General features: G+C 49.6%; 31 non-coding genes across 31 annotated transcripts; all 31 read left to right on the top strand.

The window, feature by feature from the left end:
• Window positions 1–30,709: 30,709 nt before the first annotated feature.
• LOC133068740 (small nucleolar RNA SNORD109A) lies at window positions 30,710–30,776 on the top strand. Its single transcript, XR_009695691.1, has one exon. It is a non-coding gene; the product is annotated as a small nucleolar RNA SNORD109A (small nucleolar RNA).
• A 4,299-nt stretch (window positions 30,777–35,075) lies between these two features.
• LOC133068669 (small nucleolar RNA SNORD116) lies at window positions 35,076–35,168 on the top strand. Its single transcript, XR_009695632.1, has one exon. It is a non-coding gene; the product is annotated as a small nucleolar RNA SNORD116 (small nucleolar RNA).
• Window positions 35,169–38,837: 3,669 nt separating this feature from the next.
• Window positions 38,838–38,929, top strand: LOC133068672 (small nucleolar RNA SNORD116). Its single transcript, XR_009695635.1, has one exon. It is a non-coding gene; the product is annotated as a small nucleolar RNA SNORD116 (small nucleolar RNA).
• A 2,682-nt stretch (window positions 38,930–41,611) lies between these two features.
• LOC133068575 (small nucleolar RNA SNORD116) lies at window positions 41,612–41,704 on the top strand. The gene has a single exon (XR_009695546.1). It is a non-coding gene; the product is annotated as a small nucleolar RNA SNORD116 (small nucleolar RNA).
• An 8,041-nt stretch (window positions 41,705–49,745) lies between these two features.
• On the top strand, window positions 49,746–49,838 carry LOC133068658 (small nucleolar RNA SNORD116). The gene has a single exon (XR_009695622.1). It is a non-coding gene; the product is annotated as a small nucleolar RNA SNORD116 (small nucleolar RNA).
• A 2,692-nt stretch (window positions 49,839–52,530) lies between these two features.
• Window positions 52,531–52,623, top strand: LOC133068593 (small nucleolar RNA SNORD116). The gene has a single exon (XR_009695563.1). It is a non-coding gene; the product is annotated as a small nucleolar RNA SNORD116 (small nucleolar RNA).
• Window positions 52,624–55,263: 2,640 nt separating this feature from the next.
• LOC133068576 (small nucleolar RNA SNORD116) lies at window positions 55,264–55,355 on the top strand. Its single transcript, XR_009695547.1, has one exon. It is a non-coding gene; the product is annotated as a small nucleolar RNA SNORD116 (small nucleolar RNA).
• Window positions 55,356–57,995: 2,640 nt separating this feature from the next.
• Window positions 57,996–58,087, top strand: LOC133068577 (small nucleolar RNA SNORD116). Its single transcript, XR_009695548.1, has one exon. It is a non-coding gene; the product is annotated as a small nucleolar RNA SNORD116 (small nucleolar RNA).
• Window positions 58,088–60,725: 2,638 nt separating this feature from the next.
• On the top strand, window positions 60,726–60,817 carry LOC133068578 (small nucleolar RNA SNORD116). Its single transcript, XR_009695549.1, has one exon. It is a non-coding gene; the product is annotated as a small nucleolar RNA SNORD116 (small nucleolar RNA).
• A 2,638-nt stretch (window positions 60,818–63,455) lies between these two features.
• On the top strand, window positions 63,456–63,547 carry LOC133068579 (small nucleolar RNA SNORD116). The gene has a single exon (XR_009695550.1). It is a non-coding gene; the product is annotated as a small nucleolar RNA SNORD116 (small nucleolar RNA).
• Window positions 63,548–66,179: 2,632 nt separating this feature from the next.
• On the top strand, window positions 66,180–66,271 carry LOC133068580 (small nucleolar RNA SNORD116). Its single transcript, XR_009695551.1, has one exon. It is a non-coding gene; the product is annotated as a small nucleolar RNA SNORD116 (small nucleolar RNA).
• A 2,632-nt stretch (window positions 66,272–68,903) lies between these two features.
• On the top strand, window positions 68,904–68,995 carry LOC133068581 (small nucleolar RNA SNORD116). The gene has a single exon (XR_009695552.1). It is a non-coding gene; the product is annotated as a small nucleolar RNA SNORD116 (small nucleolar RNA).
• A 2,597-nt stretch (window positions 68,996–71,592) lies between these two features.
• On the top strand, window positions 71,593–71,684 carry LOC133068583 (small nucleolar RNA SNORD116). Its single transcript, XR_009695553.1, has one exon. It is a non-coding gene; the product is annotated as a small nucleolar RNA SNORD116 (small nucleolar RNA).
• Window positions 71,685–74,322: 2,638 nt separating this feature from the next.
• On the top strand, window positions 74,323–74,414 carry LOC133068584 (small nucleolar RNA SNORD116). Its single transcript, XR_009695554.1, has one exon. It is a non-coding gene; the product is annotated as a small nucleolar RNA SNORD116 (small nucleolar RNA).
• A 2,638-nt stretch (window positions 74,415–77,052) lies between these two features.
• On the top strand, window positions 77,053–77,144 carry LOC133068585 (small nucleolar RNA SNORD116). Its single transcript, XR_009695555.1, has one exon. It is a non-coding gene; the product is annotated as a small nucleolar RNA SNORD116 (small nucleolar RNA).
• Window positions 77,145–79,782: 2,638 nt separating this feature from the next.
• Window positions 79,783–79,875, top strand: LOC133068594 (small nucleolar RNA SNORD116). Its single transcript, XR_009695564.1, has one exon. It is a non-coding gene; the product is annotated as a small nucleolar RNA SNORD116 (small nucleolar RNA).
• Window positions 79,876–82,515: 2,640 nt separating this feature from the next.
• Window positions 82,516–82,607, top strand: LOC133068586 (small nucleolar RNA SNORD116). The gene has a single exon (XR_009695556.1). It is a non-coding gene; the product is annotated as a small nucleolar RNA SNORD116 (small nucleolar RNA).
• Window positions 82,608–85,247: 2,640 nt separating this feature from the next.
• LOC133068595 (small nucleolar RNA SNORD116) lies at window positions 85,248–85,340 on the top strand. Its single transcript, XR_009695565.1, has one exon. It is a non-coding gene; the product is annotated as a small nucleolar RNA SNORD116 (small nucleolar RNA).
• A 2,640-nt stretch (window positions 85,341–87,980) lies between these two features.
• On the top strand, window positions 87,981–88,073 carry LOC133068667 (small nucleolar RNA SNORD116). The gene has a single exon (XR_009695630.1). It is a non-coding gene; the product is annotated as a small nucleolar RNA SNORD116 (small nucleolar RNA).
• Window positions 88,074–90,713: 2,640 nt separating this feature from the next.
• On the top strand, window positions 90,714–90,805 carry LOC133068587 (small nucleolar RNA SNORD116). The gene has a single exon (XR_009695557.1). It is a non-coding gene; the product is annotated as a small nucleolar RNA SNORD116 (small nucleolar RNA).
• Window positions 90,806–93,444: 2,639 nt separating this feature from the next.
• On the top strand, window positions 93,445–93,537 carry LOC133068596 (small nucleolar RNA SNORD116). The gene has a single exon (XR_009695566.1). It is a non-coding gene; the product is annotated as a small nucleolar RNA SNORD116 (small nucleolar RNA).
• A 2,638-nt stretch (window positions 93,538–96,175) lies between these two features.
• LOC133068597 (small nucleolar RNA SNORD116) lies at window positions 96,176–96,268 on the top strand. Its single transcript, XR_009695567.1, has one exon. It is a non-coding gene; the product is annotated as a small nucleolar RNA SNORD116 (small nucleolar RNA).
• A 2,640-nt stretch (window positions 96,269–98,908) lies between these two features.
• LOC133068599 (small nucleolar RNA SNORD116) lies at window positions 98,909–99,001 on the top strand. Its single transcript, XR_009695568.1, has one exon. It is a non-coding gene; the product is annotated as a small nucleolar RNA SNORD116 (small nucleolar RNA).
• A 2,640-nt stretch (window positions 99,002–101,641) lies between these two features.
• Window positions 101,642–101,733, top strand: LOC133068591 (small nucleolar RNA SNORD116). Its single transcript, XR_009695561.1, has one exon. It is a non-coding gene; the product is annotated as a small nucleolar RNA SNORD116 (small nucleolar RNA).
• A 2,640-nt stretch (window positions 101,734–104,373) lies between these two features.
• On the top strand, window positions 104,374–104,466 carry LOC133068600 (small nucleolar RNA SNORD116). The gene has a single exon (XR_009695569.1). It is a non-coding gene; the product is annotated as a small nucleolar RNA SNORD116 (small nucleolar RNA).
• A 2,638-nt stretch (window positions 104,467–107,104) lies between these two features.
• LOC133068602 (small nucleolar RNA SNORD116) lies at window positions 107,105–107,197 on the top strand. Its single transcript, XR_009695571.1, has one exon. It is a non-coding gene; the product is annotated as a small nucleolar RNA SNORD116 (small nucleolar RNA).
• A 2,640-nt stretch (window positions 107,198–109,837) lies between these two features.
• LOC133068603 (small nucleolar RNA SNORD116) lies at window positions 109,838–109,930 on the top strand. The gene has a single exon (XR_009695572.1). It is a non-coding gene; the product is annotated as a small nucleolar RNA SNORD116 (small nucleolar RNA).
• A 2,640-nt stretch (window positions 109,931–112,570) lies between these two features.
• Window positions 112,571–112,662, top strand: LOC133068592 (small nucleolar RNA SNORD116). The gene has a single exon (XR_009695562.1). It is a non-coding gene; the product is annotated as a small nucleolar RNA SNORD116 (small nucleolar RNA).
• Window positions 112,663–115,302: 2,640 nt separating this feature from the next.
• LOC133068604 (small nucleolar RNA SNORD116) lies at window positions 115,303–115,395 on the top strand. The gene has a single exon (XR_009695573.1). It is a non-coding gene; the product is annotated as a small nucleolar RNA SNORD116 (small nucleolar RNA).
• Window positions 115,396–118,033: 2,638 nt separating this feature from the next.
• On the top strand, window positions 118,034–118,126 carry LOC133068605 (small nucleolar RNA SNORD116). The gene has a single exon (XR_009695574.1). It is a non-coding gene; the product is annotated as a small nucleolar RNA SNORD116 (small nucleolar RNA).
• A 2,640-nt stretch (window positions 118,127–120,766) lies between these two features.
• On the top strand, window positions 120,767–120,859 carry LOC133068606 (small nucleolar RNA SNORD116). Its single transcript, XR_009695575.1, has one exon. It is a non-coding gene; the product is annotated as a small nucleolar RNA SNORD116 (small nucleolar RNA).
• The last annotated feature ends 1,037 nt before the right edge of the window (window positions 120,860–121,896 follow it).

Genomic DNA, 121,896 nt, shown 5'->3' on the forward strand with positions numbered 1-121,896 from the left:
TTTTAGTTGGGTCACTACCTGACATTTCTATAATCAGTGAAAATATTTGTACTTGTTTATAATTTCTATGAATTTAATTAGACATATTCTTTATTCATTGTTTCATTAGTTTAAAGTGCAACCCATTAGTATTATTTTTAAATTCTAAAATATATGAATTCCAAAAAACATAGTCAGATTGTCGGATTGTGGAGTGGTTGCCAGTTAGATGCAACAGAAGAGGATCTTGAGATAAAAAGGCTCTTGAAAATAGTATTGATTCATAGATCTTAGGGTTTTGATTTACTACTCTTACCTCCTCTTACCATAGAATATATATTTAGACAAAGGCTATAATCTCTGTACCCTCAATAATTTTTACATTTATTTAAGTATTAAATGTTTCGGAATAAATGCATTAATGGTAGCTGTATAGAGGGAAGGAAGAATGCCGAGCAGCTGAGAAAAAATGAAACAGGTATAAAGAGACATCACAAAGCGACGTTACTAGGAAGTAGAATTTGCTGCAGATAATGTGGATCTTAATAATAGCAAGAGGGGAATTTCTATTCCTACATGTATGATTTACAGTATTACTAACATTATTAGTGGGGCGGTATGGTAGATAGAGAGGACGAGTGAAGGAGTATCCCAATATCAGTGTGATGGAAGGAGGTTCTAACACCCTCTCACTTGCGGAGTGAATGGAGATTCTTCACATATTTCCAAACTTCTCTTTTCCCCCTCTTTTCTTTTCTTCCTTTCCTTTTCTTTCTTTCACAAGCATCTTTCATAATCAAAGGACCAAAGAAATTTGGGCTGTAGGTAAGAGCATTAAGGGCTATATTCTTATTTTTAAGAGAGTCTTGTTATGTTTCTTTTCATCAAATGTTATGTGGTCTTTGTGATTATTTGAGTTTAATCTCAGATTTTTGAGTTGTCTCTTGTTAGTGAAGAACACTTAATGAAGTCAGTAGTTAAAATACAAAGAGTTTTCTTACAGTTATGACCATCAGAAATTGCACCAGTGGGGAGAAGTGGATATTGTGATAATGGGTTTTGATTTTGGAAAGATTTCCATGAAATACTAAGGAATTCATAGTGCACATTATTACCTTTTGGTTGTGCTGTTGTCTTTTTATTTTATTTTTAACTCTGAACTGGTCTATAAGTTAGCAGTAAGAAGTTACATTGGAAATGATATTTCAAAGAATGCATGTGTGGTTGAATGGCTTGGAAATAATTTTGAATACAAGATGGGTACCAAGGTCTCAGTAAATGAGCTGAGGAAATAAAATTACAGTTTCATCATTTTTGTACTTACACCTCGTGTTTGTAGCCAGGAGATAGATTTTTGTAGTCAGGATGGTGAGAGTTGTTTTCCATGGAGTAGCAGTTAAATCTTGACATAAAGATGATATCCATCTGTCATAAGGCCTGGCTATGTGATAACCTGATGTTTATTTTCATTTGCAGTCTCTCCCTCTGTACTCTCCCAGGTGGTGAACATGTGGACAAGAGGATCATAGATATCTTCTGCAGTGGTTCCATCCACAGCACTCAAATGTTGTCATTATTTCCCCCTTTTGGACATTATTGCATCTTCGTATCCCAAAGGGCACAACTTTTATATATGTATACTCAGGAATAGAATTGGCATGCTTTTGAGAAGTAATTGACTGAAATGTTGTTTGTACTTCTCTGTGCCCTGAATATATCTTGTGTTTTTCTTTATTGTTGTATTTACCATTGCATTTTTTTATCCATGTTTTGCTTTACAAATGTGAGATTTGTGTCTGATCAATGTAATTAATGCAACCCTATGGACACCTTAGTCTTGTCCCAGGTAATAGCCAGGCTTTCTCACGAGCTCAGTGCCTCCCATGTGCCAGTTTTGGTACAATTTGTAAGATACTTTGTTCCTCATTTGAATCAGGAGCTCATCATTTTTAGAGGGGTCCCAAACAAGATGTTGTTAAAATATTTGTATTATCTGCAACAGACCACTCCAGTTTTCCTCTTTATTGTGTCTAGTAGGTCTCATCTAGAACAGGATCTGATTCTTGATTATAGTTGTCATCTTTCCCATACATGAGTTTAAGATCTTGATCCCATCACAACTCTGGTTGTGTAAGGAGAGCCAGATCCTTGTGTTGATATTTTATGCCATGATAATGCAATCTTGTAGAAAAATAGTTCCATAATTTTCTTGGCTATACTGGCATTTTCTTCTTTGGGACTGGAGTAGAAAAAAACACGTGAGGTTTTCCTTTAAGTCCACATTACTCTGATGTTCACCTAAGTGGGGTTAATATAGATGGTTGTGTTTACTGAAAGTTTTGTCTACTTCTGGAACATCAAATGCACTGTCTTATCAGGGAACTACTAACTGCATTGACAAACCTCTCACTATACAAGCCTGATACCTAGTATATTGAAACTGGGCAACCAAGAATGAAGGGTTAGTAAACAACTTAGACTGTAGTCATTTATCCTTCATCCTACATTCCTACTTTCTAGGAGTGACAAGAGTTGACTATTTGTGGTATAGAGGTCAGTAATTTGTCTAAATTTATTTAAGTTTATGTTGCGTTTATTTTACAAGTATGCCATCATTATGATATTTGTTGTTTTACAACTTTACTTTTTCTTTAATATTTTCCAGAAATTTTCCAAACCAATAAATAGAGCTTATCTGCAGAGTTTCCACTGGCTATATAAGTACATATTATAATTAATTTTCCATTTCTTTATTTGGAAATGCAGGTTAAATTTGTTTTTATTGTTGCATATAATTCTGTCATGTATATAATTTTATATATAAAAATTGGTCTAGTTCTGTGATAGATTTTTAGATGTGGAATTGTTGGACCATCAATTCTGCATATTTTAGTTTTAGTAGATATTGTAAATTTGCTCCTGAAATGTTTTCTAGGACAGCAAACATAAATGGAGAAATTTTCCTAATTTTCATAAAAATTATACATGGTGGATATTATCAGTCCTTTAACATTTTATCCAATCTAATAGGTGAAAATAGTATTTTTAACTTAAATGTAAATAGTAAGTGGCCATGAATAAAAAAAAAACAAATAGTGACAACTCTATTCACAAGAGTTGTCAGAGGTAGAAGCCATTGACCTCTTCTAAATGTAGTGATTTGTGGGGGTTCACAAACTTCCTAAGTATATCTTATATCAGTGTTTATTTTTTCTGAATTTATTTTTGAAGTGATTTTACATTTAGAATTGCAGAGATCTATAAAGAACCTCCATATACACTTCACCCAGATTTTTTCTACATTGTTTTGTTCTTTTTCTAATTTTCCCCCCTTCCTCCCCATCTCTCCTTCCCTGTTTCTTTAATTTCTACCTGCCCAATAATTGTTCCTATTTTAAGAATTCCTTAGGAATAAGTTCCAGATATGTCTAAATAACCCCAAATACTTCAGCATTCACTTTGTACGATGCAGGGAATCCTTTTAAATTAACCTTGGTACATTTTTCAAAATCATGAAATTGATCAGTAGTACATATATATTACACTAAGACATGATCTATATTCAGATTTCACCAGTTCTAAAATGTTTTCCTTCTGTAATTTCTCCACCTTTGAGGACCTAGGAAAGGATCCTCTGTTACATTCAAGATATTCACCTGTTTTCATGAACTGACTGAGGAGTCCAGGTTCAGATTTGCTATAGATCAATATTCTGTATAAAGGGTACATCCCCAGTGTTCCTCCCTGCTTTTGTTTGCTTTGTTAGGCTTCCATAACCTAATCTAGTGTTTGAGCCTGATGGCAAGTGAATGTCAGTCTTCTGTGGTACTGTGTATAGATTGCTACAATGGTTATGTTGGCTAAAATCTGTATGTTGCTAAATTCTGTGTTCTCTGTAAGTAACCAGAGAACTATAAGCAATCTACCAGTCATAATTCCAAATTTTATGCCAGAATAAAGATATTCTGAGTTTTGAAAAGTGGCGTGGTTGAATTGATGAAATGTTCTTAATCATCCTGAATATGATGAGTTTCTAAATCTGACTCTTTGGTGCTGAGGCACAAGTCAGGAATGGAAATGTCGTAGCGATTCATAAATTGTAAACCAGTGCAGTATTTGCAGAGGCGTCATGACCTAAGGCGCTGGTGAAAATGGTGATGTGAGTGTCCCCTGCCCTCTGCTTCTAGCTTTGTGCTTAATCTCTGATGAAGGTCTTGTAGCGGAAGCTCAGTAAACGTCCTTATGTGCTTTAAGGGGAGTATGGAAATGAAGCCAAATTACTGATTATAAACAAATGAAGTATGAGCTAAAAGAATGTGCAAATAAACAGGCAAATGAATTACCATTAAAGAAAATTGTCATCTAAAGAAGGAGAAACAACTGAAGACAGTCCAGGAACTAAGGGAAGTTTGTTATTATTTTAATATAAATATGAGGCTTTCAAACCTATCATAAGAGTATCTTGGAAAATTTGAAATCTGCCTGAATAAATTACATCCTCTTCCATTTTTTTTTTTTTTACAAAATTCATAGATTCAGCCTCAATTTAGCAAAACCTTAAAATTTCCATAGAATGAAGGAAGTTTTTAAAAATTAAATAGGAAATGATAATAGGAAACCATTTTGCTACTTAATTATTCTCCGGGATGTTAGCTGTGCTACCAAACACTTTTTAATACATGAAAAGAATTCAGTCTCTCTGATTTAAAAGTAAATGCAATGTCCTTACCTTGGAGAAGAGGGCAGGGATGCAATATGGCTGGATCTTTTTCATGAGGAAAGGTACTTTTCAAGGTAGCTGCTTGAAAACATGTAATGAAGATACAAAGAAGAGTGAACACATGGGTGACCATAGCACACAGGGACTCCTCATTAAAAACAGGCTCAGCAATTACTTGGAATCTCCAGTCACAGTGGAGCCTCTTCCTCCAATAAGGAGCAGAATGAGTTAGTCTTAGGAAAAGTTCAAGGAGAAGATCATAGCCTCTCAACTCTCCATATCTCTTGACTTTTATTACTCGCTGATAAATCATTTATGCAGAATTCCATGACTGTGATTCTTGGGGTATTTGGTTTAACAAACACAGAATACTAAGTTAATTTCAAGGCAAACTATATAAATGGTTGAAGATACTGCCTCCACATTTATTTGACCATTTAAAATGTCCTTGGGAATTCATCATATAGGTTATAAAACAAATCCTGTTGTCTTTATTTAAAATTTTTCCATAATTAAGTCTTAATATTTATTTTCAAGAACTATAGACTCTAAAAATTTCTTTCCATAATGCCTTGTTTAGCGTTTTTCAAGATAGAATGTTCTCACATAGTCCTTGAGGCAAGAGTCATTGCATGGTTCAGTAGCTGTATTTTATTATTAATTAATACCAACTGCTTTTGTCTTTTAGACTTTTCAAATTTTGACTTCTACAGTACTTAAGTTTTATGTATTCAAGCAAGGTAGGTAGGATTAAGATCACTGTGGTAAAAAATGGAAATAAGAAAGCAAATTACATGGTTATTTCGATAATCACATGAAAGGTGGTGTGCTAGGCTTGTTGACATGGAAGTGTTGAGAAGTACTGAGATTTAGAGTGTGTTTTGAAAGTGTTGAGAAAATATTGAATGATTCTGGGTAGGATCAGAAGATAATTCAAACAGGAGAAATAAGATCAGGGCCTTAGCACCTGAGTGAATACCATTTACTATTCTATAGAATATTGGGTTTCTTAGAATGCATGATAAGAAAGAGATACATTTTGCCAGCCTTATATTCATATTAATCCCACAGATTAAGGTATTGGTTTTTATGGTAGAAATAGTACTCTGGGGCTTAGGGGGGAAATTGGGGATTGAGATGTTACTTTTGATTAATCAACACAAGATTGTTACTTATGGCCACAGGGAAGGAGGAGATCTAGGCATGAAGTATGTGTAGGAATAGGAATGTATTCACCTGAAGATTGTGCCTTGTATGCGCAAGCATTTAGATATTGAATTAATGGGGGCCATCCAATGAAGGAGATTGTCAACAGTGGCTATAGTCATTGACTGAAGACCAAAAGATTGTATTGTCCATGAAGAGAAACAAAGATTGAATTTGTAAAAGTAATACCAGGGGTAGCACTGAAAGGCACAATTAAGTTTGGAAATGAAGTAAGAGAAGATCACTGATTTTTAATAAAAATGCTATATGGAAAGGGAAAGGTAAATAGTCCTTTTAATATTGTCAAGGCCAATTCAAAGGATCCCCCAGAGTCAACAATTTGCCCTGAAGTACTAGTGTCAGTCTGGTACAGACACATGCTGATATCTTGTGAATTGGTTGCCTGAATCATTAAGGATGCGTGTCAGTTATACAGGCTGAGATCCCTTCAGAATTCCACACTATATACATATAGAACTGATTGTCTTCATTACAAAACATCGGTATTACCGTAATAACTTTCATGCAACTGTATGCTTGCAGTTCCACTTGTGTCTATCTGTTCCTGTATCCTTCAGCCATGGAAGAATATCTCATCAAGGCAAGGTTGTGTAGTAGTTTCAGAGATTTTGGCTTTTGTGAGATACTGAGAAAAGACTGTTGGAAAAAGGAATAATGGATGAGGGGCCAAGAGAATAAAAGATTGGTGCTAGGAATCAAGGAACCAAAGTCAGGTGGGATGTAGAGAAGGTAGAATTTTTAAGGAAAAAGCTACAAGGGCAAGGTTAAGGTGTCCTGAACCCACATTTTCGATGATAGTTCTAGAGCAGCAGTCCCCAACCTTTTTGGCACCAGGGACTTATTCATGGCAGACAGTTTTCCCATGGACCAGGGTTGGAGGGACGGTTTCAGGATGATTCAAGTGCTTTACATTTACTGTACACTTTATTTCTAATCTAATGTTGGTGCCAATCTGACAGGAAGTACTAGTCCACGGCCCAGAGGTTGGGGGGTCCTGTTCTAGAGGATAGTAAATGTTAGTAATATCATTAACGTCAAGAAGACAGGACTGTGTATGATGATCTTTCCCAATTGAATCTGGAATATTTCCAGAAATTTATTGTATTACTAACTAGTGGTTTGGAAATGAGTTTGAACTGTTGTGGCCCAAACTGTCTAAATTGCTACTATTTAATACATAGCATGCTTTATTATGTCTCTTAACATTTCAGTTACTAGATTTTGTTTTATTGTTTTGTATGCTTAAGTAGACTAGAAATAATGAGCTCCTTTTGACAGGGATGTTTTCCTATTAATATTTTCCTTTCCATTTATTATCTCATAGAGTCTACCATATAACAGGTGTATAATTATAACTGTAGTGTTTAAAGTACTTTAATGCCTGGATGAATGAAAGTTTGATGATTTAGCCAGTCACTTAAAGGGCAAGGAAAGTAAGAGTTTATAGAGACCCCACATGAGGCAGCTGTTTGAGAATGTGATAGTGATGGATGAGGAAATCATAGATATTGTATCTTATGCTGAGTTGGATTGCACAAATACAGATTTAATATTGGGGAGTCAAGCATCTGCTGAATTAGACTGTTGAAAATTGCCGGTTGAGTTATAAATCCCCATTCATTGTTGTGGAGTAGTATAATGCAGCCTTTTGTTTTTTTTCCTTTCTGCTTCTATAGCATGTACCAAGAGATAGCCTGTTTTTTCCTACTGTGTTCTTTCAAACAAAAACAATCCAAATCTTCCAAAGAGGGAGCTTTATAGATAGTAGACTTTTTCCTCTGGATAGGATCAACATATTTTGTAATATTGCTCCTTTTAAGCAATGTATAATATCCCTAAAAATATTCATTTTCTCTGTAATATTAATTTTTCTAGTTTTAAAGTTTCCTTGAAAGTGAGAAGCTAGTCTTGAGGAGGGACTGTGAACAGATCAATACTAAGACGTTAAATTGTAGCATGTAGTCTGTTATGGATGGTTAAATTGTAGCATGTAGTCTGTTATGGATGGTTTTCAATCATGAGAAGGAACAACACAGTACAGTCTATATGGCTGATTTCAGTGAGAACTTTTAATATTTATATTTATGTCTTGGAACTTCCTAACTTTAAAAAATCCTTCCCTTTTGTATCTGTATGACATGAAGTATTATGGGTGTTTTCTTCAAGTGTGATAGTTATATTCATCTTTGTGACCCAGTTCATTTGTTTAGTGTTGAAATTTGAGGAGTGCTGAACAAATGTATACAGGCTATTGATAGGCAGGGAAGAAAAATCTTTGTCTTAAATAAGAGGCCAAGAAAGATAATAAAAAAAAAGAAAATGGGGATTATATGTGAGCTTTTTGCCACATTGCTGTTAGGTTCACAGTGTCCAAAAGAATAAGAAAATTCACCTTTATGGTGATTGTGAAGATGGGGAAAATGCCCTGTCAGCAGCGATCTGACCAAGTTGTCAGATACTGTTGATTTCTAGAAGGACACCAAAATAGGAGATTTCCCTCCTCCTCTTACTTTCCTTTTGACTTAATCAGCTGTTCTGAGTAAGTTTAAGAATTCTTCTGACCTTATTACCTTGAGAAAAAGTATTGCTGTTGATTCACTTTGGAATAGCAATGTAGTGATAGCTTCAATCAGAGTCCTGTTAAATTGTCTAGTTGATGCATAGTTTCTGACATTCATAATGTGAATTCATAATTCCTACCAATATCCTCTTCTTTTAGTGGATAAAATGCTTGTTTGGAGAGAGTATCAGAATGGATCATGATAAGATGGTAAGTTGGGCATGAGAACGCTGTTGAGTGGCACTCAGATCTGAAGTATCTAGGGATTGTTCAGTGTGCCTTAATGTAAATAGCTGCCTCTATTGAGCCCTGTTTGCTTTAGTTCCCCAATTTACTCTTAAATTTGTAATTGTATCCTTATCAATACATGTACCAATTTTGATTTATTTTATGTCTTATGCTGTCTCTTTTTCCTGAAATGTATATAATGAGCTCCTACTTGACAGGGATTTTTTTTCTATCACCTTGTCTTATCCTGCAATGTCGGAAAATGAGAATTTCATTGGTTTGTGAAATTGACACATTTATGAAGGAATAAGTGATAGAGGTCATGAAAATGGGAGAATATAACAATAAAGAAGTGATAATGTTATTTTAGATAGACATGTGATGCTATTTGAGTTATTTGGCAATCTCGTGTTTGACAGTGTTGAAAGAAAAGAACATAGAATTTAATGATTTTTTTTTTTGAGATGTAGGCATACAGACAGTAACTCTTTCAGTCTATTTTAAAATAAGTAATAGCAAAGCCCATTAAAATAGCCAAATTGGGGAAGTTAGGAAAGTATCACTCTGGATCTTCCCCCCCCATGTCTGTTCCATGTGAATGCTGTATAAATGTCAGTTAACCATGACTTCCGCTTTGCTAACCGTTTGAATTTGAGTGGGAGAGGACAGGGCAGCCGTGGTGACTGTGAGCAGTGTAAGTCAGGTTTACTGATGTGTAGGGAGATGAGCTCCGTGGACCGGGAAATGCTCTCTGTTGCCTGTAGAATGTTAAGGGCTTCGTTGTTGTGCTAGTTACTACTACTTTTGTTTGATACTGTTTAAAAAATCTATATTCCTGAAGTTTTTCCCAGCTTTATGGAGTTGTAATTGACAATTGAAATGGTAAGTGATATTTAATATGATTTGATATACGTATACAGCATAAAAAGTATTCCCCCCATTGAGTTAATCAGAACACCATTACCTAACATACTTACTTTTTTTATTTGTGTGTGAGAGAGCATTTAAATTTTACTCTCTTCTTGAATTTTAATTGTACAACATGGTATTGCCTGCTATCATCACCATGTTACACATTAACTTCTCAGACTTTATTGTTTTAATTGGAAGTTTGTACATTTTACCAATGCTCACTATTTCTCCCACCCCTAAGCCCCCAACAACCACTGTATTCTGTGAGTTTGACTTTATGTTTTCAGATTTCGTATATAAATGAAACCATGATTGATTTGGCTTTATATCTGGCTTATATCACTTATATCACTTAGTCCTCCAGGTGCATACATGTTGTAACAAATGACAAGAATTTCTTCTTTCATAAGGGTCAGTGATATTGCATCAAATATGTGTGTCTATATACACACATATACATACATACACACCCTGTATTTTCTTTATCCATTCATGTCATTGAACACTTAGGTTGTTTGCATACCTTGGCTATTGTGAATAATGATGCTATAAACATAGTATAGATAACTCTTTGACGTGATATTTTGTGAAATTTTATGTGAATTTTTTCCTTTGGCTATATACCCAAAAGTGGGATTATTAGGTGATATGACAGTTACATTTTTAATTTCTTGAGGAACCTCCATATTATTTTCCATGCTGGTTGTACCAGTTTACATGCCTACCAGTAGTATCAATACAAGGATTCCCTTTTTTCTGTATCCTTGCCCACTTTTTGTTATTTCTTGTCTTTTTGATAATAGGCGTAAGTCCCAATAGGTGTGGGGTGATAGCTCATTGTGCTTTTGATAGTGCATTTTCCTCATGATTAAAGATGTTGAACACTGTTTTATATACTCATTGGCTATTTTTATTATGTCTTCTTTGGAAGAAATGTCTACTTACATCCTTCATTTTAAAATTGTTATTATATTTTTGCTCTTCAGTTCTATGACTTCCATGTATATTTGGAATATCAACAACCCCTTATTGGATATAGTGTAGTGAAGTCGCTCAGTCGTGCGCGACTCTTTGCAACTCCATGGACTGTAGCCCACCAGGCTCCTCCATCCATGAGATTTTCCAGGCAAGAGTACTGGAGTGGGTTGCCATTTCCTTCTCCACCTTATTGGATATGTGGTTTGCAAATATTTTCTCTCATTTTATAGGTTGCCTTTTCACTCTTGATTTTTTTCATTGTTGAGCACAAACTTTTAGTTAGATGTAGTCTCACTTGTTTTGTTTAGTTTTGCTTTTGTTGTATTTGCTTTTGGTGTCAAATGAAAAATATTACTGCCAAGGAGTCTACCTTCTATGTTTTCTTCTAGGAGAATTATGATTTCAGATCTTATATTCAGCTCTTTAATCCATCTAGAGTTGATATTTGTATATTATCTGTGACTGTCCAGTATTCCCAATTTACTGACATGACTGCCCTTTACACAGTGTGTATTCTTGGCTCATTATGAATAAAGTTCAACAGTGGGCATCCTTGTGTTATTCCTAATATTGGAAGAAAAGCTTTTGGTATTTCACTGTTAGGTATGATGTTTGCTGTGGACTTGTCTTTTATGGCCTTTATTGTATTGAATTACGTCCCCTTTGTGCCTTGAGGTGTAGTGTTAGTTGGTTTGAGATCTTTTTTTCCTTTAATGTAGGTGTTTATCATAATAAGTGTCCTTAGAACTACTTTTGCTACATTCCATAAGCTTTGGTATATTATGTTTCCATTTTGTTTGTGTCATATTATTTGATGTCTCTTTTGAATTTTTCACATTTGTTCAGGAGCACATGACTTAATCAATATATATATTAAGAATTTTTCAATTTCAGTTTTGTAGTTTCATATCATTGTTGTCAAAAAAAATGCTTGAAATGATTTAATTTTTAATTATTAAGCCTTATTTTGTGACCTTGCATATGATTTATCCTAGATAACTTTCTATGGATTCTTGAGAAGAATGCTTATTCTAGTACTGTTAAAAGGAATGTTCTGTAAATATCTACTAAAATTCCTCTGGTCTAATGGTACATATACACCATGGAATATTACTCAGTCATTAAAAAGAATTCATTTGAATCAGTGCTAATGAGATGGATGAAACTGGATCCCATTATACAGAGTGAAGTAAGCCAGAAAGATGAAGACCAATACAGTATACTAATGCACATATACGGAATTTAGAAAGATGGTAATGATAACCCTATATGCAGAACAGAAAAAGAGACACAGATGTACAGAACAGACTTTCATTGTTCAGTTTTTAACGCCTGTCTGATTATTTGCTACCCAATGGATTACAGCACGCCAGGGTTTCCTGTCCTTCACTGTCTCCCAGAGTTTGCTCAAATTAATGCCCATTGAGTCAGTGATGTCATCCAACCACCTCATCCTCTGTCACCCCCTTCTCCTCTTGCCCTCAGTCTTTCCCAACATCAGTGTCTTTTCTGATGGTTGGTTCTTCACATCAGGTGGCTAAAGTATTAGAGCTTCAGCATCAGTCCTTCCAAGAAATATTCAGGGTTGATTTCCCTTAAGATTGACTGGTTTGATCTCCTTGCAGTCCAAGGGACTTCACCTGTGCCATACTTCAAAAACATCAATTCCTCAGTGCTCAGCCTTCTTTATGGTCCAACTCTCATATCCATACATGAATTCTGGAAAAACCATAGCTTTGACTATGGAAACCTTTGTTAGCAAAGAGAGGTCTCTGCTTTTTAATACGCTGTCTAAGTTTGTCATATCTTTTCTTCTAAGCTGCAAGTGTCTTTTAATTTCATGGCTGCAGTCATCATCTGCATTGATTTTGGAGCCCAAGAAAATAAGTCTGTCACTGTTTCCACTTTTTCCACCATCTATTTGGCATGAAGTGATGGGACCAGATGCCATGATCTTAGCATTTTGAATGTTGAAATTTTTTTTTTTTTTTTTAATTTTTTTTCACTAGAGGCCCAGGCGCCCAGGAGCCCGCGCGCCCTGGGCGTCGCCGTGACGTCATCAATGGAGGGGCGTGGCCTCGGGGCCCGCTTTCCCCATTGGCCGAGGCCCCAAGGACGGCATTCGAACTTCAGAGCGCGGCGTCCAAGCCCAGTTAGGCTGGTTCGGGCAGCCGCCCTCTGGAAAACCCGAGGACCTGGACTAAGTCACCGTCGCCAGGCCAGGCGCGGAGGGGTGGTTAGCGCTCGGGCACCGGCCCAGGGCAAGCGTTTCTGAATGTTGAATTTTAAGCCAACTTTTTCACTCTCCTCTTTCACCTTCACCAAGAGGCTCTTTAGTTCCTCTTAATTTTCTACCACTAGCGTGGTATTGTCTGCCTATCTGAGGTTGTTAATATTGCTCCCCATCATCTTGATTTCAGCTTGTTCATCCAGCCTGGCATTTTGTGTGAAATTCTCTGCATATAAATTAAATAAGCAGGGTGACAGTGTACAGCCTTGACATACTTCTTTCCCAATTTTGAAGCAGTCCCATTGTTCCATATTTGATTCTAAGTGTTGCTTCTTGACCTGCATACAGGTAAGATGGTCTGGTATTCCTGTTTGTTGTGATCCACGTAGTCAAAGGGTTTCAGCATAGTCAATGAAGCAGAAGTAGATAAGTTTTTAGAATCTGCTTGCTTTCTCTATTATCCAGTGGGTGTTGAAAATTGGATCTCTGATTCCTCTGCCTTTTCTAAAGTCAGCTTGTACACCTGGAAGTTCTTGGTTCACATACTGTTGAAGCCTAGCTTGAAGGATTTTTGAGCATTACCTTGCTAGCATGTAAATGAGCACAATTGTGTGGTAGCTTGAACATTCTTTGGTATTGCCTTTCTTTGAAATTGAAATGAAAATTGCTCTTCCAATCTTGTGTAAGGTCTAATATGTAAGGTCTAGTGTAAGTCTAATGTTTTTTTTTAGTGATTATTTCCGTCTGGATGATCTATCCATTCTTGAGAGTGGGATATTGAAGTTCATTGCTATTATTGTATTGCTGTGTAATTTTCCCTTCAGGTTTGTTAGTATTAGCTTTATGTATTTACATGCTTTCCAGGTGGTGCTAGTGGTAAAAAACACACCTGTAGTGCAAGAGATACCGGAGATGTGAGCTTGATCCCCTGGAGGAGGATATGGCAACCCACTCCAGTATTTTTGCTTGGAAAATCCATGGACAGAGGAGTCTGATGGGTATAGTTCATGGGGTCTCAAAGAGTTGGACACAACTGAGTGACTGAGCATGTACTTACACATTTAAGTGTTCCTATGTTGGGGTCGAAATATTTGTAATTGTTATATCCTCTTGATGCATTGACCTTGTATGTAGTGACCTTATTTTTTTCTTCTTACAGCTTTTGGCTTAAAGTCTGTTTTGTATGATATGAGTACAGCTATTCTTTGTTAGTATTTTTTTAATTTGCATAAAATATATTTTTCTATCCCTTTGTTTTCATTCTGTGGAAGTTCTTTCAAGCTTAGGTGAGTTTCCTATAGGCAGTATGTAGTTGGGTTGTTTTTTTAAATCCATCTAGCTAGTTTTTCATGGCAGCCACCTGAGGGACAGACCCCAATAACAACTAAGTCTTTTTTTTTTTTTTTTTGGCCACACCTCGAGACATGTGGGATCTTAGTTCCCCAACCAGGGATTCAGCCTGTGTCCCGTACATTGGAAGCATAGAGTCTTAACTGTGGACCGCCAGGAATGTCCCCTCCCCTAACTTTTGATTGGAAAATTTAGTCTATTTACATTGAAAATAATTGTTCATAAGTTTGAACTTATTATTGCCATTTTGTTCATTGTTTTCTGGCTGTTTTGTAGTTCCTTTATTCCTTTCCCCTTGTCTTGGTCTGTTTCTTTGTGATTAGATAATTTTTTGTAGTATAGTATTCTTTGATTCCTTTCTCTTTATCTTTTGTGTATTTAGTATAGTCTTTTGTGGTAACCATGAAGTTTATATGAAATATCTTCTATGTACAACAGTTTAATGTAAGTTGATAATATCTTCAAATGCCTACCCCTTCATGATATGTTTCTGATGTCACAGTTTGCATCTTTTTACATTGTGAATCTAATAACAAATTATTTTTATGATACTTACTTTAATGTTCTGTTCTTTAACCTTTCTTCTAAAGTTAAAAGTGATTTACCCATTACCATTGAAACATTAGAGTAATCTGACTGAATGTTTATCTTTACTGGTGAGATTTATACTTTCGTTTGTCTTCCTTCTAATTAACATTCTTTCATTACAGCTTGAAGAATACCTTTTAACATTTCTTATAAGATTGATCTAGTAGTGATGAAGTCATTTAGCTTTTGTTTGCCTGGAACACTTCTTATTTCCCATTTAATTCTGAGGAAGTAATTTGCTGAATAGAGTATTCTTGGTAGTTTTTTTCCTTTACCTCAATTGGAATGTATCACTACATACCCTTCTGCCTTTCAAGTTTTCTGCTGAAATAGTTCCTGATAGTGATATGGGGTTTCTCTTGTACATAACTTGTTTTCTTATGCTGCTTTTGAGATTCTCACCTAATCTTTAGCATTGGACAATTTCATTATGTGTCTTGGTGTGATCTCTTTGAATTCTCATTTTTTCTTTCTTTTTGGGGGTGAAGTTATTTTCTGGGATTTCTGAATCTGGATGTGCCTTTTTCCCCTAGTTTAGGCAAGTTTTCAGCCATTATTTCTTTGAATAGCACTTGTTCTCCTTTCTCTCGATATTCTTCTGGAACCTCTGTGCATGCCAAGTCGCCTCAGTCATGTCCAACTCTTTGTGACCATGTGGACCATAGACCCCCAGGTTCCTTTGTCCGTGGGATTCTCCAGGCAAGAATACTGGAGTAGGTTGCCATTTCCTTCGCCAGCGAATCTTCCTGACCCAAGGATTGAGCCTGCAGCGGGCAGGTTCTTGTCCACTAATGTCACCTGAGACCTCTATAACCCGTATAGTTTGCTAGTATCCCATTAGTCGTTAATGCTGCTTTCACTTTTTAACTCTTTCTCTTGGCTTATCTGAGTGGATGAAGTCCACTTCACTTTTCCTGATTCTTCCTTCACTTGATCTAGTCTATTGTTCTATTCTATCTAGTCTACTGAACTCTTCTGCTGCATTGTTTAGTTTGGTTGCATTCTTTGGCTCTGTGATTTCTGTGTGGTACTTGTAAAAATTCTCCTGTGTCTTAGTTAAAATTCTTATTTTGTTCATACATTTCTCTCTAGTTTTTGGTAAGCATATTTATGATCGTTGTTTTGAACTCTCTCAGGAAAATAACTTATCTTCATTTATAGTAAGATCTGTTTCTAGTTTATATTGTTCTTTTATTTCAAGGGTTTTCCTGTGTCTCTTCATTTTTCTTGACTCTATGTTGGTTCTGTGCCCCACTCCAGTATTCCTGCCTGGAGAACCCCATGGGCAGAGGAGCCTGAAGGGCTGCAGTCCATGGGGTCGCAAAGAGTCAGACGCAACTGAGCGAATAAACCACCACCACCATGTTGTTTTGGCTATTTGGGTTTGTTTGTTGTTGTTATTGTTTTCATATAAATTTTAAAATTATTTGTTGTAGTTCTACAAAAAAAAAATCCCATTGATATTTAGATAGAAATTGCATTATATCTGCAGATTGTCTTGAGTACTGTGGTCATTTTAATGATATTAATTCTTCTAATCCAAGAATGCAGTGTATCTTTCTGTCTTTAACAGTATGCAATAAAACCCTTTCAGGGAAAGGTTGGGAGATGAGTGACTTTGTGTACTGCTTTTGCACTGAGCCTAGGGGAAAGCCAGCTAGGAATTTAGCCCCCTTGTTTTCTACAGTCTGTGGAATTTGTGAATGGAACCCCCTTTAGCTATAGGACTGATGGTCTTGAGACCCATTTCTTGAGTAGAACTTATAAAATCTTGCATATAGGCATGTGTAGAAGGTCTTTCCAGGGAGATACTAGGAACTTAGAGCCCCGTGGAGTGGGGGGAGTGGTTTCCACATCCACATTCTCTGCGAGGATCACAGCCAGCCCCTAGTACCTGCTAACTTAGCAGACTAACCTTCAGGCAGCAGCTTTTAAAGTAAGTGTTAGTGTTGGTCACTCAGTCGTGCCCTACTCTTTGTGACCCCATATACTTCAGCCTACCAGGCTCTTCTGTCCATGGGATTTTCCAGGTAAGATCCCCTGGAAAACGAAATGGCAACCCACTCTTTAAAGCAAGCAGATACTCTTTCAGGAGAAAACTGAAATGTGCAATTTTGTTCCCTCTGTGTTGATTGCTGGGATGATAGCCTTGGTGAGTGCTTGCATGCTTGTTAAGAAATGTTTCTTTATTTGCTATACTGTTTTGTCTCATTTACACAAGCTCCATTGGTTTTTAGAGCAAGGGATTTTGTGAATTCGTCCCTCTTGTGAGTCTTAACTCACAAGACTGATTCCTTTAGGATGGACTGGTTGGATCTCCTTGCAGTCCAAGGGACTCTCAGGAGCCTTCTCCAACACCACTGTTGCTAGATCAGCCCTTTGATTTTCAGGGAGAAGCTAGAAGTTGGGACTTCTCTCCTGATGGTAAGGCACTATGCTGAGGGTGGGGTTGATGCCAAGAATGTGTAAGGAAACAGCCTTTCTTACCTGTTTTGATGTATTTTCTCATTTGTCCTACTTTCTGAAAGTTTCCGAGTCTTTCTGAGTAAATTGCTCTGTGTGTAGCTGTACATTTTGTGTGTCTGTATGAGGAGGGGAGCTCAGGCACCTCCTTTGTCACCATCTTGTTGCTTCTGAATTTCTAAAGTTTTGCATCTTTTCAGTCAAAATTTTTACCTTTGCTTTAATATTGTTTTTGAGATGTGACGTACTTAATAATAAATTAATCTTAGCCTTGGATAAGCAGTTCAGTCGCTCAGTTGTGTTTGACTCTGCAACCCCAGGGACCACAGCGCGTCAGGCCTCCCTGTCCATCACCAACTCCCGGAGGTTGCTCAAACCCATGTCCATTGAGTCAGTGATGCCATCCAACCATCTCATCCCCTGTTGTCCCCTTCTCCTCCTGCCTTCAATCTTTCCCGCATCAGGGTCTTTTCCAGTGAATCAGTTCTTTGCATGAGGTGGCCAAAGTATTGGAGATTCAGCTTCAGCATCAGTCCTTCCAATGAACATTCAGGACTGATTTCCTTTAGGATGGACTGGTTTGATCTCCTTGCAGTCCAAGGGATTCTCAAGAGTCTTCTCCAACACCACAGTTGAAAAGCATCAATTCTTCAGTGCTCAACTTTCATTATAGTCCAACTCTCACATGCATACGTGACTACTGAAAAAACCATAGCTTTAACTAGACAGACCTTTGTTGGCAAAGTAATGTCTCTGTTTTTTAATATGCTGTCTAGGTTTGTCATAGCTTTTCTTCCAGGGAGCAAGTGTCTTTTAATCATGGCTACAGTCATCACTGGTAGTGATTTTGGAGCCCCACAAAATGGTCTCTCACTATTTCAGTTGTTTCCCCATCATTTGCCATGAAGTGATGCAACCAGATGCCATGATCTTAGTTTTTTGAATGTTGAGTTTTAAGCCAACTTTTTCTCTCTCCTTGGATAAGATGTCCCATAGTAATGATGGTAAAAATATTTTCCTCTGCTGAATTTTTTCCTGTGGTGTTGAAACAGTATTCTAGGGTTGCATTTGAAACTTGTGCTGACTTTTGCAAATTAGGATTCGTAACTCTAAAAGTGAACTTAGTTAAGATTGTACATTGTGAAAAATCATAGAAACTTTTATTAGCTACACAAATTTCTTTATCTATACTAATATGTGTAGCTGTTTCCTTTTATTCTTGAAAGATATTTTATTGTGTGGATTTCTAATTTTCATTATGATCAATGAATATATTCTGTATCAGCTGAGTTATTTTAAATATCTTTGGCCTGATACATGCTTTATCTTGGTGAATATGCCATAGACACTTTTAAAAAGTGCATTTATTCTGAAGTTGTTGGCTGTAGTGTTTTAAAGATGTCCATTGGGTTTAAGTGATTGGTAGTATTGTTCATATGGTCTGTGATTGATATTGTGCTTTATTCTGTAAATTACTGAAAAGATAGAGTTTAAAGTCACCAAGTATGATTGGATTTGTCTGTTACTCCCCTTTATTTCTGTCAGTTTCATTTCAGGTAATTTGTAACTTTATTAGTCATACAAACTTTTGTAATTATTATGTCTTCTTTATAAATTGACCCTCATATTTTGAAATGTCTCTATCTTTGGTAATAAACAGACATGATGTTTACATTATTGAAAATTAATATAACTGCTCTAGCTTTCTTTTTCTTTCTGTTAGGATGGTGTTATCTTTTTATCTTTTCAACCTATAACTTTATGTGTAAAATAGTGTCATTAAATGGTGTATAGTTGTATAGTATGTTTTAACCATTCATGGAGTGTTTATTCAATGTTCATTTAATATAATTATTGAAGAAGTGGATTTAAGTCCACCTCTTTCATTGTTTCTTTAAGTGTGTACTCCTTATCAGTGTCTATCTTCTGCTTTCTATTCTTCTGTCTGTTCTTCTCTGCCTTCCTTTTAATTTTTTTTCAGAATTCCTTTTTCCTTTACCATTTTAGCTATACTTTTTTTTTTGTAATTTTTAGTGGTTTTCTAGGGAATACTACATATATTTGTTTTAGCCTTTTAAGACTATTAAATCATTTCCAATAAAAAGAAGAATCTTGGAAATATACATACCTATTTACCTAGTCTTTACCCCTTGTATGCTAGGGTTTCCATATATATTACAAGTGATATAGACAATGGAACAATTGTTTTAAATAGGTATATTTATTTTTAAGAATTTAAGAGGGAAACTATTTCATAATTACCTGTATGTTAACCAGTTTTACCTATATATTAACCAGTTTTAATCCTTTTCATTCTGTTTTTAAAATCCGTGTCTACTTCAGTTATCATTATTTATCTTCCCAAAGAACTTTCTTTAGCACCAGTACTAGTGATAATTTTTCTTAGTTTTCTTTTATCTGTGTCTCCTTTTTAGTCCTTTTTATTGAGGAATATAGTTACTTAATATAGAATTATGATTTTACTTCCCTGCCTGGTACTTTAAAGATAATATTCCATAGCTTTCTGGGCTTCATTGAAATAAAAAACATTTGTGAGTAGTTAGTATAGAAAATAGTTGAAGCAAAAGTTTAGACTAGCAAAGTAGGATGTAATTGGTACTTTTCAAAGGATACTTATGAAGAGTTCTTAACTAAACAGCTTGTTTTATGTGTGTCCTTTGACGGTTTTAAAAAATGAGCTTCTTTTGACAGGGGTTGGTTTTATTTATATTGTTTTCTTACCCAGAAAGTCATACAGAAAATAATTATTCCATATTTTTAATGGCTAAGTTTGTTTTCGTGATATTTACAATAAATTAAGTTAGAGAGTAAATGAATGACTTTATTAGAGAGGAAAAGCAGAAGTAAAAAGATGGGAGTATATTGATGTTAGAAATATTTCATTTAATTAATTCATCATATTACCATTGGTCAAGACATAGAAATATGGAATATTTTGTGAATTTTATTGTCTTATAAACATTTGATATGAGTTCTCTTAACACAGAATTGATTCATCTCTTGAAATAACATTTCTTTATTGAAGATAAATGGGAAATATACCTTACAACCTCTGAATTTAGGGGATATGAAATTAACCTTCCAAATGTATGTGTTTGATTTGAATGGCATATTTTTTCACTTTTACATAATTGTCTCATGTCAACTCCCGTGACAGTCATACAGGAGAGAGAAAACTGTTGTAGTTTTTGCATTGTTTCTAAAACATACTACCATCCACGATCTTATGAGAAATTTAGAAATAAAATTCAATGGACATGGAAGATAAGTAAGTTTCTGTTGAAACAGAAATGCTTAGTTTTGAGAAACACTGTAGTGTTGTAATGTCTTATGTTAGTGATTCTCAAGTTCTACCCCATTTTACTCTGTCATAAATCTGTCACCTACCTGTAGATCTATCATCTATCACTTTATCTTCCATAATTTATGTGTGTCTCTATCATCTGTCTAGCTTATTAATATATAAGTTATCATTCAAATTCCATCACTCATCATCTTTCTTTTGTGTATCATATATCCATCCATCCTGCTATTAGATATAATAGGAAGAAGAGCATGGCAATGGAAAAACAAGGGCTTTACCTCCCATGTGAAAGGATAGTGATGACAGTGGTCTCTGAGGTGATGACGTATAAGAAGAAAACAAGAGAGCATGAGGATGGAGGGCCATTAAAACAGGGACTCATCTAGCAGGAACTCTTGACTTATTACTACACTCAAATTTGGAAAATCAGAGTAGAGCTACCTCCATTCTGTGCCAACTTTCATGAGAAAATTTAGTCTAAATATGATAACTGCCTTCTCAGTCAACTTATGCTCCAATGTCTTAAAACTTAAGTTTTAATTATATGAAGTTACTACCTCAATCTACATTAAAGTAGACCATGGATCGGTAAGCCTTTTCTGTAAGGGGTGAAGTAGCAAGCAGTTTCAGTTTTGTAGGATGTATGGTACCTGTTGCAGCTGATCTGCTCTGCTCTTGCGGTGTAAAACCAGCCACAGTATGTAACTGAATGAGTGTGGCTGTGTTTCGGTAAAACCTTGTTTACCACAGAGGCTTTGGGCTTCAGTACCACATCCTGAACTAGAAGTGAAGTGAAGTGAAGTCGCTTAGTCGTGTCCGACTCTTTGCGACCCCGTGGACTGTAGGTTCCTCCGCCCATGGGATTCTCCAGGCGAGAATACTGGAGTGGGTTGCCAGTTCCTTCTCCAGGGAATCTTCCCGACCCAGGGATTGAACCCGCAACTAGAGCATTGGCTAAACCAGAACCTGGAAAATAATCAGATTAACCCCAGTACATGGTAAACGTATCTGAAAATTATTTTTCCATTTTACTTTCATGAAAATTATTATTAATACCTCTGCTAATTCTCATTCACAAGAGAGTGCTCTAAGTGAATACTATGTGCCATCACAACCTAAGCAGTGTAAAACCAATGTAAGTGACTGGAGTGATATGAACCCCTTTCTAGTTATAACCAATAAATTATATTTTAAATTTAACATGTTTTTCCCATAAGTTCCCAAGGATTGTGACCAAAATCTTACCTTCCTTCTTTTCCTCTTCAGTACATTTCAGGTCAAAATATTGTCACTCAATTCCTTGGTGGTATCCAGTCTCCATAGGCTTTGACTTCAGTCTATTTTGACTTCATCTGAGCAGTTTTTGTAATTGTTTCAGCATCTCATAATAGGATTTGTATGTTCCAAAGCTATCATGTAATCTAGTTGATAAAAATGTGAAAGATTCAACAGTATAAATGACTAATGAACACAATCTTTATTCCAATTAAACTGTGTTTTCCAAATTTTCTCCATGTTGTCTACACTGGAGGGTTTAGAGGAGAGAAGGAATATCTAAAACCTGCTAGCTTAAATTTGGGCTATTACTTTTTCTGCAGTCATTTGAAAATGTACCTTTATGTTTACTTGAAATTTATATTACCAGGTTAGTGTTAATATTCTATTAAAGGCTCACCCAAATCAATTAGAAAAAGATAAGTATTCCAGTACAAAAGTAGGAATACATATAAATAAACAAATCAGAGAAGGAAAGTTCTGTGAATGGCCAAGAACACATAAAAATATACTCAACCAGGCTGCCGCACAAGCCCTCTGCAATGGCCCACAGTCTGTGGAGTGTGTTTGTTTCTGGATAAATCTACTTCTTACCTAAAAAAAAAATAACACTCAACCATATCAATCTTGTAATGAAATAACTAAATATATACTGAATAATTATCAATTGTTATAAATATATAATTAATATTTGTGTGTGTCTTTAAACATAGTCACAAGCACACAAATAAATCAGCAATTACTTTTTTCACCTGTTAGATTAATGGTACATTTATTAGCAAAGTATGGGGAATTTGGAACTTTTTGTGTGTTAGTCTGTCCAAAAGACAGTGAAAAATATGTATTAGATGGAAATTAGCACATTTTGACAAACAATTTTATATTTAGAAATTTACCTATAGGATATAATAGGGAGTGTTCAAATGTGTATGTCAACTCAAGGGTACTCATTACAGCCTTAATTATACTTGTAAAATTATAAGTAATCTGTTTATCAAATCATAATGCTATGGAAATTAATAATGCATTTATCCAATTGTATTTAGAATGTTGAAATTAATTGACATGAAAATCTAGGTTTTTCAAAAGTTGGCCATTAGTTCCTGAGTATCAACTATGTTTGAAACATTAATGTTGTATTTCATTCACGTTAAATGAAATATGTATGTGCTCATTTGAATATGGTCAATAAACTAATCTTATAGGAAGACTGTTCAAAAACCGTTGATGGTGAGTTTGGATCATTATTTTACTATGGTGTATGTGTGTGTGTGATGTGTAGTCTCAAATTTATGTATTTCAATTATATATAGCATTTATTGAATTCTTAGTATTTGTACCACATGCTTAAATAAACACTTTTTCATGGATTATCTCATTTAAAACTAATAATAACCATACAGTATAGGATATTCATTCCTTTTTTAAGATAAGATAGAGGCTGGTGGGCTGCCGTCTGTGGGGTCGCACAGAGTTGGACACGACTGAAGCGACTTAGCAGCAGCAGCAGCAGAGGCTTGTTAGAAACTAAATTTGATTGTGCAGTTTATTCTGTTATTCACAACTTAAGGAAAAAAAAAACACAATCAGTGTCACAGCCTTTGGAAGATGAAAATAATACTTATATTTTGCTATATCTCCTCTTGTTTGGGGGGAAAGATACACATTTTTGAGGTCGTCTTTATTTTCTCTGTGTTGTTAAGGTCAGAGCCATGAGAATTCTCAAGTTTAGTTCTTTAAACTTAAAAGTAAGTGTTGAGATACTGCAGGAACAGGAGAAAAAGACGAATAGGACATTGGTTTGTTGGAAATTCTGTGGTATAAATTTACAAATTGTAGATTGACTTGTTGAAATAAGGGGTGCCAGTGCTTAGGAGATGAGGCAGTGTTCCTTGGGAAATTATTTCATAGAGACTGGGATGTCATGGGGGCACAAATCGAAGTCCAAAAAGAAATGGCCAATAAGAAGAGTATCACTAAATGGAAGAAATCAACTTTGTCACAGAATTGATGACAGGTAACACCAAGAGAAATACTATAAATAGCAGGGAAAGGACCAGTGAGGATCTTGGAGTTGAAGGTACAATCCCTAAGTACTATAGATTCAAGTGTCATAATGTTCTAATGAAATATTTTTCAAATTGTACTTTATGACCATATGGTGTAGATTATAAACTACTTCATATGAATATGTGTTCCATAATCAATTCATTTTTCTCCAGTTATGTGTATTCATTCCAACCCTTTTTTAAAGACAGTACCTTGTGTCTAACAAGTATCATTCATTAGTAATTCAGAGCTAATAGCTAAAATGTTGGCTAGAATGATAAGCAGAGTGCATTATGACATAAGTTTTGCCTGACTGTGCCATAGCAGTGGCTAAAGTACATTTAAAAAATTGGATAGTTTATAGCAAGAAATGTGTATTATGCTATTCCAAAGTTTGCCTTCTTATTTTCTGGTATCTTGAGGGGAAATGAACCTGTATAAGATATTCACAGTTGAGGCCCTGGAACAGAGAATACTGAAGGAAAAAGCAGTCATAGTTAAGTAAGGCTGCATCTGCCATGGAAGACTGCTGGACACAGAGCTGCTCAGCCTCTGGTTTTGACTGATGCAATTCGGGGATGTTTGAATATGGTAAATCTCTTCAAGGATAATAAAACTAATAGTAAAGTGTTTATAATATTACTAAACTAATATGTGAATGAGTGAATGAATTAATAGGGTCAAAAGTAAAATACTACAGAAAGTTGTGATAAACATATAAGAATGACAGGATATAAAAACTCAACATTTGGCAATAATCACAATAATTGTTTCAGCAAGGAAAATCAAAAGATGCCAAAACTTACTGCAGAAAATTTGAGGGGAAATGATACATTTTAAAATATTTTTTAAATTATTTATTTTATTGAAGTATAGTTGATGTTTGATCAAAATGATAGTATCAAACAATGTGTAGGGGAGAATATCTTGAAGCACATGGTTTCAGGTGTACATGCTCAGGAAATATGGAAGTGTGGAGTAAGAGCATGAATACTTTGATACCAGTGGGTCTTATCTATATCTGCATTTGAACCATTTATAATAGAATGTGTTTTTACTCACAGTTCTTCACTTAGCACGATTTTTCAAAGTTCAGCCATGTTATAGCATGGATTGGAACTCCATTTCTTTTTATGGGTGAGTAATACCCCATTTATAGATCACATTTTGCTTGCTTATTCATTCATCAGTTTATGGCTTTCTGCTAACTTATTTCTGTTCTTTGGCGGATTTGAATAATCTTGCTATAAATATTTATATGGAGATTTTTGTGTATATGTATATTTTTAGTTCTTTTAGGGAAAAGAATATGAAAAGTTGTCTGACCAGGATTTTAAGATTGTACCTGCTTCATTTGAAGGTGTGCAAGTCTGCACAGTGAACATTCGGTTGAATATTGGAAACTCTTACTGTAGAAATAAGTAAATTGAAAAACCAAAATAAACACAGTTGAAGCCCATTTCCTCATACTTGGTTCATGCAATTTGAATATATTTAGTTTTTTTTATTGTGCATTTTTGCTTTTGTGTTCTTTTAAATGTTATGTAATCAATGTTGGTTTGCATACAAAGCATTTCATTGTCTTACATTAACTATGATGGAGAAAGGGCATCTTGAGTAAGTGAATTAAATATTATTCAAGGATAGGAGGATCATTCAAATAGGTAGGAATCTGCCACAGAAATAAATTGGTTTTACTCATAATGTTCATGAAGAACTAAAATGAAAAACCTTCTCTCATTGGTTTAATAGCTGGTGTAGCCTCCAGTACTCATTTTCATCTCCAGTTTTCACATGTAAATTAAGTGGTTTAGTAAGTTTCTAGGATTATGGATGCCTGTGTTATATCTTGGGTATTTTCAGGATCTGTCCTTTCTCACAGGCGAATAGCAAAAGGTGTCTTTTTAAATGAAAGTGTCTGGATCATGTATTTATACATTGTGAAAAATCTGAAGAAAATGAGAATCAAACTGACTGTTTTGAACAGGACTATATTTCTGTGCTAAGCAAGTAAGGGAAGACTTTAACTTTCTCATTTTTAGTATTATTCACAGTTTGGGTAGCTTTGAATGCTACCAGTTCTGCATGTGTTCAACATTTGATATCTAGTATCTGATTTTTTACTAAATGGTATTCCTTTCAGTGTGTGCCTACTAACACATATATAAACTCAAAACATGAGAGTGTGGAGAGGATACATGAACACTGGCCCAGTGTTCTGTGCTAGCATTTTTTCAATATTATATTTGTACCTCTTACATAATTTTAATTTTGTGTACTTTAAAATATACCGTTTGTCATGTGTACTTCTATGGGTTTTGGCAAACGTATAGAATAGTATATCTAGCACCACAATCATGATGTGTGTGTGTGGGGGGGAGTTCCATTACCTCTAAAATCCCCTTGTGTTTTTCCTTTATAGTCAATCCCTCCTGCTTCTCAATCTCTTGTAATCACTGTTTCTGTAGTTCTGCCTTTTGCTTTTGTTGTTCAGTCACTTAAGTTGTATCCAGCTCTTTGTGACCCCATGGACTACAGCATGCCTGGCTCTTTGTTCTCCATTATCTCCCAGAGTTTTAAATTAGTATCCATTGTGTCAGTGGTGCTATCTAACCATCTGTCCTCCCTCTGCTGCCCCCTTCTCCTTTTGCCTTCAGTCTTTCCCAGCCTCAAGGTCTTTTCCAGTCAGTCATCTCTTTGTACCAGGTGGCCAAAATATTGGAGCTTCAGCTTTGTCAACACTGCTGCCAATGAACACCCAGGACTGATCTCCTTCAGGATGGGCTGGTTGGATCTCCTTGCGGTCCAAGGGACTCTCAGGAGTCTTCTCCAACACCACAGTTCAAAAGCATCAATTCTTCAGGTACTAGAATTCTTTATAGTATAACTCTAACATCCACACATGACTACTGGAAAAACCATAGCTTTGACTTATACAAACCTTTGTTGGCAAAGTAATGTCTCTGCTTTTTAATATGCTGTCTATGTTTGTAATAGTTTCCATTCCAAGGAGCAAACGTCTTTTAATTTCATGGCTGCACTCACCATCTGTAGTGATTTTGCAGCCCAAGAAAATAAAATCTGTCATTGTTTCCAATTTTTCCCCATGAAGTGATGATCCTGGATGCCATAATCTTAGTTTTATTAATGTGGACTTTCAAGGAAGCTTTTTCACCCTTCTCTTTCACACTCACTAAGAAGCTCTTCAGTTTCTCTTCACTTTCTGCCATTAAAGTGGTATCATCTGCATATCTGATGTTGTTGATATTTCTCCTGGCAATCTTGATTCCAGCTTGTGCTTTATCCAGCCCAGCATTTTGCATGATGTTAAATAAGCATAGAAGTTAAATAAGCACAGTGACAGTATACAGCCCTGAGGTACTCCTTTCCTGATTTGGAAAGAGTTAGTTGTTCCATGCCTAGTACAGGTTTCTCAGGAGACAAGTAAGGTGGTCTTGTACTTCCATCTCTTTAAGAATTTTCCACAGATTATTGTGATCCACATGGTCAAAGGCAATAGCGTAGTCAGTGAAGTCAAAGTAGATATTTTTCTGTAATCGCCTTGCTTTCTCCATGATCCTATGAAAGTTGGCAATTTGATCTCTGATTCCTCTGTCTCTTCAAAACCCAGCTTGTACATCTGGAAGTTTTTGGTTCATGTACTGCTGAAGCCTAGCTTGAAGGGTTTTGAGTATTACCTTGCTGGCATTTGAAATGAGCATAATTGTATGGTAATTTGAGCATTCTTTGGCATTGCCCTTCTTTGAGGTTGGAATGAAAACTGACGTTTTCCAGTCCTGTGGCCACTGCTGAGTTTTCCTAATTTTCTGACATATTGAGTGCAGCACTTTAGTAGCATCATCTTTTAGGATTTTAAATAGCTGAGCTGGAATTCTATCACCTCTACTAGCTTTGTTTGTAGTGATACGTCCTAAGGTCCACTTGACTTCACACTCCAGGTTGTCCAGTTACAGGTGAGTGACTACACCATCATGGTTTTCTGAATCATTAACACTTTTCTTGTACAGTTCTTCTGTGTATTCTTATCACCTTTTCTTAATCTCGTCTGCTTCTCTTAGGTCTTTACTGTTTCTGTCCTTTATCATGTCCATTCTTACATGAAATGTTCCCTTGATGTCTCTGACAGGTATTTTCTTGAAAAGATCTATAGTCCTTTCCATTTATTGTCTTCCTGTATTCTTTGCATTGTTTATTTAAGATGGTCTTCTTATCTCTCCTTGCTATTCTCTGAACTCTGCATTCAGTTGGGTATATCTTTCCCTCTCTCCCTTGCCTTTCGCTTCTCTTATTTCCTTAGCTATTTGTAAAGCCTCCTCAGGCAATCACTTTGCCTTCTTGCATCTTTTTCTTTGGGACAGCTTTGGTCACTGCCTCCTGTACAGTGTTATGAATCTGCATGCATAGTTCTTCAGGAACCCTGTCTACCAGATCTAATCCCTTGAATCTATTTGTCACCTCCACTATATAATCTTAAGCTCTTTGATTTAGGTCATACCTGAATGGCCTAGTGGTTTTCCCTACTTTCTTCAATTTAAGTCTGAATTTTGCAATAAGGAGCTCATGATCTGAGCCACAGTCAACTCCAGGTCTTGTTTTTACTGACTGTATAGAGCTTTTTCATCTCTGACTGCAAAGAACATACTCTGATTTCAGTGTTGACTGTCTGGTGATGTCCATGTATTGAGTCATCTCTTGTGTTGCTGGAGAAAGGTGTGTGCTTTGAGGGCTACTCCATTTCTTCAAGGAATTCTTGCCCACAGCAGTAGATTTAATGGTCATCTGAGTTAAATTTGCCCATTCCCATCCATTTTAATTCACTGATTCCTGAAGATACCAGTGTTTAATCTTGTCAGCTTCTGCTTGACCATGTCCAATTTACTTTGATCCGTGGACCTAACTTTTCAGGTTCCTATGCAGTAATGCGTACAGCATCAGATTTTACTTTCACCACCAGATATATCCACAACTGAGCATCATTTCTGCTTTCACCCAATTGCTTCATTCTTTCTGGAATTATTAGTAATTGCCCTCTGCTCTTCCCCGGTAGCATATTGGATACCTTCCAACTTAGGGGGCTCATCTCCTGGTGTCTTATCTTTTTGCCTTTTCATACTGTATACTGTGCATGGGGTTTTTCAGGCAAGAATAATAGTGTGGGTTGCCATTTCCTTCTCCAGGGGACCAGGTTTTGTCCTTTACAGAATGACATATAAATGGAATCAGACATTACATAATATCTAGGGTCTAGTTCCTTTTACCTTGCAATTTGAGTTCTCTAGTTTACTTGCAAGCCTTTATCCTTCAGAGACCTCTGTTTGGTTATTGATATACTCCTCCTAGGATTCCTAATTGCATTCCATGTTGAGAAAAGACAGGCCAATCTTACTCCATCTTAATTCCACTTAACGTCTTACCACTCTCTAAAGTCTTTTTCCATTTGATTCTTTTTGTAAATAATTTCCATTTATCTTATGAACTGTCTCATCTATTTTTCTATTCTTGGCCATTGGTCCATTTGTTTCAACATGTTTGTAATAAATTTTCAGAGTTCTTATCTCTTACTTCCAGAATATGGGTTTCACAGCAAGCATCCTTTTTATTTGACCCATCACAAAGCATTTCACAAAATCTTTATTTGCTGTAATACAACTTTAGAATTTCTTAATTTAAAAGATAACTGCTATGTTACTAATTTAAATAGAGTGGTAGAGGGGATTATTGACTATTTGCAAAGTGAAGAGTTCAGAGAGGAAATAAATGAAGAAATGACAAAGATGATAAAGGAGCAAGGAATTTTGATTTGTTTGGTGAGGACTAGGTATGCGAGGATGCCTGTACAGTAAATAATTATTATAGAACCAATTGTTCTATTGATTTTTAAAATAATTTCATTCATTTTTCTGATCTGATTTGTATCCTATGTGATGTTTTGCTGCAGGTCAAAGGCTAGAACACGTTATCATACTACAGGGAGGAAAGGTGAGCAGCTACTGTGGTGCTATTGAAATTTTGGTCTGTGTTCTTGCCCGTGATGTCACAAAGTCGTTTTTTGAGCTCATTTTTTCAGGTGCCCATGGAGCATATTTTTATGATAAATTTTCCCCCATAGGTATATCCACTTTGTTAATGGAATCTTCATTATTTTTCCCTGTATTAAAGAAAATAGCTTGGTTAACATTTAAGAATCGTTGATAGATTTCCTTTTTATACCATTTTATTATGTGTGAAAATAACCTTTTAGTGAAATTTAAATGTGCCAAAATATTTATCTTTTTATTACTAGCTTTCAGAATTTAGATATTTCTACTCATATTTCCAGTATAATCAAACCTTATTTGCTACTTCATTTGCAAATGATACCCCACTATGGCTCAGATGAGAAAGAACCTGCCTGCTATGCAGGAAACGCAGATTTGACCCCTGGGTCAGGAAGATCCCCTGGAGAAGGGAATGACTACCCACTGCAGTATTCTTGCTTGGAGAATTGTGTGAACAGAGTAGCCTAGCAGGCTACAGTCCATGGGGTGTCAAAGAGTCAGACTCCACTGGGAGACTAACACTTTCATCTCACCACTCCTTGAAATTTTAGTTGACTTGGTTGTTTTGAATATTTTCAATAGATTTTAATTTTATATAGAGAAATCCATGGTTGTGTGCTTTTTGTGCTATGAGGTTTCTATTGTTCAAATACTAAACAAATTGTGTTCTGTATATGTATTGTTTTTTGTTAACAACACAGTAGGTAGGCCTGATGAAAATAAGCCTGGCTATAGAAATGCTTATTTGTTGGGAGGGTGCTTGTCTGGATCAATGATGAGAAAAATTGTCTGAGGATGCTGAGGGACTCATTCCAGATGTCAATCTGAGGTCCAGATGAATGCACCTCTAATCGGACAAATAAGAACCTCATAGCTTGGCTTTGACTACATAACACTGCTATGAGCATGCCTTTTCTTTCTTCCAGAGCAAGTCATCCTATTCTACATTTTCATGCCTCTTATGAGGCATGTAGATATGCTAAGTGACTTGCTTCATTTTGGTCATTTCGAACACAGTTGTAGATAGAACTTTTTAAAGGAATTGTTCTTGAGAAATAAATGGGGGGGGGGGGTGGCAAATGTTGAAGTAAGAAGCGGTTGAACAACTGTAATGGGTACTGAAAGCATCATTTGTGGTTGAGCTGGAAGAAGGGAAGATTGCATGACTATAATAAATTTTGACAATGAAATTTGACAGTATTAGTGCTTTGTTATTTTTATTGTTGAATATTTTTGAGACTATGTCTTTTTTTTCTTTTTGTTTGTTTTTGTTTTTTTCTGCTACACTTTTCTGAGGTAGAAGGACTGAAATGAGGGCCTCTACTTCAGAGAATAGAGGTGAGTAACTGTATCAGGATCATTGAAAAGTCATATGTCTCGTGCACTGTGCCACACCCTGAAGTCTTAGTGTTCATCTGTTCAGTGGCTTACTGGATAATGTCTTCATGATGTCCTTTTCTTTGGTCATTGCCTCTGGCCTCATTTCCAAATTTTAAGTTTTATTTTATCTGCATTTTGGGTGAACTGACAAATACAGAATCTTGGAAGATTGTTGTTTTATACATTTTCTTGTTGCAGTGAAATATCCTTTGGTGAAATTAAACTGTGCTTGGGAGTTTTCTTAACATATTATGGTTTCAGAATGTTGACCCCATGATTGAGATCATCATTGTTAGATCATTTTCGTCAGATCTGTAAGATCATTACGGGTCATTATTGCTATTCTTCTAAATGTTGAACGTGAAAGGTGCTCGATTGTGTCTGATTCTTTGAATTCTCCAGGCCAGAATACTGGAGTGGGTAGCCTCTCTCTCTCCAGGGGATCTTCCCAACCGAGGGGATCAAACCCAGGTCTCCCACATTGCAGGCAGATTCTTTACCAGCTGAGCCACATTTGACTGTAATTAGAATTTTTCCTTTTTTGATCTGAAAAATTATACTTTATACTTTCTGAACTCTAAGGCCATGAAGATTTTAAAGGATAAAAAGCTTCATTTTTCTGTAACACAAATAATTTCAATTTTCCATATTGCATTAATCTCACAAAACATACTATGTTGGATTAATCAAGTGTAGTAAAATTTCATATATTAAATAATCACTATTTCTTGTTAAAATTGAAACATCCATCAGTTAAGAAAAATAGTCTGTATATTCTTTCTCCAACACTACAGTTCAAAACTGTCAATTCTGTCCATAATTCTTCAGGCATTCTGTCTATCAGATCCAATCCCTTGAATCTATTTGTCGCTTCCATTGTATAATCATGAGATACTTGATTTAGGTCATACCTGAATGGCCTAGTGGTTTTTTCTGCTTTCTTCAGTTAAGTCTAAAGTTTGCAATGAGTTCATTTTCTGTGTCGCAGTCAGCTCCCGGTCTTGTTTTTGCTGACTATCTAGAGCTTCTCCAACTTCGCCTGCAAAGAATGAAATCAATCTTATTTCAGATTTGACCATCTGGTGTTGTCCATGTGTAGAGTCTTCTCTTGTGTTTTTGGAAGAGGGTGTTTGCTAGAAACATTGCGTTCTCTTGGCAAAACTGTGTTAGCCTTTGTCCTGCTTCATTTTATACTACAAGACCAAACTTGCCTGTTATTCCAGGTGTCTCTTGACTTTCTTCCTTTGCGCTCCATTCCCCTATGATGAAAAGGACATCTTTTTTATTGGTGTCCTTTTAGTTCTAGAAGGTGTTATAAGTCTTCATGGAACCATTCAAATTCATCTTCCTCAGCATTTGTGACTGAGGCATAGACTTGGATTAGTATGATATTGAATGGTTTGCTTTAGAAATGAACTGAGATCATTCTGTTGTTTTTGAGATTGCACCCATGTACTGCATTTTGAATTCTTTTATTGACCATAAGGGCTATTCCATTTTTTCTAAGGGATTCTTGCCCAGAGTAGTAGATATAATGGTCATCTGTATTATTCACCCATTCCCATCCATTTTAGTTCACTGATTCCTAAAATGTCAATGTTCATTCTTACTATCTCCTGTTTGACCAATTCCAATTTACTTTGATTTGTGGACCTAACATTCCAGGTCCTTTGCAATATTGTTCTTTACAGCATCGTACTTTACTTTCACCACTAGACACATGCACAATTAGATGTTGTTTCCATTGTGGGTCAGCCTCTTCATTGCTTCTGGAGCTATTTCTCCACTCTTCTACAGTAGCATAATGGGCAGTTGGGGACTTGGGGAGTTCATCTTTCAGTGTCATATCTTTTCCCCTTTTCATATTATTCACTGGATTCTAAACACAAGAAGCCAAAGCACTTTATCATTTTTTTCCTCCAGTGGACCACATTTTGTCAGAACTGACCACCATGACCCACCCATCTTGGGTGGCCCTACAAGGCATGGCTCATAGTTTCACTGAGTTAGACAAGACTGTGATACATGTGATCAACTTGATTAGTTTTATGTGATTATGGTTTTCTTTCTATCTGCTCTATGATAGATGAGGATAAGTGGCTTGTGGAAGCTTCCTGATGGGTGGGACTAACTATGGGGAAAACTGGGTCTAGCACTGGTAGGCAAGACCGTGCACAAGAAAACAGTGACAGACTTCACTTTCTTGGGCTCCAAATCACTGTGACTGGTGACTGAAGCCATGAAATTACAAGACGCTTGCTCCTTGGAAGAAAAGCTATGACAAAATTAGACAGCATACTAATGATTAGAGACATCATTTTGCTGACACAGGTCCATATATTCAAAGCGATAGTTTTTCCAGTAGTCATCTATGGATGTAAGATTAGGACCATAAAGAAGGCTGAGCATTGAAGATTTGATGCTTTCATACTGTGGTATCAGAAAATACTTGCGAGAGTACCTCAGACTGCAAGGAAAAAAACAGTGAATCCTAAAGGAAATCAATCCAGAATATTCACTGGAAGGTCTGATGCTGAAGCTGAAGCTCCAGTAATTTGGCCACCTGATGAGAAAAGCTGACACAATGGAATAGACCCTGTTCTGAGAAAGGTTGAAGGCAGGAGGAGAAGGGGACAAAAGGTGATGAGATGGTTGGATGGCATCACTAACTCAATGGACAAGGATTTGAGAAAACTTCTGGAGATGATGAAGGACAGAGAAACCTAGCAAACAGCATTTCATGGGGTCACAAAGAGTCGGACATGACTGAGTGACTGGAGAGGAGGCCAGCATGGATGCACATGGTAGGAGTCAGAATAGATCCCAGCCACGCAGGTGGGATCTGGTTTGGGTAGATGCATTTTTGATGCAGTTCCTGCTCTGAGTGCCATAGTTGGGGCTGTGCTGATGTCAAGGCCGAAGTGAGGAAGTTTCTGTGGTTTCTAGTTGTAGCCCCAGGCCCTATCTGAGGACCCCACCATTGCAGCCCTTTGATTTGGTGAGATTCCTGAGTGCCTGGTGGGTTGCAGTGGTTGCAGAGGCCTGGAAGACTGAAGCCAGGGGACAACAGCGATAGGACTCCATGGCGATGGCACATGTGTTCAGACACCAGGGCCTTTGCATGGGGACTCTGAGACACAGAGATACCCAGGAGTTCCATAGGACACTCAGCCCCACATCACATCCCCCACCAGCCATGCACGCTGTCAGACAGACACCCACAGGCACTTGAACCTAATAACTGCACTCTGTTGACAGAGAAGTACCCAGTTGTCTGTATGGGATCAATACACTTGACTTGCAGATACAGGCCTTCCCCCCATGAAGCTTGCGCATTGATCTCGCTCAGTGAGAGATCGGGTACACATCTGAAGCCTGCCTGTGCTTTCTGTCTGCTTGTCAGGTGAAGTTGCCAGGTATGACTGTCCATCACCAGGAGACGAAGCTCAGCCTATGAGGTGGTGACTCGAGGTGCAGGGGAGTCCTACAAGAAGTGTGGCAGGCCCAGTTTGCTGCCAGTTCTTTTTGGATCACCGAGCATAGTACGCCTTCCCTTGCCCCAAGATGTGTCATGGATTTCGGCTTTCCTGGGACTGCCTGAGTGGCTGTATGTATGGGGGGACCATTCCTCTTGCTGAGAAACCTGGGGGCTGTGAGTTCCTCCGGGTTCTGGGAGACTCCCAGGTCACTGGCTCCTCCTGGGAGTGGTGCTGCCTGCCCTGTGAAGGTGGGCAGTGAACCAGCACGTGCTCAGATCAATGATGACACCCTCACTTGCATTCCTTGGAAAATCTTAACAAAATGAGTGAGAATTCACTACTGTCTCTGCGTCGAAACTGAGGTCCAGCACGTTGCTGCCCCTGGGGCTATGATAGGGGCTAGTTAGCATGAGGGCCAGCTACATCTGTGTCACACACATGCAGACAGCACCCCGGTCACCACAGTTTGTGAGGCTCCCATGTGAGGGTGGGTTGTGGATAGCATTTGAGTGGACTTCAGAGTGCCAGGTCCTTGGTAATGACTGTGAGAGGCAGAGGAGGCTGCCAGCTTGGCAACTGGCGGTAGGAGTCGCAGTAGATCCTGGCTTAGGCCCATTGAGCTCTTGGCTTGCACAGGTGTGTTTCTCTCCAGTTCCTGCTGCAAGTGCAGTAGTTGGGGCTGTGCTGATGTGGAAGCAAAAGCAAGGAAGCTACAGTGGTTTCTTGATTGCAGCCCCAGGCCAGATCTGAGGCCCTCGCCATTGCGGCCCTTTGGGTTGGTAAGATTCTTGAGGGCGTGGTAGAATTCTTGAGGGTGTGGTTGGCTGCAGGAGTTGCAGTGACCTGGTGGACCAGTGGCATTGATGAAAGGCAATAGGCCTCATTTCTGCAGTTGGCAACTCCTGTATTGCAACTCTTGGCACAGTGCTTGATCTGTGGAGGCCACCATGGACTGTGGTGAGGTCCCAGCTCTGCATTCCTCCTGTGGGTTAGCCAGAGTACCTAGGAAAAGTGTAGAGCAGGTAAGGAAAGTTGCAGTGTGATTTCCTGGGATGAACTGTTGCCCTGAGGCTGCAAGTACTGTCTTTGTGTTTCCAAGGATACCTTGGTCCCCTTCAAGGTGCCCTTGGCTCCCTGCAAAAGAGAGGGCCCACTGGTCCTTGGGAGACTTTTGTGGCCTTGGTGGCCTGATGTCTTGCAGGGGCCTTGAACAGTTCCATGTACTGAGGCCTGCCTGCCAGCCGGTCTGGGTAGAACTGAGGTCTGCACACATGCCTGTTGATCCCTTTGACTCTTGGGCATGGAATTTGCAAGGTGTAAGACTTCCTAAGGGGTGGGGCAAGATGGCCAGCCTGGGTGGGACTCAGGTGTCTTCTACCCTGCAGAGAAGTATCATCCACCAAGGCAGTTCTTGTGGTAGAGGTTGGGCCTTGGCTGGCATGCCAGGCCTGCCTCCATGGTATAGCTAGTGGCTGCCCTGACATGGTTTTGGGAAGCCTTGCACAGCAAAGCTCTTCTCCTGACAGTTCTTCTCAGGTCTTCTTTGAAGCAGCCTTAGTGTCCTGAGTGTACTTGGTAGTTATGCTGTGGTGAAGAGGTGCCGGGCAGAATGGCATGGGTCAGCTAATCAAGGCCTTCTTACTTCTGTGGGTCTTTCTGGGTGCTTATTTTCCCTTGTGTGAGCAGGGCACCTTGAGGCTTCTGATGGTGTTTAGAAGACCTGGAACTTGTCCCCTGGAACTGGGGACAGGAGCAGTTCAATTTGGACCAGGCCCTGGACTAGGGGAGCTTTTCCTCAGGTGTGGCCAGTGCCCAGGGCCCTGCGGGCTGTGGATCTGAGCATAATCTGACTGCTAAAGGGTCCCAGTTTCTGTGGTAGTGACCCCTGAACCCTGGTACCTGAGGACCACCTCCCATCTTCATTTTCCAGTGGAGCACTGGAGGGTGATTGGACGCAGTCAGCTGGAGGAGTTGCATGCCCTGAGTTACTTTAGCCTTTTGAGGGTGTGGTGGGCCTTTTCTGCTCCAGGGCAAAGTTCATGGAATTGTCTGTCTTCTCAGGAAACTTCACTTGTACCTTGAGGAGCTGGGACTTGTGAGAAATGACAACTAATTGTAGTAGTACTGGCATGGCCTCAGGATACGTGGCACTTCCACAGAAGCTCCGCTTGCCGACTTTGAGCAGTCAGGTTTCTGTGCTTTGGTCAGAGGGCATGGGTTTTGGAAATCAGGAGCCCATGCCTTATGTGAACAGCCCCTCAGGGTGAAAGTTTGCATGGAGCTTGTGGAAGGTGTCAGGCGTGATCTGCCATATTGTGGGAAGGCTAGACGTCAGGGCTCTGTGGAGAAGGCATACCTTTTCAGCCAATGAGGCCTTTACAAAGGGGCTCAGCCTTTACAAGGAGACAACCAGGAGTTCCAGAGATACACACCCAGAATCCTGAAAGCTCGTCTTTGTTTATACACTGGAACACACACACTTGGCCCAACATCAAGCCCCTCACCACAGACAGCCAAACTGACACACACAGATAATATATCCTAACTTTCTACAGTCTGCTAACGCAGATGTATCCTCTGGGATATAAGGGATTGAGGCAGTTAGAAAGCAGATGAAGGCCTTCAACCAGGAACTATCATCAGCATGGATGTTATTCCGAGAGAATGGGATGCACCTCTGAAGCATGCCTGTGCTTTTCAGTTTTTAGGAACAGTTGCCGGGTATGACTGTCCGTCACCCAGGAAGAGGCCGTGTGTGTTATGCGTGGACTCGAGGTGCAGGGGAGTCTTGTCAGACGTGTGGCAGGCCCAAATTGCTGTGGAGGGTACACCTTACCCCTTTTGGATTAGGGTTCCATGGGTTCCGTGGGATTGCCTGAATAGCTGTAAGTGTGGATGGACTGATCCTCTTACTGAGAAGCCTGGAGGCTCTGGATTGCCTAGCTGCTAGAGGACTCCCGTGCTCACTGGCTCCTCCTGGGAGCAATGCCGCCTGCCCTGCTGAGGTGTACAGCGAGGCACCTGGAGCTTCTCGGGGAAAGTGCCCTTGTTCCTGAGGGAAGGGGGGACCTGTGGGCAAGGACACCTGAGCTGTAGTAGAAGCTGGCCTGGTCTCAGGGTAGGTGGCAGTCACACAGATGCTCTGCAGGGCCACCTTGGGTGGTCAGGTCCATGTGCTTTGATTGGAGGGTGAGTGACATGGGGATCAGGAGCCCAGAGCCTATTTCAGCAGGCCCTCTGGATGAATGTTGCATGCGGCTTGTGGAAGGTGGCATGCCTCATCTGCCATTTTGTGTGACGGCAGGAGGTCAGGGCTCTGTGGAGAAGTCATGCCTATTCAGGCACTGAGGCCTTTGCAAAGGGGCTCTGACATACAGGAGTTCCAGAGGCACACCCAGAATCCTGAGAGTATATCTTCATTGGTAGACCAGAACACATGCCCTCAGCCCCACATTGAATCCCCTGGCCACACACGGCTTTCAGAGAGACAGACACCCACAGGCACTTGAAACTGATTGTCTGTCACACTCCTGGTGACAGATAGGTATCCAGTCGTATGTAAGGGATTGAGGCAGTTGGGTCTGAGATCCAGAACTTCCCCCAGAGAACCATGGGCATCAGTATTGTTCAGCAAGAACAAGGGAACACATCTGAAGCCTACCTGTGCTTTCTGTCCACTTGTCAGGTGATGTTGCCATGTATGACTGCCTGTCACTCAGAATACAAAGACCTGCCTGTGCGGTGCTGATTCAAGGTGCAAGGGAGTCCAACAAGAAGTGTGGTTGGCCCAGGTTGTTACCACTACTTTTTGGATCACTGAGCATGGAACGCCTTCAGCTGCCCCAAGATGTGTCATGGATTTACAGTTTCCTGGGACTGCCTGAGTAGCTGTAAGTTTAGATGGACTGTTCCTCTTGCCGAGAAGCCTAGGAGCTCTGAGTTCCCCCAGCTGTTGGAGGACTCCCAGGTCACTGGCTTCTCCTGGGGGCTGCCCTCCCTTCCTGACTAAAGTGTACAGCGAACCAGCAGGTGCTCGGATTGATGATGGCACACTCACATGCATTCCCTGGACAATCTGAACAAAATGAGTGAGAAATTGATCCCATCTCCTCATCGAAACGAGGTCTAGCACATTGTCTCCTCTGGGGCTAAGGGCAGGACTAGTTAGGAGTGTGGGCAGCTTCAACTGTGTAACACACATGCATAGAGCACTGGGGTCACCACCACTTGTGAGGCTCCTGTCTGAGGGTGGGCATGTACAGATGTTTGAGCGGTCTTCTTGGAATGCAAGCTGCGTGGTGATTGCCACTGAGGAGCAGAAGAGGCTTGTCCAATAGGACAAGGAGTCCTATCCTACAAGGATAGGAGTCGCAGTAGATCCTGGCCTAGGCCCATTGAACTCTTGACTTGAAAGGCAAGTTTCGTCCTGGTTCCTGCTATGAGTGCGCTAGTTGGGGCTGTGGTGATGTGGAAGCTGAAGTGAGGAAGCTTCTGTGGTTTCTGATTGGAGCCCCAGGTCAGATCTGAGGCCCTCGCCATTGCAGCCCTTTGGGTTGGTGAGATTCCTGAGTGCCCTGTGTACTGCAGTGGTTGCAGGGACCTAGTGGAACGTTGGCAGGGGTGAAAGGAAATAGGCTTAGTTTCTGTTCTTCGCAGTTCTTGTATTGCGACTCCTGTCACAGTGTTGAGCCTTGCAGGACACTATGGACTGTGAGGAGGTTCTAGCCATACATTCATCAGGTGGGTTGTCCAGAGGCCTAGAGCAGAATGGTTGTGCAGGTGAGGAAAGGTGCAGTGTGATTTCCTGGGACAATCTGTCCCCTGAGGATTCAAGCACTGTTTTTGTTTTTGCAATAATATGTACTGTGGTCCTTTTGAAGCTGCTCTTGGCTGGGTGCAGAGGACAGGGCATTGCTGGTGATTGGGAGGCTCGGTGATAGGTGACCTTTGTGGCCTTGGTGGCCTGATGTCAGAAAAACGACTTTCAAACTATATCTTTGAAACTGAAGAGTTGCAATAACGAGGCCTAGGAGCCAGCCCTGTGGGTAGTATTAAGGTATGTGCACATGCCCCTTGGCTCCACCCTTTAGCCCTTGGGACTGGAATTTGCAAGGTGTATGAGTTCCTGAAGAATGGGGCCAGCCAGACGGCCCATATCCCACCCAGGTGTTCACCACCCTGGCAGTGATATATCAACCTTGGAAGACCATGGCTGTGGTAGTGATCCAGCATTGGTTGGCATACCAAGACTGCTTTGATGTAGTAGCCATTGGCTCCCCTGACATGATGGTGGGAAACCTGGAAAATCCAAGGTCTTCCCCTGCCTGGTTTTCTGGAGTCTTCCTAGTGATCTGTGAGCACTTGGTGGTCTGGTGTGGTGGAGACAAGGTGCCAGGCAGAATGGCATGGTGTTGCCGTAATCAAAGCCACCTTCTTTCTGCGGGTCTTGCTGAGTGCTGATGGTCCCGGTGTGAGCAGAGCCCCTGGAGGCTTCTGATGTGGGTGAGTCACCCTGGTGGGCAGAGGAGTTCAATTTGGACCAAACCCTGCATTATGGGAGCTTTCTCTAGGGTGTGGTTGGCACCCTGCAGGCTGTGGATCTGAGGATAATCTGGCCAGGAAAGGGGCCCCATTTCTGTGGGAGTGACCCTTGGATCCTGGTACCTGAGGACGACCACCTCTTGTCTTACACTTTCCAGCATTGCCCCAGAGAATGACTGGACTAATTGGACAGGAAGAGGTGCATGCCCTGTATTCTTTTACTATGCGAGCATATGGTGGGCTGTATCTGGCCCAAGGTCAAGTTAACCACACTATAGGCCTTCTCTGGAAAGTTTCCTTGTTCGGGGAGGAGGTGGGACTTGTGGCAAGGACACCAGAGCTGTAATAGTGGCTGGGATAGTCTCAGGGTAAGGGACATTCACACAGATGCTCTGCAAGGTGATCTTGGGCGGTCAGGTTTCTGTGCTTTGGTCAGAGAGCATGGGTCATGTAGATCGGGAGCCCAGAGCCTGTGTCAACAACCACTCAGTGAAATTTTTCATGGGGTTGGAGGAAGGTGCCAGGCGTCATCCCGCATTTTGTGGGAGGTCAGGGCTCCATGGAGCTGACGTGCGTGTTCAGACACCAAGGCCTTTGCATAGGGGCTCTGAGACACGGAAATACACAATGAGTTCCAGAGGCACACCCAGAATCCTGAGAGCACATCCTTGTTGGTACACTAGAACACAAGCACTCAGACCCACATCAAGTCCCCCGACACGCTTGCACACTCAGTCAGACAGACATCCACAGTCATATGAACCTAACTTTCTGCACTCATGCCAACACATAGGTATCCAGTGGTACATAAGGGATAGCAGAAGAAGCCTTCCCTCAGTGAACCAGGGGCATCGATATTGCTTAGCGAGAAGCTGGGTAACATCTGAAGCCTGCCTGTGCTTTCTGTCCTCTTGTCAGGTGAAGTTGCCCAATATGACTGTCCGTCACCCAGGAGACGAAGCCCCGCCCGTGAGACAGTGACTCGAGGTGCAGGGGAGTCTGGTGAGAAGTGTGGTGGGCCCACGTTCCTGCCACTGCTTTTGCGATCACCGAGCATGGTACGCCGTTCCCTGCCCCAAGACGTGTCGTGAATTTCAGGTTTCCTGGCACTGCCTGAGTGGCTGTACGTATGGAGGGACCGTTCCTCTTGCTGAGAAGCCTGGGGGCTCTGAGTTGCCCCGGCTGCTGGAGGACTCCCAGGTCACTGGCTCCTCCTGGGAGCGGCGCTGCCTGCCCTGTGGAGGTGGGGAGCCAGCCAGCACGTGCTCGGATCGATGATGACACCCTCTCATGCATTCCTTGGAAAATCTGAACAAAATGAGTGAGAACTCACTACCGTCTCCTCATCGAAACTGAGGTCCAGCACGTTGCCTCCCTTGGGTTTAAGGGTGGGGCTAGTTAGCAGTGAGGGCATCTCCGACTGTGTCAGACACATGCATGGGGGAGCCAGGTCACCACCATTTGTGAGGCTCCCATCTGAGGGTGGGCCGTGTGCAGGTGTCGAGCGGCCTTCTTGGAATGTGGGGTCCATGGTGAAGGGCACTGAGGAGCAGAAGAGGCATCCGGCTTGTCCAGTGGTGGTAGGTGTCGCAGTAGATCCTGGCATTGGACAGTGAGCTCTTCGCTCAGAAAGGTGTGTTTCCTCCCAGTTCATGCTGTGAATGTGCTATTTGGGGCCCTGGTGATGTCGATTCTGGCACAAGGAATCTTTTGTGGTTTGCCATTGGAGCCCCAGGTCAGATCTGATGCCCTCTCTGTTGCGGCCCTTTGGGTTGGTGAGGTTCCTGAGTGCCCTGTGGGCTGCGGTGGTTGCAGGGAACGGTGGCAGGGGTGAAAGGCAATAGGCCTTGTTTCTACCCTTGGCATTTTGTGTATTGCAACTGCTGCCACAGTGCTTGAGTCTTGGAGGCCGCCGTGGACTGTGCTGTGGTGCTAGGCCTGCATTCCTCCTGTGATTGACCAGAGGCCTAGAGCAGAATGGTTATGCAGGTGAGGAAAGGTGCAGTGTGATTTCCTGGGACATTTTCTCCCCTGAGGCTGCAGGCACTGTCGTTTATTCAATGGTACATCACAGGATCCTTTTGGAGCTGCCCTCAGCTGGGTACAAAGGAGAGGGCATTCCTGGTGCCTGGGAGGCTCGGTGATAGGTGACCTTTGTGGCCTTGGCGGCCCGCTGCCAGAAGGACTCTCCAAGTGTATATTTGGTGCCTTGAAGAATTGCAGTAACAGAGGCCAGGAACCAGCCCTGTCGGCGGTAATGCGTTATGTGCACCTGCCCCTTGGCCTTCCTACGGCCCTTGGGTCTGTAATTTGCCAAGTGTATGAGTTCCTAGGATGGAGCCAGCCAGACATTCCAGATGGCACTCAGGTGTTCACCGCCCTGGCAGTGAAGTAGCAGCCTTTGAGCCCTGTGGTTGTGGTAGATACTGGCATTGGTTGACATAGCAAGGCTGCCTCAGTCTAGTAGCCAGTGGCTCCCCTGGCACTATGGTGGTGAAATGCTGTTGCTGAGTTGTGAGAGACACCAGGATTCTTGGCCTTCCAGAGGAGAGGAATTCATTCCAGGCCAGGTGACGAAGCTTAATCACTCAGAGTTTTTCTGTGATAAAGTTTTATTAAAGTATAAAAGAGATAGACAAAGCTTCTGACATAGACATCAAAATCGAGTAGAAAACATGCCCCCCTTCTAGTCTTTAGCAGGACATTATATATCTAATAGCAGGCTGCTAATTAGAGAAAGGATATATCTCAGAGCTCAGCACCACCAGGCCCCTCACCCACAACATGCACCTTGAAGGAATCTTGGCACAATGTGAGTCAACCTGGGCCATAAAAGGATTGATGTGAATTTTGAAGAAAGGCAGGTTTCCAAGGAAATACATAGTGTTATTAATGTAGATTGCATGCATGTATGCATGCTAAGTCACTTCAAAAGTGTTCTGACTCTCTGCGACCCTATAGACAATAGCACACCAGGCTCCTCTGTCCACAGGATTCTCTAGGCAAGAATACTGGAGTAGGTTGCCATTTCCTTTTCCTAATGTAGATTAGGAGAACAATTGTGTGAGTAAAACATACTCTTTTGTTGAGCCATTAGAGGTTCTGAATCTTAGGAGGAACTGACTTGAAGAAAAATAGTTCAGTTCACTTCAGTTCAGTCACTCAGGCGTGTTCAACTCTTTGCGACCCCATGGACTGCAGCATGCCAGGCGTCCCTGTCGATGACCAACTCCCGGAGTTTACTCAAACTCATGTCCATCAAGTCAGTGATGCCACCCAACCATTTCATCCTCTGTCGTCCGCTTCTTCTCCTACCTTCAATCTTTCCCAGCTTCAGGGTCCTTTCAAATGAGTCAGTTCTTTGCTTCAGGTGGCCAGACTATTGGAGTTTCAGCTTTAGCATCAGTCCTTCCAATGAATATTCAGGGCTGATTTCCTTTAGGATGGACTGGTTTGATCTTCTTACTGTCCAAGGGACTCTAAAGAGTCTTCTCCAACAACACAGTTCAAAAGCATCAATTCTTTGGTGCTCAGCTTTGTTTATAGTCCAGCTCTCACATACATACATGACTGTTGGAGAAAACATAGCTTTGACTAGACGAACCTTTGTTGGCAAAGTAATGTCTCTGGTTTTTTATAAGCTGTCTAGGTTGGTCATAACTTTCCTTCCAAGGAGCAAGTGTCTTTTAATTTCATGGTTGCAGTCACCATCTGCAGTGATTTTAGGCATCCCCCCCCCCAAAAAAAGTCTGTAACTGTTTCCCCATCTATTTGCCATGAAGTGATGGGGCCAGATGCCATGATGTTAGTTTTCTGAATGTTGAGTTTGAAGCCAACTTTTTCACTCTTCTTTCACTTTCATCAAGAGGCTCTTTAGGTCTTCTTCAGTTTCTGCCCTAAGGGTGGTGTCATCTGCATATCTGACATTACTGATATTTCTCCCAGCAGTCTTGATTCCAGCTTGTGCTTCACCCAGTCCAGCAGTTCTTATGATGTACTCTGCATGTAAGTTAAATAAGCAGGGTGACAATACGCAACCTTGACATACTCCTTTCCTGATTTGAAACCAGTCTGTTGTTCCATGTCCAGTTCTAACTGTTGCTTCTTGACAGATTTCTCAGGAGGCAGGTCAGGTGGTCTGGTATTCCCATCTCTTTCAGAATTTTCCAGAGTTTGTTGGGATCCACACAGTTAAAGGCTTTGGCATAGTCAATAAAGCAGATTTTTTTTTTTAACTCTCTTGTTTGTTCTGTGATCCAATGAATGTTGCTAATTTGATCTATAGTTCCTATGCCTTTTCTAAATGCAGCTTAATTTCACAGTTCTCATACTGTTGAAGCCTGGCTTGGAGAATTTTGAGCATTACTTTGCTAGCGTGTGAGATGAGTGCCAAACTGTGGTAGTTTGAGCCTTTTTTGGCATTGCCTTTCTTTGGGATTGGAATGAAAACTGACCTTCTCCAGTCCTGTGGCCCCTGCTGAGTTGTCCAGATTTGCTGGCCTATTGAGTGCAGCACTTTCAGAGCATCATCTTTTAGGATTTGAAATAGCTCAACTGGAATTCCATCACCTCCACTAGTTTTGTTCATAGTGATGCTTCCTAAGGCAGGATGTCTGGCTCTAGGCGAGTGATCACACCATTGTGATTATCTGGGTCATAAAGAATTTTTTTTATGTAGTTCTTCTGTGTATTCTTGCCACCTCTTCTTAATATCTTCTGCTTCTGTTAAGTCCATACCATTTTTGTTCTTTATTGTCCCCATCTTTGCATCAAATGTTCCCTTGGTATCTCTAATTTTCTTGAAGAGATCTCTAGTCTTTTCCATTCTATTGTTTTCCTCTATTTCTTTGCACTGATCACTGAGGAAGGCTTTCTTCTCTCTCCTTGCTATTCTTTGGAACTCTGCATCCAAATGAGTATATCTTTCCTTTTCCCCTTTGCCTTTCACTTCTGTTCTTTTCACAGCTCTTTTTAAGGCCTCCTCAGACAACCATTTTGCCTTTTTGCATTTCTTTTTCTTGGGGATGGCCTTTATCACTGCCTCCTGTATGATGAAATGAACCTCTGTCCATAGTTCTTCAGGCCCTCTGTCTATCAGATTTAATACCTTGAATCTGTTTGTTACTTTCATTGTATAGTTGTGATGGATTTGATTTAGGTCTTACCTGAATGATCTAGTGGTTTTCCCTACTTTATTCAGTTTAAGTCTGAATTTGGCAATAAGGAGTTCATGATCTGAGCCACAATCAGCTCCACTCTTGATTTTGCTGACTGTATAGAGATTCTCCATCTTTGGCTGCAATAAATATAATCAATCTGATTTCAGTATTGACCATCTGGTGATGTCCATGTGAAGAAATACAGATCGAAGAATAAATACATAGTTCTTTAGCATAGTTTAATAAAAATAGTTCCATAATAATACCCTTTAGTTAGCTGAAAGTTTGAGGAAAGTTAAATTCAGGTGGAACCAGTTATTGTCATGGCAACACTGAATTTTAAAAGAAACCTTTTAATTTTGTATAGAGAAGGGAAGAAATGTGACGCCTGTAGTTTGTTTCCTCCTGGTACTTAATAGAGAGAGAAAAAATGTCTGGCCCTTGCAGCCTATTTCCTCCATTTGGGGATCCCTAGCCTTCCTGTCTTTTCTTTTCTTTTAGGAGAATTATCTTGCTTAGGGAAAGGGGCGTCACTCTCATTACATAACTGCTTCTAAGCTGATAAGGGGCATCATCACTAAATTGGAGAGGCATCATATTCTGCTAACCCTCCTATTGAGGGTGTGATCCAGAGGCCCCAAGTAGTAGTTGGAGGAAGCCGCTGAAGTTGCAGGAGTTTGAGCAACCATTTGTAACTTAAAAGCTTTCATGCAGCTAGAAACAAATCCCATTACACAGGAGGGAGAAAACAGTAAAAACAGAACAATCAGCAAAGTTAAAAGTCAAATTATGTCCATAGATAAGGTACAAAGTGTTGCACCAGTCCATCTTGTGATTGTTAGATGTCATCAGATTAAGAAGAGGCATCACATATGATTGTTGTTGTCGAAGGTATTCACAAACTTGGAGAAAGTCCTTTGCTTGAAGTGGAGATGCCTACTATGGGAAGCCTTCCACTGATGAAGAGGGGAGCACTCTATAGACCCAGCAGCTAGACCTATTGTGAAATGCAGCGTAGGAGTGAGCCCCGGAAAGGAAGGCATTATCTTGAGGATCAAATGGCAGACTCAGGACTTTTGGAGTCAGCATAAGCAGACGCACATAGATTATCAAACCCATCTGAAGAGTACTAAGAAAAAGCATAGAAAATAAAGGCATAAAATGACATCAGTTAGTTCTGGTCAAGGTGCCTCCTCTTAACTCTAGTGTGGTGCACCCACGAATCAATTCTGGGCACTTTGGCAGCTGTGAGAGAAGAAAGACTAACCTGGTCAAGGCCTTCCCAGAGGGCTCGAGGGACCCCCACCCCAGACCCCAGAGTCTTTATCAGGACCTTGGTTCCTGGCTCAAACAGTGGTGTGCCTGACTCAGAGACTCGGTCAGGAGTCACCTCCCAGTACTTTTTAAATGTCTGTTGAAAACCTGAGAGCTGAGTTACATAGTTGGTTAATTCCAAGGCTTTAGGAAAGCTCTAGTGTAAACTAACCCTTAAGAATTTTCCATTTAGCATTTTTAGAAATTATTAATCAATCATCCTTGGACTGTAACCATCCTTTATCAGTAATCTTTACTTCTCTTTTTTTATATCTTTCTAATCCTTTCTCAGAATATTGTGATTTTGCCTATTCAACAGGATGTGTCCGGATCAAAGCCATCTGCAGGGGTTTCATGAAGTGCCACCTTTATGACCTGACAGTCAGCCGGCTGATTACCCTCACAGGAGATCGTGCACTAGATCCTGTCCAGTAGACCAGGCCTAGGCCCATTCAGCCCAGGGAGCTCTTGGCTTGAAAAGGTGCATTTCATTCCAGTTTCAGCTGCTAGTGGGCTAGCTGGGGCTTTGCTGATGTGGAAGCTGAAGCGTGGAAGATTCTGTGGTTTCTGATTGGAGACCCAGGTCAGATACAAGGCCTCACTGTTGAGGCCCTTTGGTTTAGTAAGATTCCTGAGTGCCTGTAGGCTGCAGCAGTAGTGGGACCTGGTGGAACAGTGGCAGGGCAAAAAGCAACATGCCTTCTGTCCTTTGCAGTTGCTGCATTGCAGCTCCTGTCATGTGCATGAGTCCTGAAGGCCACCGTGGGCTGTGCAGTGGCCCTAGCCATGTAGTCCTCCTTCAGGATGGCCAGAGGCCTAGAGCAGAATGGTTGTGCAGGTGAGGAAAGGTGCAGTGTGATTGCCTGGGACGATCTGTCCCCTGAGGCTGCAGGCACTGTCATTGTGGTTCTAACGATATGTACTGTGGTCCTTTTGGAGCTGCCCTTGGCTGGGTACAGAGGAGAGGGCATTACTGCTGTTTGGGGGGCTCAGTCATAGGTAACACTTGAGGCCTTGGTGGCGCGATGCAAGAAGAAAGACTCTTTAAGCATATCTTTGGTACCTTGAAGAGTTATACCAACTGAGGCCAAGGAGCCAGCCCTGTGGGTGGTAATGCAGTATATGCACATGCCGCTTGACCCCCATTTGGCCACTAGAGCTGGAATTTGCAAGATGTCTGAGTTCCTAAATGATGGGGCCAGCCAGACAGCCCACATGGCACCCAGGTGTTCGCCACACTCATAATGAAGTATCGACCTTGGAGGCCCGTGGCTGTGGTAGAGATTTGAAATCGGTTGGCATAACAAGGCTTGTGCATAACATAACGTAACATAACGTAACATAACATAACATAACATAACGTAACAGTGTAGTAGCCAGTGGCTCCCATCACACTAGGGCAGAGGAACTGGAACATTCAAGGTCATCCTCTGGCTTTTATAAATTCTTCCTGGAAGCTGCCTTGGTGATCTGTGAGCACTCAGTGGTTTTACCATGGCGGAAAAGATATGTACAGCTGAATAGAGTAGTATTGCCATAAATAAAGCCCACCTTCTTCCTGTGGGTCTTCCTGGGTGCTGATTTTCCCTGTGTGAGCAGAGCCGCAGAGGCTTCAGATATGGGCAAGTCGCCCTTTAGGGCAGGAGGAGTTCAGTTTGGACCAAGCCCTTCATGATGGGAGCTTTTCCCATAGGGTGTGGTCGGCACCCAGAGCCCTGCAGGCGGTGATCTGAAGATAATCTGGCCAGGAACTGGATCCTGGTACCAAAGGACCACCAGCTCCCATCTTGGACTTTCCGGTGGAGGCCCACACAATGATTGTACTGACTGTGCATGAAGAGATGCATGCCCTGAATTATTCTGCTCTTTGACGGTGCGATGGGCTGTATCTGCCCCGGGGCCAACTTCACAATACTGTGCGGCTATCTGGGAAAGTTTCCTTGTTCAGGAAAGAGGTGAGACTTGTGGCAAGGCCACCTGAGCAGTAGTAATAGCTGGCGTAGTCTCAGGGTACGTGACATTCACACAGATGGTCTGTGAGGGGACCATGGATGGTCAGGTCCATGTGCTTTGGTCAGAGGGCATGGGGATGGAGATTGGGAGCCCAGAACTTCTGTCAACAGCCCCTCGGTGAAATTTTGCATGGGCCTTGTGGAAGGTGCCAGGTACCATCCCCCATTTCATGGGAGGGTGGGAGGTCAGGGCTCGGTGGAGATGGCAGACGTGTTCAGATACCAAGGTCTTTGCATGCAGACTCTGAGACATGGAGATATCCAGAATGAGTTCCCCTGGCACACCCATAATGCTGAGAGTGCATCCTTGTTGGTACACCAGAACAAGGCATTCAGCACCACATCAAATGCCCTGCACCCTTGCACGCTCAGTCAGACAGGCACCCACAGGCATTTGAACCTAATAACTGCACTCATTTGATAGACTTATATCCAGTCGTCCATACGGATCAATACAGTTGGTTTGCAGATACAGGCCTTCCCCCCATGAAGCATGCACATCGATCTCACTCAATGAGAGAGTGGGTACACATCTGAAGCCTGCCTGTGCTTTCTGTCCCCTTGTCAGGTGAAGTTGCCCGGTATGACTGTCCGTCACCCAGGAGATGAAGCCCTGCCCGTGAGACAGTGACTCAAGGTGCAGGGGAGACTGGTGAGAAGTGTGGTGGGCCCACGTTCCTGCCACTGCTTTTGTGATCACCGAGCATGGTACGCTGTTGCCTGCCCCAAGACATGTCTTGGATTTCAGGTTTCCTGGCACTGCCTGAGTGGCTGTACGTATGGAGGGACCATTCCTCTTGCTGAGAAGCCTGGGGTCTCTGAGTTCCCCCAGCTGCTGGAGGACTCTCAGGTCACTGGCTCCTCCTGGAGTGGCGCTGCCTGCCCTGTGGAGGTGGGGAGCCAGCCAGCACGTGCTCGGATCGATGATGACACCCTCTCATGTATTCCTTGGAAAATCTGAACAAAATGAGTGAGAACTCACTACCGTCTCCTCATCGAAACTGAGGTCCAGCACGTTGCCTGCCTTGGTCTTAAGGGTGGGGCTGATTAGCAGTGAGGGCATCTCCGGCTGTGTCAGACACATGCATGGGGGAGCCAGGTCACGACCATTTGTGAGGCTCCCGTCTGACGGTGGGCCGTGTGCAGGTGTCGAGCGGCCCTTGGAATGAGAGGTCCACGGTGAAGGGCACTGAGGAGCAGAAGAGGCATCTGGCTTGTCCAGTGGTGGTAGGTGTTGCAGTAGATCCTGGCATCGGACAGTGAGCTCTTCGCTCAGAAAGGTGTGTTTCCTCCCAGTTCATGCTGTGAGTGCACTAGTTAGGGCTGTGGTGCTATGAAAACCAAAGCTATAAGCTTCTGTGGCTTCTGATTGGAGCCCCAGGAGAGACATGAGGCCCTCGCCGTTGCAGCCCTTTGGGTTGGTGAGATTCCTGAGTGTCGTGTGGGCTTCAGCAGTTGCAGGGACCTAGGGGAACGCTGGCAGGGGCGAAAGGCAATAGGCCTCCTTTCTGCCCTTGGCAGTTCCTGATTTTAACTCCTGTCACATGCTTGAGTCTTGGAGGTTGCCATGGATTGTGAGGTGGTCCCAGGCCTGCATTGCTCCTGCAGGTTGGCCAGAGGCCCAGAGAAGAATGGTTGTGCAGGTGAGGAAAAGTGCAGTGTGATTTCCTGGGATGTTATGTCTGCTGAGGCTGCAGGCACTGTCGTTTCTTCAGTGATACATACTGTGGTCCTTTTGGAGCGGCCCTCAGCTGGGTACAGAGGAGAGAGCATTGCTGGTGCCTGGGAGGCTAGGTGATAGGTGACCTTTGTGGCCTTGTTGGCCCGATGCCAGTAGAAGGACTCTTCAAGTATATCTTTCATGCCTTGAAGAATTGCAGTAACAGAGGCCAGGGAACCAGCCCTGTGGGTTGTTATGTGGTCTGCGCACATGCCCCTTGGACCCATTTGGCCCCTGAGCCTGGAATTAGCAAGTATTGTGAATTCCTAAAGGTTGGGCCCAGCCAGATGGCCCAGATGGCTCCCAGATGCTCACCACCCTGGCAATGACGCATCAACATGGAGGGCCATGGTTGTGGTAGAGATTGGTCATTGGTTGGCATACCCACGCTGCCTCAGTGTAGGAGCCAGCGGCTCCCATGGCACTACGGCAGAGACCTGGCACATCCAAGGTCTTCCCCTGATGGGTCTTCTGAAGTCTTCCTGGATACATCCTTGGTGATCTGTGAGCACTCGGAGGTCTTGCCTGGCGGAGACATGGCAGAATGGCATGTTGTCACCTAGTCAAAGCTCACCTTCATCCTGTGGGTCTTGTTTGGTGCTGATTTTCCCTGTGTGAGCAGAGCCCATGGAGGCTTCAGATGTGCGTGAGTCGCCCTTTGGAGCAGGAGGAGTTCAATTTGGACCAAGCCCTACATTTTGGGAGATTTTCCAAAGGGTGTAGTCAGTACCCAGGACCCTGCACACTGTGAATCTGAAAATAATCTGGCCAGGAAAGGGGTCCATTTCTGTGGGAGTGACCCCTGAATCCTGGTACCTGAGGAAGACCAGTGCCCATCTTCCACTTTCCGGTGGAGGCCCACACAATGATTGTACTGACTATGCATGAAGAGATGCATGCCCTGAATTATTCTGCTCTTTGATGGTGCGATGAGCTGCATCTGCCCCCGGGCCAACTTCACCATACTGTGCGGTTGTCTGGGAAAGATTCCTTGTTCAGGAAAGAGGTGAAACTTGTGGCAAGGACACCTGAGCAGTAGTAGTAGCTGGCGTAGTCTCAGGGTACGTGGCATTCCCACAGATGGTCTGTGAGGGGACCATGGATGGTCAGGTCCATGTGCTTTGGTCAGAGGGCATGGGGCATGGAGATTGGGAGCCTAGAGACTATGTCCACAGCCCCTCAGTGAAATTTTGCATGGGGCTTGTGGAAGGTACCAGGCGTCATCCCCCATTTCGTGGGAGGGTGGGAGGTCAGGGTTTGGAGGAGATGTCACACGTGTTCAGACACCAAGGCCGCCTTATGTGGGCTCTGAGAAATGGAGATATCCAGAATGAGTTCCACAGGTACACCCATAATGCCGAGAGCTCATCCTTATTGGTACCACAGAACACAGGCACTCAGCACCACATCAAATGCCCCGCCACCCTTGCACCCTCAGTCAGAAAGACACGCACAGACGTGTGAACCTAATAACTGCACTCTTTTGATAGACATATATCCAGTAGTCTGTATGGGATCGATAAAGTTGGCTTGCATACAGGCCTTCCCCCCAGGAAGCATGTGCATTGATCTGGCTCAGTGACATCCTGGTACGAATCTGAAGCCTGCCTGTGCTTTCTGTCTCCTTGTCAGGTGAAGTTCCCAAGTGTGACTGTCCGTCATTCAGGAGATGAAGCCCCACCCATGAGGTGGTGACTCCAAGTGCAAGGAAGTCCGGTAAAAAGTGTGGTGGGCCCAGGTTGCTGCCAGTTATTTTTGGATCACTGAGCACGGTACGACTTCCCCTGCCCGAAGACGTTTCATACATTTCGGCTTTCCTGGGACTGGTGCAGTGGCTGTACATGTGGGGGTACCATTCCTCTTGCTGAGAAGCCTGGGGGCTCTGAGTTGCCCCGGCTACTGGAGGACTCCCAGGTCACTGGCTCCTCCTTGGAGCGGCGCTGCCTGCCCTGTGGAGGTGGGGAGCCAGCCAGCACGTGCTCGGATCGATGACGACACCCTCTCATGCATTCCTTGGAAAATCTGAACAAAATGAGTGAGAACTCACTACCGTCTCCTCATCGAAACTGAGGTCCAGCACGTTGCCTCCCTTGGGATTAAGGGTGGGACTGGTTAGCAAGAGGGCTTCTCTGACTGCGTCACACACACGCATGGAGGAGCCAGGTCACCACCATTTGCGAGGCTCCCATCTGCGGGTGGGCCGTGTCCAGATGTTCGAGCGGCCTTCTTGGAATGTGGGGTCCATGGTGAAGGGCACTGAGGAGCAGAAGAGGCATCCGGCTTGTCCAGTGGTGGTAGGTGTCGCAGTCGATCCTGGCATCGGACAGTGAGCTCTTCTCTCAGAGCGGTGCATTTTGTCCTGGTTCCTGCTGCAAGTGTGCTAATTGGGGCTCTCGTGATGTCGATTCTGACGCAAGGAAGCTTCTGTGGTGTCTGATTGGAGGCCCAGGTCAGATCTGAGGCCCTGGCCATTGCAGCCCTTTGGGTTGGTGAGATTGCTGAGTACCCTGTGGGCTGCAGCGGCTGCAGAGACCTAGGGGAACGGTGGCAGTTGTGAAAGTTAATAGGCCTCATTTCTGCCCTTGGCAGTTCCTGAATTGCAAGTCCTGTCACATGCTTGAGTCTTGGAGGTCGCCATGGACTGTGTTGTGGTCACAGGCCTGCATTGCTCCTGCATGTTGACCAGAGCCCCAGAGGAGAATGGTTGGGCAGGTGAGGAAAAGCGCAGTGTGATTGCCTGGGATGTTATGTCTGCTGAGGCTGCAGGCACTGTTGTTCTGTTTTCACTGATACATAGTGTGGTCCTTTGGAAGCTGCCCTCAGCTGGGTACAGAGGAGGGGGCATTGCTTGTGCCTGGGACTCTCAGTGACAGGTGACGTTTCTGTCCTTGGTGGCCTGCTGCCAGTAGAAGGTCTCCCAAAGGGTATCTTTGGTGCCTTGAAGAGTTGCAAGAAGAGAGGCCAAGCAAGCAGCCCTGTGGGTTGTTATGTGGAGTGTGCACCTGCCCCTTGGCCGCCATTTGTCCCCTGGGCCTGGAATTTCCTAGGCTCCCTAAGGTTGGGGCCAGTCAGCCGGCCCTGATAGCACCAATGTGTTTGCCCCCTGGCAATGGAGCATCAAGCTTGGAGGCCCATGGTTCTGGTAGAGATTGGTCATTGGTTGGAATACCCAGGCTGACTCAGTGTAGGAGCCAGCAGCTCCCATGGCGCTATGGCAGAAACCTGTGGCATCCAGGGTCTTCCCCTCACAGGTCTTCTGAAGTCTTCATGAAAGCATCCTTAGTGATCTGTGTGCACGCGGTCATTTTGCGCCCCGTCATCCTGTGGGTGTTCCTGCTTGAGGATTGTCCCTGTGTGTGCCGAGGCCTTGGAGGCTTCAGATTTGGGTGAGTGACCCTTGGGGCAGGATGAGTCCAATGTGGACCACGCCCTGCATTATGGGAGCTTTCTGTGGGGTTTGGTCAGTAGCCTGGTCCCTACAGGGTGTGGATGTGAGGATAATCTGGCCAGGAAAGGGATCCCGTTTCTGTTGGAGTGACCCCTGGATCCTGATACCTGAGGAAGTCCAAGTCCCATCCTTCCTTTCTGTCAGAGGCCGCCCAATGAGTGGACTGACTGGCAGTAAGAGACGCATGCCTTGAATTCTGCTCCTATTCGAGGGTGCGCTGGGCCGAATCTGCCATAGTGCCAAGTTCACCTTACTCTGTAGTTCTCTGGGAAACTTTTCTGGTTAGGGTGGAGGTGAACCTTGTGCCAAGGACCCCTGAGCTGTAGTAGTAGCTACAGTCTCAGGGTACGTGGCATTGACACAGATGCTCCGCAAGGTGGCCTTGGGCGGTCAGATTTCTGTGCTTTGGTCAGAGATCATGGGTCATGCAGACTGGGAGCCTAGAGCCTACGTCAACAGCGCCTCAGTGAAATTTTTCATGCGGCTGAAGGAAGATGCCATATGTAATCCCCCATTTCGTGGGAGGACAGGAAGTCAGGGCTCCATGAAGACGGCATGCGTGTTCAGACTGCAGGGCCTTTAAGTGCGGGCTCTGAGACTTGGCTACCTGGACATATTTCTGGACACACCCCCAAATTGCCAAGAGTGCATTCTTGTTGGTACACCGGGACACAAGCACTCAACCCCACATCGAAGCCCCTGCCACCCATGCATGCTGAGTCAGAAAGACACCCACATGACCTTGAGCCTAATTTGCTGCACTCTTTTGAACAGTAGGTAACCAGTGGTCTGTAAGGGATGGATGTAGTTGGGTTGCAGATACAGGCCTTCCCCCAGTGAAACCTCTGCATCAGTGTTACTCAGTGAGAGACCAAGTCCACATCTCAAGTGTTCCTGTGCTTTCTGTCCCCTCGTCAGATGCAGTTGCCACATATGGCTGTCCATGACCCAGGAGACGAAGGTCCGCCCCTGAGGCGGCGGCTCGAGGTGCAAGGGAGTCCGGCAAGAAGTGTGGCGGCCCAGGCTGCTGCCAGGGCTTTTTGGATCACCGAGCACGGTACGGCTTCTCCTGCCCCAAGACATGTCGTGAATTGCAGGTTTCCTGGCACTGCCTGAGTGGCTGTACGTATGGAGGGACCGTTCCTCTTGCTGAGAAGCCTGGGGGCTCTGAGTTGCCCTGGCTGCTGGAGGACTCCCAGGTCACTGGCTCGTCCTTGGAGCAGCGCTGCCTGCCTTGTGGAGGTGGGGAGCCAGCCAGCACGTGCTCGGATCGATGACGACACCCTCTCATGCATTCCTTGGAAATCTGAACAAAATGAGTGAGAACTCACTACCGTCTCCTCATCGAAACTGAGGTCCAGCACGTTGCCTCCCTTGGGGTTAAGGGTGGGACTGGTTAGCAAGAGGGCTTCTCTGACTGCGTCACACATACACATGGAGGAGCCAGGTCACCACCATTTGCGAGGCTCCCATCTGCGGGTGGGCCGTGTCCAGATGTTCGAGCAGCCCTCTTGGAATGTGGGGTCCATGGTGAAGGGCACTGAGGAGCAGAAGAGGCATCCGGCTTGTCCAGTGGTGGTAGGTGTCGCAGTCGATCCTGGCATCGGACAGTGAGCTCTTCTCTCAGGGCGGTGCATTTTGTCCTGGTTCCTGCTGCAAGTGTGCTAATTGGGGCTCTCGTGATGTCGATTCTGACGCAAGGAAGCTTCTGTGGTGTCTGATTGGAGGCCCAGGTCAGATCTGAGGCCCTGGCCATTGCCGCCCTTTGGGTTGGTGAGATTGCTGAGTACCCTGTGGGCTGCAGCGGCTGCAGAGACCTAGGGGAACGGTGGCAGTTGTGAAAGTTAATAGGCCTCATTTCTGCCCTTGGGAGTTCCTGAATTGCAAGTCCTGTCACATGCTTGAGTCTTGGAGGTCGCCATGGACTGTGTTGAGGTCACAGGCCTGCATTGCTCCTGCATGTTGACCAGAGCCCCAGAGGAGAATGGTTGGGCAGGTGAGGAAAAGCGCAGTGTGATTGCCTGGGATGTTATGTCTGCTGAGGCTGCAGGCACTGTCGTTCTGTTTTCACTGATACATAGTGTGGTCCTTTGGAAGCTGCCCTCAGCTGGGTACAGAGGAGGGGGCATTGCTTGTGCCTGGGAGGCTCAGTGAAATGTGACGTTTGTGTCCTTGGTGGCCTGCTGCCGGTAGAAGGACTCCCGAAGGGTATCTTCGGTGCCTTGAAGAGTTGCAAGAAGAGAGGCCAAGCAAGCAGCCCTGTGGTTTGTTATGTGGAGTGTGCACATGCCCGTTGGCCGCCATTTGTCCCCTGGGCCTGGAATTACCTAGGCTCCCTAAGGTTGGGGCCAGTCAGCCGGCCCTGATAGCACCAATGTGTTTGCCTCCTGGCAATGGAGCATCTTGCTTGGAGGCCCATGGTTCTGGTAGAGATTGGCCATTGGTTGGAATACCCAGGCTGACTCAATGTAGGAGCCAGCAGCTCCCATGGCGCTTTGGCAGAGACCTGTGGCATCCAGGGTCTTACCCTGACAGGTCTTCTGAAGTCTTCATGATAGCATCCTTAATGATCTGAGTGCACGCGGTCATTTTGCGCCCCGTCATCCTGTGGGTGTTCCTGCTTGAGGATTGTCCCTGTGTGTGCCGAGGCCTTGGAGGCTTCAGATTTGGGTGAGTGACCCTTGGGGCAGGATGAGTCCAATGTGGACCACGCCCTGCATTATGGGAGCTTTCTGTGGGGTTTGGTCAGTAGCCTGGTCCCTACAGGGTGTGGATGTGAGGATAATCTGGCCAGGAAAGGGATCCCGTTTCTGTTGGAGTGACCCCTGGATCCTGATACCTGAGGAAGTCCAAGTCCCATCCTTCCTTTCTGTCAGAGGCCGCCCAATGAGTGGACTGACTGGCAGTAAGAGACGCATGCCTTGAATTCTGCTCCTATTCGAGGGTGCGCTGGGCCAAATCTGCCATAGTGCCAAGTTCACCTTACTCTGTAGTTCTCTGGGAAACTTTTCTGGTTAGGGTGGAGGTGAACCTTGTGCCAAGGACCCCTGAGCTGTAGTAGTAGCTACAGTCTCAGGGTACGTGGCATTCACACAGATGCTCCGCAAGGTGGCCTTGGGCGGTCAGATTTCTGTTCTTTGGTCAGAGATCATGGGTCATGCAGACTGGGAGCCTAGAGCCTACGTCAACAGCCCCTCAGTGAAATTTTTCATGGGGCTGAAGGAAGATGCCATGTGTAATCCCCCATTTCGTGGGAGGACAGGAGGTCAGGGCTCCATGAAGACGGCATGCGTGTTCAGACTGCAGGGCCTTTCAATGCGGGCTCTTAGACTTGGCTACCTGGACATATTTCTGGACACACCCCAAAATTGCCGAGAGTGCATTCTTGTTGGTACACTGGGACACAGGCACTCAACCCCACATCGAAGCCCCTGCCACCCATGCATGCTGAGTCAGAAAGACACCCACATGACCTTGAGCCTAATTTGCTGCACTCTTTTGAACGATAGGTAACCAGTGGTCTGTAAGGGATGGATGTAGTTGGGTTGCAGATACAGGCCTTCCCCCAGTGAAACCTCTGCATCAGTGTTACTCAGTGAGAGACCAAGTCCACATCTCAAGTGTTCCTGTGCTTTCTGTCCCCTCGTCAGATGCAGTTGCCAGATATGGCTGTCCATGACCCAGGAGACGAAGGTCCGCCCCTGAGGCGGCGGCTCGAGGTGCAAGGGAGTCCGGCAAGAAGTGTGGCGGCCCAGCGTGGTGCCAGGGCTTTTTGGATCACCGAGCACGGTACGGCTTCTCCTGCCCCAAAACGTGTCGTGAATTTCAGGTTTCCTGGCACTGCCTGAGTGGCTGTACGTATGGAGGGACCGTTCCTCTTGCTGAGAAGCCTGGGGGCTCTGAGTTGCCCTGGCTGCTGGAGGACTCCCAGGTCACTGGTTCCTCCATGGACCGGCGCTGCCTGCCCTGTGGAGGTGGGGAGCCAGCCAGCACGTGCTCGGATCGATGACGACACCCTCTCATGCATTCCTTGGAAATCTGAACAAAATGAGTGAGAACTCACTACCGTCTCCTCATCGAAACTGAGGTCCAGCACGTTGCCTCCCTTGGGGTTAAGGGTGTGACTGGTTAGCAAGAGGGCTTCTCTGACTGCGTCACACACACGCATGGAGGAGCCAGGTCACCACCATTTGCGAGGCTCCCATCTGCGGGTGGGCCGTGTCCAGATGTTCGAGCAGCCTTCATGGAATGTGGGGTCCATGGTGAAGGGCACTGAGGAGCAGAAGAGGCATCCGGCTTGTCCAGTGGTGGTAGGTGTCGCAGTCGATCCTGGCATCGGACAGTGAGCTCTTCTCTCAGAGCGGTGCATTTTGTCTTGGTTCCTGCTGCAAGTGTGCTAATTGGGGCTCTCGTGATGTCGATTCTGACGCAAGGAAGCTTCTGTGGTGTCTGATTGGAGGCCCAGGTCAGATCTGAGGCCCTGGCCATTGCCGCCCTTTGGGTTGGTGAGATTGCTGAGTACCCTGTGGGCTGCAGCGGCTGCAGAGACCTAGGGGAACGGTGGCAGTTGTGAAAGTTAATAGGCCTCATTTCTGCCCTTGGCAGTTCCTGAATTGCAAGTCCTGTCACATGCTTGAGTCTTGGAGGTCACCATGGACTGTGTTGTGGTCACAGGCCTGCATTGCTCCTGCAGGTTGACCAGAGCCCCAGAGGAGAATGGTTGGGCAGGTGAGGAAAAGCGCAGTGTGATTGCCTGGGATGTTATGTCTGCTGAGGCTGCAGGCACTGTCGTTCTGTTTTCACTGATACATAGTGTGGTCCTATTGAAGCTGCCCTCAGCTGGGTATAGAGGAGGGCGCATTGCTTGTACCTGGGAGGCTCAGTGACAGGTGACGTTTGTGTCCTTGGTGGCCTGCTGCCAGTAGAAGGACTCCCGAAGGGTATCTTTGGTGCCTTGAAGAGTTGCAAGAAGAGAGGCCAAGCAAGCAGCCCTGTGGGTTGTTATGTGGTGTGTGCACCTGCCCCTTGGCCGCCATTTGTCCCCTGGGCCTGGAAGTACCTAGGCTCCCTAAGGTTGGGGCCAGTCAGCCGGCCCTGATAGCAGCAATGTGTTCGCCCCCTGGCAATGGAGCATCAAGTTTGGAGCCCCATGGTTCTGGTAGAGATTGGCCATTGGTTGGAATACCCAGGCTGACTCAGTGTAGGAGCCAGCAGCTCCCATGGCGCTATGGCAGAGACCTGTGGCATCCAGGGTCTTCCCCTGACAGGTCTTCTGAAGTCTTCATGAAAGCATCCTTAGTGATCTGTGTGGACGCGGTCATTTTGCCACCCGTCATCCTGTGGGTGTTCCTGCTTGAGGATTGTCCCTGTGTGTACCGAGGCCTTGGAGGCTTCAGATTTGGGTGAGTGACCCTTGGGGCAGGATGAGTCCAATGTGGACCACGCCCTGCATTATGGGAGCTTTCTATAGGGTGTGGTCAGTAGCCTGGTCCCTACAGGGTGTGGATGTGAGGATAATCTGGCCAGGAAAGGGATCCCGTTTCTGTGGGAGTGACCCCTGGATCCTGGTACCTGAGGAAGTCCAAGTCCCATCCTTCCTTTCTGTCAGAGGCCGCCCAATGAGTGGACTGACTGGCAGGAAGAGACGCATGCCTTGAATTCTGCTCCTATTCGAGGGTGCGCTGGGGCAAATCTGCCCTAGTGCCAAGTTCACCTTACTCTGTAGTTCTCTGGGAAACTTTTCTGGTTAGGGTGGAGGTGAACCTTGTGCCAAGGACCCCTGAGCTGTAGTAGTAGCTAGTCTCAGGGTACGTGGCATTGACACAGATGCTCCGCAAGGTGGCCTTGGGCGGTCAGATTTCTGTGCTTTGGTCAGAGATCATGGGTCATGGGGACTGGGAGCCTAGAGCCTACGGCAACAGCGCCTCAGTGAAATTTTTCATGGGGCTGAAGGAAGATGCCAGGTGTCATCCCCCATTTCGTGGGAGGACAGGAGGTCAGGGCTCCATGCAGACGGCATGCGTGTTCAGACTGCAGGGCCTTTCAGTGCGGGCTCTGAGACTTGGCTACCTGGACATATTTCTGGACACACCCCCAAATTGCCGAGAGTGCATTCTTGTTGGTACACCGGGACACAAGCACTCAACCCCACATCGAAGCCCCTGCCACCCATGCATGCTGAGTCAGAAAGACACCCACATGACCTTGAGCCTAATTTGCTGCACTCTTTTGAAAGGTAGGTAACCAGTGGTCTGTAAGGGATGGATGTAGTTGGGTTGCAGATACAGGCCTTCCCCCAGTGAAACCTCTGCATCAGTGTTACTCAGTGAGAGACCAAGTCCACATCTCAAGTGTTCCTGTGCTTTCTGTCCCCTCGTCAGATGCAGTTGCCAGATATGGCTGTCCATGACCCAGGAGACGAAGGTCCGCCCCTGAGGCGGCGGCTCGAGGTGCAAGGGAGTCCGGCAAGAAGTGTGGCGGCCCAGCGTGGTGCCAGGGCTTTTTGGATCACCGAGCACGGTACGGCTTCTCCTGCCCCAAAACGTGTCGTGAATTTCAGGTTTCCTGGCACTGCCTGAGTGGCTGTACGTATGGAGGGACCGTTCCTCTTGCTGAGAAGCCTGGGGGCTCTGAGTTGCCCTGGCTGCTGGAGGACTCCCAGGTCACTGGTTCCTCCATGGAGCGGCGCTGCCTGCCCTGTGGAGGTGGGGAGCCAGCCAGCACGTGCTCGGATCGATGACGACACCCTCTCATGCATTCCTTGGAAATCTGAACAAAATGAGTGAGAACTCACTACCGTCTCCTCATCGAAACTGAGGTCCAGCACGTTGCCTCCCTTGGGGTTAAGGGTGGGACTGGTTAGCAAGAGGGCTTCTCTGACTGCGTCACACACACGCATGGAGGAGCCAGGTCACCACCATTTGCGAGGCTCCCATCTGCGGATGGGCCGTCTCCAGATGTTCGAGCGGCCTTCTTGGAATGTGGGGTCCATGGTGAAGGGCACTGAGGAGCAGAAGAGGCATCCGGCTTGTCCAGTGGTGGTAGGTGTCGCAGTCGATCCTGGCTTCGGACAGTGAGCTCTTCTCTCAGAGCGGTGCATTTTGTCTTGGTTCCTGCTGCAAGTGTGCTAATTGGGGCTCTCGTGATGTCGATTCTGATGCAAGGAAGCTTCTGTGGTGTCTGATTGGAGGCCCAGGTCAGATCTGAGGCCCTGGCCATTGCGGCCCTTTGGGTTGGTGAGATTGCTGAGTACCCTGTGGGCTGCAGCGGCTGCAGAGACCTAGGGGAACGGTGGCAGTTGTGAAAGTTAATAGGCCTCATTTCTGCCCTTGGCAGTTCCTGAATTGCAAGTCCTGTCACATGCTTGAGTCTTGGAGGTCGCCATGGACTGTGTTGTGGTCACAGGCCTGCATTGCTCCTGCAGGTTGACCAGAGCCCCAGAGGAGAATGGTTGGGCAGGTGAGGAAAAGCGCAGTGTGATTGCCTGGGATGTTACATCTGCTGAGGCTGCAGGCACTGTCGTTCTGTTTTCACTGATACATAGTGTGGTCCTATTGAAGCTGCCCTCAGCTGGGTATAGAGGAGGGCGCATTGCTTGTGCCTGGGAGGCTCAGTGACAGGTGACGTTTGTGTCCTTGGTGGCCTGCTGCCAGTAGAAGGACTCCCGAAGGGTATCTTTGGTGCCTTGAAGAGTTGCAAGAAGAGAGGCCAAGCAAGCAGCCCTGTGGGTTGTAATGTGGTGTGTGCACCTGCCCCTTGGCCGCCATTTGTCCCCTGGGCCTGGAATTACCTAGGCTCCCTAAGGTTGGGGCCAGTCAGCTGGCCCTGATAGCAGCAATGTGTTCGCCCCCTGGCAATGGAGCATCAAGTTTGGAGGCCCATGGTTCTGGTAGAGATTGGCCATTGGTTGGAATACCCAGGCTGACTCAGTGTAGGAGCCAGCAACTCCCATAGCGCTATGGCAGAGACCTGTGGCATCCAGGGTCTTCCCCTGACAGGTCTTCTGAAGTCTTCATGAAAGCATCCTTAGTGATCTGTGTGGACGCGGTCATTTTGCCACCCGTCATCCTGTGGGTGTTCCTGCTTGAGGATTGTCCCTGTGTGTACTGAGGCCTTGGAGGCTTCAGATTTGGGTGAGTGACCCTTGGGGCAGGATGAGTCCAATGTGGACCACGCCCTGCATTATGGGAGCTTTCTATAGGGTGTGGTCAGTAGCCTGGTCCCTACAGGGTGTGGATGTGAGGATAATCTGGCCAGGAAAGGGATCCCGTTTCTGTGGGAGTGACCCCTGGATCCTGGTACCTGAGGAAGTCCAAGTCCCATCCTTCCTTTCTGTCAGAGGCCGCCCAATGAGTGGACTGACTGGCAGGAAGAGACGCATGCCTTGAATTCTGCTCCTATTCGAGGGTGCGCTGGGGCAAATCTGCCCTAGTGCCAAGTTCACCTTACTCTGTAGTTCTCTGGGAAACTTTTCTGGTTAGGGTGGAGGTGAACCTTGTGCCAAGGACCCCTGAGCTGTAGTAGTAGCTAGTCTCAGGGTACGTGGCATTGACACAGATGCTCCGCAAGGTGGCCTTGGGCGGTCAGATTTCTGTGCTTTGGTCAGAGATCATGGGTCATGGGGACTGGGAGCCTAGAGCCTACGGCAACAGCGCCTCAGTGAAATTTTTCATGGGGCTGAAGGAAGATGCCAGGTGTCATCCCCCATTTCGTGGGAGGACAGGAGGTCAGGGCTCCATGCAGACGGCATGCGTGTTCAGACTGCAGGGCCTTTCAGTGCGGGCTCTGAGACTTGGCTACCTGGACATATTTCTGGACACACCCCCAAATTGCCGAGAGTGCATTCTTGTTGGTACACCGGGACACAAGCACTCAACCCCACATCGAAGCCCCTGCCACCCATGCATGCTGAGTCAGAAAGACACCCACATGACCTTGAGCCTAATTTGCTGCACTCTTTTGAACGGTAGGTAACCAGTGGTCTGTAAGGGATGGGTGTAGTTGGGTTGCAGATACAGGCCTTCCCCCAGTGAAACCTCTGCATCAGTGTTACTCAGTGAGAGACCAAGTCCACATCTCAAGTGTTCCTGTGCTTTCTGTCCCCTCGTCAGATGCAGTTGCCAGATATGGCTGTCCATGACCCAGGAGACGAAGGTCCGCCCCTGAGGCGGCGGCTCGAGGTGCAAGGGAGTCCGGCAAGAAGTGTGGCGGCCCAGCGTGGTGCCAGGGCTTTTTGGATCACCGAGCACGGTACGGCTTCTCCTGCCCCAAAACGTGTCGTGAATTTCAGGTTTCCTGGCACTGCCTGAGTGGCTGTACGTATGGAGGGACCGTTCCTCTTGCTGAGAAGCCTGGGGGCTCTGAGTTGCCCTGGCTGCTGGAGGACTCCCAGGTCACTGGTTCCTCCATGGAGCGGCGCTGCCTGCCCTGTGGAGGTGGGGAGCCAGCCAGCACGTGCTCGGATCGATGACGACACCCTCTCATGCATTCCTTGGAAATCTGAACAAAATGAGTGAGAACTCACTACCGTCTCCTCATCGAAACTGAGGTCCAGCACGTTGCCTCCCTTGGGGTTAAGGGTGGGACTGGTTAGCAAGAGGGCTTCTCTGACTGCGTCACACACACGCATGGAGGAGCCAGGTCACCACCATTTGCGAGGCTCCCATCTGCGGGTGGGCCGTGTCCAGATTTTCGAGCAGCCCTCTTGGAATGTGGGGTCCATGGTGAAGGGCACTGAGGAGCAGAAGAGGCATCCGGCTTGTGCAGTGGTGGTAGGTGTCGCAGTCGATCCTGGCTTCGGACAGTGAGCTCTTCTCTCAGAGCGGTGCATTTTGTCTTGGTTCCTGCTGCAAGTGTGCTAATTGGGGCTCTCGTGATGTCGATTCTGACGCAAGGAAGCTTCTGTGGTGTCTGATTGGAGGCCCAGGTCAGATCTGAGGCCCTGGCCATTGCGGCCCTTTGGGTTGGTGAGATTGCTGAGTACCCTGTGGGCTGCAGCGGCTGCAGAGACCTAGGGGAACGGTGGCAGTTGTGAAAGTTAATAGGCCTCATTTCTGCCCTTGGCAGTTCCTGAATTGCAAGTCCTGTCACATGCTTGAGTCTTGGAGGTCGCCATGGACTGTGTTGTGGTCACAGGCCTGCATTGCTCCTGCATGTTGACCAGAGCCCCAGAGGAGAATGGTTGGGCAGGTGAGGAAAAGCGCAGTGTGATTGCCTGGGATGTTATGTCTGCTGAGGCTGCAGGCACTGTCGTTCTGTTTTCACTGATACATAGTGTGGTCCTTTGAAAGCTGCCCTCAGCTGGGTACAGAGGAGGGGGCATTGCTTGTGCCTGCGAGGCTCAGTGAAAGGTGACGTTTGTGTCCTTGGTGGCCTGCTGCCGGTAGAAGGACTCCCGAAGGGTATCTTCGGTGCCTTGAAGAGTTGCAAGAAGAGAGGCCAAGCAAGCAGCCCTGTGGTTTGTTATGTGGAGTGTGCACATGCCCGTTGGCCGCCATTTGTCCCCTGGGCCTGGAATTACCTAGGCTCCCTAAGGTTGGGGCCAGTCAGCCGGCCCTGATAGCACCAATGTGTTTGCCCCCTGGCAATGGAGCATCAAGCTTGGTGGCCCATGGTTCTGGTAGAGATTGGTCATTGGTTGGAATACCCAGGCTGACTCAATGTAGGAGCCAGCAGCTCCCATGGCGCTTTGGCAGAGACCTGTGGCATCCAGGGTCTTCTGAAGTCTTCATGAAAGCATCCTTAATGATCTGAGTGCACGCGGTCATTTTGCGCCCCGTCATCCTGTGGGTGTTCCTGCTTGAGGATTTTCCCTGTGTGTGCCGAGGCCTTGGAGGCTTCAGATTTGGGTGAGTGACACAATGTGGACCACTCATTTGGGTGAGTGACCCAATGTAGCCCTGCATTATGGGAGCTTTCTGTGGGGTTTGGTCAGTAGCCTGGTCCCTACAGGGTGTGGATGTGAGGATAATCTGGCCAGGAAAGGGATCCCGTTTCTGTTGGAGTGACCCCTGGATCCTGATACCTGAGGAAGTCCAAGTCCCATCCTTCCTTTCTGTCAGAGGCCGCCCAATGAGTGGACTGACTGGCAGGAAGAGACGCATGCCTTGAATTCTGCTCCTATTCGAGGGTGCGCTGGGCCGAATCTGCCATAGTGCCAAGTTCACCTTACTCTGTAGTTCTCTGGGAAACTTTTCTGGTTAGGGTGGAGGTGAACCTTGTGCCAAGGACCCCTGAGCTGTAGTAGTAGCTACAGTCTCAGGGTACATGGCATTGACACAGATGCTCCGCAAGGTGGCCTTGGGCGGTCAGATTTCTGTTCTTTGGTCAGAGATCATGGGTCATGCAGACTGGGAGCCTAGAGCCTACGTCAACAGCCCCTCAGTGAAATTTTTCATGCGGCTGAAGGAAGATGCCATGTGTAATCCCCCATTTCGTGGGAGGACAGGAGGTCAGGGCTCCATGAAGACGGCATGCGTGTTCAGACTGCAGGGCCTTTCAATGCGGGCTCTTAGACTTGGCTACCTGGACATATTTCTGGACACACCCCAAAATTGCCGAGAGTGCATTCTTGTTGGTACACTGGGACACAGGCACTCAACCCCACATCGAAGCCCCTGCCACCCATGCATGCTGAGTCAGAAAGACACCCACATGACCTTGAGCCTAATTTGCTGCACTCTTTTGAACGATAGGTAACCAGTGGTCTGTAAGGGATGGATGTAGTTGGGTTGCAGATACAGGCCTTCCCCCAGTGAAACCTCTGCATCAGTGTTACTCAGTGAGAGACCAAGTCCACATCTCAAGTGTTCCTGTGCTTTCTGTCCCCTCATCAGATGCAGTTGCCAGATATGGCTGTCCATGACCCAGGAGACGAAGGTCCGCCCCTGAGGCGGCGGCTCGAGGTGCAAGGGAGTCCGGCAAGAAGTGTGGCGGCCCAGCGTGGTGCCAGGGCTTTTTGGATCACCGAGCACGGTACGGCTTCTCCTGCCCCAAAACGTGTCGTGAATTTCAGGTTTCCTGGCACTGCCTGAGTGGCTGTACGTATGGAGGGACCGTTCCTCTTGCTGAGAAGCCTGGGGGCTCTGAGTTGCCCTGGCTGCTGGAGGACTCCCAGGTCACTGGTTCCTCCATGGAGCGGCGCTGCCTGCCCTGTGGAGGTGGGGAGCCAGCCAGCACGTGCTCGGATCGATGACGACACCCTCTCATGCATTCCTTGGAAATCTGAACAAAATGAGTGAGAACTCACTACCGTCTCCTCATCGAAACTGAGGTCCAGCACGTTGCCTCCCTTGGGGTTAAGGGTGGGACTGGTTAGCAAGAGGGCTTCTCTGACTGCGTCACACACACGCATGGAGGAGCCAGGTCACCACCATTTGCGAGGCTCCCATCTGCGGGTGGGCCGTGTCCAGATTTTCGAGCAGCCCTCTTGGAATGTGGGGTCCATGGTGAAGGGCACTGAGGAGCAGAAGAGGCATCCGGCTTGTGCAGTGGTGGTAGGTGTCGCAGTCGATCCTGGCTTCGGACAGTGAGCTCTTCTCTCAGAGCGGTGCATTTTGTCTTGGTTCCTGCTGCAAGTGTGCTAATTGGGGCTCTCGTGATGTCGATTCTGACGCAAGGAAGCTTCTGTGGTGTCTGATTGGAGGCCCAGGTCAGATCTGAGGCCCTGGCCATTGCGGCCCTTTGGGTTGGTGAGATTGCTGAGTACCCTGTGGGCTGCAGCGGCTGCAGAGACCTAGGGGAACGGTGGCAGTTGTGAAAGTTAATAGGCCTCATTTCTGCCCTTGGCAGTTCCTGAATTGCAAGTCCTGTCACATGCTTGAGTCTTGGAGGTCGCCATGGACTGTGTTGTGGTCACAGGCCTGCATTGCTCCTGCATGTTGACCAGAGCCCCAGAGGAGAATGGTTGGGCAGGTGAGGAAAAGCGCAGTGTGATTGCCTGGGATGTTATGTCTGCTGAGGCTGCAGGCACTGTCGTTCTGTTTTCACTGATACATAGTGTGGTCCTTTGAAAGCTGCCCTCAGCTGGGTACAGAGGAGGGGGCATTGCTTGTGCCTGCGAGGCTCAGTGAAAGGTGACGTTTGTGTCCTTGGTGGCCTGCTGCCGGTAGAAGGACTCCCGAAGGGTATCTTCGGTGCCTTGAAGAGTTGCAAGAAGAGAGGCCAAGCAAGCAGCCCTGTGGTTTGTTATGTGGAGTGTGCACATGCCCGTTGGCCGCCATTTGTCCCCTGGGCCTGGAATTACCTAGGCTCCCTAAGGTTGGGGCCAGTCAGCCGGCCCTGATAGCACCAATGTGTTTGCCCCCTGGCAATGGAGCATCAAGCTTGGTGGCCCATGGTTCTGGTAGAGATTGGTCATTGGTTGGAATACCCAGGCTGACTCAATGTAGGAGCCAGCAGCTCCCATGGCGCTTTGGCAGAGACCTGTGGCATCCAGGGTCTTCTGAAGTCTTCATGAAAGCATCCTTAATGATCTGAGTGCACGCGGTCATTTTGCGCCCCGTCATCCTGTGGGTGTTCCTGCTTGAGGATTTTCCCTGTGTGTGCCGAGGCCTTGGAGGCTTCAGATTTGGGTGAGTGACACAATGTGGACCACTCATTTGGGTGAGTGACCCAATGTAGCCCTGCATTATGGGAGCTTTCTGTGGGGTTTGGTCAGTAGCCTGGTCCCTACAGGGTGTGGATGTGAGGATAATCTGGCCAGGAAAGGGATCCCGTTTCTGTTGGAGTGACCCCTGGATCCTGATACCTGAGGAAGTCCAAGTCCCATCCTTCCTTTCTGTCAGAGGCCGCCCAATGAGTGGACTGACTGGCAGGAAGAGACGCATGCCTTGAATTCTGCTCCTATTCGAGGGTGCGCTGGGCCGAATCTGCCATAGTGCCAAGTTCACCTTACTCTGTAGTTCTCTGGGAAACTTTTCTGGTTAGGGTGGAGGTGAACCTTGTGCCAAGGACCCCTGAGCTGTAGTAGTAGCTACAGTCTCAGGGTACATGGCATTGACACAGATGCTCCGCAAGGTGGCCTTGGGCGGTCAGATTTCTGTTCTTTGGTCAGAGATCATGGGTCATGCAGACTGGGAGCCTAGAGCCTACGTCAACAGCCCCTCAGTGAAATTTTTCATGCGGCTGAAGGAAGATGCCATGTGTAATCCCCCATTTCGTGGGAGGACAGGAGGTCAGGGCTCCATGAAGACGGCATGCGTGTTCAGACTGCAGGGCCTTTCAATGCGGGCTCTTAGACTTGGCTACCTGGACATATTTCTGGACACACCCCAAAATTGCCGAGAGTGCATTCTTGTTGGTACACTGGGACACAGGCACTCAACCCCACATCGAAGCCCCTGCCACCCATGCATGCTGAGTCAGAAAGACACCCACATGACCTTGAGCCTAATTTGCTGCACTCTTTTGAACGATAGGTAACCAGTGGTCTGTAAGGGATGGATGTAGTTGGGTTGCAGATACAGGCCTTCCCCCAGTGAAACCTCTGCATCAGTGTTACTCAGTGAGAGACCAAGTCCACATCTCAAGTGTTCCTGTGCTTTCTGTCCCCTCATCAGATGCAGTTGCCAGATATGGCTGTCCATGACCCAGGAGACGAAGGTCCGCCCCTGAGGCGGCGGCTCGAGGTGCAAGGGAGTCCGGCAAGAAGTGTGGCGGCCCAGCGTGGTGCCAGGGCTTTTTGGATCACCGAGCACGGTACGGCTTCTCCTGCCCCAAAACGTGTCGTGAATTTCAGGTTTCCTGGCACTGCCTGAGTGGCTGTACGTATGGAGGGACCGTTCCTCTTGCTGAGAAGCCTGGGGGCTCTGAGTTGCCCTGGCTGCTGGAGGACTCCCAGGTCACTGGTTCCTCCATGGAGCGGCGCTGCCTGCCCTGTGGAGGTGGGGAGCCAGCCAGCACGTGCTCGGATCGATGACGACACCCTCTCATGCATTCCTTGGAAATCTGAACAAAATGAGTGAGAACTCACTACCGTCTCCTCATCGAAACTGAGGTCCAGCACGTTGCCTCCCTTGGGGTTAAGGGTGGGACTGGTTAGCAAGAGGGCTTCTCTGACTGCGTCACACACACGCATGGAGGAGCCAGGTCACCACAATTTGCGAGGCTCCCATCTGTGGATGGGCCGTCTCCAGATGTTCGAGCGGCCTTCTTGGAATGTGGGGTCCATGGTGAAGGGCACTGAGGAGCAGAAGAGGCATCCGGCTTGTCCAGTGGTGGTAGGTGTCGCAGTCGATCCTGGCTTCGGACAGTGAGCTCTTCTCTCAGAGCGGTGCATTTTGTCTTGGTTCCTGCTGCAAGGAAGCTTCTGTGGTGTCTGATTGGAGGCCCAGGTCAGATCTGAGGCCCTGGCCATTGCGGCCCTTTGGGTTGGTGAGATTGCTGAGTACCCTGTGGGCTGCAGCGGCTGCAGAGACCTAGGGGAACGGTGGCAGTTGTGAAAGTTAATAGGCCTCATTTCTGCCCTTGGCAGTTCCTGAATTGCAAGTCCTGTCACATGCTTGAGTCTTGGAGATCGCCATGGACTGTGTTGTTGTCACAGGCCTGCATTGCTCCTGCAGGTTGACCAGAGCCCCAGAGGAGAATGGTTGGGCAGGTGAGGAAAAGCGCAGTGTGATTGCCTGGGATGGTACATCTGCTGAGGCTGCAGGCACTGTCGTTCTGTTTTCACTGATACATAGTGTGGTCCTATTGAAGCTGCCCTCAGCTGGGTATAGAGGAGGGCGCATTGCTTGTGCCTGGGAGGCTCAGTGACAGGTGACGTTTGTGTCCTTGGTGGCCTGCTGCCAGTAGAAGGACTCCCGAAGGGTATCTTTGGTGCCTTGAAGAGTTGCAAGAAGAGAGGCCAAGCAAGCAGCCCTGTGGGTTGTAATGTGGTGTGTGCACCTGCCCCTTGGCCGCCATTTGTCCCCTGGGCCTGGAATTACCTAGGCTCCCTAAGGTTGGGGCCAGTCAGCCGGCCCTGATAGCAGCAATGTGTTCGCCCCCTGGCAATGGAGCATCAAGTTTGGAGGCCCATGGTTCTGGTAGAGATTGGCCATTGGTTGGAATACCCAGGCTGACTCAGTGTAGGAGCCAGCAACTCCCATAGCGCTATGGCAGAGACCTGTGGCATCCAGGGTCTTCCCCTGACAGGTCTTCTGAAGTCTTCATGAAAGCATCCTTAGTGATCTGTGTGGACGCGGTCATTTTGCCACCCGTCATCCTATGGGTGTTCCTGCTTGAGGATTGTCCCTGTGTGTACCGAGGCCTTGGAGGCTTCAGATTTGGGTGAGTGACCCTTGGGGCAGGATGAGTCCAATGTGGACCACGCCCTGCATTATGGGAGCTTTCTATAGGGTGTGGTCAGTAGCCTGGTCCCTACAGGGTGTGGATGTGAGGATAATCTGGCCAGGAAAGGGATCCCGTTTCTGTGGGAGTGACCCCTGGATCCTGGTCCCTGAGGAAGTCCAAGTCCCATCCTTCCTTTCTGTCAGAGGCCGCCCAATGAGTGGACTGACTGGCAGGAAGAGACGCATGCCTTGAATTCTGCTCCTATTCGAGGGTGCGCTGGGGCAAATCTGCCCTAGTGCCAAGTTCACCTTACTCTGTAGTTCTCTGGGAAACTTTTCTGGTTAGGGTGGAGGTGAACCTTGTGCCAAGGACCCCTGAGCTGTAGTAGTAGCTAGTCTCAGGGTACGTGGCATTGACACAGATGCTCCGCAAGGTGGCCTTGGGCGGTCAGATTTCTGTGCTTTGGTCAGAGATCATGGGTCATGGGGACTGGGAGCCTAGAGCCTACGGCAACAGCGCCTCAGTGAAATTTTTCATGGGGCTGAAGGAAGATGCCAGGTGTCATCCCCCATTTCGTGGGAGGACAGGAGGTCAGGGCTCCATGCAGACGGCATGCGTGTTCAGACTGCAGGGCCTTTCAGTGCGGGCTCTGAGACTTGGCTACCTGGACATATTTCTGGACACACCCCCAAATTGCCGAGAGTGCATTCTTGTTGGTACACCGGGACACAAGCACTCAACCCCACATCGAAGCCCCTGCCACCCATGCATGCTGAGTCAGAAAGACACCCACATGACCTTGAGCCTAATTTGCTGCACTCTTTTGAACGGTAGGTAACCAGTGGTCTGTAAGGGATGGATGTAGTTGGGTTGCAGATACAGGCCTTCCCCCAGTGAAACCTCTGCATCAGTGTTACTCAGTGAGAGACCAAGTCCACATCTCAAGTGTTCCTGTGCTTTCTGTCCCCTCGTCAGATGCAGTTGCCAGATATGGCTGTCCATGACCCAGGAGACGAAGGTCCGCCCCTGAGGCGGCGGCTCGAGGTGCAAGGGAGTCCGGCAAGAAGTGTGGCGGCCCAGCGTGGTGCCAGGGCTTTTTGGATCACCGAGCACGGTACGGCTTCTCCTGCCCCAAAACGTGTCGTGAATTTCAGGTTTCCTGGCACTGCCTGAGTGGCTGTACGTATGGAGGGACCGTTCCTCTTGCTGAGAAGCCTGGGGGCTCTGAGTTGCCCTGGCTGCTGGAGGACTCCCAGGTCACTGGTTCCTCCATGGAACGGCGCTGCCTGCCCTGTGGAGGTGGGGAGCCAGCCAGCACGTGCTCGGATCGATGACGACACCCTCTCATGCATTCCTTGGAAATCTGAACAAAATGAGTGAGAACTCACTACCGTCTCCTCATCGAAACTGAGGTCCAGCACGTTGCCTCCCTTGGGGTTAAGGGTGGGACTGGTTAGCAAGAGGGCTTCTCTGACTGCGTCACACACACGCATGGAGGAGCCAGGTCACCACCATTTGCGAGGCTCCCATCTGCGGATGGGCCGTCTCCAGATGTTCGAGCGGCCTTCTTGGAATGTGGGGTCCATGGTGAAGGGCACTGAGGAGCAGAAGAGGCATCCGGCTTGTCCAGTGGTGGTAGGTGTCGCAGTCGATCCTGGCATCGGACAGTGAGCTCTTCTCTCAGAGCGGTGCATTTTGTCTTGGTTCCTGCTGCAAGTGTGCTAATTGGGGCTCTCGTGATGTCGATTCTGATGCAAGGAAGCTTCTGTGGTGTCTGATTGGAGGCCCAGGTCAGATCTGAGGCCCTGGCCATTGCCGCCCTTTGGGTTGGTGAGATTGCTGAGTACCCTGTGGGCTGCAGCGGCTGCAGAGACCTAGGGGAACGGTGGCAGTTGTGAAAGTGAATAGGCCTCATTTCTGCCCTTGGCAGTTCCTGAATTGCAAGTCCTGTCACATGCTTGAGTCTTGGAGGTCGCCATGGACTGTGTTGTGGTCACAGGCCTGCATTGCTCCTGCAGGTTGACCACAGCCCCAGAGGAGAATGGTTGGGCAGGTGAGGAAAAGCGCAGTATGATTGCCTGGGATGTTATGTCTGCTGAGGCTGCAGGCACTGTCGTTCTGTTTTCACTGATACATAGTGTGGTCCTATTGAAGCTGCCCTCAGCTGGGTATAGAGGAGGGGGCATTGCTTGTGCCTGGGAGGCTCAGTGACAGGTGACGTTTGTGTTCTTGGTGGCCTGCTGCCAGTAGAAGGACTCCCAAAGGGTATCTTTGGTGCCTTGAAGAGTTGCAAGAAGAGAGGCCAAGCAAGCAGCCCTGTGGGTTGTTATGTGGTGTGTGCACCTGCCCCTTGGCCGCCATTTGTCCCCTGGGCCTGGAATTACCTAGGCTCCCTAAGATTGGGGCCAGTCAGCCGGCCCTGATAGCAGCAATGTGTTCGCCCCCCAGCAATGGAGCATCAAGTTTGGAGGCCCATGGTTCTGGTAGAGATTGGCCATTGGTTGGAATACCCAGGCTGACTCAGTGTAGGAGCCAGCAGCTCCCATGGCGCTATGGCAGAGACCTGTGGCATCCAGGGTCTTCCCCTGACAGGTCTTCTGAAGTCTTCATGAAAGCATCCTTAGTGATGTGTGTGCACGCGGTCATTTTGCCACCCGTCATCCTGTGGGTGTTCCTGCTTGAGGATTGTCCCTGTGTGTACCGAGGCCTTGGAGGCTTCAGATTTGGGTGAGTGACCCTTGGGGCAGGATGAGTCCAATGTGGACCACGCCCTGCATTATGGGAGCTTTCTATAGGGTGTGGTCAGTAGCCTGGTCCCTACAGGGTGTGGATGTGAGGATAATCTGGCCAGGAAAGGGATCCCGTTTCTGTGGGAGTGACCCCTGGATCCTGGTACCTGAGGAAGTCCAAGTCCCATCCTTCCTTTCTGTCAGAGGCCGCCCAATGAGTGGACTGACTGGCAGGAAGAGACGCATGCCTTGAATTCTGCTCCTATTCGAGGGTGCGCTGGGGCAAATCTGCCCTAGTGCCAAGTTCACCTTACTCTGTAGTTCTCTGGGAAACTTTTCTGGTTAGGGTGGAGGTGAACCTTGTGCCAAGGACCCCTGAGCTGTAGTAGTAGCTAGTCTCAGGGTACGTGGCATTGACACAGATGCTCCGCAAGGTGGCCTTGGGCGGTCAGATTTCTGTGCTTTGGTCAGAGATCATGGGTCATGGGGACTGGGAGCCTAGAGCCTACGGCAACAGCGCCTCAGTGAAATTTTTCATGGGGCTGAAGGAAGATGCCAGGTGTCATCCCCCATTTCGTGGGAGGACAGGAGGTCAGGGCTCCATGCAGACGGCATGCGTGTTCAGACTGCAGGGCCTTTCAGTGCGGGCTCTGAGACTTGGCTACCTGGACATATTTCTGGACACACCCCCAAATTGCCGAGAGTGCATTCTTGTTGGTACACCGGGACACAAGCACTCAACCCCACATCGAAGCCCCTGCCACCCATGCATGCTGAGTCAGAAAGACACCCACATGACCTTGAGCCTAATTTGCTGCACTCTTTTGAACGGTAGGTAACCAGTGGTCTGTAAGGGATGGATGTAGTTGGGTTGCAGATACAGGCCTTCCCCCAGTGAAACCTCTGCATCAGTGTTACTCAGTGAGAGACCAAGTCCACATCTCAAGTGTTCCTGTGCTTTCTGTCCCCTCGTCAGATGCAGTTGCCAGATATGGCTGTCCATGACCCAGGAGACGAAGGTCCGCCCCTGAGGCGGCGGCTCGAGGTGCAAGGGAGTCCGGCAAGAAGTGTGGCGGCCCAGCGTGGTGCCAGGGCTTTTTGGATCACCGAGCACGGTACGGCATCTCCTGCCCCAAAACGTGTCGTGAATTTCAGGTTTCCTGGCACTGCCTGAGTGGCTGTACGTATGGAGGGACCGTTCCTCTTGCTGAGAAGCCTGGGGGCTCTGAGTTGCCCTGGCTGCTGGAGGACTCCCAAGTCACTGGTTCCTCCATGGAGAGGCGCTGCCTGCCCTGTGGAGGTGGGGAGCCAGCCAGCACGTGCTCGGATCGATGACGACACCCTCTCATGCATTCCTTGGAAATCTGAACAAAATGAGTGAGAACTCACTACCGTCTCCTCATCGAAACTGAGGTCCAGCACGTTTCCTCCCTTGGGGTTAAGGGTGGGACTGGTTAGCAAGAGGGCTTCTCTGACTGCGTCACACACACGCATGGAGGAGCCAGGTCACCACCATTTGCGAGGCTCCCATCTGCGGATGGGCCGTCTCCAGATGTTCGAGCGGCCTTCTTGGAATGTGGGGTCCATGGTGAAGGGCACTGAGGAGCAGAAGAGGCATCCGGCTTGTGCAGTGGTGGTAGGTGTCGCAGTCGATCCTGGCATCGGACAGTGAGCTCTTCTCTCAGAGCGGTGCATTTTGTCTTGGTTCCTGCTGCAAGTGTGCTAATTGGGGCTCTCGTGATGTCGATTCTGATGCAAGGAAGCTTCTGTGGTGTCTGATTGGAGGCCCAGGTCAGATCTGAGGCCCTGGCCATTGCCGCCCTTTGGGTTGGTGAGATTGCTGAGTACCCTGTGGGCTGCAGCGGCTGCAGAGACCTAGGGGAACGGTGGCAGTTGTGAAAGTTAATAGGCCTCATTTCTGCCCTTGGCAGTTCCTGAATTGCAAGTCCTGTCACATGCTTGAGTCTTGGAGGTCGCCATGGACTGTGTTGTGGTCACAGGCCTGCATTGCTCCTGCAGGTTGACCACAGCCCCAGAGGAGAATGGTTGGGCAGGTGAGGAAAAGCGCAGTATGATTGCCTGGGATGTTATGTCTGCTGAGGCTGCAGGCACTGTCGTTCTGTTTTCACTGATACATAGTGTGGTCCTATTGAAGCTGCCCTCAGCTGGGTATAGAGGAGGGGGCATTGCATGTGCCTGGGAGGCTCAGTGACAGGTGACGTTTGTGTCCTTGGTGGCCTGCTGCCAGTAGAAGGACTCCCAAAGGGTATCTTTGGTGCCTTGAAGAGTTGCAAGAAGAGAGGCCAAGCAAGCAGCCCTGTGGGTTGTTATGTGGTGTGTGCACCTGCCCCTTGGCCGCCATTTGTCCCCTGGGCCTGGAATTACCTAGGCTCCTTAAGATTGGGGCCAGTCAGCCGGCCCTGATAGCAGCAATGTGTTCGCCCCCCAGCAATGGAGCATCAAGTTTGGAGGCCCATGGTTCTGGTAGAGATTGGCCATTGGTTGGAATACCCAGGCTGACTCAGTGTAGGAGCCAGCAGCTCCCATGGCGCTATGGCAGAGACCTGTGGCATCCAGGGTCTTCCCCTGACAGGTCTTCTGAAGTCTTCATGAAAGCATCCTTAGTGATGTGTGTGCACGCGGTCATTTTGCCACCCGTCATCCTGTGGGTGTTCCTGCTTGAGGATTGTCCCTGTGTGTACCGAGGCCTTGGAGGCTTCAGATTTGGGTGAGTGACCCTTGGGGCAGGATGAGTCCAATGTGGACCACGCCCTGCATTATGGGAGCTTTCTATAGGGTGTGGTCAGTAGCCTGGTCCCTACAGGGTGTGGATGTGAGGATAATCTGGCCAGGAAAGGGATCCCGTTTCTGTGGGAGTGACCCCTGGATCCTGGTACCTGAGGAAGTCCAAGTCCCATCCTTCCTTTCTGTCAGAGGCCGCCCAATGAGTGGACTGACTGGCAGGAAGAGACGCATGCCTTGAATTCTGCTCCTATTCGAGGGTGCGCTGGGGCAAATCTGCCCTAGTGCCAAGTTCACCTTACTCTGTAGTTCTCTGGGAAACTTTTCTGGTTAGGGTGGAGGTGAACCTTGTGCCAAGGACCCCTGAGCTGTAGTAGTAGCTAGTCTCAGGGTACGTGGCATTGACACAGATGCTCCGCAAGGTGGCCTTGGGCGGTCAGATTTCTGTTCTTTGGTCAGAGATCATGGGTCATGGGGACTGGGAGCCTAGAGCCTACGGCAACAGCGCCTCAGTGAAATTTTTCATGAGGCTGAAGGAAGATGCCAGGTGTCATCCCCCATTTCGTGGGAGGACAGGAGGTCAGGGCTCCATGCAGACGGCATGCGTGTTCAGACTGCAGGGCCTTTCAGTGCGGGCTCTGAGACTTGGCTACCTGGACATATTTCTGGACACACCCCCAAATTGCCGAGAGTGCATTCTTGTTGGTACACCGGGACACAAGCACTCAACCCCACATCGAAGCCCCTGCCACCCATGCATGCTGAGTCAGAAAGACACCCACATGACCTTGAGCCTAATTTGCTGCACTCTTTTGAACGGTAGGTAACCAGTGGTCTGTAAGGGATGGATGTAGTTGGGTTGCAGATACAGGCCTTCCCCCAGTGAAACCTCTGCATCAGTGTTACTCAGTGAGAGACCAAGTCCACATCTCAAGTGTTCCTGTGCTTTCTGTCCCCTCGTCAGATGCAGTTGCCAGATATGGCTGTCCATGACCCAGGAGACGAAGGTCCGCCCCTGAGGCGGCGGCTCGAGGTGCAAGGGAGTCCGGCAAGAAGTGTGGCGGCCCAGCGTGGTGCCAGGGCTTTTTGGATCACCGAGCACGGTACGGCATCTCCTGCCCCAAAACGTGTCGTGAATTTCAGGTTTCCTGGCACTGCCTGAGTGGCTGTACGTATGGAGGGACCGTTCCTCTTGCTGAGAAGCCTGGGGGCTCTGAGTTGCCCTGGCTGCTGGAGGACTCCCAGGTCACTGATTCCTCCATGGAGAGGCGCTGCCTGCCCTGTGGAGGTGGGGAGCCAGCCAGCACGTGCTCGGATCGATGACGACACCCTCTCATGCATTCCTTGGAAATCTGAACAAAATGAGTGAGAACTCACTACCGTCTCCTCATCGAAACTGAGGTCCAGCACGTTGCCTCCCTTGGGGTTAAGGGTGGGACTGGTTAGCAAGAGGGCTTCTCTGACTGCGTCACACACACGCATGGAGGAGCCAGGTCACCACCATTTGCGAGGCTCCCATCTGCGGGTGGGCCGTGTCCAGATGTTCGAGCAGCCCTCTTGGAATGTGTGGTCCACGGTGAAGGGCACTGAGGAGCAGAAGAGGCATCCGGCTTGTGCAGTGGTGGTAGGTGTCGCAGTCGATCCTGGCATCGGACAGTGAGCTCTTGTCTCAGAGCGGTGCATTTTGTCCTGGTTCCTGCTGCAAGTGTGCTAATTGGGGCTCTCGTGATGTCGATTCTGACGCAAGGAAGCTTCTGTGGTGTCTGATTGGAGGCCCAGGTCAGATCTGAGGCCCTGGCCATTGCGGCCCTTTGGGTTGGTGAGATTGCTGAGTACCCTGTGGGCTGCAGCGGCTGCAGAGACCTAGGGGAACGGTGGCAGTTGTGAAAGTTAATAGGCCTCATTTCTGCCCTTGGCAGTTCCTGAATTGCAAGTCCTGTCACATGCTTGAGTCTTGGAGGTCGCCATGGACTGTGTTGTGGTCACAGGCCTGCATTGCTCCTGCAGGTTGACCACAGCCCCAGAGGAGAATGGTTGGGCAGGTGAGGAAAAGCGCAGTATGATTGCCTGGGATGTTATGTCTGCTGAGGCTGCAGGCACTGTCGTTCTGTTTTAACTGATACATAGTGTGGTCCTATTGAAGCTGCCCTCAGCTGGGTATAGAGGAGGGGGCATTGCTTGTTCCTGGGAGGCTCAGTGACAGGTGACGTTTGTGTCCTTGGTGGCCTGCTGCCAGTAGAAGGACTCCCAAAGGGTATCTTTGGTGCCTTGAAGAGTTGCAAGAAGAGAGGCCAAGCAAGCAGCCCTGTGGGTTGTTATGTGGTGTGTGCACCTGCCCCTTGGCCGCCATTTGTCCCCTGGGCCTGGAATTACCTAGGCTCCCTAAGATTGGGGCCAGTCAGCCGGCCCTGATAGCAGCAATGTGTTCGCCCCCCGGCAATGGAGCATCAAGTTTGGAGGCCCATGGTTCTGGTAGAGATTGGCCATTGGTTGGAATACCCAGGCTGACTCAGTGTAGGAGCCAGCAGCTCCCATGGCGCTATGGCAGAGACCTGTGGCATCCAGGGTCTTCCCCTGACAGGTCTTCTGAAGTCTTCATGAAAGCATCCTTAGTGATGTGTGTGCACGCGGTCATTTTGCCACCCGTCATCCTGTGGGTGTTCCTGCTTGAGGATTGTCCCTGTGTGTACCGAGGCCTTGGAGGCTTCAGATTTGGGTGAGTGACCCTTGGGGCAGGATGAGTCCAATGTGGACCACGCCCTGCATTATGGGAGCTTTCTATAGGGTGTGGTCAGTAGCCTGGTCCCTACAGGGTGTGGATGTGAGGATAATCTGGCCAGGAAAGGGATCCCGTTTCTGTGGGAGTGACCCCTGGATCCTGGTACCTGAGGAAGTCCAAGTCCCATCCTTCCTTTCTGTCAGAGGCCGCCCAATGAGTGGACTGACTGGCAGGAAGAGACGCATGCCTTGAATTCTGCTCCTATTCGAGGGTGCGCTGGGGCAAATCTGCCCTAGTGCCAAGTTCACCTTACTCTGTAGTTCTCTGGGAAACTTTTCTGGTTAGGGTGGAGGTGAACCTTGTGCCAAGGACCCCTGAGCTGTAGTAGTAGCTAGTCTCAGGGTACGTGGCATTGACACAGATGCTCCGCAAGGTGGCCTTGGGCGGTCAGATTTCTGTGCTTTGGTCAGAGATCATGGGTCATGCAGACTGGGAGCCTAGAGCCTACGTCAACAGCGCCTCAGTGAAATTTTTCATGGGGCTGAAGGAAGATGCCAGGTGTCATCCCCCATTTCGTGGGAGGACAGGAGGTCAGGGCTCCATGCAGACGGCATGCGTGTTCAGACTGCAGGGCCTTTCAGTGCGGGCTCTGAGACTTGGCTACCTGGACATATTTCTGGACACACCCCCAAATTGCCGAGAGTGCATTCTTGTTGGTACACCGGGACACAAGCACTCAACCCCACATCGAAGCCCCTGCCACCCATGCATGCTGAGTCAGAAAGACACCCACATGACCTTGAGCCTAATTTGCTGCACTCTTTTGAACGATAGGTAACCAGTGGTCTGTAAGGGATGGATGTAGTTGGGTTGCAGATACAGGCCTTCCCCCAGTGAAACCTCTGCATCAGTGTTACTCAGTGAGAGACCAAGTCCACATCTCAAGTGTTCCTGTGCTTTCTGTCCCCTCGTCAGATGCAGTTGCCAGATATGGCTGTCCATGACCCAGGAGACGAAGGTCCGCCCCTGAGGCGGCGGCTCGAGGTGCAAGGGAGTCCGGCAAGAAGTGTGGCGGCCCAGGCTGCTACCAGGGCTTTTTGGATCACCGAGCACGGTACGGCTTCTCCTGCCCCAAGACATGTCGTGAATTGCAGGTTTCCTGGCACTGCCTGAGTGGCTGTACGTATGGAGGGACCGTTCCTCTTGCTGAGAAGCCTGGGGGCTCTGAGTTGCCCCGGCTGCTGGAGGACTCCCAGGTCACTGGCTGCTCCTTGGAGCAGCGCTGCCTGCCTTGTGGAGGTGGGGAGCCAGCCAGCACGTGCTCGGATCGATGACGACACCCTCTCATGCATTCCTTGGAAAATCTGAACAAAATGAGTGAGAACTCACTACCGTCTCCTCATCGAAACTGAGGTCCAGCACGTTGCCTCCCTTGGGGTTAAGGGTGGGACTGGTTAGCAAGAGGGCTTCTCTGACTGCGTCACACACACGCATGGAGGAGCCAGGTCACCACCATTTGCGAGGCTCCCATCTGCGGGTGGGCCGTGTCCAGATGTTCGAGCAGCCCTCTTGGAATGTGGGGTCCATGGTGAAGGGCACTGAGGAGCAGAAGAGGCATCCGGCTTGTGCAGTGGTGGTAGGTGTCGCAGTCGATCCTGGCTTCGGACAGTGAGCTCTTCTCTCAGGGCGGTGCATTTTGTCCTGGTTCCTGCTGCAAGTGTGCTAATTGGGGCTCTCGTGATGTCGATTCTGACGCAAGGAAGCTTCTGTGGTGTCTGATTGGAGGCCCAGGTCAGATCTGAGGCCCTGGCCATTGCGGCCCTTTGGGTTGGTGAGATTGCTGAGTACCCTGTGGGCTGCAGCGGCTGCAGAGACCTAGGGGAACGGTGGCAGTTGTGAAAGTGAATAGGCCTCATTTCTGCCCTTGGCAGTTCCTGAATTGCAAGTCCTGTCACATGCTTGAGTCTTGGAGGTCGCCATGGAATGTGTTGTGGTCACAGGCCTGCATTGCTCCTGCATGTTGACCAGAGCCCCAGAGGAGAATGGTTGGGCAGGTGAGGAAAAGCGCAGTGTGATTGCCTGGGATGTTATGTCTGCTGAGGCTGCAGGCACTGTCGTTCTGTTTTCACTGATACATAGTGTGGTCCTTTTGAAGCTGCCCTCAGCTGGGTACAGAGGAGGGGGCATTGCTTGTGCCTCGGAGGCTTAGTGAAAGGTGACGTTTGTGTCCTTGGTGGCCTGCTGCCGGTAGAAGGACTCCCGAAGGGTATCTTCGGTGCCTTGAAGAGTTGCAAGAAGAGAGGCCAAGCAAGCAGCCCTGTGGGTTGTTATGTGGAGTGTGCACATGCCCGTTGGCCGCCATTGGTCCCGTGGGCCTGGAATTACCTAGGCTCCCTAAGGTTGGGGCCAGTCAGCCGGCCCTGATAGCACCAATGTGTTTGCCCCCTGGCAATGGAGCATCAAGCTTGGAGGCCCATGGTTCTGGTAGAGATTGGTCATTGGTTGGAATACCCAGGCTGACTCAATGTAGGAGCCAGCAGCTCCCATGGCGCTTTGGCAGAGACCTGTGGCATCCAGGGTCTTAACCTGACAGGTCTTCTGAAGTCTTCATGAAAGCATCCTTAGGGATGTGTGTGCACGCGGTCATTTTGCCCCCCGTCATCCTGTGGGTGTTCCTGCTTGAGGATTGTCCCTGTGTGTGCCGAGGCCTTGGAGGCTTCAGATTTGGGTGAGTGACCCTTGGGGCAGGATGAGTCCAATGTGGACCACGCCCTGCATTATGGGAGCTTTCTGTGGGGTTTGGTCAGTAGCCTGGTCCCTACAGGGTGTGGATGTGAGGATAATCTGGCCAGGAAAGGGATCCCGTTTCTGTTGGAGTGACCCCTGGATCCTGATACCTGAGGAAGTCCAAGTCCCATCCTTCCTTTCTGTCAGAGGCCGCCCAATGAGTGGACTGACTGGCAGGAAGAGACGCATGCCTTGAATTTTGCTCCTATTCGAGGGTGCGCTGGGCCGAATCTGCCATAGTGCCAAGTTCACCTTACTCTGTAGTTCTCTGGGAAACTTTTCTGGTTAGGGTGGAGGTGAACCTTGTGCCAAGGACCCCTGAGCTGTAGTAGTAGCTACAGTCTCAGGGTACGTGGCATTGACACAGATGCTCCGCAAGGTGGCCTTGGGCGGTCAGATTTCTGTTCTTTGGTCAGAGATCATGGGTCATGCAGACTGGGAGCCTAGAGCCTACGTCAACAGCCCCTCAGTGAAATTTTTCATGCAGCTGAAGGAAGATGCCATGTGTAATCCCCCATTTCGTGGGAGGACAGGAGGTCAGGGCTCCATGAAGACGGCATGCGTGTTCAGACTGCAGGGCCTTTCAATGCGGGCTCTTAGACTTGGCTACCTGGACATATTTCTGGACACACCCCAAAATTGCCGAGAGTGCATTCTTGTTGGTACACTGGGACACAGGCACTCAACCCCACATCGAAGCCCCTGCCACCCATGCATGCTGAGTCAGAAATACACCCACATGACCTTGAGCCTAATTTGCTGCACTCTTTTGAACGGTAGGTAACCAGTGGTCTGTAAGGGATGGATGTAGTTGGGTTGCAGATACAGGCCTTCCCCCAGTGAAACCTCTGCATCAGTGTTACTCAGTGAGAGACCAAGTCCACATCTCAAGTGTTCCTGTGCTTTCTGTCCCCTCGTCAGATGCAGTTGCCAGATATGGCTGTCCATGACCCAGGAGACGAAGGTCCGCCCCTGAGGCGGCAGCTTGAGGTGCAAGGGAGTCCGGCAAGAAGTGTGGCGGCCCAGCGTGGTGCCAGGGCTTTTTGGATCACCGAGCACGGTACGGCTTCTCCTGCCCCAAAACGTGTCGTGAATTTCAGGTTGCCTGGCACTGCCTGAGTGGCTGTACGTATGGAGGGACCGTTCCTCTTGCTGAGAAGCCTGGGGGCTCTGAGTTGCCCTGGCTGCTGGAGGACTCCCAGGTCACTGGTTCCTCCATGGAGCGGCGCTGCCTGCCCTGTGGAGGTGGGGAGCCAGCCAGCACGTGCTCGGATCGATGACGACACCCTCTCATGCATTCCTTGGAAATCTGAACAAAATGAGTGAGAACTCACTACCGTCTCCTCATCGAAACTGAGGTCCAGCACGTTGCCTCCCTTGGGGTTAAGGGTGGGACTGGTTAGCAAGAGGGCTTCTCTGACTGCGTCACACACACGCATGGAGGAGCCAGGTCACCACCATTTGCGAGGCTCCCATCTGCGGGTGGGCCGTGTCCAGATGTTCGAGCAGCCCTCTTGGAATGTGGGGTCCATGGTGAAGGGCACTGAGGAGCAGAAGAGGCATCCGGCTTGTCCAGTGGTGGTAGGTGTCGCAGTCGATCCTGGCTTCGGACAGTGAGCTCTTCTCTCAGGGCGGTGCATTTTGTCCTGGTTCCTGCTGCAAGTGTGCTAATTGGGGCTCTCGTGATGTCGATTCTGACGCAAGGAAGCTTCTGTGGTGTCTGATTGGAGGCCCAGGTCAGATCTGAGGCCCTGGCCATTGCGGCCCTTTGGGTTGGTGAGATTGCTGAGTACCCTGTGGGCTGCAGCGGCTGCAGAGACCTAGGGGAACGGTGGCAGTTGTGAAAGTTAATAGGCCTCATTTCTGCCCTTGGCAGTTCCTGAATTGCAAGTCCTGTCACATGCTTGAGTCTTGGAGGTCGCCATGGACTGTGTTGTGGTCACAGGCCTGCATTGCTCCTGCATGTTGACCAGAGCCCCAGAGGAGAATGGTTGGGCAGGTGAGGAAAAGCGCAGTGTGATTGCCTGGGATGTTACATCTGATGAGGCTGCAGGCACTGTCGTTGTGTTTTCACTGATACATAGTGTGGTCCTATTGAAGCTGCCCTCAGCTGGGTACAGAGGAGGGGGCATTGCTTGTGCCTGGGAGGCTCAGTGAAAGGTGACGTTTGTGTCCTTGGTGGCCTGCTGCCGGTAGAAGGACTCCCGAAGTGTATCTTCGGTGCCTTGAAGAGTTGCAAGAGGAGAGGCCAAGCAAGCAGCCCTGTGGGTTGTTATGTGGAGTGTGCACATGCCCGTTGGCCGCCATTTGTCCCCTGGGCCTGGAATTACCTAGGCTCCCTAAGGTTGGGGCCAGTCAGCCGGCCCTGATAGCACCAATGTGTTTGCCCCCTGGCAATGGAGCATCAAGCTTGGAGGCCCATGGTTCTGGTAGAGATTGGTCATTGGTTGGAATACCCAGGCTGACTCAATGTAGGAGCCAGCAGCTCCCATGGCGCTTTGGCAGAGACCTGTGGCATCCAGGGTCTTCCCCTGACAGGTCTTCTGAAGTCTTCATGAAAGCATCCTTAATGATCTGAGTGCACGCGGTCATTTTGCGCCCCGTCATCCTGTGGGTGTTCCTGCTTGAGGATTGTCCCTGTGTGTGCCGAGGCCTTGGAGGCTTCAGATTTGGGTGAGTGACCCTTGGGGCAGGATGAGTCCAATGTGGACCACGCCCTGCATTATGGGAGCTTTCTGTGGGGTTTGGTCAGTAGCCTGGTCCCTACAGGGTGTGGATGTGAGGATAATCTGGCCAGGAAAGGGATCCCGTTTCTGTTGGAGTGACCCCTGGATCCTGATACCTGAGGAAGTCCAAGTCCCATCCTTCCTTTCTGTCAGAGGCCGCCCAATGAGTGGACTGACTGGCAGGAAGAGACGCATGCCTTGAATTCTGCTCCTATTCGAGGGTGCGCTGGGCCGAATCTACCATAGTGCCAAGTTCACCTTACTCTGTAGTTCTCTGGGAAACTTTTCTGGTTAGGGTGGAGGTGAACCTTGTGCCAAGGACCCCTGAGCTGTAGTAGTAGCTACAGTCTCAGGGTACGTGGCATTGACACAGATGCTCCGCAAGGTGGCCTTGGGCGGTCAGATTTCTGTGCTTTGGTCAGAGATCATGGGTCATAGGGACTGGGAGCCTAGAGCCTACGGCAACAACGCCTCAGTGAAATTTTTCATGGGGCTGAAGGAAGATGCCAGGTGTCATCCCCCATTTCGTGGGAAGACAGGAGGTCAGGGCTCCATGCAGACGGCATGCGTGTTCAGACTGCAGGGCCTTTCAGTGCGGGCTCTGAGACTTGGCTACCTGGACATATTTCTGGACACACCCCCAAATTGCCGAGAGTGCATTCTTGTTGGTACACCGGGACACAAGCACTCAACCCCACATCGAAGCCCCTGCCACCCATGCATGCTGAGTCAGAAAGACACCCACATGACCTTGAGCCTAATTTGCTGCACTCTTTTGAACGGTAGGTAACCAGTGGTCTGTAAGGGATGGATGTAGTTGGGTTGCAGATACAGGCCTTCCCCCAGTGAAACCTCTGCATCAGTGTTACTCAGTGAGAGACCAAGTCCACATCTCAAGTGTTCCTGTGCTTTCTGTCCCCTCGTCAGATGCAGTTGCCAGATATGGCTGTCCATGACCCAGGAGACGAAGGTCCGCCCCTGAGGCGGCGGCTCGAGGTGCAAGGGAGTCCGGCAAGAAGTGTGGCGGCCCAGGCTGCTGCCAGGGCTTTTTGGATCACCGAGCACGGTACGGCTTCTCTTGCCCCAAGACATGTCGTGAATTGCAGGTTTCCTGGCACTGCCTGAGTGGCTGTACGTATGGAGGGACCGTTCCTCTCGCTGAGAAGCCTGGGGGCTCTGAGTTGCCCCGGCTGCTGGAGGACTCCCAGGTCACTGGCTCGTTCTTGGAGCAGCGCTGCCTGCCTTGTGGAGGTGGGGAGCCAGCCAGCACGTGCTCGGATCGATGACGACACCCTCTCATGCATTCCTTGGAAAATCTGAACAAAATGAGTGAGAACTCACTACCGTCTCCTCATCGAAACTGAGGTCCAGCACGTTGCCTCCCTTGGGGTTAAGGGTGTGACTGGTTAGCAAGAGGGCTTCTCTGACTGCGTCACACACACGCATGGAGGAGCCAGGTCACCACCATTTGCGAGGCTCCCATCTGCGGGTGGGCCGTGTCCAGATGTTCGAGCGGCCCTCTTGGAATGTGGGGTCCATGGTGAAGGGCACTGAGGAGCAGAAGAGGCATCCGGCTTGTGCAGTGGTGGTAGGTGTCGCAGTCGATCCTGGCTTCGGACAGTGAGCTCTTCTCTCAGGGCGGTGCATTTTGTCCTGGTTCCTGCTGCAAGTGTGCTAATTGGGGCTCTCGTGATGTCGATTCTGACGCAAGGAAGCTTCTGTGGTGTCTGATTGGAGGCCCAGGTCAGATCTGAGGCCCTGGCCATTGCGGCCCTTTGGGTTGGTGAGATTGCTGAGGACCCTGTGGGCTGCAGCGGCTGCAGAGACCTAGGGGAACGGTGGCAGTTGTGAAAGTGAATAGGCCTCATTTCTGCCCTTGGCAGTTCCTGAATTGCAAGTCCTGTCACATGCTTGAGTCTTGGAGGTCGCCATGGACTGTGTTGTGGTCACAGGCCTGCATTGCTCCTGCATGTTGACCAGAGCCCCAGAGGAGAATGGTTGGGCAGGTGAGGAAAAGCGCAGTGTGATTGCCTGGGATGTTACATCTGCTGAGGCTGCAGGCACTGTCGTTGTGTTTTCACTGATACATAGTGTGGTCCTATTGAAGCTGCCCTCAGCTGGGTATAGAGGAGGGCGCATTGCTTGTGCCTGGGAGGCTCAGTGACAGGTGACGTTTGTGTCCTTGGTGGCCTGCTGCCGGTAGAAGGACTCCCGAAGGGTATCTTTGGTGCCTTGAAGAGTTGCAAGAAGAGAGGCCAAGCAAGCAGCCCTGTGGGTTGTTATGTGGAGTGTGCACCTGCCCGTTGGCCGCCATTTGTCCCCTGGGCCTGGAATTACCTAGGCTCCCTAAGGTTGGGGCCAGTCAGCCGGCCCTGATAGCAGCAATGTGTTCGCCCCCTGGCAATGGAGCATCAAGTTTGGAGGCCCATGGTTCTGGTAGAGATTGGCCATTGGTTGGAATACCCAGGCTGACTCAGTGTAGGAGCCAGCAGCTCCCATGGCGCTTTGGCAGAGACCTGTGGCATCCAGGGTCTTCCCCTGACAGGTCTTCTGAAGTCTTCATGAAAGCATCCTTAGTGATCTGTGTGCACGCGGTCATTTTGCCCCCGGTCATCCTGTGGGTGTTCCTGCTTGAGGATTGTCCCTGTGTGTGCCGAGGCCTTGGAGGCTTCAGATTTGGGTGAGTGACCCTTGGGGCAGGATGAGTCCAATGTGGACCACGCCCTGCATTATGGGAGCTTTCTATAGGGTGTGGTCAGTAGCCTGGTCCCTACAGGGTGTGGATGTGAGGATAATCTGGCCAGGAAAGGGATCCCGTTTCTGTGGGAGTGACCCCTGGATCCTGGTACCTGAGGAAGTCCAAGTCCCATCCTTCCTTTCTGTCAGAGGCCGCCCAATGAGTGGACTGACTGGCAGGAAGAGACGCATGCCTTGAATTCTGCTCCTATTCGAGGGTGCGCTGGGGCAAATCTGCCCTAGTGCCAAGTTCACCTTACTCTGTAGTTCTCTGGGAAACTTTTCTGGTTAGGGTGGAGGTGAACCTTGTGCCAAGGACCCCTGAGCTATAGTATTAGCTACAGTCTCAGGGTACGTGGCATTGACACAGATGCTCCGCAAGGTGGCCTTGGGCGGTCAGATTTCTGTGCTTTGGTCAGAGATCATGGGTCATGGAGACTGGGAGCCTAGAGCCTACGTCAACAGCGCCTCAGTGAAATTTTTCATGGGGCTGAAGGAAGATGCCAGGTGTCATCCCCCATTTCGTGGGAGGACAGGCGGTCAGGGCTCCATGCAGACGGCATGCGTGTTCAGACTGCAGGGCCTTTCAGTGCGGGCTCTGAGACTTGGCTACCTGGACATATTTCTGGACACACCCCCAAATTGCCAAGAGTGCATTCTTGTTGGTACACCGGGACACAAGCACTCAACCCCACATCGAAGCCCCTGCCACCCATGCATGCTGAGTCAGAAAGACACCCACATGACCTTGAGCCTAATTTGCTGCACTCTTTTGAACGGTAGGTAACCAGTGGTCTGTAAGGGATGGATGTAGTTGGGTTGCAGATACAGGCCTTCCCCCAGTGAAACCTCTGCATCAGTGTTACTCAGTGAGAGACCAAGTCCACATCTCAAGTGTTCCTGTGCTTTCTGTCCCCTCGTCAGATGCAGTTGCCAGATATGGCTGTCCATGACCCAGGAGACGAAGGTCCGCCCCTGAGGCGGCGGCTCGAGGTGCAAGGGAGTCCGGCAAGAAGTGTGGCGGCCCAGGCTGCTGCCAGGGCTTTTTGGATCACCGAGCACGGTACGGCTTCTCCTGCCCCAAGACGTGTCGTGAATTGCAGGTTTCCTGGCACTGCCTGAGTGGCTGTACGTATGGAGGGACCGTTCCTCTTGCTGAGAAGCCTGGGGGCTCTGAGTTGCCCCGGCTGCTGGAGGACTCCCAGGTCACTGGCTCCTCCTTGGAGCGGCGCTGCCTGCCTTGTCGGGGTGGGGAGCCAGCCAGCACGTGCTCGGATCGATGACGACACCCTCTCATGCATTCCTTGGAAAATCTGAACAGAATGAGTGAGAACTCACTACCGTCTCCTCATCGAAACTGAGGTCCAGCACGTTGCCTCCCTTGGGGTTAAGGGTTTGACTGGTTAGCAAGAGGGCTTCTCTGACTGCGCCACGCACACGCATGGAGGAGCCAGGTCACCACCATTTGCGAGGCTCCCATCTGCGGGTGGGCCGTGTCCAGATGTTCGAGCAGCCCTCTTGGAATGTGGGGTCCATGGTGAAGGGCACTGAGGAGCAGAAGAGGCATCCGGCTTGTGCAGTGGTGGTAGGTGTCGCAGTCGATCCTGGCTTCGGACAGTGAGCTCTTCTCTCAGGGCGGTGCATTTTGTCCTGGTTCCTGCTGCAAGTGTGCTAATTGGGGCTCTCGTGATGTCGATTCTGACGCAAGGAAGCTTCTGTGGTGTCTGATTGGAGGCCCAGGTCAGATCTGAGGCCCTGGCCATTGCGGCCCTTTGGGTTGGTGAGATTGCTGAGTACCCTGTGGGCTGCAGCGGCTGCAGAGACCTAGGGGAACGGTGGCAGTTGTGAAAGTTAATAGGCCTCATTTCTGCCCTTGGCAGTTCCTGAATTGCAAGTCCTGTCACATGCTTGAGTCTTGGAGGTCGCCATGGACTGTGTTGTGGTCACAGGCCTGCATTGCTCCTGCATGTTGACCAGAGCCCCAGAGGAGAATGGTTGGGCAGGTGAGGAAAAGCGCAGTGTGATTGCCTGGGATGTTATGTCTGCTGAGGCTGCAGGCACTGTCGTTCTTTTTTCACTGATACATAGTGTGGTCCTATTGAAGCTGCCCTCAGCTGGGTATAGAGGAGGGCGCATTGCTTGTGCCTGGGAGGCTCAGTGACAGGTGACGTTTGTGTCCTTGGTGGCCTGCTGCCGGTAGAAGGACTCCCGAAGGGTATCTTCGGTGCCTTGAAGAGTTGCAAGAAGAGAGGCCAAGCAAGCAGCCCTGTGGGTTGTTATGTGGAGTGTGCACATGCCCGTTGGCCGCCATTTGTCCCCTGGGCCTGGAATTACCTAGGCTCCCTAAGGTTGGGGCCAGTCAGCCGGCCCTGATAGCACCAATGTGTTTGCCTCCTGGCAATGGAGCATCAAGCTTGGAGGCCCATGGTTCTCGTAGAGATAGGTCATTGGTTGGAATACCCAGGCTGACTCAATGTAGGAGCCAGCAGCTCCCATGGCGCTTTGGCAGAGACCTGTGGCATCCAGGGTCTTAACCTGACAGGTCTTCTGAAGTCTTCATGAAAGCATCCTTAGGGATGTGTGTGCACGCGGTCATTTTGCCCCCCGTCATCCTGTGGGTGTTCCTGCTTGAGGATTGTCCCTGTGTGTGCCGAGGCCTTGGAGGCTTCAGATTTGGGTGAGTGACCCTTGGGGCAGGATGAGTCCAATGTGGACCACGCCCTGCATTATGGGAGCTTTCTGTGGGGTTTGGTCAGTAGCCTGGTCCCTACAGGGTGTGGATGTGAGGATAATCTGGCCAGGAAAGGGATCCCGTTTCTGTTGGAGTGACCCCTGGATCCTGATACCTGAGGAAGTCCAAGTCCCATCCTTCCTTTCTGTCAGAGGCCGCCCAATGAGTGGACTGACTGGCAGGAAGAGACGCATGCCTTGAATTCTGCTCCTATTCGAGGGTGCGCTGGGCCGAATCTGCCATAGTGCCAAGTTCACCTTACTCTGTAGTTCTCTGGGAAACTTTTCTGGTTAGGGTGGAGGTGAACCTTGTGCCAAGGACCCCTGAGCTGTAGTAGTAGCTACAGTCTCAGGGTACGTGGCATTGACACAGATGCTCCGCAAGGTGGCCTTGGGCGGTCAGATTTCTGTTCTTTGGTCAGAGATCATGGGTCATGCAGACTGGGAGCCTAGAGCCTACGTCAACAGCCCCTCAGTGAAATTTTTCATGCAGCTGAAGGAAGATGCCATGTGTAATCCCCCATTTCGTGGGAGGACAGGAGGTCAGGGCTCCATGAAGACGGCATGCGTGTTCAGACTGCAGGGCCTTTCAGTGCGGGCTCTTAGACTTGGCTACCTGGACATATTTCTGGACACACCCCAAAATTGCCGAGAGTGCATTCTTGTTGGTACACTGGGACACAGGCACTCAACCCCACATCGAAGCCCCTGCCACCCATGCATGCTGAGTCAGAAAGACACCCACATGACCTTGAGCCTAATTTGCTGCACTCTTTTGAACGATAGGTAACCAGTGGTCTGTAAGGGATGGATGTAGTTGGGTTGCAGATACAGGCCTTCCCCCAGTGAAACCTCTGCATCAGTGTTACTCAGTGAGAGACCAAGTCCACATCTCAAGTGTTCCTGTGCTTTCTGTCCCCTCGTCAGATGCAGTTGCCAGATATGGCTGTCCATGACCCAGGAGACGAAGGTCCGCCCCTGAGGCGGCGGCTCGAGGTGCAAGGGAGTCCGGCAAGAAGTGTGGCGGCCCAGCGTGGTGCCAGGGCTTTTTGGATCACCGAGCACGGTACGGCTTCTCCTGCCCCAAAACGTGTCGTGAATTTCAGGTTTCCTGGCACTGCCTGAGTGGCTGTACGTATGGAGGGACCGTTCCTCTTGCTGAGAAGCCTGGGGGCTCTGAGTTGCCCTGGCTGCTGGAGGACTCCCAGGTCACTGGTTCCTCCATGGAGCGGCGCTGCCTGCCCTGTGGAGGTGGGGAGCCAGCCAGCACGTGCTCGGATCGATGACGACACCCTCTCATGCATTCCTTGGAAATCTGAACAAAATGAGTGAGAACTCACTACCGTCTCCTCATCGAAACTGAGGTCCAGCACGTTGCCTCCCTTGGGGTTAAGGGTGGGACTGGTTAGCAAGAGGGCTTCTCTGACTGCGTCACACACACGCATGGAGGAGCCAGGTCACCACCATTTGCGAGGCTCCCATCTGCGGGTGGGCCGTGTCCAGATGTTCGAGCAGCCCTCTTGGAATGTGGGGTCCATGGTGAAGGGCACTGAGGAGCAGAAGAGGCATCCGGCTTGTGCAGTGGTGGTAGGTGTCGCAGTCGATCCTGGCTTCGGACAGTGAGCTCTTCTCTCAGGGCGGTGCATTTTGTCCTGGTTCCTGCTGCAAGTGTGCTAATTGGGGCTCTCGTGATGTCGATTCTGACGCAAGGAAGCTTCTGTGGTGTCTGATTGGAGGCCCAGGTCAGATCTGAGGCCCTGGCCATTGCGGCCCTTTGGGTTGGTGAGATTGCTGAGGACCCTGTGGGCTGCAGCGGCTGCAGAGACCTAGGGGAACGGTGGCAGTTGTGAAAGTTAATAGGCCTCATTTCTGCCCTTGGCAGTTCCTGAATTGCAAGTCCTGTCACATGCTTGAGTCTTGGAGGTCGCCATGGACTGTGTTGTGGTCACAGGCCTGCATTGCTCCTGCAAGTTGACCAGAGCCCCAGAGGAGAATGGTTGGGCAGGTGAGGAAAAGCGCAGTGTGATTGCCTGAGATGTTACATCTGATGAGGCTGCAGGCACTGTCGTTGTGTTTTCACTGATACATAGTGTGGTCCTATTGAAGCTGCCCTCAGCTGGGTACAGAGGAGGGGGCATTGCTTGTGCCTGGGAGGCTCAGTGAAAGGTGACGTTTGTGTCCTTGGTGGCCTGCTGCCGGTAGAAGGACTCCCGAAGGGTATCTTCGGTGCCTTGAAGAGTTGCAAGAAGAGAGGCCAAGCAAGCAGCCCTGTGGGTTGTTATGTGGAGTGTGCACATGCCCGTTGGCCGCCATTTGTCCCCTGGGCCTGGAATTACCTAGGCTCCCTAAGGTTGGGGCCAGTCAGCCGGCCCTGATAGCACCAATGTGTTCGCCCCCTGGCAATGGAGCATCAAGCTTGGAGGCCCATGGTTCTGGTAGAGATTGGTCATTGGTTGGAATACCCAGGCTGACTCAATGTAGGAGCCAGCAGCTCCCATGGCGCTTTGGCAGAGACCTGTGGCATCCAGGGTCTTACCCTGACAGGTCTTCTGAAGTCTTCATGAAAGCATCCTTAATGATCTGAGTGCACGCGGTCATTTTGCGCCCCGTCATCCTGTGGGTGTTCCTGCTTGAGGATTGTCCCTGTGTGTGCCGAGGCCTTGGAGGCTTCAGATTTGGGTGAGTGACCCTTGGGGCAGGATGAGTCGAATGTGGACCACGCCCTGCATTATGGGAGCTTTCTGTGGGGTTTGGTCAGTAGCCTGGTCCCTACAGGGTGTGGATGTGAGGATAATCTGGCCAGGAAAGGGATCCCGTTTCTGTTGGAGTGACCCCTGGATCCTGATACCTGAGGAAGTCCAAGTCCCATCCTTCCTTTCTGTCAGAGGCCGCCCAATGAGTGGACTGACTGGCAGGAAGAGACGCATGCCTTGAATTCTGCTCCTATTCGAGGGTGCGCTGGGCCGAATCTACCATAGTGCCAAGTTCACCTTACTCTGTAGTTCTCTGGGAAACTTTTCTGGTTAGGGTGGAGGTGAACCTTGTGCCAAGGACCCCTGAGCTGTAGTAGTAGCTACAGTTCAGGGTACGTGGCATTGACACAGATGCTCCGCAAGGTGGCCTTGGGCGGTCAGATTTCTGTGCTTTGGTCAGAGATCATGGGTCATAGGGACTGGGAGCCTAGAGCCTACGGCAACAACGCCTCAGTGAAATTTTTCATGGGGCTGAAGGAAGATGCCAGGTGTCATCCCCCATTTCGTGGGAAGACAGGAGGTCAGGGCTCCATGCAGACGGCATGCGTGTTCAGACTGCAGGGCCTTTCAGTGCGGGCTCTGAGACTTGGCTACCTGGACATATTTCTGGACACACCCCCAAATTGCCGAGAGTGCATTCTTGTTGGTACACCGGGACACAAGCACTCAACCCCACATCGAAGCCCCTGCCACCCATGCATGCTGAGTCAGAAAGACACCCACATGACCTTGAGCCTAATTTGCTGCACTCTTTTGAACGGTAGGTAACCAGTGGTCTGTAAGGGATGGATGTAGTTGGGTTGCAGATACAGGCCTTCCCCCAGTGAAACCTCTGCATCAGTGTTACTCAGTGAGAGACCAAGTCCACATCTCAAGTGTTCCTGTGCTTTCTGTCCCCTCGTCAGATGCAGTTGCCAGATATGGCTGTCCATGACCCAGGAGACGAAGGTCCGCCCCTGAGGCGGCGGCTCGAGGTGCAAGGGAGTCCGGCAAGAAGTGTGGCGGCCCAGGCTGCTGCCAGGGCTTTTTGGATCACCGAGCACGGTACGGCTTCTCTTGCCCCAAGACATGTCGTGAATTGCAGGTTTCCTGGCACTGCCTGAGTGGCTGTACGTATGGAGGGACCGTTCCTCTCGCTGAGAAGCCTGGGGGCTCTGAGTTGCCCCGGCTGCTGGAGGACTCCCAGGTCACTGGCTCGTTCTTGGAGCAGCGCTGCCTGCCTTGTGGAGGTGGGGAGCCAGCCAGCACGTGCTCGGATCGATGACGACACCCTCTCATGCATTCCTTGGAAAATCTGAACAAAATGAGTGAGAACTCACTACCGTCTCCTCATCGAAACTGAGGTCCAGCACGTTGCCTCCCTTGGGGTTAAGGGTGTGACTGGTTAGCAAGAGGGCTTCTCTGACTGCGTCACACACACGCATGGAGGAGCCAGGTCACCACCATTTGCGAGGCTCCCATCTGCGGGTGGGCCGTGTCCAGATGTTCGAGCGGCCCTCTTGGAATGTGGGGTCCATGGTGAAGGGCACTGAGGAGCAGAAGAGGCATCCGGCTTGTGCAGTGGTGGTAGGTGTCGCAGTCGATCCTGGCTTCGGACAGTGAGCTCTTCTCTCAGGGCGGTGCATTTTGTCCTGGTTCCTGCTGCAAGTGTGCTAATTGGGGCTCTCGTGATGTCGATTCTGACGCAAGGAAGCTTCTGTGGTGTCTGATTGGAGGCCCAGGTCAGATCTGAGGCCCTGGCCATTGCGGCCCTTTGGGTTGGTGAGATTGCTGAGGACCCTGTGGGCTGCAGCGGCTGCAGAGACCTAGGGGAACGGTGGCAGTTGTGAAAGTGAATAGGCCTCATTTCTGCCCTTGGCAGTTCCTGAATTGCAAGTCCTGTCACATGCTTGAGTCTTGGAGGTCGCCATGGACTGTGTTGTGGTCACATGCCTGCATTGCTCCTGCATGTTGACCAGAGCCCCAGAGGAGAATGGTTGGGCAGGTGAGGAAAAGCGCAGTGTGATTGCCTGGGATGTTACATCTGCTGAGGCTGCAGGCACTGTCGTTGTGTTTTCACTGATACATAGTGTGGTCCTATTGAAGCTGCCCTCAGCTGGGTATAGAGGAGGGCGCATTGCTTGTGCCTGGGAGGCTCAGTGACAGGTGACGTTTGTGTCCTTGGTGGCCTGCTGCCGGTAGAAGGACTCCCGAAGGGTATCTTTGGTGCCTTGAAGAGTTGCAAGAAGAGAGGCCAAGCAAGCAGCCCTGTGGGTTGTTATGTGGAGTGTGCACCTGCCCGTTGGCCGCCATTTGTCCCCTGGGCCTGGAATTACCTAGGCTCCCTAAGGTTGGGGCCAGTCAGCCGGCCCTGATAGCAGCAATGTGTTCGCCCCCTGGCAATGGAGCATCAAGTTTGGAGGCCCATGGTTCTGGTAGAGATTGGCCATTGGTTGGAATACCCAGGCTGACTCAGTGTAGGAGCCAGCAGCTCCCATGGCGCTTTGGCAGAGACCTGTGGCATCCAGGGTCTTCCCCTGACAGGTCTTGTGAAGTCTTCATGAAAGCATCCTTAGTGATGTGTGTGCACGCGGTCATTTTGCCACCCGTCATCCTGTGGGTGTTCCTGCTTGAGGATTGTCCCTGTGTGTACCGAGGCCTTGGAGGCTTCAGATTTGGGTGAGTGACCCTTGGGGCAGGATGAGTCCAATGTGGACCACGCCCTGCATTATGGGAGCTTTCTATAGGGTGTGGTCAGTAGCCTGGTCCCTACAGGGTGTGGATGTGAGGATAATCTGGCCAGGAAAGGGATCCCGTTTCTGTGGGAGTGACCCCTGGATCCTGGTACCTGAGGAAGTCCAAGTCCCATCCTTCCTTTCTGTCAGAGGCCGCCCAATGAGTGGACTGACTGGCAGGAAGAGACGCATGCCTTGAATTCTGCTCCTATTCGAGGGTGCGCTGGGGCAAATCTGCCCTAGTGCCAAGTTCACCTTACTCTGTAGTTCTCTGGGAAACTTTTCTGGTTAGGGTGGAGGTGAACCTTGTGCCAAGGACCCCTGAGCTGTAGTAGTAGCTAGTCTCAGGGTACGTGGCATTGACACAGATGCTCCGCAAGGTGGCCTTGGGCGGTCAGATTTCTGTGCTTTGGTCAGAGATCATGGGTCATGGGGACTGGGAGCCTAGAGCCTACGTCAACAGCGCCTCAGTGAAATTTTTCATGGGGCTGAAGGAAGATGCCAGGTGTCATCCCCCATTTCGTGGGAGGACAGGAGGTCAGGGCTCCATGCAGACGGCATGCGTGTTCAGACTGCAGGGCCTTTCAGTGCGGGCTCTGAGACTTGGCTACCTGGACATATTTCTGGACACACCCCCAAATTGCCGAGAGTGCATTCTTGTTGGTACACCGGGACACAAGCACTCAACCCCACATCAAAGCCCCTGCCACCCATGCATGCTAAGTCAGAACGACACCCACATGACCTGGAGCCTAATTTGCTGCACTCTTTTGAAAGGTAGGTAACCAGTGGTCTGTAAGGGATGGATGTAGTTGGGTTGCAGATACAGGCCTTCCCCCAGTGAAACCTCTGCATCAGTGTTACTCAGTGAGAGACCAAGTCCACATCTCAAGTGTTCCTGTGCTTTCTGTCCCCTCGTCAGATGCAGTTGCCAGATATGGCTGTCCATGACCCAGGAGACGAAGGTCCGCCCCTGAGGCGGCGGCTCGAGGTGCAAGGGAGTCCGGCAAGAAGTGTGGCGGCCCAGGCTGCTGCCAGGGCTTTTTGGATCACCGAGCACGGTACGGCTTCTCCTGCCCCAAGACATGTCGTGAATTGCAGGTTTCCTGGCACTGCCTGAGTGGCTGTACGTATGGAGGGACCGTTCCTCTTGCTGAGAAGCCTGGGGGCTCTGAGTTGCCCCGGCTGCTGGAGGACTCCCAGGTCACTGGCTCCTCCTTGGAGCGGCGCTGCCTGCCTTGTGGAGGTGGGGAGCCAGCCAGCACGTGCTCGGATCGATGACGACACCCTCTCATGCATTCCTTGGAAAATCTGAACAAAATGAGTGAGAACTCACTACCGTCTCCTCATCGAAACTGAGGTCCAGCACGTTGCCTCCCTTGGGGTTAAGGGTGGGACTGGTTAGCAAGAGGGCTTCTCTGACTGCGTCACACACACGCATGGAGGAGCCAGGTCACCACCATTTGCGAGGCTCCCATCTGCGGGTGGGCCGTGTCCAGATGTTCGAGCAGCCCTCTTGGAATGTGGGGTCCATGGTGAAGGGCACTGAGGAGCAGAAGAGGCATCCGGCTTGTGCAGTGGTGGTAGGTGTCGCAGTCGATCCTGGCTTCGGACAGTGAGCTCTTCTCTCAGGGCGGTGCATTTTGTCCTGGTTCCTGCTGCAAGTGTGCTAATTGGGGCTCTCGTGATGTCGATTCTGACGCAAGGAAGCTTCTGTGGTGTCTGATTGGAGGCCCAGGTCAGATCTGAGGCCCTGGCCATTGCGGCCCTTTGGGTTGGTGAGATTGCTGAGTACCCTGTGGGCTGCAGCGGCTGCAGAGACCTAGGGGAACGGTGGCAGTTGTGAAAGTTAATAGGCCTCATTTCTGCCCTTGGCAGTTCCTGAATTACAAGTCCTGTCACATGCTTGAGTCTTGGAGGTCGCCATGGACTGTGTTGTGGTCACAGGCCTGCATTGCTCCTGCATGTTGACCAGAGCCCCAGAGGAGAATGGTTGGGCAGGTGAGGAAAAGCGCAGTGTGATTGCCTGGAATGTTATGTCTGCTGAGGCTGCAGGCACTGTCGTTCTGTTTTCACTGATACATAGTGTGGTCCTTTTGAAGCTGCCCTCAGCTGGGTACAGAGGAGGGGGCATTGCTTGTGCCTGGGAGGCTCAGTGACAGGTGAGGTTTGTGTCGTTGGTGGCCTGCTGCCAGTAGAAGGACTCCCGAAGGGTATCTTTGGTGCCTTGAAGAGTTGCAAGAAGAGAGGCCAAGCAAGCAGCCCTGTGGGTTGTTATGTGGTGTGTGCACCTGCCCCTTGGCCGCCATTTGTCCCCTGGTCCTGGAATTACCTAGGCTCCCTAAGGTTGGGGCCAGTCAGCCGGCCCTGATAGCAGCAATGTGTTTGCCCCCTGGCAATGGAGCATCAAGTTTGGAGGCCCATGGTTCTGGTAGAGATTGGTCATTGGTTGGAATACCCAGGCTGACTCAGTGTAGGAGCCAGCTGCTCCCATGGCGCTATGGCAGAGACCTGTGGCATCCAGGGTCTTCCCCTGACGGGTCTTCTGATGTCTTCATGAAAGCATCCTTAGTGATCTGTGTGCACGCGGTCATTTTGCCCCCGGTCATCCTGTGGGTGTTCCTGCTTGAGGATTGTCCCTGTGTGTGCCGAGGCCTTGGACGCTTCAGATTTGGGTGAGTGACCCTTGGGGCAGGATGAGTCCAATGTGGACCACGCCCTGCATTATGGGAGCTTTCTATAGGGTTTGGTCAGTAGCCTGGTCCCTACAGGGTGTGGATGTGAGGATAATCTGGCCAGGAAAGGGATCCCGTTTCTGTGGGAGTGACCCCTGGATCCTGGTACCTGAGGAAGTCCAAGTCCCATCCTTCCTTTCTGTCAGAGGCCGCCCAATGAGTGGACTGACTGGCAGGAAGAGACGCATGCCTTGAATTCTGCTCCTATTCGAGGGTGCGCTGGGGCAAATCTGCCCTAGTGCCAAGTTCACCTTACTCTGTAGTTCTCTGGGAAACTTTTCTGGTTAGGGTGGAGGTGAACCTTGTGCCAAGGACCCCTGAGCTGTAGTATTAGCTACAGTCTCAGGGTACGTGGCATTGACACAGATGCTCCGCAAGGTGGCCTTGGGCGGTCAGATTTCTGTGCTTTGGTCAGAGATCATGGGTCATGGAGACTGGGAGCCTAGAGCCTACGTCAACAGCGCCTCAGTGAAATTTTTCATGGGGCTGAAGGAAAATGCCAGGTGTCATCCCCCATTTCGTGGGAGGAGAGGAGGTCAGGGCTCCATGCAGACGGCATGCGTGTTCAGACTGCAGGGCCTTTCAGTGCGGGCTCTGAGACTTGGCTACCTGGACATATTTCTGGACACACCCCCAAATTGCCAAGAGTGCATTCTTGTTGGTACACCGGGACACAAGCACTCAACCCCACATCGAAGCCCCTGCCACCCATGCATGCTGAGTCAGAAAGACACCCACATGACCTTGAGCCTAATTTGCTGCACTCTTTTGAACGGTAGGTAACCAGTGGTCTGTAAGGGATGGATGTAGTTGGGTTGCAGATACAGGCCTTCCCCCAGGGAAACCTCTGCATCAGTGTTACTCAGTGAGAGACCAAGTCCACATCTCAAGTGTTCCTGTGCTTTCTGTCCCCTCGTCAGATGCAGTTGCCAGATATGGCTGTCCATGACCCAGGAGACGAAGGTCCGCCCCTGAGGCGGCGGCTCGAGGTGCAAGGGAGTCCGGCAAGAAGTGTGGCGGCCCAGGCTGCTGCCAGGGCTTTTTGGATCACCGAGCACGGTACGGCTTCTCCTGCCCCAAGACGTGTCGTGAATTGCAGGTTTCCTGGCACTGCCTGAGTGGCTGTACGTATGGAGGGACCGTTCCTCTCGCTGAGAAGCCTGGGGGCTCTGAGTTGCCCCGGCTGCTGGAGGACTCCCAGGTCACTGGCTCCTCCTTGGAGCGGCGCTGCCTGCCTTGTCGGGGTGGGGAGCCAGCCAGCACGTGCTCGGATCGATGACGACACCCTCTCATGCATTCCTTGGAAAATCTGAACAAAATGAGTGAGAACTCACTACCGTCTCCTCATCGAAACTGAGGTCCAGCACGTTGCCTCCCTTGGGGTTAAGGGTTTGACTGGTTAGCAAGAGGGCTTCTCTGACTGCGCCACGCACACGCATGGAGGAGCCAGGTCACCACCATTTGCGAGGCTCCCATCTGCGGGTGGGCCGTGTCCAGATGTTCGAGCAGCCCTCTTGGAATGTGGGGTCCATGGTGAAGGGCACTGAGGAGCAGAAGAGGCATCCGGCTTGTGCAGTGGTGGTAGGTGTCGCAGTCGATCCTGGCTTCGGACAGTGAGCTCTTCTCTCAGGGCGGTGCATTTTGTCCTGGTTCCTGCTGCAAGTGTGCTAATTGGGGCTCTCGTGATGTCGATTCTGACGCAAGGAAGCTTCTGTGGTGTCTGATTGGAGGCCCAGGTCAGATCTGAGGCCCTGGCCATTGCGGCCCTTTGGGTTGGTGAGATTGCTGAGTACCCTGTGGGCTGCAGCGGCTGCAGAGACCTAGGGGAACGGTGGCAGTTGTGAAAGTTAATAGGCCTCATTTCTGCCCTTGGCAGTTCCTGAATTGCAAGTCCTGTCACATGCTTGAGTCTTGGAGGTCGCCATGGACTGTGTTGTGGTCACAGGCCTGCATTGCTCCTGCATGTTGACCAGAGCCCCAGAGGAGAATGGTTGGGCAGGTGAGGAAAAGCGCAGTGTGATTGCCTGGGATGTTATGTCTGCTGAGGCTGCAGGCACTGTCGTTCTTTTTTCACTGACACATAGTGTGGTCCTTTTGAAGCTGCCCTCAGCTGGGTACAGAGGAGGGGGCATTGCTTGTGCCTGGGAGGCTCAGTGAAAGGTGACGTTTGTGTCCTTGGTGGCCTGCTGCCGGTAGAAGGACTCCCGAAGGGTATCTTCGGTGCCTTGAAGAGTTGCAAGAAGAGAGGCCAAGCAAGCAGCCCTGTGGGTTGTTATGTGGAGTGTGCACATGCCCGTTGGCCGCCATTTGTCCCCTGGGCCTGGAATTACCTAGGCTCCCTAAGGTTGGGGCCAGTCAGCCGGCCCTGATAGCACCAATGTGTTTGCCCCCTGGCAATGGAGCATCAAGCTTGGAGGCCCATGGTTCTCGTAGAGATAGGTCATTGGTTGGAATACCCAGGCTGACTCAATGTAGGAGCCAGCAGCTCCCATGGCGCTTTGGCAGAGACCTGTGGCATCCAGGGTCTTCCCCTGACAGGTCTTGTGAAGTCTTCATGAAAGCATCCTTAATGATCTGAGTGCACGCGGTCATTTTGCGCCCCGTCATCCTGTGGGTGTTCCTGCTTGAGGATTGTCCCTGTGTGTGCCGAGGCCTTGGAGGCTTCAGATTTGGGTGAGTGACCCTTGGGGCAGGATGAGTCCAATGTGGACCACGCCCTGCATTATGGGAGCTTTCTGTGGGGTTTGGTCAGTAGCCTGGTCCCTACAGGGTGTGGATGTGAGGATAATCTGGCCAGGAAAGGGATCCCGTTTCTGTTGGAGTGACCCCTGGATCCTGATACCTGAGGAAGTCCAAGTCCCATCCTTCCTTTCTGTCAGAGGCCGCCCAATGAGTGGACTGACTGGCAGTAAGAGACGCATGCCTTGAATTCTGCTCCTATTCGAGGGTGCGCTGGGCCGAATCTGCCATAATGCCAAGTTCACCTTACTCTGTAGTTCTCTGGGAAACTTTTCTGGTTAGGGTGGAGGTGAACCTTGTGCCAAGGACCCCTGAGCTGTAGTAGTAGCTACAGTCTCAGGGTACGTGGCATTCACACAGATGCTCCGCAAGGTGGCCTTGGGCGGTCAGATTTCTGTTCTTTGGTCAGAGATCATGGGTCATGCAGACTGGGAGCCTAGAGCCTACGTCAACAGCCCCTCAGTGAAATTTTTCATGCAGCTGAAGGAAGATGCCATGTGTCATCCCCCATTTCGTGGGAGGACAGGAGGTCAGGGCTCCATGAAGACGGCATGCGTGTTCAGACTGCAGGGCCTTTCAGTGCGGGCTCTGAGACTTGGCTACCTGGACATATTTCTGGACACACCCCCAAATTGCCGAGAGTGCATTCTTGTTGGTACACCGGGACACAAGCACTCAACCCCACATCGAAGCCCCTGCCACCCATGCATGCTGAGTCAGAAAGACACCCACATGACCTTGAGCCTAATTTGCTGCACTCTTTTGAACGGTAGGTAACCAGTGGTCTGTAAGGGATGGATGTAGTTGGGTTGCAGATACAGGCCTTCCCCCAGTGAAACCTCTGCATCAGTGTTACTCAGTGAGAGACCAAGTCCACATCTCAAGTGTTCCTGTGCTTTCTGTCCCCTTGTCAGATGCAGTTGCCAGATATGGCTGTCCATGACCCAGGAGACGAAGGTCCGCCCCTGAGGCGGCGGCTCGAGGTGCAAGGGAGTCCGGCAAGAAGTGTGGCGGCCCAGCGTGGTGCCAGGGCTTTTTGGATCACCGAGCACGGTACGGCTTCTCCTGCCCCAAAACGTGTCGTGAATTTCAGGTTTCCTGGCACTGCCTGAGTGGCTGTACGTATGGAGGGACCGTTCCTCTTGCTGAGAAGCCTGGGGGCTCTGAGTTGCCCTGGCTGCTGGAGGACTCCCAGGTCACTGGTTCCTCCATGGAGCGGCGCTGCCTGCCCTGTGGAGGTGGGGAGCCAGCCAGCACGTGCTCGGATTGATGACGACACCCTCTCATGCATTCCTTGGAAATCTGAACAAAATGAGTGAGAACTCACTACCGTCTCCTCATCGAAACTGAGGTCCAGCACGTTGCCTCCCTTGGGGTTAAGGGTGGGACTGGTTAGCAAGAGGGCTTCTCTGACTGCGTCACACACACGCATGGAGGAGCCAGGTCACCACAATTTGCGAGGCTCCCATCTGCGGGTGGGCCGTGTCCAGATGTTCGAGCAGCCCTCTTGGAATGTGGGGTCCATGGTGAAGGGCACTGAGGAGCAGAAGAGGCATCCGGCTTGTGCAGTGGTGGTAGGTGTCGCAGTCGATCCTGGCTTCGGACAGTGAGCTCTTCTCTCAGGGCGGTGCATTTTGTCCTGGTTCCTGCTGCAAGTGTGCTAATTGGGGCTCTCGTGATGTCGATTCTGACGCAAGGAAGCTTCTGTGGTGTCTGATTGGAGGCCCAGGTCAGATCTGAGGCCCTGGCCATTGCGGCCCTTTGGGTTGGTGAGATTGCTGAGTACCCTGTGGGCTGCAGCGGCTGCAGAGACCTAGGGGAACGGTGGCAGTTGTGAAAGTTAATAGGCCTCATTTCTGCCCTTGGCAGTTCCTGAATTGCAAGTCCTGTCACATGCTTGAGTCTTGGAGGTCGCCATGGACTGTGTTGTGGTCACAGGCCTGCATTGCTCCTGCATGTTGACCAGAGCCCCAGAGGAGAATGGTTGGGCAGGTGAGGAAAAGCGCAGTGTGATTGCCTGGGATGTTACATCTGATGAGGCTGCAGGCACTGTCGTTGTGTTTTCACTGATACATAGTGTGGTCCTGTTGAAGCTGCCCTCAGCTGGGTACAGAGGAGGGGGCATTGCTTGTGCCTGGGAGGCTCAGTGAAAGGTGACGTTTGTGTCCTTGGTGGCCTGCTGCCGGTAGAAGGACTCCCGAAGGGTATCTTCGGTGCCTTGAAGAGTTGCAAGAAGAGAGGCCAAGCAAGCAGCCCTGTGGGTTGTTATGTGGAGTGTGCACATGCCCGTTGGCCGCCATTTGTCCCCTGGGCCTGGAATTACCTAGGCTCCCTAAGGTTGGGGCCAGTCAGCCGGCCCTGATAGCACCAATGTGTTCGCCCCCTGGCAATGGAGCATCAAGCTTGGAGGCCCATGGTTCTGGTAGAGATTGGTCATTGGTTGGAATACCCAGGCTGACTCAATGTAGGAGCCAGCAGCTCCCATGGCGCTTTGGCAGAGACCTGTGGCATCCAGGGTCTTACCCTGACAGGTCTTCTGAAGTCTTCATGAAAGCATCCTTAATGATCTGAGTGCACGCGGTCATTTTGCGCCCCGTCATCCTGTGGGTGTTCCTGCTTGAGGATTGTCCCTGTGTGTGCCGAGGCCTTGGAGGCTTCAGATTTGGGTGAGTGACCCTTGGGGCAGGATGAGTCCAATGTGGACCACGCCCTGCATTATGGGAGCTTTCTGTGGGGTTTGGTCAGTAGCCTGGTCCCTACAGGGTGTGGATGTGAGGATAATCTGGCCAGGAAAGGGATCCCGTTTCTGTTGGAGTGACCCCTGGATCCTGATACCTGAGCAAGTCCAAGTCCCATCCTTCCTTTCTGTCAGAGGCCGCCCAATGAGTGGACTGACTGGCAGGAAGAGACGCATGCCTTGAATTCTGCTCCTATTCGAGGGTGCGCTGGGCCGAATCTACCATAGTGCCAAGTTCACCTTACTCTGTAGTTCTCTGGGAAACTTTTCTGGTTAGGGTGGAGGTGAACCTTGTGCCAAGGACCCCTGAGCTGTAGTAGTAGCTACAGTCTCAGGGTACGTGGCATTGACACAGATGCTCCGCAAGGTGGCCTTGGGCGGTCAGATTTCTGTGCTTTGGTCAGAGATCATGGGTCATAGGGACTGGGAGCCTAGAGCCTACGGCAACAACGCCTCAGTGAAATTTTTCATGGGGCTGAAGGAAGATGCCAGGTGTCATCCCCCATTTCGTGGGAAGACAGGAGGTCAGGGCTCCATGCAGACGGCATGCGTGTTCAGACTGCAGGGCCTTTCAGTGCGGGCTCTGAGACTTGGCTACCTGGACATATTTCTGGACACACCCCCAAATTGCCGAGAGTGCATTCTTGTTGGTACACCGGGACACAAGCACTCAACCCCACATCGAAGCCCCTGCCACCCATGCATGCTGAGTCAGAAAGACACCCACATGACCTTGAGCCTAATTTGCTGCACTCTTTTGAACGGTAGGTAACCAGTGGTCTGTAAGGGATGGATGTAGTTGGGTTGCAGATACAGGCCTTCCCCCAGTGAAACCTCTGCATCAGTGTTACTCAGTGAGAGACCAAGTCCACATCTCAAGTGTTCCTGTGCTTTCTGTCCCCTCGTCAGATGCAGTTGCCAGATATGGCTGTCCATGACCCAGGAGACGAAGGTCCGCCCCTGAGGCGGCGGCTCGAGGTGCAAGGGAGTCCGGCAAGAAGTGTGGCGGCCCAGGCTGCTGCCAGGGCTTTTTGGATCACCGAGCACGGTACGGCTTCTCTTGCCCCAAGACATGTCGTGAATTGCAGGTTTCCTGGCACTGCCTGAGTGGCTGTACGTATGGAGGGACCGTTCCTCTCGCTGAGAAGCCTGGGGGCTCTGAGTTGCCCCGGCTGCTGGAGGACTCCCAGGTCACTGGCTCGTTCTTGGAGCAGCGCTGCCTGCCTTGTGGAGGTGGGGAGCCAGCCAGCACGTGCTCGGATCGATGACGACACCCTCTCATGCATTCCTTGGAAAATCTGAACAAAATGAGTGAGAACTCACTACCGTCTCCTCATCGAAACTGAGGTCCAGCACGTTGCCTCCCTTGGGGTTAAGGGTGTGACTGGTTAGCAAGAGGGCTTCTCTGACTGCGTCACACACACGCATGGAGGAGCCAGGTCACCACCATTTGCGAGGCTCCCATCTGCGGGTGGGCCGTGTCCAGATGTTCGAGCGGCCCTCTTGGAATGTGGGGTCCATGGTGAAGGGCACTGAGGAGCAGAAGAGGCATCCGGCTTGTGCAGTGGTGGTAGGTGTCGCAGTCGATCCTGGCTTCGGACAGTGAGCTCTTCTCTCAGGGCGGTGCATTTTGTCCTGGTTCCTGCTGCAAGTGTGCTAATTGGGGCTCTCGTGATGTCGATTCTGACGCAAGGAAGCTTCTGTGGTGTCTGATTGGAGGCCCAGGTCAGATCTGAGGCCCTGGCCATTGCGGCCCTTTGGGTTGGTGAGATTGCTGAGGACCCTGTGGGCTGCAGCGGCTGCAGAGACCTAGGGGAACGGTGGCAGTTGTGAAAGTGAATAGGCCTCATTTCTGCCCTTGGCAGTTCCTGAATTGCAAGTCCTGTCACATGCTTGAGTCTTGGAGGTCGCCATGGACTGTGTTGTGGTCACAGGCCTGCATTGCTCCTGCATGTTGACCAGAGCCCCAGAGGAGAATGGTTGGGCAGGTGAGGAAAAGCGCAGTGTGATTGCCTGGGATGTTACATCTGCTGAGGCTGCAGGCACTGTCGTTGTGTTTTCACTGATACATAGTGTGGTCCTATTGAAGCTGCCCTCAGCTGGGTATAGAGGAGGGCGCATTGCTTGTGCCTGGGAGGCTCAGTGACAGGTGACGTTTGTGTCCTTGGTGGCCTGCTGCCGGTAGAAGGACTCCCGAAGGGTATCTTTGGTGCCTTGAAGAGTTGCAAGAAGAGAGGCCAAGCAAGCAGCCCTGTGGGTTGTTATGTGGAGTGTGCACCTGCCCCTTGGCCGCCATTTGTCCCCTGGGCCTGGAATTACCTAGGCTCCCTAAGGTTGGGGCCAGTCAGCCGGCCCTGATAGCAGCAATGTGTTCGCCCCCTGGCAATGGAGCATCAAGTTTGGAGGCCCATGGTTCTGGTAGAGATTGGCCATTGGTTGGAATACCCAGGCTGACTCAGTGTAGGAGCCAGCAGCTCCCATGGCGCTTTGGCAGAGACCTGTGGCATCCAGGGTCTTCCCCTGACAGGTCTTGTGAAGTCTTCATGAAAGCATCCTTAGTGATGTGTGTGCACGCGGTCATTTTGCCACCCGTCATCCTGTGGGTGTTCCTGCTTGAGGATTGTCCCTGTGTGTACCGAGGCCTTGGAGGCTTCAGATTTGGGTGAGTGACCCTTGGGGCAGGATGAGTCCAATGTGGACCACGCCCTGCATTATGGGAGCTTTCTATAGGGTGTGGTCAGTAGCCTGGTCCCTACAGGGTGTGGATGTGAGGATAATCTGGCCAGGAAAGGGATCCCGTTTCTGTGGGAGTGACCCCTGGATCCTGGTACCTGAGGAAGTCCAAGTCCCATCCTTCCTTTCTGTCAGAGGCCGCCCAATGAGTGGACTGACTGGCAGGAAGAGACGCATGCCTTGAATTCTGCTCCTATTCGAGGGTGCGCTGGGGCAAATCTGCCCTAGTGCCAAGTTCACCTTACTCTGTAGTTCTCTGGGAAACTTTTCTGGTTAGGGTGGAGGTGAACCTTGTGCCAAGGACCCCTGAGCTGTAGTAGTAGCTAGTCTCAGGGTACGTGGCATTGACACAGATGCTCCGCAAGGTGGCCTTGGGCGGTCAGATTTCTGTGCTTTGGTCAGAGATCATGGGTCATGGGGACTGGGAGCCTAGAGCCTACGTCAACAGCGCCTCAGTGAAATTTTTCATGGGGCTGAAGGAAGATGCCAGGTGTCATCCCCCATTTCGTGGGAGGACAGGAGGTCAGGGCTCCATGCAGACGGCATGCGTGTTCAGACTGCAGGGCCTTTCAGTGCGGGCTCTGAGACTTGGCTACCTGGACATATTTCTGGACACACCCCCAAATTGCCGAGAGTGCATTCTTGTTGGTACACCGGGACACAAGCACTCAACCCCACATCAAAGCCCCTGCCACCCATGCATGCTAAGTCAGAACGACACCCACATGACCTGGAGCCTAATTTGCTGCACTCTTTTGAAAGGTAGGTAACCAGTGGTCTGTAAGGGATGGATGTAGTTGGGTTGCAGATACAGGCCTTCCCCCAGTGAAACCTCTGCATCAGTGTTACTCAGTGAGAGACCAAGTCCACATCTCAAGTGTTCCTGTGCTTTCTGTCCCCTCGTCAGATGCAGTTGCCAGATATGGCTGTCCATGACCCAGGAGACGAAGGTCCGCCCCTGAGGCGGCGGCTCGAGGTGCAAGGGAGTCCGGCAAGAAGTGTGGCGGCCCAGGCTGCTGCCAGGGCTTTTTGGATCACCGAGCACGGTACGGCTTCTCCTGCCCCAAGACATGTCGTGAATTGCAGGTTTCCTGGCACTGCCTGAGTGGCTGTACGTATGGAGGGACCGTTCCTCTTGCTGAGAAGCCTGGGGGCTCTGAGTTGCCCCGGCTGCTGGAGGACTCCCAGGTCACTGGCTCCTCCTTGGAGCGGCGCTGCCTGCCTTGTGGAGGTGGGGAGCCAGCCAGCACGTGCTCGGATCGATGACGACACCCTCTCATGCATTCCTTGGAAAATCTGAACAAAATGAGTGAGAACTCACTACCGTCTCCTCATCGAAACTGAGGTCCAGCACGTTGCCTCCCTTGGGGTTAAGGGTGGGACTGGTTAGCAAGAGGGCTTCTCTGACTGCGTCACACACACGCATGGAGGAGCCAGGTCACCACCATTTGCGAGGCTCCCATCTGCGGGTGGGCCGTGTCCAGATGTTCGAGCAGCCCTCTTGGAATGTGGGGTCCATGGTGAAGGGCACTGAGGAGCAGAAGAGGCATCCGGCTTGTGCAGTGGTGGTAGGTGTCGCAGTCGATCCTGGCTTCGGACAGTGAGCTCTTCTCTCAGGGCGGTGCATTTTGTCCTGGTTCCTGCTGCAAGTGTGCTAATTGGGGCTCTCGTGATGTCGATTCTGACGCAAGGAAGCTTCTGTGGTGTCTGATTGGAGGCCCAGGTCAGATCTGAGGCCCTGGCCATTGCGGCCCTTTGGGTTGGTGAGATTGCTGAGTACCCTGTGGGCTGCAGCGGCTGCAGAGACCTAGGGGAACGGTGGCAGTTGTGAAAGTTAATAGGCCTCATTTCTGCCCTTGGCAGTTCCTGAATTACAAGTCCTGTCACATGCTTGAGTCTTGGAGGTCGCCATGGACTGTGTTGTGGTCACAGGCCTGCATTGCTCCTGCATGTTGACCAGAGCCCCAGAGGAGAATGGTTGGGCAGGTGAGGAAAAGCGCAGTGTGATTGCCTGGAATGTTATGTCTGCTGAGGCTGCAGGCACTGTCGTTCTGTTTTCACTGATACATAGTGTGGTCCTTTTGAAGCTGCCCTCAGCTGGGTACAGAGGAGGGGGCATTGCTTGTGCCTGGGAGGCTCAGTGACAGGTGAGGTTTGTGTCGTTGGTGGCCTGCTGCCAGTAGAAGGACTCCCGAAGGGTATCTTTGGTGCCTTGAAGAGTTGCAAGAAGAGAGGCCAAGCAAGCAGCCCTGTGGGTTGTTATGTGGTGTGTGCACCTGCCCCTTGGCCGCCATTTGTCCCCTGGTCCTGGAATTACCTAGGCTCCCTAAGGTTGGGGCCAGTCAGCCGGCCCTGATAGCAGCAATGTGTTTGCCCCCTGGCAATGGAGCATCAAGTTTGGAGGCCCATGGTTCTGGTAGAGATTGGTCATTGGTTGGAATACCCAGGCTGACTCAGTGTAGGAGCCAGCTGCTCCCATGGCGCTATGGCAGAGACCTGTGGCATCCAGGGTCTTCCCCTGACGGGTCTTCTGATGTCTTCATGAAAGCATCCTTAGTGATCTGTGTGCACGCGGTCATTTTGCCCCCGGTCATCCTGTGGGTGTTCCTGCTTGAGGATTGTCCCTGTGTGTGCCGAGGCCTTGGACGCTTCAGATTTGGGTGAGTGACCCTTGGGGCAGGATGAGTCCAATGTGGACCACGCCCTGCATTATGGGAGCTTTCTATAGGGTTTGGTCAGTAGCCTGGTCCCTACAGGGTGTGGATGTGAGGATAATCTGGCCAGGAAAGGGATCCCGTTTCTGTGGGAGTGACCCCTGGATCCTGGTACCTGAGGAAGTCCAAGTCCCATCCTTCCTTTCTGTCAGAGGCCGCCCAATGAGTGGACTGACTGGCAGGAAGAGACGCATGCCTTGAATTCTGCTCCTATTCGAGGGTGCGCTGGGGCAAATCTGCCCTAGTGCCAAGTTCACCTTACTCTGTAGTTCTCTGGGAAACTTTTCTGGTTAGGGTGGAGGTGAACCTTGTGCCAAGGACCCCTGAGCTGTAGTATTAGCTACAGTCTCAGGGTACGTGGCATTGACACAGATGCTCCGCAAGGTGGCCTTGGGCGGTCAGATTTCTGTGCTTTGGTCAGAGATCATGGGTCATGGAGACTGGGAGCCTAGAGCCTACGTCAACAGCGCCTCAGTGAAATTTTTCATGGGGCTGAAGGAAAATGCCAGGTGTCATCCCCCATTTCGTGGGAGGAGAGGAGGTCAGGGCTCCATGCAGACGGCATGCGTGTTCAGACTGCAGGGCCTTTCAGTGCGGGCTCTGAGACTTGGCTACCTGGACATATTTCTGGACACACCCCCAAATTGCCAAGAGTGCATTCTTGTTGGTACACCGGGACACAAGCACTCAACCCCACATCGAAGCCCCTGCCACCCATGCATGCTGAGTCAGAAAGACACCCACATGACCTTGAGCCTAATTTGCTGCACTCTTTTGAACGGTAGGTAACCAGTGGTCTGTAAGGGATGGATGTAGTTGGGTTGCAGATACAGGCCTTCCCCCAGGGAAACCTCTGCATCAGTGTTACTCAGTGAGAGACCAAGTCCACATCTCAAGTGTTCCTGTGCTTTCTGTCCCCTCGTCAGATGCAGTTGCCAGATATGGCTGTCCATGACCCAGGAGACGAAGGTCCGCCCCTGAGGCGGCGGCTCGAGGTGCAAGGGAGTCCGGCAAGAAGTGTGGCGGCCCAGGCTGCTGCCAGGGCTTTTTGGATCACCGAGCACGGTACGGCTTCTCCTGCCCCAAGACGTGTCGTGAATTGCAGGTTTCCTGGCACTGCCTGAGTGGCTGTACGTATGGAGGGACCGTTCCTCTCGCTGAGAAGCCTGGGGGCTCTGAGTTGCCCCGGCTGCTGGAGGACTCCCAGATCACTGGCTCCTCCTTGGAGCGGCGCTGCCTGCCTTGTCGGGGTGGGGAGCCAGCCAGCACGTGCTCGGATCGATGACGACACCCTCTCATGCATTCCTTGGAAAATCTGAACAAAATGAGTGAGAACTCACTACCGTCTCCTCATCGAAACTGAGGTCCAGCACGTTGCCTCCCTTGGGGTTAAGGGTTTGACTGGTTAGCAAGAGGGCTTCTCTGACTGCGCCACGCACACGCATGGAGGAGCCAGGTCACCACCATTTGCGAGGCTCCCATCTGCGGGTGGGCCGTGTCCAGATGTTCGAGCAGCCCTCTTGGAATGTGGGGTCCATGGTGAAGGGCACTGAGGAGCAGAAGAGGCATCCGGCTTGTGCAGTGGTGGTAGGTGTCGCAGTCGATCCTGGCTTCGGACAGTGAGCTCTTCTCTCAGGGCGGTGCATTTTGTCCTGGTTCCTGCTGCAAGTGTGCTAATTGGGGCTCTCGTGATGTCGATTCTGACGCAAGGAAGCTTCTGTGGTGTCTGATTGGAGGCCCAGGTCAGATCTGAGGCCCTGGCCATTGCGGCCCTTTGGGTTGGTGAGATTGCTGAGTACCCTGTGGGCTGCAGCGGCTGCAGAGACCTAGGGGAACGGTGGCAGTTGTGAAAGTTAATAGGCCTCATTTCTGCCCTTGGCAGTTCCTGAATTGCAAGTCCTGTCACATGCTTGAGTCTTGGAGGTCGCCATGGACTGTGTTGTGGTCACAGGCCTGCATTGCTCCTGCATGTTGACCAGAGCCCCAGAGGAGAATGGTTGGGCAGGTGAGGAAAAGCGCAGTGTGATTGCCTGGGATGTTATGTCTGCTGAGGCTGCAGGCACTGTCGTTCTTTTTTCACTGACACATAGTGTGGTCCTTTTGAAGCTGCCCTCAGCTGGGTACAGAGGAGGGGGCATTGCTTGTGCCTGGGAGGCTCAGTGAAAGGTGACGTTTGTGTCCTTGGTGGCCTGCTGCCGGTAGAAGGACTCCCGAAGGGTATCTTCGGTGCCTTGAAGAGTTGCAAGAAGAGAGGCCAAGCAAGCAGCCCTGTGGGTTGTTATGTGGAGTGTGCACATGCCCGTTGGCCGCCATTTGTCCCCTGGGCCTGGAATTACCTAGGCTCCCTAAGGTTGGGGCCAGTCAGCCGGCCCTGATAGCACCAATGTGTTTGCCCCCTGGCAATGGAGCATCAAGCTTGGAGGCCCATGGTTCTCGTAGAGATAGGTCATTGGTTGGAATACCCAGGCTGACTCAATGTAGGAGCCAGCAGCTCCCATGGCGCTTTGGCAGAGACCTGTGGCATCCAGGGTCTTCCCCTGACAGGTCTTGTGAAGTCTTCATGAAAGCATCCTTAATGATCTGAGTGCACGCGGTCATTTTGCGCCCCGTCATCCTGTGGGTGTTCCTGCTTGAGGATTGTCCCTGTGTGTGCCGAGGCCTTGGAGGCTTCAGATTTGGGTGAGTGACCCTTGGGGCAGGATGAGTCCAATGTGGACCACGCCCTGCATTATGGGAGCTTTCTGTGGGGTTTGGTCAGTAGCCTGGTCCCTACAGGGTGTGGATGTGAGGATAATCTGGCCAGGAAAGGGATCCCGTTTCTGTTGGAGTGACCCCTGGATCCTGATACCTGAGGAAGTCCAAGTCCCATCCTTCCTTTCTGTCAGAGGCCGCCCAATGAGTGGACTGACTGGCAGGAAGAGACGCATGCCTTGAATTCTGCTCCTATTCGAGGGTGCGCTGGGCCGAATCTGCCATAGTGCCAAGTTCACCTTACTCTGTAGTTCTCTGGGAAACTTTTCTGGTTAGGGTGGAGGTGAACCTTGTGCCAAGGACCCCTGAGCTGTAGTAGTAGCTACAGTCTCAGGGTACGTGGCATTCACACAGATGCTCCGCAAGGTGGCCTTGGGCGGTCAGATTTCTGTTCTTTGGTCAGAGATCATGGGTCATGCAGACTGGGAGCCTAGAGCCTACGTCAACAGCCCCTCAGTGAAATTTTTCATGCAGCTGAAGGAAGATGCCATGTGTCATCCCCCATTTCGTGGGAGGACAGGAGGTCAGGGCTCCATGAAGACGGCATGCGTGTTCAGACTGCAGGGCCTTTCAGTGCGGGCTCTGAGACTTGGCTACCTGGACATATTTCTGGACACACCCCCAAATTGCCGAGAGTGCATTCTTGTTGGTACACCGGGACACAAGCACTCAACCCCACATCGAAGCCCCTGCCACCCATGCATGCTGAGTCAGAAAGACACCCACATGACCTTGAGCCTAATTTGCTGCACTCTTTTGAACGGTAGGTAACCAGTGGTCTGTAAGGGATGGATGTAGTTGGGTTGCAGATACAGGCCTTCCCCCAGTGAAACCTCTGCATCAGTGTTACTCAGTGAGAGACCAAGTCCACATCTCAAGTGTTCCTGTGCTTTCTGTCCCCTTGTCAGATGCAGTTGCCAGATATGGCTGTCCATGACCCAGGAGACGAAGGTCCGCCCCTGAGGCGGCGGCTCGAGGTGCAAGGGAGTCCGGCAAGAAGTGTGGCGGCCCAGCGTGGTGCCAGGGCTTTTTGGATCACCGAGCACGGTACGGCTTCTCCTGCCCCAAAACGTGTCGTGAATTTCAGGTTTCCTGGCACTGCCTGAGTGGCTGTACGTATGGAGGGACCGTTCCTCTTGCTGAGAAGCCTGGGGGCTCTGAGTTGCCCTGGCTGCTGGAGGACTCCCAGGTCACTGGTTCCTCCATGGAGCGGCGCTGCCTGCCCTGTGGAGGTGGGGAGCCAGCCAGCACGTGCTCGGATTGATGACGACACCCTCTCATGCATTCCTTGGAAATCTGAACAAAATGAGTGAGAACTCACTACCGTCTCCTCATCGAAACTGAGGTCCAGCACGTTGCCTCCCTTGGGGTTAAGGGTGGGACTGGTTAGCAAGAGGGCTTCTCTGACTGCGTCACACACACGCATGGAGGAGCCAGGTCACCACAATTTGCGAGGCTCCCATCTGCGGGTGGGCCGTGTCCAGATGTTCGAGCAGCCCTCTTGGAATGTGGGGTCCATGGTGAAGGGCACTGAGGAGCAGAAGAGGCATCCGGCTTGTGCAGTGGTGGTAGGTGTCGCAGTCGATCCTGGCTTCGGACAGTGAGCTCTTCTCTCAGGGCGGTGCATTTTGTCCTGGTTCCTGCTGCAAGTGTGCTAATTGGGGCTCTCGTGATGTCGATTCTGACGCAAGGAAGCTTCTGTGGTGTCTGATTGGAGGCCCAGGTCAGATCTGAGGCCCTGGCCATTGCGGCCCTTTGGGTTGGTGAGATTGCTGAGTACCCTGTGGGCTGCAGCGGCTGCAGAGACCTAGGGGAACGGTGGCAGTTGTGAAAGTTAATAGGCCTCATTTCTGCCCTTGGCAGTTCCTGAATTGCAAGTCCTGTCACATGCTTGAGTCTTGGAGGTCGCCATGGACTGTGTTGTGGTCACAGGCCTGCATTGCTCCTGCATGTTGACCAGAGCCCCAGAGGAGAATGGTTGGGCAGGTGAGGAAAAGCGCAGTGTGATTGCCTGGGATGTTACATCTGATGAGGCTGCAGGCACTGTCGTTGTGTTTTCACTGATACATAGTGTGGTCCTGTTGAAGCTGCCCTCAGCTGGGTACAGAGGAGGGGGCATTGCTTGTGCCTGGGAGGCTCAGTGAAAGGTGACGTTTGTGTCCTTGGTGGCCTGCTGCCGGTAGAAGGACTCCCGAAGGGTATCTTCGGTGCCTTGAAGAGTTGCAAGAAGAGAGGCCAAGCAAGCAGCCCTGTGGGTTGTTATGTGGAGTGTGCACATGCCCGTTGGCCGCCATTTGTCCCCTGGGCCTGGAATTACCTAGGCTCCCTAAGGTTGGGGCCAGTCAGCCGGCCCTGATAGCACCAATGTGTTCGCCCCCTGGCAATGGAGCATCAAGCTTGGAGGCCCATGGTTCTGGTAGAGATTGGTCATTGGTTGGAATACCCAGGCTGACTCAATGTAGGAGCCAGCAGCTCCCATGGCGCTTTGGCAGAGACCTGTGGCATCCAGGGTCTTACCCTGACAGGTCTTCTGAAGTCTTCATGAAAGCATCCTTAATGATCTGAGTGCACGCGGTCATTTTGCGCCCCGTCATCCTGTGGGTGTTCCTGCTTGAGGATTGTCCCTGTGTGTGCCGAGGCCTTGGAGGCTTCAGATTTGGGTGAGTGACCCTTGGGGCAGGATGAGTCCAATGTGGACCACGCCCTGCATTATGGGAGCTTTCTGTGGGGTTTGGTCAGTAGCCTGGTCCCTACAGGGTGTGGATGTGAGGATAATCTGGCCAGGAAAGGGATCCCGTTTCTGTTGGAGTGACCCCTGGATCCTGATACCTGAGCAAGTCCAAGTCCCATCCTTCCTTTCTGTCAGAGGCCGCCCAATGAGTGGACTGACTGGCAGGAAGAGACGCATGCCTTGAATTCTGCTCCTATTCGAGGGTGCGCTGGGCCGAATCTACCATAGTGCCAAGTTCACCTTACTCTGTAGTTCTCTGGGAAACTTTTCTGGTTAGGGTGGAGGTGAACCTTGTGCCAAGGACCCCTGAGCTGTAGTAGTAGCTACAGTCTCAGGGTACGTGGCATTGACACAGATGCTCCGCAAGGTGGCCTTGGGCGGTCAGATTTCTGTGCTTTGGTCAGAGATCATGGGTCATAGGGACTGGGAGCCTAGAGCCTACGGCAACAACGCCTCAGTGAAATTTTTCATGGGGCTGAAGGAAGATGCCAGGTGTCATCCCCCATTTCGTGGGAAGACAGGAGGTCAGGGCTCCATGCAGACGGCATGCGTGTTCAGACTGCAGGGCCTTTCAGTGCGGGCTCTGAGACTTGGCTACCTGGACATATTTCTGGACACACCCCCAAATTGCCGAGAGTGCATTCTTGTTGGTACACCGGGACACAAGCACTCAACCCCACATCGAAGCCCCTGCCACCCATGCATGCTGAGTCAGAAAGACACCCACATGACCTTGAGCCTAATTTGCTGCACTCTTTTGAACGGTAGGTAACCAGTGGTCTGTAAGGGATGGATGTAGTTGGGTTGCAGATACAGGCCTTCCCCCAGTGAAACCTCTGCATCAGTGTTACTCAGTGAGAGACCAAGTCCACATCTCAAGTGTTCCTGTGCTTTCTGTCCCCTCGTCAGATGCAGTTGCCAGATATGGCTGTCCATGACCCAGGAGACGAAGGTCCGCCCCTGAGGCGGCGGCTCGAGGTGCAAGGGAGTCCGGCAAGAAGTGTGGCGGCCCAGGCTGCTGCCAGGGCTTTTTGGATCACCGAGCACGGTACGGCTTCTCTTGCCCCAAGACATGTCGTGAATTGCAGGTTTCCTGGCACTGCCTGAGTGGCTGTACGTATGGAGGGACCGTTCCTCTCGCTGAGAAGCCTGGGGGCTCTGAGTTGCCCCGGCTGCTGGAGGACTCCCAGGTCACTGGCTCGTTCTTGGAGCAGCGCTGCCTGCCTTGTGGAGGTGGGGAGCCAGCCAGCACGTGCTCGGATCGATGACGACACCCTCTCATGCATTCCTTGGAAAATCTGAACAAAATGAGTGAGAACTCACTACCGTCTCCTCATCGAAACTGAGGTCCAGCACGTTGCCTCCCTTGGGGTTAAGGGTGTGACTGGTTAGCAAGAGGGCTTCTCTGACTGCGTCACACACACGCATGGAGGAGCCAGGTCACCACCATTTGCGAGGCTCCCATCTGCGGGTGGGCCGTGTCCAGATGTTCGAGCGGCCCTCTTGGAATGTGGGGTCCATGGTGAAGGGCACTGAGGAGCAGAAGAGGCATCCGGCTTGTGCAGTGGTGGTAGGTGTCGCAGTCGATCCTGGCTTCGGACAGTGAGCTCTTCTCTCAGGGCGGTGCATTTTGTCCTGGTTCCTGCTGCAAGTGTGCTAATTGGGGCTCTCGTGATGTCGATTCTGACGCAAGGAAGCTTCTGTGGTGTCTGATTGGAGGCCCAGGTCAGATCTGAGGCCCTGGCCATTGCGGCCCTTTGGGTTGGTGAGATTGCTGAGGACCCTGTGGGCTGCAGCGGCTGCAGAGACCTAGGGGAACGGTGGCAGTTGTGAAAGTGAATAGGCCTCATTTCTGCCCTTGGCAGTTCCTGAATTGCAAGTCCTGTCACATGCTTGAGTCTTGGAGGTCGCCATGGACTGTGTTGTGGTCACAGGCCTGCATTGCTCCTGCATGTTGACCAGAGCCCCAGAGGAGAATGGTTGGGCAGGTGAGGAAAAGCGCAGTGTGATTGCCTGGGATGTTACATCTGCTGAGGCTGCAGGCACTGTCGTTGTGTTTTCACTGATACATAGTGTGGTCCTATTGAAGCTGCCCTCAGCTGGGTATAGAGGAGGGCGCATTGCTTGTGCCTGGGAGGCTCAGTGACAGGTGACGTTTGTGTCCTTGGTGGCCTGCTGCCGGTAGAAGGACTCCCGAAGGGTATCTTTGGTGCCTTGAAGAGTTGCAAGAAGAGAGGCCAAGCAAGCAGCCCTGTGGGTTGTTATGTGGAGTGTGCACCTGCCCCTTGGCCGCCATTTGTCCCCTGGGCCTGGAATTACCTAGGCTCCCTAAGGTTGGGGCCAGTCAGCCGGCCCTGATAGCAGCAATGTGTTCGCCCCCTGGCAATGGAGCATCAAGTTTGGAGGCCCATGGTTCTGGTAGAGATTGGCCATTGGTTGGAATACCCAGGCTGACTCAGTGTAGGAGCCAGCAGCTCCCATGGCGCTTTGGCAGAGACCTGTGGCATCCAGGGTCTTCCCCTGACAGGTCTTGTGAAGTCTTCATGAAAGCATCCTTAGTGATGTGTGTGCACGCGGTCATTTTGCCACCCGTCATCCTGTGGGTGTTCCTGCTTGAGGATTGTCCCTGTGTGTACCGAGGCCTTGGAGGCTTCAGATTTGGGTGAGTGACCCTTGGGGCAGGATGAGTCCAATGTGGACCACGCCCTGCATTATGGGAGCTTTCTATAGGGTGTGGTCAGTAGCCTGGTCCCTACAGGGTGTGGATGTGAGGATAATCTGGCCAGGAAAGGGATCCCGTTTCTGTGGGAGTGACCCCTGGATCCTGGTACCTGAGGAAGTCCAAGTCCCATCCTTCCTTTCTGTCAGAGGCCGCCCAATGAGTGGACTGACTGGCAGGAAGAGACGCATGCCTTGAATTCTGCTCCTATTCGAGGGTGCGCTGGGGCAAATCTGCCCTAGTGCCAAGTTCACCTTACTCTGTAGTTCTCTGGGAAACTTTTCTGGTTAGGGTGGAGGTGAACCTTGTGCCAAGGACCCCTGAGCTGTAGTAGTAGCTAGTCTCAGGGTACGTGGCATTGACACAGATGCTCCGCAAGGTGGCCTTGGGCGGTCAGATTTCTGTGCTTTGGTCAGAGATCATGGGTCATGGGGACTGGGAGCCTAGAGCCTACGTCAACAGCGCCTCAGTGAAATTTTTCATGGGGCTGAAGGAAGATGCCAGGTGTCATCCCCCATTTCGTGGGAGGACAGGAGGTCAGGGCTCCATGCAGACGGCATGCGTGTTCAGACTGCAGGGCCTTTCAGTGCGGGCTCTGAGACTTGGCTACCTGGACATATTTCTGGACACACCCCCAAATTGCCGAGAGTGCATTCTTGTTGGTACACCGGGACACAAGCACTCAACCCCACATCAAAGCCCCTGCCACCCATGCATGCTAAGTCAGAACGACACCCACATGACCTGGAGCCTAATTTGCTGCACTCTTTTGAAAGGTAGGTAACCAGTGGTCTGTAAGGGATGGATGTAGTTGGGTTGCAGATACAGGCCTTCCCCCAGTGAAACCTCTGCATCAGTGTTACTCAGTGAGAGACCAAGTCCACATCTCAAGTGTTCCTGTGCTTTCTGTCCCCTCGTCAGATGCAGTTGCCAGATATGGCTGTCCATGACCCAGGAGACGAAGGTCCGCCCCTGAGGCGGCGGCTCGAGGTGCAAGGGAGTCCGGCAAGAAGTGTGGCGGCCCAGGCTGCTGCCAGGGCTTTTTGGATCACCGAGCACGGTACGGCTTCTCCTGCCCCAAGACATGTCGTGAATTGCAGGTTTCCTGGCACTGCCTGAGTGGCTGTACGTATGGAGGGACCGTTCCTCTTGCTGAGAAGCCTGGGGGCTCTGAGTTGCCCCGGCTGCTGGAGGACTCCCAGGTCACTGGCTCCTCCTTGGAGCGGCGCTGCCTGCCTTGTGGAGGTGGGGAGCCAGCCAGCACGTGCTCGGATCGATGACGACACCCTCTCATGCATTCCTTGGAAAATCTGAACAAAATGAGTGAGAACTCACTACCGTCTCCTCATCGAAACTGAGGTCCAGCACGTTGCCTCCCTTGGGGTTAAGGGTGGGACTGGTTAGCAAGAGGGCTTCTCTGACTGCGTCACACACACGCATGGAGGAGCCAGGTCACCACCATTTGCGAGGCTCCCATCTGCGGGTGGGCCGTGTCCAGATGTTCGAGCAGCCCTCTTGGAATGTGGGGTCCATGGTGAAGGGCACTGAGGAGCAGAAGAGGCATCCGGCTTGTGCAGTGGTGGTAGGTGTCGCAGTCGATCCTGGCTTCGGACAGTGAGCTCTTCTCTCAGGGCGGTGCATTTTGTCCTGGTTCCTGCTGCAAGTGTGCTAATTGGGGCTCTCGTGATGTCGATTCTGACGCAAGGAAGCTTCTGTGGTGTCTGATTGGAGGCCCAGGTCAGATCTGAGGCCCTGGCCATTGCGGCCCTTTGGGTTGGTGAGATTGCTGAGTACCCTGTGGGCTGCAGCGGCTGCAGAGACCTAGGGGAACGGTGGCAGTTGTGAAAGTTAATAGGCCTCATTTCTGCCCTTGGCAGTTCCTGAATTACAAGTCCTGTCACATGCTTGAGTCTTGGAGGTCGCCATGGACTGTGTTGTGGTCACAGGCCTGCATTGCTCCTGCATGTTGACCAGAGCCCCAGAGGAGAATGGTTGGGCAGGTGAGGAAAAGCGCAGTGTGATTGCCTGGAATGTTATGTCTGCTGAGGCTGCAGGCACTGTCGTTCTGTTTTCACTGATACATAGTGTGGTCCTTTTGAAGCTGCCCTCAGCTGGGTACAGAGGAGGGGGCATTGCTTGTGCCTGGGAGGCTCAGTGACAGGTGAGGTTTGTGTCGTTGGTGGCCTGCTGCCAGTAGAAGGACTCCCGAAGGGTATCTTTGGTGCCTTGAAGAGTTGCAAGAAGAGAGGCCAAGCAAGCAGCCCTGTGGGTTGTTATGTGGTGTGTGCACCTGCCCCTTGGCCGCCATTTGTCCCCTGGTCCTGGAATTACCTAGGCTCCCTAAGGTTGGGGCCAGTCAGCCGGCCCTGATAGCAGCAATGTGTTTGCCCCCTGGCAATGGAGCATCAAGTTTGGAGGCCCATGGTTCTGGTAGAGATTGGTCATTGGTTGGAATACCCAGGCTGACTCAGTGTAGGAGCCAGCTGCTCCCATGGCGCTATGGCAGAGACCTGTGGCATCCAGGGTCTTCCCCTGACGGGTCTTCTGATGTCTTCATGAAAGCATCCTTAGTGATCTGTGTGCACGCGGTCATTTTGCCCCCGGTCATCCTGTGGGTGTTCCTGCTTGAGGATTGTCCCTGTGTGTGCCGAGGCCTTGGACGCTTCAGATTTGGGTGAGTGACCCTTGGGGCAGGATGAGTCCAATGTGGACCACGCCCTGCATTATGGGAGCTTTCTATAGGGTTTGGTCAGTAGCCTGGTCCCTACAGGGTGTGGCTGTGAGGATAATCTGGCCAGGAAAGGGATCCCGTTTCTGTGGGAGTGACCCCTGGATCCTGGTACCTGAGGAAGTCCAAGTCCCATCCTTCCTTTCTGTCAGAGGCCGCCCAATGAGTGGACTGACTGGCAGGAAGAGACGCATGCCTTGAATTCTGCTCCTATTCGAGGGTGCGCTGGGGCAAATCTGCCCTAGTGCCAAGTTCACCTTACTCTGTAGTTCTCTGGGAAACTTTTCTGGTTAGGGTGGAGGTGAACCTTGTGCCAAGGACCCCTGAGCTGTAGTATTAGCTACAGTCTCAGGGTACGTGGCATTGACACAGATGCTCCGCAAGGTGGCCTTGGGCGGTCAGATTTCTGTGCTTTGGTCAGAGATCATGGGTCATGGAGACTGGGAGCCTAGAGCCTACGTCAACAGCGCCTCAGTGAAATTTTTCATGGGGCTGAAGGAAAATGCCAGGTGTCATCCCCCATTTCGTGGGAGGAGAGGAGGTCAGGGCTCCATGCAGACGGCATGCGTGTTCAGACTGCAGGGCCTTTCAGTGCGGGCTCTGAGACTTGGCTACCTGGACATATTTCTGGACACACCCCCAAATTGCCAAGAGTGCATTCTTGTTGGTACACCGGGACACAAGCACTCAACCCCACATCGAAGCCCCTGCCACCCATGCATGCTGAGTCAGAAAGACACCCACATGACCTTGAGCCTAATTTGCTGCACTCTTTTGAACGGTAGGTAACCAGTGGTCTGTAAGGGATGGATGTAGTTGGGTTGCAGATACAGGCCTTCCCCCAGGGAAACCTCTGCATCAGTGTTACTCAGTGAGAGACCAAGTCCACATCTCAAGTGTTCCTGTGCTTTCTGTCCCCTCGTCAGATGCAGTTGCCAGATATGGCTGTCCATGACCCAGGAGACGAAGGTCCGCCCCTGAGGCGGCGGCTCGAGGTGCAAGGGAGTCCGGCAAGAAGTGTGGCGGCCCAGGCTGCTGCCAGGGCTTTTTGGATCACCGAGCACGGTACGGCTTCTCCTGCCCCAAGACGTGTCGTGAATTGCAGGTTTCCTGGCACTGCCTGAGTGGCTGTACGTATGGAGGGACCGTTCCTCTCGCTGAGAAGCCTGGGGGCTCTGAGTTGCCCCGGCTGCTGGAGGACTCCCAGATCACTGGCTCCTCCTTGGAGCGGCGCTGCCTGCCTTGTCGGGGTGGGGAGCCAGCCAGCACGTGCTCGGATCGATGACGACACCCTCTCATGCATTCCTTGGAAAATCTGAACAAAATGAGTGAGAACTCACTACCGTCTCCTCATCGAAACTGAGGTCCAGCACGTTGCCTCCCTTGGGGTTAAGGGTTTGACTGGTTAGCAAGAGGGCTTCTCTGACTGCGCCACGCACACGCATGGAGGAGCCAGGTCACCACCATTTGCGAGGCTCCCATCTGCGGGTGGGCCGTGTCCAGATGTTCGAGCAGCCCTCTTGGAATGTGGGGTCCATGGTGAAGGGCACTGAGGAGCAGAAGAGGCATCCGGCTTGTGCAGTGGTGGTAGGTGTCGCAGTCGATCCTGGCTTCGGACAGTGAGCTCTTCTCTCAGGGCGGTGCATTTTGTCCTGGTTCCTGCTGCAAGTGTGCTAATTGGGGCTCTCGTGATGTCGATTCTGACGCAAGGAAGCTTCTGTGGTGTCTGATTGGAGGCCCAGGTCAGATCTGAGGCCCTGGCCATTGCGGCCCTTTGGGTTGGTGAGATTGCTGAGTACCCTGTGGGCTGCAGCGGCTGCAGAGACCTAGGGGAACGGTGGCAGTTGTGAAAGTTAATAGGCCTCATTTCTGCCCTTGGCAGTTCCTGAATTGCAAGTCCTGTCACATGCTTGAGTCTTGGAGGTCGCCATGGACTGTGTTGTGGTCACAGGCCTGCATTGCTCCTGCATGTTGACCAGAGCCCCAGAGGAGAATGGTTGGGCAGGTGAGGAAAAGCGCAGTGTGATTGCCTGGGATGTTATGTCTGCTGAGGCTGCAGGCACTGTCGTTCTTTTTTCACTGATACATAGTGTGGTCCTGTTGAAGCTGCCCTCAGCTGGGTACAGAGGAGGGGGCATTGCTTGTGCCTGGGAGGCTCAGTGAAAGGTGACGTTTGTGTCCTTGGTGGCCTGCTGCCGGTAGAAGGACTCCCGAAGGGTATCTTCGGTGCCTTGAAGAGTTGCAAGAAGAGAGGCCAAGCAAGCAGCCCTGTGGGTTGTTATGTGGAGTGTGCACATGCCCGTTGGCCGCCATTTGTCCCCTGGGCCTGGAATTACCTAGGCTCCCTAAGGTTGGGGCCAGTCAGCCGGCCCTGATAGCACCAATGTGTTTGCCCCCTGGCAATG

The sequence above is a fragment of the Dama dama genome, chromosome 13 (genome assembly GCF_033118175.1).
Source record: "Dama dama isolate Ldn47 chromosome 13, ASM3311817v1, whole genome shotgun sequence".
NCBI classification, from domain to species: Eukaryota; Metazoa; Chordata; class Mammalia; order Artiodactyla; family Cervidae; genus Dama; species Dama dama.